The sequence below is a fragment of the Bemisia tabaci genome, chromosome 5 (genome assembly GCF_918797505.1).
Source record: "Bemisia tabaci chromosome 5, PGI_BMITA_v3".
NCBI classification, from domain to species: domain Eukaryota; kingdom Metazoa; phylum Arthropoda; class Insecta; order Hemiptera; family Aleyrodidae; genus Bemisia; species Bemisia tabaci.
The window spans coordinates 40,213,420-40,357,598 of record NC_092797.1 but is presented as its reverse complement, the minus strand read 5'-3'; the positions used below and the strand labels follow the sequence as shown (position 1 = coordinate 40,357,598).

The following is a 144,179-nucleotide window of genomic DNA, read 5'->3' as shown; positions in this document are numbered from 1 at the left end:
TAAATTTTTAGGAATGTAATCAAAATCTCGTTTGGTGCCCGAGTTTATTTTGAGTGTTCTAGTTGCTAGATCTCGTATGCTTTGGTTTAATTTATCCGGTATAAAATTTGTTGGACAACTGGACGTATTTCTGTCAAACAGAACTGTGTGCAGGTGGGAAAGATGGGGTCTGCTCGTTAGTGCCGGGCCGTAAGAATTAATGGGAAATGTAAAGCGCCAGTGACACAGCCGTCGTCGCGGCTCGGCGCTTTGAGCATTATAACCCATGAGCCCTGGCTACAACGCTCTAGACACATCCCATGGCTCATGGATGCCGCAATGCCGCATTTAGTTGGCTCACAATCCCGTATGCTGAATTGGAAAAGCGAGGTTTTACATTCTGTTAAACGGAACTATGTGCAAAGTGTATGAGCTATGGGCATGTGTCTAGAGCGTTATGGACAGAGCTCATGAGTTAATGCTCACCACGCCGAGCCACGACGACGGCTTCGCACTGTTTATGGCCCGAACACTAACGAACACACCCCATCACCAGAATATGCACATACTTGTGTTTGACAGAAATACGTCCAACTGATTTAAAATATTTCTGAATATGTTGCTAGGATAAGACGAAGCATAACCCCCGATCACAACTTAACCCCCCCCCCCCCGACCATGTACAAAACAATTTTCGATGTACTGCCATGCAGACGTGAATTCCAAATATAATCCAGTTGGTTTTACCCAAATTTTGGAGACTATAAAAAATCAGATCTAAATATTTTTGGACGTCATATACTTTCTCGATCTCACTTCAGATGGAATGGAACTATACATATAATGATGGCGTCGTGTTCATTTAATTTTTTCACTAAGCACCTTGGCGAACTTACGAATGAATTCAAATAATAAAAAGGGGGAGGGAATATTACCGACGATTTTCGATTGTATGTTTTTCCTCGTCGGACCATCCAGCATGGAAGAAATTTACGTCCGGAATAATGTAGTCACCCCTCAATAAATCTCCGATTTTCTTCGATAAGAGCTCTTGCTTCTCCTGTTTCACTGTTAACTTGGCCATAGGTAGAAAACCGACAGTCACAGTAACAATCTTCAGGAGAGTACGTTGAAAACTAATCCTCATAAAATAGTGCATATTTCTCTTAATAGATGAACATGTTTCAATTAGTTTTGTTGAAACAAAATTAGTTCTGTCCCGAAACGACAAAACAAAAAACAACCACGCGCACACTCAAAAAAATTTCACACACTATTAATTTGGAGATGTATTAATTCTTTAAAAATTACCATGTTTCAAAAAAGGATACAAATCTACATCGAGATTTTTTTTTATTATTATATTATTTATTTAAATAAAAGTCTACTCTACGTATGTGTTTTTCAAACGGAACAAAGAAACAAAGAAGACAGTAGCGAAGAATAACGCAGATAAAGGCCACACGTATCCCTCCATTGGTAGAGCTGTTCGAATCTAATTTTTAAAATATTTTCATGGCCATAATCGCTGTTGAATCTTCTTTTACTAATCAACAGAGGTACAACTAGGCTTGTCACTTATTCTTTATTCATCACCGCACACAAGTGAAAGAAGCTTTGTACATTTATGAAATTTACTGAAGGTAATTTGATATTGATCTAAAAGTTTTAAAAGTTAATCCCACCACTATTTTTCAATTCTTTTCCAAGAGCGAGTTTCTCAGCAACTTCTAGAATTGCTGAGAGAAAGAAAGAATAGCACAGAAATTGGAATTTCCGCTGACCGATTGAGCGATTTTTACCAGATTTATTGATTTGATGAGATGGGAGGAGCCATAGGATGCTCTACCACGGGAAATGACGCAATAATTCTACCACGATTTCAAATTCTTAGATTTTGTACCTAAACATTCAGTCAAGTTTTTTTGAGGCTGGTGTTTTTAAAAAAATGTCGACGAGACTGTTACATTAGCAGCTAAATTGTAAAGCCGCATTGTACGACGAGATGTGATTAATAATTATTATCTCGGTTGGGCCTCTGAACGCAGTTTTTGTGTTAAAGAGTAGCTAGGCAACAATGACACACATATCGTAACTTAAAAATCATAACATTATGACATTATCAGATATGATCGGGCGCATCAAACTCCTTAACGCGCGCCGGTTGAGATAAAACTCAAAATAATCAGTTCAGTCTCCAGAGATGTGATCAAACGTTATTTTTTTTATTTATCTATTTTTTAATGGTTACAGTAAAGTGATTTTAATGAAAATAAAGTATAGGCAATTGTTTATTACAGATTATACTTTCATTTCCATGCAGAAAATACTAACATCCTTTCAAGCAATCATTATGATTCTTGCCTCTGTTTATAAGTTCCGTAGAAAGTTTGAAATTTTTCGTGAACATTTTATTTTAGAGTAAGTGAAAAAAATTCACTGAAAATACCAAAAAGCAATTTGTTGGTTGGTTTTTTCTACAAAAATAAAACAGTGAGAGCGGAGCAACGTCATAATTTTGTAGGTACGCATTTCCTGACTTAGTCATTGATAAATGATTTGTGGCTAGAAAAGTTATAAAAAGAAACATGCATTGCCACATATCTACATAACTAATGACAATCTCCTTTTATAGCTCATGAAAGTAAGTATACCCTTTTAATTAATTTGATGAAGTCATTACGCACATTCCTTCGTCAGTTTAAGAGGGTTGAGGCGTTCGAGGAATGGTACTTTGGTTCACGAACAATAAGATCTAAACTGTTGAACAATGACAGTCGGTAGTCGATCAGCTAATCAATTTCCGCAATTTAAAGCGCCTTCATTTCGATCTGATACTGTGCAACACTTCAAGCCGGAATAGTTGCTTGAAGCGCCTTTAACAATCTTGTGCTAACCTCTGGCCTGGCGGCAGCAATCGCAAAGCATCGCTGAAATTATAAGAATGTGTATGTTTAAAGACATGTCTCTTTAACGCGGAGGATTAAATTATAAATTCACACAGTTTGATTGAACAGCTTATTCCAAGAAATGTCCGAGTTTGAGGGGGAAAAAACTCTGAGGATAAGAACTTCAAGGACAAAAACTGTGAGGTTTCAGCCGCAAAATTTTTTGATAAATGGAAAACTTTTTTTAATGTAGGTTATTCACATTTTAGAAGATGCCGCGTAGCCAACAATATTACACTCTTCAATCTCTTAAGTGCCGGGTGAACAAGTTTAAACCTTGCAGTCGGGAACTTTTCAAAGCAAAAGATTACATTTTTACATTACAATTTTTTTTTTTTTTTTAATTTTTATGCAGCGTAACCCTCAGATGCTTTTGCGAAGTTTTTGAACGATCTCTCTTTTGTAGTTTGAAAATACTATAAGAAAATTTCATTGAATAAAGTAAAGTCTGGCCCATCTATAGTTTCATCGAGAAAAATTCGCCGTCATTGCATTAAAAATTACGATCTCTCTTGTGCAAAAGCGACGCACAAAAAAAAAAAAAAAAAAAAAAAATCTTTTACCGTTTAAAACATTTAAATGCTCTCTCGAAAATTTTCCCAAAATAAAGTGTTTTGGCTTCCTTGAATTTTCATTCTTCAGTTTTTCAGAGATTTCTTTCAAAATCCTTCATGCGTTTTTTCTGCAAACTACGGTACCTGAATATTACTTTCCCCTCTCGTAAAAAAAGGAGAAAAACAAACATGTTTTTCAACATGCGGAGCAGAGTAATTTTGGAGAGAAAATTAACTGTCGTCAAGTCTTGAGATCGCCCATGTGTCACGTCGCGTCGCGTCACACGGCGCGGCGCAGCACGGCGCTTCGAGCAACTATTTCGCCATGGAGGTGTTGCACAGTATCATACACAATTGAAGGCGCTTCAAAATATCAAGAACGGCAGGCATAATTTAAGAGTACGGAGAGCTTTCTCGCGAAATAAATCGAGATACAACACAAGAAGACAGCGGTTGTCCAAAAACTCAACAGAAACATATTTTTCCCACTTTATGTAGGGGGAAATTTATAATTCGTGCGAATAAAATAAATAAAATCAATTTCCTAATCAGATACCATAGTTTGCGGAAAAAACACATGGAGGATTTCGAAAGAGATCTTTCAAAAAAATGAAGAATGAAAATTCAAGAAGCCATCACTTTATTTTGGGAAATTTTCCGGAGGAGCGTCGAGAAATTTTATACAGAAAAAGGATTAAACTATAACCTATTTGATTTTTTTCCTTTCAATTAAACAATATTTTAGTAAAAAAATTAGTAATCATGACTTACACACTTACAAAAAAGCCTCAGAAGAAGAGGAACGGAGGAATTCTATTTTTCTGTGAGAAAATTATGTAAAGATGCATTTAAGACGGATGAATTTTCATAGTTAATTCGCAGCTTTCCATTACAGGGAAAATTAATTTAATACTCAGGTTAACGGGGTAGAATTTTTGGAAGTGCGTTTGATTTTATGCCCGATAAGAAAGTAAATATCCTCAAAAATTTGTTTGCTGTGTTTGTCCTCACTAAACTTTATTACGAAAGTCGTATGATGTCAGGAGCTGGTAGCAAAAGGGTCGTACCTCAAATTTTAGAAAAAAATAAGGTATTCGCATTTTCAATATTCTTTGAAGATGCTCTAAATATATAGAAGAAAAGAAAAAAAAATTCGTTGGAATATTTAACTGCAATCGCGTATCATGTTAAATTACAAAAATTTCGAAGTAAGTAGTCACAACTTTTCTGCTCTTTACTACTGATCGAATGCAACTAATGCAAGCGTAAGAGTATTAAAGACAGTTTCGAATTCATCACTTATAAAACGCCTACAATATCGGGTACGGCAAATTGTTGTGCATCATTACGTGGCCATTTATTGTAGTAAACAACAACATAACCTCAAAATTCTATTGCTAGCTGTGTCTCGTTCTTGTTTGCCTCTCAATTTGCAGATTTGATTTTCGTTAATTTAAAGATACGGTGATTTTTTTCTCTCTGCTCTAAATCTTTCATATCATAGTCATTGGTTCTCATAACACTGTCAAGTAACGGTTTTTCTTCTCCGTGCTCTAATTTAGAGCCATCCAAACTGATTAGATAGCAAAGTGACATCATCTGACCTTAAGGGGCTGTTATCAATTAATTTAAATAAATTACAAAGCCCAGATAGAAGATTCTTGTGATCAGTGACCGACTGCCAATGATGAGCAGAAATTCTGTCGAACAAGGTCAACCAGTTTGAATTGTTACAATGATAGCATTCTTCCTCAACACTTGGATTCTGATTGCCTCAGTTTGAAAAGTTGCGTTCTACTCAGATCTGTTTGCCTGGTTGGCATAAAAACAAGTCAGTTATACATCTTATGTGTTTATGATCCTACAAACTAGGAAAACAACGTGATCATTCCATTTTAAACGTTTTGGTCATTGTTCGGACTTGTGCACCTAGTGATGTTATCCTTTTCAATGATGGATTTTCGGCCGAGAACTTTGTTTGTCATTGCTTCCTTCATATGCCTTTCTCAACTGGGAGCTTGTGCTACGGTGGCGGATCGGGATATCCAGGATTTTTCAGAAAAGCTGTTGTCAAAAGATGTGAACAATGCAGCCAAGTATGTGACAATTAACTTCCAATCCAAGAAACGTCAGAACGTTGAAGACTCAGCCCCCCGTCCACTTTTATCAGTCAACAAAAAGGCCTATGATTTACCCTCGATATCTAAGCTTGTGAAAATTTATGACAACTATGTGCCAGATGTGGCAATACCAGAGACTGAAACAAAGGAAGAGTTAGATGAAGAGCATGCTTTCATTGATGAGGTCAGCAAAACACCTGTTATGCAAGAAATGAAGGCATGGCTCCAGCAAAACTCATTGTTACCCAAAAATATGGATAATGCTGCATTCAACAAGTGGCTGTTTGACTTTTGGTTTACCATGTACTCTCGAGGCAGGAGAATAGTGGGGTCGTCGGCCTTTGAACATATATTCCTCGGAGAAATAAAGAACAAGGAGGTGTCTGGTTTTCATAGTTGGATTTTCTTTGCTGATCAAGAGAATAAAACAACTGCTGATTATCTGGGGTGGAAAAAATACCAAAATTTGCAAGACAAAGGAACAGTCATGAAATTAAGCTACAAATGGTCAGGTATTCCCAAATTCACAGGATCAATGTTTGTTGGAACCAGCCCAGAGCTTGAGATGGCACTGTATACTACGTGCTTCTTGACCAGACCAAATACTCAATGTAAATTACAGCTGAATGGAACGCCAGTGACGTTGCAGACATATTCTTTCAGTTATAGAGGAAAGAATTATATTGGATCTGCGTATCCAGAAATATAGCAAAATGATGAAGAATCTGATCAATACAAAAATTGTGCGAAGTTGAACTCATCTTTTCATTTGTTTGTCTATTTTTGTATTTTATTTGTTTATTTTTTCTACCATTGATTATTTTTGAAAATTAATGCTCAATTCAATTCAGTGCTCTAACTGAGGAGCACTGAGTATATGTTAAGGTGAAGGCAGGCAAAAGGGCCCTTAAAGTCATACTGGAATGGTTCAATACTGTGAAGAACCAATGTGGGGTCTGAAAACAATTCTCAGTTTTCGAAATAGAACGCTTAGCAGTATGCTCCAGAAAATTCAGAAAAAAAATTTGAAGCCACAACATTCATTATTAATGACGTTATAAGCTTTGAAGTGAATTGTTTCTCAAGCTGCAAACATCACCGGCAAGCTTTTACAGTGTCTTCATCAAATTCTCCGTTTTTCACCTTCAAAATTTTAATTGCTCTCATAAAGTCAATACTCGGAATATTTGAACATTCTTTGCTTCAAATGATGCGGAATTAACCCCTGTAATCTATGATGTGGTCAATTTAGTTTTTCCTCCTCTTTAAGGTCCCTTCTACTCTTGCCTGAATGCTTCGAACAATGAGAGAGAATAAAATATTTTAACCGTTTCTTCTTCATTGTCTTTAACACTCAGTTTCAGTTGGTTTCTGATATTTGTAATCTTGAGTGAATTTGATTCTCTGCTTTTAAAAAGACACTGTACCATATCTAATTGATGTTCGCTCTTATATTTACGGATGTCATTTGAACATATAATTTGTGTGCAAGTTTATTTTCAACGTTCATAAGGAGAAAATACCATTAGTTTCAACTGAAGACTGCATTTTTCAATGTATGAGAGGAAGTAATTTACCATCACTGACAATTTCAAGAAAAATTAAAACTGTAATAATTAGCAATCAGATCATTTTTATTTTTTGAAAAGTTTATCTTCTTTTAGTTGATTCATCCTTTATCTATGAGTCCATTGTTATGTTTGAAGAATATTTTACCATAGTAGGTAAGTAATACCTACGAGCAAAGACATATGTTATTTAAATCTAGTCTTACAAATATGGGACCAACTTTTGCTGTTATCCGTACATTTCTCGAGGCTCAGTAATTTTAGGATTTCGAACCTTCATTCTAAAAACTTGATGAATTTAACTTTTCATTGTTAAAAAGTCCCTGAAATAAGGAGATTTCAATATCTCATTGGACAGTGCTGTACAGCCGTGCTAAGGGAAAATGCCGTATGAACATCTGCAAGTTACCAAATGTCACTCTACATTACATTATTTTTGAGAAAATCTATGTATACTTTTCTCTGAAATTTTCTGATACTGTAGATTGAATTGTGAATTCTCTTAAAAAACGGGGAAAATATGCTTAAGTTTCCCTGAAAATTCGTATTTCATTGTAGAAAATTTAGTAACCCCTGAAGGCTCATACAGCGTTTTTCCGGAGCAATGTAGAGTGAATGCAGCTGCTTTCATGATGTACTCTTCTGTGTATGTTACTTATTCAGAGCAAACCAAGGAAAACTGGCTGTAATTATCTTCATAGTTAAAATTATCATATTGTAAGTGAAATAACCTGGATGACGGCACAAGCACATCCATTTCAGGTATGCTCATCCTAAAAAAAAAACTTTCAGAAACAAAGTTACAGACTCAGTTTTAAAAACGGCAAAAATGAGAGGGGTTAAAATCGTGATTTTCAGTTGTGATGCTGACGAAACTGGAACATGCCAAGAGCCTTCAACCTCATGACTGTTGTTTAATGATAAAAATTCTTCTAAGTCGAGCAAAATTAGTCTTATGTAACATTTTACCAACTATTTGGTTCTGAAATTATTAATTTGTATTTGCTTGACCTCCATTACTCTCTTGGGCTCATGCAAATTTTCGATATTAAGTCAACATAACTACTTGTTACAATCAAAATTTTTCAATACTCAAATCTTCTTTGATTCCTTGATGTTATGTCATAACTCTGCCTCTAATTTTAAGGCTCGTGCATTTTCTACTCTTTACTGCTTGTCTCAACTATTGCAATAAATTGTGGAATTTTTAAAAATTTATTTTGGTGTAATATTATTTTTTGTTATTTTATCAGCTGTCAACTGCAATTTTTCAATTTATGATGGAATAATAGTAATGAGACTGAGGAAGTCCTTGAGATAAATTAATTTTGATTTTTAAGTGGACAGTGTGTGGAATTGTTTGTTAGTTTCATATAAATGCGCCAGGCTTGAATATATTTCTCTGCAAAACTGATTTTAAAATTTTTGCCTGTAGTTCATTTTGTGTATTCCATGGCCGTTCATAAATTACATCACACTGGAGGGAGAGGAAAATTTGCTTAATGTCATCAAAGAATTGAGGCAAAGTGTTAATTTTTGGTAAATTCACTTTTAGTGAATACATGGATAAAAACTGTCGATTTTTTGTGAGGAGGCGTGATAATGGTGGTGGTGGGAGTCTACAATTTCATTTATACTTAAATACATGTGTTCATATTTACTTTTATGAACATTAAAAATACTGAAGAAGGTAATTACACTCTGTTAAAGATTTCAATAAATGCACATTAAGTACAAAATTTTAAATTTATTCATAGCAATAAAAATACTAAAACATTAAAGACTTTTATACAATGAAGGAAATTATTTTTTTCTCCTTCTGCTAAAAATATTTTTTTATGAAGAATAGGAAATGTACATGCAAAGAAAATAGATAAAAGAAAAAGAGAGGAGAAAGTTACTGTTGACAAGCTTTGTAGTTTCAAGTATTAGCATAGTAAAAAGGATTAGAGAATCATTGGTCAATACCACAGACAGAGGACGAAGGATTGACTACAGTAAAACATAACTATAACATGGAAATGGAATTCTAACTTTCATAAAATCTCAACCTTAAAAAGTGAATAATTTGTGTTTTTTCACATCTATTGACTGAATAAAAGTGATACTAACCAGGAAACCTGCCTTAGAAAAAATAATTTGAAAAAAAAAAGAGAAAATGAAAAAACAAAATAGATGTGCTCATGCCGCTTCAGCGACTATGTTCCATTTTCCCAGTGCTTTGGAAACTCGGATAGATCTAATGTGAGAACTTTACTGATGAGACATTGACCCGCCTGGAAAAGAAGAAGGTAATGGAAATTATTAATTGGCACTTAGATGAGGTTTATCTGATTCAAGTGGATGACTTAATTTGTCAGTTCATTCAATTATTGAAACAGTCGAAAAACCTGATCCAAAATCCAATAAAAAAATTGAATTTTGTTACTTCCTTGTTAGGCTTTCTAGATAGCTTAAAGCTCTTGGTAAAAATACTAAAGGAAAAATGCTGCATTCTGTTTACACCTGGAATCTTCCAGTGTTATATGACTTGTCATAAAAACAGATTATTTTAAATCTATACTTCCAGAAGTTACACAGGTACTTGTAGAGGTTAAATTTTTTAAGACTCATTTCTTCTGTAATAGTTCTGTTTAAAGACTAAATACAGAATAAAGACAGGTACTATTCAATTAACTTAAGCACTATTTTTGGAAATTTGGAGAAAGAAAGTATTGGTCAAGCTGCTCTACAGCTGCATCTCAACTTTTTATTGAACTTACTTTCTTTCAGAAGGAATATACACTTTCTCAAGTTTCATAATGTAAAGACTGACCAAGGATTGGATAGTATTGTTTTACTCATTTTGCTTTGATTTGTGAAAAAAGCACTAACTCTGTTCAAAATACGGCCCTTTCCTATTGAGAAAATGAAAAGAAATTAAACTATGGTGAGTGGTAAAAAAAAACGTAATTGAATAATGCTGAAATTGCTTACAGCTATCAATCTTTCATCACCCATAGAGTATATCAAACAGCAAAACCAAAATACTTACGTCAGGACAAATTCCAACTAAGGCATCAGCATGGCTGAAGAATTCCTCTTTCAGAGAGATCACAATTGTTTGCAGTGATGATGTTTTCAGATGAATGTATGAGGCCACCTTACTGATATTGGTATTGTCAAGAGCAGCATCTATCTCATCAAGGACGAAGAATGGTGCTGGCTGGAAACTGTGGACAAAAGATCACAATATCAGAATATAATATTAATGCATGATTTGAAAATGTAAACTCTATCTTAATTGGAAATATTTCCACTTTTTTGCTAGTAGAAAAGAGAGAAAAACGTAAATGAACGAAGAATAAAAAAATAAAAAAAGGATTGAAAAGACAAGTGAAAGAGGTAGGAAAAATAGGTTACTATTCTAAAAAGAGGCGCAATCTGAGGATAATACACAACACAGGCATGTAAAAAAGCATGTGACTGCTTTCTAACTCTGCATTGAAATACTCCCAGAGAGGTGAAAGTTCTCAAGATGCTCTAGAAACAATTGTTACAACTTCATGTTTGGTTTTTCTGTGATCTTCCCATTAAAAATTAGAAAAAGATGGACAAAAAATGGATACCTGTGGATGGCAAAAAGTAACGCGAGAGCAGCAACTGTTTTTTCTCCTCCAGATAAATTAGACATGGGTTGAAATCGTTTACCAGGGGCTACACAATTGTAGTTGATTCCATCCAAGTAAGGCTCTTCTGGGTTTTCTGGACCCAAAAAGGCTTGGGCAGACTGATTCATAGCTAGAGCCTGTAAAATTGAACAGAATTGGTTATAACTTGCTATTGAACAAAGACTGAGAATGCCTGTAGATGCAATGATACTAATGACAATGGATTTCGATCATCTTCATTTGGTTTTAAAGAGCTTCCGAGCCAGCAATATTGGAATTGAATGATATTTTTCTATCATTACGGAAAACTTAATTATCTGTGAATTTGAGAAATTGAATGAAGAGATTCGGTTTTAATTACTGAGATTTCAACCAACATCCGATCTATAAACTCCTATGGATGAAATTTTAACAGTCTGAGAGTACAGGCTTATGATATTCACAATCAAAAAACATTACTGGTGCTTGGTTTGATTAGAGGCTTGTAGTATTTTTTGCTATTATTGCATTAAGCGATTATTTTTTTTTTTTTTTTTTTGAGCAAAGAGGGGATGTTCTATGAAGGGGGTAGAGTGTACATACTCTTTAACGTTTAACCAATTTGTAATTTCTCTCTTCATCAAAATTCTTTTAAAAAGCAAAAATTTGGTCAGACCTCTCACCGGACCTTGAGCAAGTGGAAGTTTTTTTTTCCCATCTCAGCAGGCAAACTTAAGTCATTTTGTATTTATAAAAGGGATAACACAAGGGTAAGTTGAGAGTTATGAACTGGTCCATTATATTGCTTGGTGCTTTTGTTAGGCTTTTTCATGGCCAAATTATCATCAAGCTAATGGCACCCCCTTTGGTGATTGACAACCATTCAATTATCCTACCAAAACGGTGAATTTGGGGTACTCTAAGGATAATCGGGGGAATTATGTGTAGTTTGATGTTGATGTATTAATTATTTGATTTATCAATTAATTTCATTTAATTGCTACATAAATTGTTTAGGATGGTTGGGAGCCAATAACTTACCTTGTAAATGCTGTCAATTTCATTAGAGACATGTTCGAAGCAAGCCATGAATTTATCATGCCTTTCTTTCTTGACACGCTCAAAACTCTGCTTTGCTTTCTTTGCTCGTTTGCGAGCGGTCTCGAATTCTTCATTTGTTTCTACAAGTTTCTCTCTTGCGGCTTCTAATTTTTGCATAGCGCGCAGATTGGGTGCCTGAATCTTTTGCAACATTTGAGCCTGCTCGTTGATGATTTTTGATAATTTATTATCCATTTTCTTCACATCGTCCGCATCATCCAGTTCTTTTAAATCTAGTCGTAAGCCAGAATAATCTATGACGATTCTGTAAGCAAGAAAAATTTTTCAATGAATTTCCCTTCTTGAGTGGGAGGGGCAGAAAAAGAAGTCAAAACTACCAGAACAATTATTTTGACGACAGCATTATCTATTTAAAAATGGTAAAATACTTACAGGAAAAACTCTTTCAATAATAATTATTAAGCTTTATAGATGTAAATTAGTTTTTAACTGATACTTTCCAAGTAAAAGAATAAAAAAAAATTAATTATCATTAAGGATATCATTTTACATTAATGACATCTTTTTCCATTGAAGTGGAACTTAAAAGTCCTGATTTCAAGTGGTTCAATTTTTGACGAGTCATGGGACTAGACACATCTTCTGTTTAAAGTTCAAAAGACCTTTAATAGCTAAAGATAATGAAGCGTTTTGACCTATGACTCCTATGATAGTTCAAGATAGACACGATAAAATTTGCAGGAAAAAAAGAAAGAAGAGAAAAAACGTCAAGTCCCAAAGAAGGAAGATAATAAAAAAAAAGTCACAAAAATACATTGTAATTTGAAAGTAAATTCCTTTTCTCCCATTTCATTCACCTTGATTCTTTGTCGTATTGAAGCTGGCTGAGTCTATCACTCGTCTGAGAACTATCTTGACCTTCGGTGTCCTGAGCAATATCGTCCATGTGACCTCTTTCCATTGGAAGTGTAATATCTTCCATCTTACAGTGCATAAGAATATTGTGCCTCTCATTCTTTTTCACTTCAAGTTTTGACTCGATCTGTGTTACGCCCTTTGTGGCTGCTTGTACATCCTTGGCGATGGCTCCAACTTCTCGACGGGCCTACAAAACAAAATACAGTGATGAATAAAAGAAAAGAAAGAAAGAATTACCAGATCGACAGAGGAAAGAACATTTAAAGAACAGATTGAGTTGAAACGTTGTTCATCCATTCATCATCAGTAAAAAACTTTATATTTGAAGCAGACTACATATTTCAGGATCTGAAGGAACTTACATTAAAAGAGGAAAAAATGAACGACTTCCTTTTGCATTTTTAAATACAGATAAACTTGAAAAATCGATTTAGTTCTTCTGATTAGCAAACTTCCATGATAGAGCACTTGAGTTCGTTAAACTGTACCTCATACTACCATTCAGATTTTTCAAATTTTTTTTTTTTGTTACTCTATCACAATTGAATCAGGACGTGCAAAAACCGCAAATGTCCGTTTTTCCAGTCTTTAGTTTTTTTGAGTTGATAATGCTTTCAAAGAGTTCATACAACCATAAAAGTGATGAAAGGACTCGTTTCGGGATATAGATGACCCAAAGATGAGTATCAACGCCACTTTACTGATTTCATCTAACTCCGAAAAGCACTATGGACTTAAAATAACTGAAGACTGGAAAAATGGACATGAGCAGTTTTCGCACGTCCCAATTCAATTAATATACGTAACGGCACACTGAGATAGGTATAAAAAAAGTACCATCAGCCCATTTTAGCTGCCAATAATAATATAACTATGTCATTCCACGATTTCAGCTTTTGAGTTTTTGTTGAGAAAATATATCATCCAAATTGTGGCCAGAATAGACAGATGCTTCATTCATGCAAAATTGTGATAAAGCATAGTTTGAATTCAGGACATGATAAAAGGAAAAAAATCTGAGGTGTACCTTGCCGATTTCCTCTTCCATTGCATCAACGGTCTGTTTCTTTGTCAGCTTGGTGCTTTCAAGGCTTCGACTTCTTTCATGTCTTTTTCAATATCCGCCATTTGCTTCTGTTCTGCCTGTTTTGCTTTTTCATAATCATTTTCATCATCATGAACAGCTCTTTCCCATCGCAAGACATTTGCTAAAAAGAATAAAGCGGGGAGTAAATTGAAAAGTTCTTACAGGCCTGATGGGAAAGGGGCACTTTTTAGGGAAAGAATAACAAGTGTTATGAGAAACAGTGTCTGCTTATTATATACATGCCAGAATTCTACGTGGAAGAACAGCTAATAATGAAAATTGTTAACCTGTTACAGTTTTATTTTAGAGATGAAGAATTGAAAATTGAAGACTTCATACGGTTGAATTTAACATAGAACCGGTCAAATATTGTCATTTGAAAAAATCAAAACTTTTCAAGCCAATGTGTGAATTGTAAGAGCAATATTGTGATAATCTGTTTTCACCCTGCAAAACCACTGGATCTGCAGTTGCATGGTCCAGGATCAAAACACTGAACTTAAAGATGAAGAGTGGTCATTGTTTTTTGAAGTAGGAAAAAGAATGGCTTATTACTAGGAGGAGTTTCCATAAAAACAATTGGATATGTCAGCAGGCTTAGTGCAAAAATAACAGCGAAGAACTTACTTTTCAAGTCCTTGGTATTTTCAAAGTCAAGTTGATTCTTGATTCTGCTGATATGATTTTCAAATTCAAGACGTTTCTTTGCACGTTCCTGCTGGGATCGTAGCTCCCTCTCTTCGTACTGCCGAATATTCGCGATCCCAACTTGCTGACAGAAATCAGCAAAAATGTCATCTTCAACGCGATTCATTTTTTCCTTCATGTCTTGAATTTTCTGATCCCTCTCACGCATTGAATGCTCTATCTGGGTTATACTTGGTCCAAAACTATCCAGCTTATCTTTAAGATCCGTAAGTTGGTTATCTAAATTCTTAATTTGACTAAGCTGAAAGAGAAGAAAGACAAGACATAATTTTGAGTAAAGATTGATGGCAGATGGAGAAACTATTTAACAAACTTACAACATTCGGTAAACATAATTTTCACCTGAATATGGTAAAAGTGTGAACTTAGAAGACTTTGAAGGGATGGCGCAGAGCAATTCTGGAGGCATAAAAGGTGAAGAGTTGGTGCCGTTAAAATTTAGAAGGTCTTTTGAGACTCAAAATATCAGAGCACAATTGGGAAAATTAGAAAACCCAATGAATTATGATGAATATACTCCTCAACTTTGCTAACTGGAAACACTTTCATATTTGTAAACATTTTATCACACTTATTGACACAGGAACGACTTTTCACATGAACTATTCAGCCGTCAAATCAACAATGATGTTTTATTTAGAAATTTTAGGATTTTCTTGGCTGCCTGGGGAGGAGAAAATCACTAGTATTGTTAAGTAAAATGAACACCAAAAAAAGGTAAGATAACAAATGCATTACCGTTTTTTCTTTGTCAGTTATTGAATACTTCAATCGGACTTCGAGACCTTTAATTTGGGATTCAACCGTGTTCAGTTCAGACTCTTTCCTTGATTTTTTCATTGCTTCACGCAACTCATCGGATATTTTTTCTTTTGACTGCTTTAAATTGGAAAGCTGTTTTTCGTCCCATCTCTTGGCCTTACGGGCAAGATCTAAACTACCTCCAGACATAATACCAGATTTCTGATAAAAAGTACCATCCAGAGCTACACACTGTAAAAATAAAAGGAGAAAAATACACGGCTAAGTAATTAATAATATTAGAGAACTTTTCTTTCTTGGTTGCATGGATTAAAATGAAAAAAAAAAAGGTTTTGAAAAAATTAAGAATTCAAGTGCATGAAGATATCATGATTTTGATACTATTACAGAAATCATACGGAAGCTAAGGGTGATTGCGGTGAATTTTAAAGAAACAGAATTAGAAAAAGAAGTGGAACATTTCATTACTCAATTTTCAAGACTTCTGAAATTCTGATGATTGCAACAATCGAACTTCATATCATTCGCTCTTTGGTTTGCAAAGGCGACACTCAAGGAACTTTTCAATGAATATTTGATGATTAAAGGAGGCAATGGCAGCAAGGGATTAAAATCTGCTGCAATGAAGGGAAAAAAACCAGAAAGTTAAGCAGTTGTTAACAAAAGAAAAGAGGAGCCAATATGCTGTGTTCATGATTATTTTACTTACATAATTTTTTAGCTAGTTGAGCTAAAATAATAATTTAAAATAATGATTTTGCGCTAAAAAATTATGTAAGTAAAATAATCATGAACACAGCATATTGGCTCCTCTTTTCTTTTCTTATCTTTAGTGACGCTGTTCGCCCTAGCATGTTCCAAAAAGCAGTTACTGATCAGAGCTTGGGTCACTCAATTTGCAACAAGAAATTACTGATCAATTATTTTAGTAGCTTACAAATATTTCTGAATTTTTGTAGGTTGACATGTACTCATGGCACTATTTTGTCTTTCAGTCCTTGGAATAGCTTAAATAATGCTAATTTTAATTATATCCTTGTGGGTTGGAAAATTTAAATTAGAATTAATTGAGCTTAAAAGAGAAAGAAAATTTAACTTACGTCATGCCGGTGTGTTTTGTCTAATTCATAAGCGACTCTCATTGCATCTTCAGGGGTTTCACAAACTAGAGCATTATTTGTCGCAAACAAAACAACCCGCTGAATGTCCGGGGGCTCAAAGCTAAGAACATCGAAGAGAAGTCTGACATGTTTAGGATCCTTGATGTTCCTCAGCCTTTCTTTGAGAGGTTTTGTTTGAAGATAATCGATGGGCAGAAATGTTTCTGGCTCCAACATGTGCTCCTTTAGGTATTGAATGCATTTACGAGCAGTAACTTCAGAATCGACAACAATAGCCTCCATGTATTTGCCCAAAACTTTCGTCACAGCAACATTATACCTTTTGTGGATGGGCTGAGTCATATTGATCAATCTATCATACACTCCATCATAGCTTCTTTTCAAATTTTCTACAAGCTCTTGTCGTTTCTTTCGTCGAGAATCCTCCTGTTTGTCCACTCTTGCATCACCTAGTTGCTCTATCACATTTTCTAATTCTTTTTGTAATGTTTGCACTTTGTTTTTGGATGAGCCAACGTCAGATTTTAGATCTTGCTCCAATCTCTTTTGCTCATTTAAAGCCTGTTCACTTGATCTGATGTGTTCTGTAAGTTTGTCAATTCTCTTCTGAGCCTCATCTTTCTCATGACCTTTTTGTTTTATTTTGTTGGCCAAATCTGATTTCGCTCTCAATTCATTGTCCAGTTTGTCTTGTTCTGCTTTTTGCTCCCGATTGATGGAATCTAATTCTTGCAAAATACGAGCAGACTGCTTTTGAGCTTCTACTTTTAAGCGATTGTATTCCGCAACCTGTGAGATAAAGAAATACAACTTTTAAATAAATGCCTTAAAATAGTATCACATAAACCAATAACAGAGTTGGTCATTTGAAAGGGCATGTTTTTGAAAAATAAATATATTTTCGTGATATAGTCTCCATGACAAAAGAATTTCATTGATTCACATATGTTAACATACTACTTTTCAAGACATGGAATGCAAAACAAAGATTCATGAAATTAAATGCCAAAATCAAATTCTTAGATTCTGTCTAAGAGTTACAATTTGGCAATTTGGAAGCATATTGCCAAAATTGCAAAGCTGTTCTTTGAGTCTCTTAAAATGAGGTTTGTCGACAGATATCTTTATGACAGATGAAAAAAATATTACCTGAGCATCTTCCAAGTGGACATCTCTCCCTTGAGACATGGATTCACCCTCTATTTGTCGTTCGTATTCTTGTTTCTGAGCTTCAACTTCATGTAATTCACGCTCCAGTTCAGCAATATCTTTCTCATGAGCTTGATGGGCTAATCTGGACTCTTCTAAGGATTTGTTAGCACTGTTCAGTTTCTTCTGAATATGAGACACACGCTCCTTTGATTTAATGAATGCTGGACGTTTCTTGTTTATTTGCACTTCCTGTAGGATGATAAGTTATTGATGAGAAACGATTTGCATAAATGTAGAGGAGTTAGGTGATTATTAGAACACAATATATTACTGAGAAAAATTAAGAATATGGATCATTACATATAGAGCCTTCTTAAATTGACAATGTCTTGAATGAAATCTGCACGTTCGCCAACTATCCAAATCTGATTGAATATACTGCTACTACTGCAGGTACTCTTTTAAGAACAGTTAATTTTGCATGGTTAGTCGCTAAAAGTGCTGAGAAATTGAAAAAGTTAACTACAAAGAAACTTCTTTCGAAATTTTAAAAAAAGAATACATTTTAAGAGAAAACCTTGACATATTTCAAACATATATTACGAAGATAAATGAATGATCCTTCATTTTCAATGACAGGTTTGAAAGATTTTCTTTGAAAACACGGCTTATTCCAATGTTGATAATAAAAATTTTTTTCATAGTTACATACCATTTCACGAATTTCCTGTTCAGTTTTAGCTAGTTCTCGGTTTGCTTTGCCTTGTTCTTTTTTCTTTTCTTTAAGAATTTCTTCAGCTTTTTCTTTCCGTTTTTCAACTTTTTCCACTTCACGTTTCTTCTTCTCTAATTCAGCCTCATAGTGGCGAATGTCATTCTCATTGTGATACAAACGGAACAGCTGATACTCAATTTCTTTGTCCACCTGAAAATCAATTGAGTAGGTATTAACATAGTGACACGGACAATTTACAGCCCCCCAAAAAGCACTAACTTAGCGTAAAAACAAGATGAAGACAAGTGTGTTTTTTTCATCTCCTGTTCTAAGAGACATGGATTGCTTTGTTGTTAAATAATTATGTTCTTTTAGCGTAAAGTTTCTCTGAAAGGACTGCATCAGCTTCAATAGAGAAAGAAATTAATGAACATTAACAAAAAATATTTAGTTTGTTACGGGCTTGGATGTTTTTCTTTAAAGCTGAGCTCTGAACTAGCCTCTACAAAAAGGAAAAATTGAGGGAATGGCTGTAAGCTCAATTCACCTGTTACTTTCGGATGATGAAATAAAATGAAGTAAATCAACTGGTTTATTATTCCACTGTACAATTGGCCTACATTTAGCGATACGGAACTTTTGTTTCTGGCTCATTTTAAAGACAATGTATGAGCCATAAGTTTCTCCATGCAGACGACGGCATTTGCGGATGTGCCAGATATATGAATGGCATTAAAACCTTTCAGTATTTGAGTGCATTGAAAGAAAACACATTCTACTAAATAATTAGATAGAAATTATTTTTCTCACCAAAGCATCCTTTAACTTCTGGTATTTTTCCGCTTCGTCTTTCTCGAGCTTGGCTTCCTTCCGCTCTGCAGCAACACCTCTCTTCTTCAGATATGATAAATTTGTTTCTTCTTCTGCCTTCATCATTTCTTTCTTCAATTTGTCATAGTCTTCTTTCAGAGCACCAGAACTAGAAAAAGACACAAAAATATTGAGTGAAAAATCATTGCAAAAAATTACAGAGAGGGGATGAAAAGATATTCTGAAATTTGATTGACCGTGACTTTTTTAAGAAAAAGGTATATTAATACAGGAAAAGAAAGGCATTCACAGTTGGTTATAATCTATATAAAAATGACTAAACAAAAATCAACGCAAAGTACATTCTATTCTCAGATACATTTCTTGATTTTAATAACTAAAATAAAAAAATGGAAAAACCAATTTTTTTTCTGCTCCAGTACAAAACATCATTTTGAGAATGGAGACTCAAATAAGAATGGAATATTACATACCCACTGATTTCTTCAAACAGAGCGGTTCTTTCTTTTGGATTTTTCATGGCAATAGATTCAACTGCTCCTTGAAAAACCAAAAAGTTCTTGGCTTTGACATTGATTCCGAGTTTTTCAAGTTCGGCCAAATATTCTTGAGTGGTCACAGGCTGTAAAAATAATAAAAATTAAGGTCAAGATTTTTTAACTTTCTCAGTTAAGGTGGAGAAATGTGCCAGGAATGCTCTGGAATCACCATGAAAAGGAATTCCACACATACATTACTGGAGCCCATTTTAGATAACTTGCTTTTTTTCTCTGCGTATGGGGAGTACAGAATTCGGTACTCTGCACATACAGCAAAAAAGGACAAGCTATCTGAAACAGACTTAATAGTCAATGCGTTTCATCATTAAATAAATCAACTTCTTTTGAAATCAAAGTTTGAGATTGGTTAACATCCTGTCAAACACAACATGCAGTCGTTACTAGGTTGCTCAAGACCCCTGGATAGTGCTTTAAGGTGTATGTAAATAAGAGGAACTTGAGATTAACATGCTTAGTAACAATGTCAGGGGCCATCATATATGAACCTCTTCATCAGAGGGAAGTTCCTATCGATGGAGGATTTCTGCCGGTCTTCGGTCTTGCCTATTATCTGAGGAATTTGAAACAACCTACAGCTATTAGTAGCATCTAGTGGTGAAATTGCATTAAAAAATGCTATCGATGTGGGAGCTGCTAGAGGAATAAAAAGACAAATGCGCACATATTCTCTGATCGCTGTACGAGAGAAAAAAAATAATAAAATAAAGTAAAACGAAAGAAAGTAACAGTAAGCCTGAGGCTTACCTCTCTGTCAATCTTGCAATCTGATGATGACCCTTGAACAGAGCGAGTGAATCTTTTCTCTCTTCCATCGTCTAACTTAAAAACAGCTGTGACACTGGCACTGAAAGCAAAAAATAACAGAAAAAATTAGCAATTAAAATTTGATGAAAACCGAGCAAATTTTCTCTCATCAAGGAAGTCATTACTTAGTGATGAGTACTCGTCTTCCATGCATTATTAACTAAGCACTAAGTAACATAGAAAAGAGACTCGACATCATATTCATTGACACTAGAATCTTTGCACAATGGTTTCTGTAATACGGCAAGAATGATGTTTCTGTACTTTAAGATGCCTCTACCTCAATCTTGAGTTTGCCCGTGCAAGGGTCTCTTTTCGAAAGGATGGTAGTTATATACAACTAAAGGTGCATTCATGATAGACAACGGGCCTCCACAGAAATTACCCGGTGAGGGTGTTGCGAGTTTGACGATCGTTCTTGAACCTCCGTTGTACAACACTTTTTACCCGGTGAAGTGTTGTAGCGGTTAAACGCTCACCGCAACAGCTCAGCATCTTTTGCGGCTGGTGAATGGAGCGTTGAGGAGGTAAACAAAGTCACGTGACATACTTAGACCTCAGTTGGACAATGGGTGACTCTGCAGGTAATTCACCGAAATAATCTCCGATGTCTATCACGAACACATCTTAAATAATAGGACCAGTTAAAATTTCTAACCTTCGTGCGATTGGCTGCTCAACAGAAGCACCATGGATGAGATCACTTAATCGTTTCACACGCAATGCTGAGGTTTTCTCTCCCATAACAAAACTGACGGCATCCATAAAATTTGATTTACCTAAAACAGAACACAAAGCAGAACTTAAAGAAAGCACTTAATGACAGGGATTAATTTTTTTTTAAAAAAATCTGTTCAACAATATTCTCATATTTTTGAGCTTAGAATTGTAAATCATAAAACAATTAAATTGGGCACTTCATTCAAAATAGCAAAATCACAACCATTAAATCAGGGGTTATTAATTGCTCCAATTTCACAATATTTAGGGGCCCAAAAAGCTTGTGAAGATTTGGCAAAATTCATTTATAAAGTTATTAATGTTAAGATCACGCAATATGTTAATGCTGCTGATGAAGTGAATTGCAACTTTTGAAAAGCTAACAAAGCAACCATCCTGACAATAGAAAGTACCCTTACTACAATCCAAGTCAAATTATGGCATTGAATAAAGATGTATCGTACTACTAATCGACGGCGTGTGTCCGCAATCACATAACTCGTTTGCAGTGTCTGAAAATCTCCCCCTCTAGATTATTTATTTAAAGGAGAACAAATTGACATCATTCTTTGAAGTTTCTGAACAATTTTCTTCGCACAGCGTAGAAAAATGACGGCAGTTTCAAAGAATTGCCGTTGAGTAGTTTTCTGTTTAAGAAATAAAGTATGACAGGAAGTCTGCGACATCCTAAACCGAGTTATGTGATTGCTGACTTACACCGTCGTAATGTGTTTACTTAATCAATAGAACACAATTGCTAGACCTACGACCTATCAGAATCTGATCATCAATACTTGGTTAGGCAACTATTCTACCACCCAAGAAATGTTTGACTTAAGAGAACAGCAATCTTGCTTCTGCAAAGAAAGAATGTCTTTTTCTAAGCAATTGGTGTGTCTGCAGTAAAATTTTAAAAATAGTTTGTCAAATGATAGGTTAGTCATGAACACGACTAGGCGTAGATTAGGACTTGGATCGCCTATCGATTAAATGCCCCAATACTATGACAGAACCTTCCGATAAGGGTCTAATATTACTTCTGTTGTGCTCAAAATGGAGAGTGAATAATCATAATGGTTCTGAAGCATACATAGCATGGCTACTCTCTCTCGGAGTGTCAGAAGCCATCGTTGCTTTCTGTTCACCGTTCTATCAAACATGGAGGTAGGAACGTTTTCCTGATGGGATTAAATGAGTGATGGTTCTGATTTAACTTCTGTTGTACTTAAAAAATCGCACTAATACAGTAGCTTCGATACTCTCTTCCAGAGCATCGGACCCTGATGTCGCTTTCCCTTCTACCGAGCCCGGAAGTCGGGACCCCTAACTGGTAAGTAGCAATGAGTAAAGTTAGGCAAACTACTTAGGCAGAAAAGATCTTGAAAAAGGATAAAATAAAATAAAGGGACTCTTACCGGATCCATTGGGACCAATGACGGCGGTAAAATTCTTCAGAGGTCCCACAGTGAGCTTGCCTCTGTAGGACTTGAAGTTGTCCAACTCTATCAAATGGAGAGAAGGAGCCATTGTAGACGTCTAAATCAGGAACTAGCGAAAGTAAATGCACTAACACACTGGGGAAGAACTAAAGAATATAAACTAAAAGCATTTTCAATTTCGGCTCCATAGCAGATTGATAACAGATCACCCTGTTTACAAATAACAGGCGCGCAACGAACGTCTGTCATGGCGGATACACCCCCCTCCTCCCATCGGCCATCAAACGTACGTACCACAGAAAAGTAGTTCTTTGATATTGCATTTTTGCTTGCTAATAATCTAAACGGTAGTGTCATGGCCACAGATCTACGTTTCAGACTGAATTTAAAATTTATTGAAAGAATAGATGAGAATCGATCTGATATAATTTTGATTGTTCCCTTGAAATAAAATCTGAAATTGGCGGGCTCTTTCCGGCGCCAGATGTGGCGGATGACGACTGCTGAGTGAACTATTTTTTGTTTTTGTGCTTACTACTCAGCACTCAGGCATAGTAATTGGTATCCGTACTTTTTGAAGGCGTTTCTTACCGTGTCGACAGGGAAACTGAGTCTTTGGGAGAATTGAGAAAACTTCATAGATACCTCAGCTTGTGAGCGAGAAAATTTTTTGTGCAGGAAAAAAAACCGAAACAAACGCACGTTTTGCATGAATATTTTTTGAGTGCCTACCTACAAATATTAAATATCATCTCTGAGAATTTCATAAGAAATTATTAATTTTCCAAAAAAAAAAAAAAAAAAAAAAAAAAAAAAGGTGCAGTCAGAGCGGGGATTCTGACATACTGCCATTGAAATCTGAATTTTTCTGGTTTCATTCAATCTTGCATGTTGCTTTTACAGCGCCCTTTGACAAGTCTTTTGGTCAAAACTTCTTATTTAATGACACACAGCAAAATTCACGGAAAGATTTAGTTGTAGCAAGATGTAATCAATTTTACATTACTACCTATCTGATTTTGTTTTGACACGTACCATAGATTCAGTTAATTCTAGGAGGAATATTTTATTTCAGCTTTTAACTTATACATTACAGGTAAGAACAAAAAAACCAAAAAAGATGGAAAAGAGGATATGGTGATTACTACTGACAGCGTAAATCACTTCAAAACTAGGTAGGTACTTAAATCATTTGAAGAATAAGGACTGAACTGATACTCTACTGTGACTAATCTTTGATTTAAATTGAGCTGTAGGTGTAAAAACTGTTTATGCTAAGTATTAAAACCAGTAAACATTCGGAATTATATTGCGCGGCAAGAATTATCATCTTACACAAAAAAGTAATTTTTCGGTACCGAAAAAATAATGGTCAATTTGTATTCAAACTGCACTATAGCAAATATACTTCAACACTTAAAAAAGGGCAAAAAAAAAAAATCAATTTTTTCCAAGGCTTTCTAACTCTCTATACCTAATTGAGAGATTTGTCCACGCCCTAATGAAGTTCTCATTGAGAAACTGATTTGAACCTAAAAATCAGTTGCTAAACTAGAAAAAATCTTTTACCTAAATCTTTTACCTATTGCTCACTTTCAAAAACTATTTATGTAATCCAATCAATTATTTAAAAAAAAAAAAAAAAAAATGTACAGAGGTAGAGATCTTAAAACTAACAAAAATAAGAAAAAATTGGATTTAAAGTAGAATATGTAAATTTGGTCCCATAATACATGAAAAACACAATTTGATCAAAAATAAAACTTGAATTGAACAATTTTTATGAGGGATAATGCACGTAAAAAAATGTAAAACAATTTTATTGACACATTCAAGAGAAACAAGAAGGAGGTAATGTTACGTAAGAGTAATTAATAAAAAACGAAGATACACTATATTGGTTAGATGAGTCACGCAGTAAGCTAAAGAACATTTGATTACAATTGAAAAGATGATGATGATGCAGTAAAAGAGAATTTAAAGAGGAATTTTTCCTTTAACAGGGTGCAACATGGCAGGATTTTAAATTGCTTTGTTTTTTGCTGTTTGTTACATAAATTTTGATTCGCAAAATTGTCAGCTAATTGATGAATCTATTGAATATTTGCAATTTTTGAATTTTCATCCATTTTCAGAAAGACTCAGGGATAAAGTTGACTGACAGTAAATGGCATACTTAGTACTGCTTGATCTGTTTTCGACAGTGTTAAAAAAAACTCAAGATATTATTGGTTTTAATTCTACATGCCGACAGAAATGATGGTAATTCAAACAGTCTACAATCAATAATGGAGAAAAGATAGTTTTTTTTAAAGGCAAATAATGAAAAAAGTATAGCTTGAATTAAGTTTAGTAATTGATCCAAGCACTATAATAAAGCAAAAATTATAGGTAAATACTTTACTGTTAATACCTACTCTTTTTGAGCAGAAATACTTTGACAAAAAACAACTGAGATACTTAGAATTTAAAGAAGAGACTCATTTCAGAGGAATGCAAATAATAAACACAGACTTAATATATGAAGGTCCGTAAAATATTGAGAAGACAACACATTTTATTCTTTTTTATTGAAAAGAATAGTAAAATGCTTAAAATACTTCAGTGACCTTTTTTTTTTCTTTAGAAAAAAGCAAACCAAAAATAGAATAAATGAGGCTGTAAATTTTGGTTTTTGAAACTATATTATACTCCTTGCTCGAAAGTCTATGGGAACCCAAAGTACTAGATAAGAAGTTCGAACTACACTATTGCAAATTGAGCCATCCCTACAAATGAGTCTAGTTGTGCACCAAGTATGCATTTAATGTTACCTACATGAAGTAAGTAAAATGACACAGCATATAAAGTAAAACCTAACTACTTTTTGACATGAGGTTGTTTACACCCCTTGGATACATAGGCTCGAGTAGAGTCTTTATTACAAGAATATTAAAAGAATAGGTTCACTTGATTACACCCCTTGGATACATAGGCTCGAGTAGAGTCTTTATTACAAGAATATTAAAAGAATAGGTTCACTTGATAAAACAAGACAAGTGTGCCAGGGTACCTACATGCAATCCAGCAATTTATTCAGCTGCAAGGATTTTTTTCTACCCTCCATGTATCACTCTTCTGAATGCTAATTCAAGAGGGCTGATTTCAGATTGCATGTCTTGATGATTTCTTTTGGGGCAGTGATGATTCTTCTTGAGAAATTTTAGGCACATATAATGATGTTACTTAAATGCTGAAAGTCAAAAAACATTATGCGAATACTTACCTAACTGGAATTTTTACAGAATATTTTGTGTCATGAAATCACACCATAATTGGAGGAAGAAAGGTGTTGACACAAAAAAAACTGATAAAAAAGAACAGTTAAAAAGCTGTGTTCAGAAAATGATTGAGAGTCAATATTAACAGAATAGTTGAAAAAATAGTGATAAAAAGATTGCCTTGTTTGATAATTAAGTAGGTACCTATGTCCAGATAAGATGTCCTTGTTCACTTGATAATAATACCTACATTAATTGTGGAGAGCGGTGCTGTTGTTTTCAAATGAACTACTTTAATGGTAAAGTAAAACTGGAGAGGTAACTCAGGCAAATCTGTAAAAAAAAGCATAAAACTTAGGATAAATATAAAATAAATATATGCACTATGTTCACATCAGTTTTTGAATGCCAAAATAATATGAAAATTACAATTTTAGTTTCCTCACTTCAGTACTTATGTCACTGCACTTGTTTGAACTCTGGGAAGTTAAGCATTGTTGGGTTGCTAAAAAGAACCTGTTGAATAACTTGAAAATTGATAACTCCAAAAGACATTAAATTCTGGTAAACTATCTCTTACATGCTGAAATTGAGTAAAAAATTAAAGGGACATGCTTTGATTATGAACAGTTTGATCAAAGCAAGCAGCAGAAAGTTAAGTTCCTCCATGAAGGAGTTAAAAAGGAGAATAAAATATTTTAATAAAGCCATAAATAAGTCGGGTGTACGGGCTTTTATTACCTCCGGATAGGTAAGTGAAAATAAGACACTGGTGCCTTACGTTTTTGTGTATAAAAAGGAGATGGGAGTTCACATGTGAGCCATTTCAAGCATGATCTAGAAAATTATGAGAGAACATCAAGGAAGCATTTAACTTACAAGCTAATCATAATCATCGTACAGGCTCATTTCTTGTAACTCAGCATCTGCATCCTCCAACATTTCTTGAAAACTTCTACCATTATACATTTCATCATATTCAGCTTCGGCTTCTGCATCTTCCAACATTTCTTGCATACTTTTACCATTATACATTTCATCATATTCAGCTTCGGCTTCTGCATCTTCCAACATTTCTTGCATACTTTTACCATTATACATTTCATCATATTCAGCTTCGGCTTCTGCATCTTCCAACATTTCTTGCATACTTTTACCATTATACATTTCATCATATTCAGCTTCGGCTTCTGCATCTTCCAACATTTCTTGCATACTTTTACCATTATACATTTCATCATATTCAGCTTCGGCTTCTGCATCTTCCAACATTTCTTGCATACTTTTACCATTATACATTTCATCATATTCAGCTTCGGCTTGACCAGAATAAGTTCTATGATGAGTGGTAAAAGTTTGACCGGCAGGACGTGGGTGCTGAGTGGGAAAAGTTTTGGAGCCCGCAGCTTTTCTTTGCTCCTTATTTCCAAAATTTGGAGGAACAGCAGCGGAGGTACGATTCTGAGTGGCAAAAGTTTGATGAGCAGAAGTTGAGCCCTGAGAAGAAAGGGGTTTTGAGCTTGCAGCCCCTTTACCCTTCTTTTTTCCAAAGCTTGGAGAGGCAGATGTTTGGCACTGATCAGCAGAAGTTCGATTTTCAGCAGTTGACGTAGTTTGACTAGCAGAAATCTGGAAACGCTTACCAACTGTAGCTTGGCCCTGACTAGCTGAATTTTGCTTTGAAACAGCAGACACCTTCGGCAGACCAGCTGAGGCTCTGCCCTGATTGGCAAGAGTCCGGAATTGACTTGCAGAGGTTCCAGGTTGAGAAGGCAAAGTTGCAGAGTTCACTGCTGATTCTGGTTTTTTGGTTCTTGGAACAGAGCTTTGGGCCTTTGATGGCTGCAGTAATGTACGAACCCTTGGAGGAATGTATGGGTTTGGTCCAAACTTTCTTTCATGCCACAAATCCATTGCCAGCGTACCTACGTATCTAGGATTGCCCCCGTTCTCTAAATAAGTATGGATTTGTGGACGAATAGCAGCACTATCTTCCATCATTTCTTTGATAAATCTTAGGGTTTCACTATCATTACCTGCCATTCTAAAGGTATCGTACTCAAATGTTGTTGTATGTGAGAAAAACTCCACAGAAGAACTTAATTCAGACACTGTACTTGAACACAAATTGATAATTTGAGGAACAGAAACTAAATGACACAACAGTAACAGCTCCTGTAAATATTTGCTTACACAGCATCGACAAATCGACAGAGTGTGATAAAATTGTTCGAGGCAGACCGCAGACACACTGGACACTCACGTCTCACGTGACACGTGATTTCTAAACAAAAACAAACCACCTTGCCAGATGCCAGGTATCACGGGCATCATACTCACACAAATGTAGCTCTTCTGTGTATGGCATTTTAGCTTACTTAGAACCTTACCACACGTATCATGCCCCAAATTTGCATTTCAATATAAATTTAAAATTAATTGAGAGAACAAAAATGAAAACCGATATCGTCTCCTTTTGATTATTCGCCTGTGATGAAATCATCTGAAATTGGCGGGTGCCGGCGCCAAATGTCGCGGATGACGACAATGCGTGGAACTATTTTTGTTTGTTTTCTTTATCACATCTTTCGAGCATAGTTATTGGTATCCATTTGTTTTGAAGGCATTTCTTACGAGGTGGAATGGCATCGCACATAATGCGCATATACAAGAGAAAGAAAAAAAGAGAGGGTGATGGCAAGTTTAGTATTTGTATCCACTGACGTCACCAGGTGAACACGAAAACTACCCGAGGTGTCGTGCCCTCGCCCAATAGTATATTTGGTTTTCCGGAAAATTATATTTTAAGCAGATAATACCAACGATCGAAAAATTCACTAATTCCGAGATATTTTCGAGCGAAGCTATGAATAGACGAATCGTGTTAAAATGACGCACACGATGACTGAAAACCCCCCAATCACACGCAGGGTCGAACTGACGCACCTTGAGGGCGCACACCCTTAGCGGCGAATGGGGGCGCACTGTGATCTTTTGTCCAGGGGTATGCGGAAAACACCCCCCCCTCCTCCCTTCTCTCGGAACGGCGCACTTTTTAAAAAATCAAACTCTCTAAGGTGAATTTTGACGCTATTGTTCAGGTACAAAAATCGATTAATTTACAAAGGAAAATTCTGAAATGAACGTAATAATAAAAGTATCGGACGAATTGTGAGATGAACAATGTAAAATCGCCAATCAAAGAAAAGCTATTCGAGGCACCCAAGCACCATTATCTCTGGAAGAAACATGCAGAGTCAAGAGATCCAAAAAATCATGCTTTTGAAAACTGTAGTTGGAAAATGAGGGTCACAAGAAACAAGAAATACTTCAGACCCTGGTCATTAAATATAAACCTTCGACGGGATTCAGACTTTCAGCGATTCTACCTTTTTCTATTTCACTCGAGAGGTTGCTAGACTGTGCGATAAATGCGAATATTTTAATGGATTTTGAATTGGGGGAAAAAGTGCTTAAAAATGCAACTTTAGTTGGCAACAATAGAGTCCGGGAGGGAGAGAGGCTGTCTTTCATGGGGCGAAAAACCCATGATTTGCCGGAAATGTCATTTTAACCAATTGATTCCGTTTGAAGATCATATTGTATACTGGGGGAAGCTTTTTAAATACCTAATTGTAAAGGCGACCAAAGATGGACTATACAGAAACTTGGAAAAGGAAAAAGGGAAAGGAAATGAAATGAAATGAGGCTATAATTACTAATATGCAATCAGAGAGAATAAAACAAAACCATCAGAGAAATTTCATGTGCGATGAAAGTATACCTAAGTAAAAAACACGAGTGGGCTCATTGCGATTCGGAACTCGAACTATACTATCGTTGAGCAGTTTTTAGACCCCTACGCCACCGATAATCTTCTTAAGAGGTAAAGATGAACTTTTGTTACTTAAACGAGTCAAATCGCGGAAGGAGATCCATGGATTGTCTTTTTCCGCCACCCGAAGGGATGACGTCCCAGTCAAATGCGTTTTTGAAGAATTGATCGATCCCCATCATCGCTTCATGTCCACACATCTATTCATGTGCAAATGAAGGCACGCTCCGGCAACAAGGTTCTGTGACGAAATCAATTCATGTGCAAATAATGGCACGCTCCGGCAACAATGTTCTGTGACGAAATCATTTTTGCCTTCAGAGTCTCCAAAATGTGTACATCTTAGTGATCAAATGCCGAATCACTGAGAAAAATGGCTCGCGGAGCGAGCCGAATGTCACTCGCGTAGCGAGTGATCGGGGGTCCAGGGGGCGCAGCCCCTTGGCTGGCCGTGACGGACGCGCAAAGCGCGTCCAGAACGGCTAGTATTGTATAAATAACTAATACAATACATTTTAAATTTAATTTTTTAAATATTTAAACAAAGTGGGAACAATGAATATTAGGGCAAGATTAAGGGGGTGGCCACATGGGCCGCGGCCCATGGCGGCAAATTTAGGGGGCGGCAAATTTTGCAATTTTTTTAAATGTAGGTATAAAAATAGTGTATTTACTTCGAGAAAATACACTAAAAATGGGATTCAGGAAAAAAAAAATTATCAATGAGAAGAGGGGCCAAAATCTCCCTTTCCTGAGAGTATAGGAATTTCTAATTTTGTTGACAGCATTAGTCGAATTAAGAGAGGGACTAAACACGCAATTCGGCCTGGTGCTCAGCGCAGAGAGGCATGATGATAAGGACTTGAGATGAAAAGGAGAAGCCCTCGGCGCGGCGGTCGGCATGTAACACATATTAGCGCCTACAAGAATGCATGAATACTTCACGCATTGCGTCAGACACAGTGCGGTCAGCAGCGGTCGGCGTGAAACGCATAGCGCCTACAAGACTGTAGGAATACTTCCCGCATTGCGCCAAATACAGTGCGGTCAGCGCGGAGCGGCGGCGGAAGTTAAAATTATTAAACCACATATGTGTTTGTTCTTTCATAATTTTTTCGTTCATTTCTTATGAATGGAAGGCCTTGTCCACACAGAGATAGTTTTACGAAACTTAACTTTCTCGCAAAGTTCCGTGAACTTTCGCTAGTAGTGTTGACAGGACTTTCACAAAAAATGTGTCTAACACGAGTGAACGCGTTTTATGCACCCCGCTACCTCCGGCACGTTCACTTGACGGTTTTATTGATGTTCAAAACGAATGAGAAGGGGGCGGCAAAATACAGGCGGCCCATGGGCGGCAAGTTGGTAAATCCGGCCCTGATGAATATACAAACTACATAGCTGAAGAAAAGAAAAATGAGACAAGGGGACAATATACAGATTACACTTTCCGCTATAACTCCTATTAAATCTTCTCCCGTTTACTTATAATTTTTAGGCATTTTTTTCTTTACTTATTTTCTTTTCTCCTTGCTTTTTATTTATTATTCTTTTCTTTTTTCTCTTCTTCTTTTTTCCTTTTTCTTCTTTTTTTCTTTTTTTTTCTTTTGTTCTTTTCTTCATTTTCTTCATTACCATTCTAGCAGCCGGAAGAGGGGCGCATCTGCCATTGGCAGATTGGCCTTATGGTCAGTCCGACCCTGATCACACGAACATAATTTCCTCTAGGCTTCTCAGTTAACAGAGAAATACATCACGAACAAAATAAGCGATATTCGATATAAACTGACTTATAGGCTTTTCCAAACGATAGATTTGGCATTCGGATAATGCGTGGAGCATAAAACAATGGAATAATATTCAAATTTGGGTTCGGACCCAACATGCGACTAATTTTATTTCGCAGGGGGCCGCGTAACCGGGTTGCTTGCACTCGATTTTGCGGGTCTTTGCGATCTGCTCACGGTTTCCGCGATAGCGGAAAGATATGCAATGCAAATCGGTCGACAATTTAGACACTCCTGCCGCACAGATTTGTATCGCAGAATCGACTGAAATGCATTCCATTAAACAAAATCAGCTTTTGAATAATGCACTGATGAGCTTAAACCAATGGAAAAATATCCGAAAGTGATCCAGGGTGCAACATGCAACTATTTTTAACTCCGGGTTGCATACGCTCGAGAAAAACACTGGATAGTCGCACCAGTACCCTACCTTGAGAGCCGTACCTATATCGCGAGCGCGCGCAGGTTGTAGGCAGATCTCAGATCTCGCCTGCAAAATCTAGCGTATGCAACCCGGCCTACCGCGGAGTTAAAATAGTTGCATGCTGCGCTCGAACCCAACTTCAAATATTCTCCTGTTGTTTTCGGAAGTGTTTTGAGTTAAAAGAGCGTTCCATCATCTACGACACTACAAAAAAGGCTCAGATGTTTTGGAAATGCTAGCTATAAACACTTTATTAGTTCATTCACCTGAACCGAGAACTAATAGAGGTGAACGTGACATGAAGCAAATCGACGGCGTAGGTCTGCAATCACTCATCTCGTTTGCGGTGTCTGAAAATCTCCGCCTCTATGTTATTTTTTTAAAGGAGAACAAATTGACATCATTCCTTGAAATTTACGCAGAATTTTCTTCGCGAAGAGAAGAAAAATCACGGCAGTTTTAAAGAATTGCCGTTGAGTAGTTTTCCGTTTGAAACAGAAAGTATGACAGGAAGTCTGCGACGTCGCAAACCGAGTTATGTGATTGCCGACTTATACACCGTCGAAATGCAAACTTGCAATTCGAATGTGCGGATTTTAAATAAAATCTATGAGGCAGATGGTGGATTAAGATTTACTGCGGTACTGTAGATGAAGTCCATTCTGCGCAAAGGAAGAGAGTTTTAAATACAGAGGCAGAAAAGGAAAACGTATTTGAAGTAAAATTTAAAAATCTAGGTAATGGTGGTAATTTTAATTTATCACAGTTCCTACTTACGGAGAATGAAATGCCGTGAATATTGACCTGGAAAAGTTTGCTTGCCGTGCAGCTTCTTACAATTTACTTTTCCTTCACTTGAGAGGGTAGGCAATATGCGCTCCCAAGAGTTTGAATAGTGGTATCAGAATCTTCGGTCTTGTTTAAACGTGTTACCAGGGCTTTTACCCTTCTTCCTTCCTCTCCTTTTTAAAAACCTAAAGGGAAAAAAGAAAAACGTTGCAGCCGAAAAAAAAAATTTGAAAAATTTATTTTGAGCTGAAAGTGGGGATAAAATTTGGGCCATGCCTTTATAATAAGTCTGGTCCTGATATCCCTCTAGACAGTTCTCATAATTTATAAGATTAAATAATCCTAATTAAAATTGCACCTTCAGACACTATACATACATAGATTCATTAGAACCTCTTTACTTCTCCCTTTAAACCGAACGTGCCACTCGAATTGTTTTCATCGACTTCAAAAGCTAGGTTCTGGGACAATTCGAAAACAAAAACGTTTCTTTCCGGTTAGCGAGCTGATAAATGGAATAACTCTCAACAGGTACAATTTTATTGGATCTGAAAAAATAACGAAATTGTCAATAAGATTAGATTTGTATTAGCAACATCACGGCTGGAAAGGTGCGCCAATATTGTGGTGCAGGGCGATGTGCAAAACACACAAGGATGACCTTAGTATAAAACGTCTCTGATTGCGACAATGCAAATCTTCGCTCATTTTTTATTTTTATAAAGAAGAAAATTAATACAAATCATTTCGGAATTATTTTCTCCTTCCTCAAATATTCACAAGACATTTTGAGGAGATATTTGACTAGTTTTTTTTTTTTTTTTAAATAAATTAGACAAAGTTATATGATTGCTAACGTTGCGATGACGGTAGTATTTTTCGATTTTAGCCATTGACAATCGGGCACACGTGAAAGTCTTACAAAATGAACTCACGTTCCTACATTTTTGATGCAGAGATCGCTAGTAGCATTTTGAAAATATGTAAAGGATATCACCTACTGGATTAAAGAGTCCATTTCAGGAATATCATGAGTTGTTCCTGAGTTTGGATTTTTTTGCTCATACCATTTTTCCGCGAAACACCTGGGTGTAACGAAAGGGGTACCTATATAATATGTTTGCCTATAGCACAGTACACTTGAATAAAAGTCAACAAAACCTGTTGAATAAACAATATGCCATAGATAACGCGCATAGTGCGGTAAACAGTACTTGCAGTATATTTTTGAAGCGCGCTTTGAGCATCTGAGATAGTCGCTCCATTGTTATTAAGTTGTGGACGAAGCCTGCCTAAAAATGCTTAAATTTGGAGCTCTTATACTTTTACTTGTAAGTAATATTTTTACGAAGTGTCTGTTAAATCCTTACAATTTTTACTATTTTTCTGTGAATTTTTTTAAATCCCTTTTCAGTCGTGCATCATAGTAAAACTTAAATTTACGGGTAGCAGCAGATTTTTAATACTGTTTGTAGGATAAACTAAGAGATCGCAAAAAAAAAAAAAAAAAAAAAAAAAAAAAGGAGGCAAACCAATGGGTCACCATTAATATCACCTGAAATTCGTGCTTCAAGCTGAGTAGGGATCATTGCGTCAAATTTCAATGGAGTAAATCAATATGATCACTGTATAGCTTTCATATAAAAAGCATACAATTATGCAAAAAATTAATCGTATATTTTAAATTAAAAATTTTTTGATCGGAATTAGCACTTTGAGTTGAGGGCTTTTTTCTACTTTGTCGACTGCCATTAAATTGAAATAAGCAGGAATTTGTACTGAGCAGGTAACTGCATAAAGAATGCAACTGCGATCAACTCAATACATACATACACACGTTTTGCCGTAGGAAAAGAGGGATAGAAAATGCTACGCCTATGCTGTGCTGTGATCGAACTCTGGAGTAGGTATGTGATGTGGTATCACGCGAAAATGAAGGAAAATGTTAGCTTTCCACCTGTCTCAAATTATTGACGTTCATGATCATGAGTAAAATCATTCTGCTTGCATCGTGAAATGCGGAATCCGAGACCATTGACGAGTGCAATGGCGAGTGCAATGGCGAGTGCAATGGCGAGTGCAATAGCACGGCAGCTGAATTTCCTGCAGGGGACCCTATGTCATTTTATTTTAGGAAATGTCATTTCCTCCTCTACCCCCTATTTTCTTTCCCCTCACCCCGATGACGGCGTCTACCACCCTGGTGTCGTTCAGATGTTTCTGGCTATTTCGAGCTTATAACGTCTTCGGGAAACTCGTTAATAACATAATCGGCATATCTTCTGACAACGTCATCAGTGCATTTGTCGATGACGTCATTGACACACCTGTTGACGACGTTATCAACACAACCGTTGAAAACTTCATGAGCACTGAAAAAAGATGACTTGAATTTGCTGTCAAGAGGATTTCCTCTTAAACTAAGAATAAAACTGCTTGAATAATGCGCGATTCTGCGTGACACAAGCTCAAGCACCTTTGATTTCGATGTAAGAACATTTTCTCCTTGATTCAAGAGATTGTTTTCTTGGTGGCAAATTCAAGAATCTTTTTGCTCATATTAAGTCACTATTTTACCATAGCAAGACACCCGACGATGACATGCCCAAGGGATCCCATTGATGACGACACCCGTCGATGACGGCATCTGTACACACGCATTGATGACGTCATCGGTGCACCCGTTGGTGACCTCATCGGTGCATTCGTTGATTGCGTTTCGAATTCTTCATTTTCCGGCGCATACACTGAAAAAAAAGAGCACGAGGTTGTTGGATGATATGGACATTTCCAATTAATTGTGGTAGACCATGCATTGATGACGTCACTAGTGCACCCGTTGATAAAGTCACCGTTGCACCCGTTGATGACGTCATCATTGCACCCGTTGATGACGTCGTAGATGCACACGTTGATGACCTAATCGGTACACCCGTTGAATACACCATCATCAAAACAGCATTTGTTTCGGATTCTTCGTTTCCCGGTGCATGCACTGAAAAAAAAGAGCACGAGGTTGTTGGATGATATGGACATTTCCAATTAATTGTGGTAGACCATGCATTGATGACGTCACTAGTGCACCCGTTGATAAAGTCACCGTTGCACCCGTTGATGACGTCATCATTGCACCCGTTGATGACGTCGTAGATGCACACGTTGATGACCTAATCGGTACACCCGTTGATTACACCATCATCAAAACAGCATTTGTTTCGGATTCTTCGTTTCCCGGTGCATGCACTGAAAAAAAAGAGCACGAGGTTGTTGGATGATATGGACATTTCCAATTAATTGTGGTAGACCATGCATTGATGACGTCACTAGTGCACCCGTTGATAAAGTCACCGTTGCACCCGTTGATGACGTCATCATTGCACCCGTTGATGACGTCGTAGATGCACACGTTGATGACCTAATCGGTACACCCGTTGATTACACCATCATCAAAACAGCATTTGTTTCGGATTCTTCGTTTCCCGGTGCATGCACTGAAAAAAAAGAGCACGAGGTTGTTGGATGATATGGACATTTCCAATTAATTGTGGTAGGACCCCAATCAAACATGGTAGCATCCTAATGAGTTAGACTGCCCTAACTTGAGTTGCAGTACTATCACAATTAAATGGAAATGTCCATATCATCCAACAAATATGTCATAGGGGATAACCCCTTACACTTTTTTTCCCGTGCGTAACTTCGCTTTCACAAATGGAGATATTGCATGTGTGAGGAATTTGCAATTTGACTGCTGTTTATCATGTAAAAGTTCGCAAGAAATACGATGGTGCCACTGGTTTTCTCTGAAATCATCTCCCAAGCTTAAAAAAATCTCTCAAAGTGAGGTCAAAATGGAGGGGATATCCCGCCCTACCCTGAGAGTCCACCTCTACATCAAAACAAACTCTCCATGCAAAGATAGGGAGCAAATACATTAGCAGGGTTGCCGTGTTTTCAGTTTTGGAGTCCCCAAATGAAGTGGCAGCCCTGTCAATGTATTTGCTCCCTATCTTTGCATGGAGAGTTTGTTTTGATGTAGAGGTGGACTCTCAGGGTAGGGCGGGACATTCCCTCCATTTTGGCCTCACTTTGAGAGCTTTTTTTGCGCTTGGGAGTTGATTTCAGGGAAAACCAGTGGCACCATCGTGTTTCTCGCGAACTTCTACATGAGAAACAACATTCAAATCGCAAATCCCTCACACATGCAACATCTCCATTCTTTACATGACTTTTCAAGGGGATCGCGGTCTGCGATGGAAACCTGGGCAGCGGTCGATTGATGGCACCACATCCGCCAACAGCAACGGGGCCGACTCCGGAAGTCCCGCCGCCGCCCCCCGCGGGAGGGGCACGGCCGCCCCCGCAGGAACCGCCCCGGGCGACGCCGCAAGTGACCGAGGAGCTGCGTCAGAACCTCATCCTCAAATACGTCGGGTCCCTGTACAACCGGCTGTCCCAGTACCTCCCTCAGATGGCGTTCCAAAAAGACGGAGAGATAATTGATTACATGGTCGTCAGCGTCCTCAGCCTTCGCGAGGAGCTCAGGTCAATGAAACAGAGCATGGAGGCCGTGCGCAGATCCGTCGGCGGACCCCCCGCCTCCGCCTCCTTCTTCAATAATTTCAGATTTTTCAAAAAGTAATCCTCGTCTAGTCATGGATTAACTCCACCTAACATACTGTCCCGTCTTCGTGATGGACACCTTTGGGCTGACTATAAAACCAATAACTGATATCGGTGCTGACGGTGAAACTTACAAGTGGCTCGGCTGCGGAGTCTCAATATTTCATGTATTTATATTTTATTTCTCTCTAATTTAACCTCCAATTTGATGTATTACAATAAAAAGAACCACAAAGCTCCACGCAATGTAGTGTTTTTTTTATTCTGCCTATTTTTTAAAATGGAGAATTTGCAGGTGTCTGAAATTTGATGAATTTTATGTTTAAGTGGAAATTCGTGAGTGAACGGATAGTCTTGGTTCATAAATTGAGCAATATTTGAAGGAGATGAGACAAAATGATCCAACCTGCCAAAATACATGTGTTGGAATGGGAAATGCCGCCAGATGACGTCACTAGGCGGCGCATTTTCTAACTTTTAAATCAATTTTTAAACTATTTCCCATTACGGAAAAAAATTACAAAAAATACTGCGGTATCAGCTCTTTATGCACTCTTAGATGAACCAATAAAAAATTTGCGTGCAAATTCTCCATTACCTCAAAGAGTAATTTACTTTCGGTGTGACTATATTAATTGTGAAATCATGAGAGAGGATAAAAGACGTGTAAAAATGATAATTCACCACTATGATAGCCCTAGCGCTATGATATATTGATGTAATGTAACCACCAAGTTATGTGTCTTAATTTGGGACAATACAATTCTCCTGTGATATTTTACTAGTGCAAAGAGCGAGCCATAACATCGCATTTGCCAAAACATTGATCTGATTTTTCTTTGTTCTCTAAAGAATTTTCCCTGAAAATTTGTGGGAAAAAATGAAGAGACATTTTTGAGCGGATATTTCCATACTGCCGTGCTAGGAAGAATGCCGTATGAGCCTCCGGACGTTGCCAGATTTCCTTGATAAAAAGCGAATTTACTGGGAAAATTATGAATATTTTTGTACCAAATCAGACAATTTTTTACACAATTTCATCTAAACCATCTGAGAGCAAAAAGGGAAAATATGAATAAATTTCGCCAAAAATGCATGTGTTATCAAGGGAAATTTGGCAACTCTCAAACACTCATACGACGTTCTTCCTCAGCACGGCAGCATGTACACCAAAATTTCGATCCATCATCGTTTGGTAGTTTCATCATTGATTTGCCATCGGGTAAAAAGAGAAGTAAGGAATTTTTGCAATATGGAGAAAATTTGTACTTTGACGTCATCCGACCGTGGCAATGCAAATTCAGCGCAAGCCGCGTCTGCTTGAATAAATACGGGTGTTATTTTAGTGACGTCATCCTCATTACTCATTTACGAACATTTCGACGGTGAAACTACCAAACCACGTATCTCGGTTTGCGACGTCGCAGACTTCCTGTCATACTTTATTTTTTAAATGAAAAACTACTTAACATCCAGTCTTGAAAATTTCTGTGATTTTTCCTCTTTGTGCGGAGAAAATTCCGTGAAAATTTCAAGGAATGATATTGATTTGGTCTACTTAAAAAAAATAAAATGTGAGCGTAGATTTTTAAACACCGCAAACGAGATACGTGGTTTGGTAGTTTCACCGTCGATTTGCGCAGTGAGGTCGAAAATCAGGAGCGTGATTTATCGACGAATTTTGATATCCTCCGCCACTGTCTTTTTTTATATTGTATATTGTATGTACAAGTGCGAAGTGCTTAGCGAGTTTAGTGAACTATTAACATACTAGGATTAAAAGATGGGTATTAGTGAATTGGTCGAATGTTTGAAGCCGCGATTTTATGCTTGCAGCCTCTACCGAATGAATGAAAGACCAGCTGAATTTAACGTATTTATATTTTGAGTAAAAGAATTTTAGTTTCGAATGAAGGGATGAGAGGCAGAGGGGCTTGCTTAGTCGTATTGCAACATTGAGCGCATTTTCGTTTGATTTCTCTTGGAAAGTTTTATTAATTCTGTGATTTGACAAAAATGTCAAAAATTTTAAATGTAAATCATATGTACGCTAATTGATAAAGAAGTAAGTTGTGTATTACAAATCTTTGTAGGTAATGTTGCAATGCAGTTAAAAAATTCTATCTCTCACCCCCTCAATTATTAGCTATCGGATTCAAAACTAGGTTTTATTTATGATGAATTTTTTTTTTTTTTTTTTTTTTTTAATACCCCAAATTGCTTTTTTTACACCAGAGTGAAAAATTTGTGGCCACTTTTGCATGACTCCAACACATCATTATTCATGAATGTGCAAAATATGGTTTTTTTTTTTACCCCAAATTGCTTTTTTTACACTAGAGTGAATAATTTGTGGCCTCTTTTGCATGACTCCATCACATACAGTTAGCCAACAGACAGTCTAGTCAACACCACCATCATTTTCCCCATGAAGATCACACGTACTTCCTCAGTTCAACGGCAATGGTGGTGGTTATTTTCGTGTAATCTTTCGAATCCTCCACACATAAGATCAGATAAAGCTGAGGAGGATGCCTCAAAGTGGAGCTAGTGGTGGAGCAGCTGCCCCAACCCACAAGAGCAGAGCTTGCAATTGGTAGTCGAACAAGCTCCTCCTTTGGGCGGTCCCTCTCTCTCGCTTCGTCGCGTCTCGTTTCTCTCCGAACGGACGAGAGGACGGGGGAAAAGTGGATATTCAGGGAGCGGTTCGCTTGCCACATCCCCTTATAAAATACCAAAAAAATGTTGCTTTTAAAACGTTTTACTATAAGCCTCAATGGCATGAATTAATTTTGGATCTCGCATTCTGGGCAATTGGTACTAGTCTACTTTGTATAGCTTGCATGAAAATCACAGGGTATGGCCGAATATTTTTCAAAGTTTTAAATTTTCGGAAATCAGTTATTCAAAAAAAGAAAAAATAAAAATTGCAAAATCATGCCACGGTGGAAAATCCAATTTTTAGAAACCCCAAAAAAAGTTGTTATGGATTCGTAACGCTATGCCATAGACGGTTGAACTTCAAAACATAATTTTTTTTTTCAGAAAAAAAAGTGTTTAACAGATAATAGAAAAAGAAAACAACTAGGGACTCCTTCTAGCTCTGGAAAACCTTTTTAAAATGTAAAATATTTATTTTAATACCGGCTCCCAAAATGAATATCTATTTTAGAACTAATTTTAATCCATACTAAAAAAAATTCAAATGTAAAAAAAAATCCGATGATTATTTTAAAAATGTCTCTTAAAAAAGGTTTTAAATTGTACTCTCTCGTTTCTCGCAAAGAATCGTTTGCAAAACCCTCTAAAAATGACTTTGCCGCATATTTCAAAACTGAAAATATGTTTCTATAAATTATCTCCTCACGCGTTTTAAAGTTGTTTCCAAAATTGATAGTTTTTTTCTCTGTTAAAAAGAAAGAAAAGAAATATCCTAGAAACATTTTCCTTGATTCTCAAAGGTATTTTTAAAACATATTTTAGCGTCAATATGCTATTGGGTCGATACCGTTTGTTCGTATCGTGTATTTTAAAAGAATAATATTGCCTTCCTTTTGTTCCTGTTTCATGAGGTGTCACTATCATCATGTAGACATCTTTGCTTCGTCTTCCTGCGTGCGCACCACGCACCGTGTTATTTTTGACACTCACAGTCTTGCACAGGACATCTCCACCATACGCTGGAGGGAATAGGGGGATACCTATTTCAGGAGCGAATACATTTAGCCAATAACAAGAAGCGAAGACTCACTGAATGAAATCTTTTCGTTTCCTTCAAAGCTCTATTTCCTTGGTTAAAAAACAATTGAAAGATGTTTTAGATATCAACAAAATTCAATGAAATATTTCATACAATGCATGTGACGGACACGAGAAGGCGAAACTGGGGATGGGGGCGGCGGCATCGTATTGAAACTTTTGAAATAGACGTCACAAACAAGTTTTCACTCAACTTCAAGATTAATTTGCCGCATTAATTATATAGTTTGGATCGATGCCGATGAATGTATAGAGGCCGACATTTTAATATGCTCCTTGTAACTTCATTGGCAAGAAAATCCTTAAAATTACCTGGAGTTTAGAGATTTCTCAAAAGGAAGTACACCATAGGAAACATTATTTTCACATAAAAACTCTCAGGGAAGTTTAGTGTCACGGTGGTTTCAAGGTGGGTCATAAATTTCGGCCAAAATAAAATATGGCTAGTTTGCTGTAAATGAGCTATAGTATTTTGGAATTTTATAGCAAAGAGATCTTTCGGTACATTTAAATCTTGATTGGGATGCTGAAATCATCCACAGTATTTTTAAAGAAGTGGAAAACTGAAGAAATTCACCAATGAGGAGGGATAGAAAGCGATATTTAAGGGAAAATTCTGAAGTTTAAAACAGAGATTATAAGCGTTAGGTGAAGAGAAAAATGTGTGGGGGACAGGAGTCTTTTTACCCTTAAGGTCTACTGGTATTGAAATACCATACAGAATTACAGCTCGTCACACGAAATCACAATTCATCAACTTCAGGTTCGCCTTTAATTTCACCGCATATGCAAAAATGATCAAACACGCTGGGGAGCGCAACTAAATATCTGTTCGAGAAAAAAGAACAAAAAAAAAGAAAAGAAAAATAAATACACATACACCTTGGTTCATGAACTTCGATGACGCCAATGAACAATGCATAAACCTAGTGGTAGATATTTCTCCCGAATCTGAGCGACACCTCATTGGTAGCATATAGCAGAGCACGCTTCGCGTCATCGCGCCTTCAATTTTTCAGATGCAGCACGGACGTCCATCAAGTACGAATAGTTGTATCACTGCGCCGTCGTAAACGCGCATCATTTCCCTCGCTTCATTTCCACATTGTGTTCATTTGCGTTTGTCTTATTCGTAATGGTGCAAAATGGGTTGAATGGAACAAAAACTCATTCACTTGAAAGATTCTCTCAAGAATAACATGTCGTGAACTTCAGAAAGAAAAAAAATAATCGAAATCAAAGAGAATTTTTTTTTTTTAATTTAAAAACAAAACATTTTTTAACCAATGTTTTCCAGTAAATTTTGGTAGCATTTTCATCCTTACTTTATGATGGTATCCGTCGCAATGATTTTCTACGACAAATATACAATTTTTCGGCTTCGGGAGATTATTTGGGCACCCCTGCCGGTTGCCCTCACAATGGGAGTCATTCAAAGCCGTACTCACGGCTCACGGCAGGGTGACTAGCCTGTCTTTCAGCTCCCGAACGTTTTCAATTAGACAGGCAATGGATGCCAGTGACTGACTCATCTGTCGCATCGCGTCGCGGGCAATGTCGCGAAGTCGACTTTTCCCATTTTCTCTTTTGTCCGACACTCAATAGCCACCATCTTGCACTTTTGGGACCCGATTTCAATGCGACCAAGTTTTACTTTCCGCTGATGGAACTCGCCACAACAATGATGACTAATTAAAAAGCTCTGAACTTTTCTCGCACGGAGACAGTATTAACAGCTATACTGCCGTGCTAAGGAAAAGCGCCGTGTGAACATTCGATAGTTGCCAAATTTCCTTTGATAAAACATTAATTTTTGAGTATAGTTATGAGTACTTTTCGTGGAAATTTTCAGATATTTAAGATCAAATTGCGAACAAAATTCTCTTGAAAATTCGGAGAAAAACATTGATAAGTGTCATGGAAAATTTCGGTTTTATTAAAGGAAACTTGGCAACGTCTGGAGGCTCATTCGGCGTTTTTCCTTAGCACGGCAGTATATTACCCAGGGAATTGATCTGCATGGGATTCTTATATCGATGGCCATTATGTTGTCACCACTTATTCCTCCTTCTCGCACGATGAATTTGAACTCTTCCTCTTTCTAATTTGAAATGATACAATGCTCTGCGTTCTGACTGGAGCCGAGGATGTCCGAGGGGGAATAGGTGGGGGGGGGGGGTAGTGATTCAGACCCTCTATGAGGTTTAAGATTTATACTTTAAGAACTTATTGAACCTAATGAGGTAGAGGAGCAATGGTTATTGTAAATGAAATTGCACATCATGAAACACAAATAGCGAAATAGTGCAAATCATCGTCTCCGGCGGCTAAATTGCATGATTTCGATGAAGTATGCGAAAAGGCTTAAAACAATGTTTATCGAAAATCTGTTTTTTTTGTGCCTAATTCTCAGTTTCTTAGGATGCCATACGTGCAATAAAATGATGCATAATTTAGAATATGAGAATGCATTCTTATTCTCAGAAAACAAAGTCATACTCCGGAGAGAGCCTTTTTGTTTAGACCTACCAGAAATTGCCCAATATAAGATCAACGCAAAGGTAAGAAAGTTTGCTCATCATGGAGAAAAAAATGAAACAAAAATGCGAGGATCCAAATGGCAGATGCCATCTTGGATCCTCGCAGTAAAGCTAGCTGCTGGTGCCATGGGCCGGGGATGAAGTGATAAGTGCCAGGACGGTCAAAACGCCTTCACTTACGTGCGCATACAACACGGACATCAAAGGAGCTCGAACAGTTGCATCCAGTCGTTACAATAAAATTCATTTGGGATCCGTCGCATGCGAATGTGACACTATAAGCTTTGATTGTTTCTCCTCCACCTTAACTCAATTTCAGTGTTGCCTTTGGTACCGATCATTACTGATTTTTATCGCGACATTGTCAATTTTCCGAGAAATTCATTTTGTAAATGTATTACAACGTTGTCGGCCCTCGATCCCGCAAAATAATTAGGTATCTGATCATGATATGTTGAGTTTCCTTTGACCTACTTCAATAAGTCGCCCTTTATTTGATTTTTTTTTGTTTGTTTTTCCTAGGGAAATGTAATTTTGATGTTAAAAAGCGAAATTTTCAAAGAACAATCCTGATGAATGTCACGGAAATTGGAACAAAAAAATGACCATTCGTCTTTTGACAAAATAAAATACTATATGAAATCTGTAACATCACAGGCCTAAACTACACCGCGTGTATGATTTCCTGGGTGCGCAATGGCGAAACTGTAGCACAATAAAATATGGTAAATATATCAGTGAGAATTAAGTTATGTTATGTTCTTCCCCTCCTGAAATGCGTCTGGTTCTATCATTAAATACAACAAAACAGGCGACTACATTATCGTCTATGGAAGAAGCTCCTTAAAGTCCGTAAAAATGTTACTGTCTCGTCAAGATGCTGGATCAAGGCACTCGGTATCAAATCTTTGATCATCCTCTCATGTTTTGAACACGCAAAGGCCAACCAAAAAGGGCCTTTACTTCATTTTCGAACGTCCAACGCGGTGAGGTACACCCTCACCTCAGGCGGCTATCATAGCATATTTACGCAGTCTGAGAACCTGACATAGAGATTACTGTGTTAAAGAATTACATACAACGTATGCGCCGTCAGACGTTGCCAAATTTCCTTTATAAAGCAAGAACTTTCTGGGATATTTGAGTTTATTCTTCTTCCGATTTTTCAGTGAATTGTTTTAGCAGTTTGATCTAGATTATTCGAAAATGTCAAAGACAAATTGACGTATTTCTGCCAAACTACAGGCTCTGAAGCTATAGACAAGTGAGGAAGATGGGATGTGCTCCATTATTAATGATGACAAAAATTGCGAGTTAGACGGAATAGCTGAGCACGATTCGGCTAATCAACCCTTTAGATTTTTATTCGCATATGGGCCTCTACACTTTGTAATAATTTCATAAATAGACTCAATAAACAAAGTGAAAAAGATAAAAGATGAGTTCGTATAAGATAGAATGTTAAAGTGGGCGTTATTTCCTTTGGAGAAATGGAAAAGCGGGATTTTACATTCTGTAGGACGGAACTATGTGCCAACTGTATGCTATAACTCATAAGCCGTGGGCATGTGACAAGAGTGTCGTGGACAGGGCTCATGAATTAATGATTCTGGGCTTCGTCGCTTTGGTCGTCGCTGCTGACGTCACCGGCGCTTTATAATACCATTTATTCTTAAATGAGAAAAAAACACCGAGAAAAGAACCTCGCGGTTTTATGAACCGAATGTACGGTGTTCAATATCGGCTGTATTGTTCTGTTCGTGTATCCGCGCTCTCGGTTCATGCAACCGTGCATTCACACCAACGAAAAAGCCAGGTTGTATGGACCGAAGAATACGGTTCCCAGAACCGAACAATACGGCCGATATTGAACACCGTACATTCGGTTCATTACATCGAACTTTTTTTCTCCGTGCAGTTCTCGACTAACGAGCACGCCTCTTCTTTTCCACCTGTCTCTGGTTCCGTTTGGCAGAGATACGTCCAAATACTCATAATCTGCCTGAAAATGAATTATTTAACTTTGGCGTGGCGTGCTTTGCAATATATCGATTTCTATGCCATTTAAACCGATGGAAAAGGATCGATAAACAGGGTGTTCGCAGCGAACACCTTAATAATCGATTCTTTACTATAGGTTTAAATGGTGTAACAATCAATAAATCGCAATGGAGATGTTGCATATGTGAGGAATTTGCGATTTGACTGTTGATTCTTGTGTAAAAGTTCGCGAGAAACACGATGGTGCCACTGGTTTTCTCTGAAATCATCTCCCAAGCTCAAAAAAAGCTCTCAAGATGAGGCCAAAATGGAGGGGATATCCCACGCTATCCTGAGAGTCCACCTCTACATCAAAACAAACTCTCCATGCAAAGATAGGGCACAAATACATTAGCAGGGTGGCCGTGTTTTCAGTTTTACAGTCCCCAATAAAGTGGCAGCCCTGTCAATGTATTTGCTCCCTATCTTTGCATGGAGAGTTTGTTTTGATGTAGAGGTGGACTCTCAGGTGGCGAGATATCCCCTCCATTTTGGCCTCTCTTTGAGAGCTTTTTTTGCGCTTGGGAGTTGATTTCAGAGAAAACCAGTGGCACCATCGTATTTCTCGCGAACTTTTACTCAAGAATCAACAGTCAAATCGCAAATTCCTCACACATGCAACATCTCCATTCACGCCACGCCACTGTTATTTAACTTTGGCAACATTCGAATGTCCATACAGTGTTTTTCCTTGACGCGGCAGAACACTTATCCTGACATATTCCTCGCATCATGCAGCACGATGGGCGGGGGAAGGGAAGGGGGGGGGCGTGAAAAATAATGATCGGAAAAACAGTGAATAAATAAGGATGAAAATGAGCCGGTGGATCCTGTCATGAATGAGAGTGAGAGGAGGCCTCGAGGTCCGCGCCGGCGGAGCCATGAGGGCCCCGGGCGGGGGCCGGAGGGGGCCCACGTTTACGTTTGGGGGACAACGGGGGAAAAGGAACACTGCCCGAGAGCAGATAATCCATAACAATGGACACGTTATGAATAGATGCGCTCCGATATATAAAAGCTAGGAAATTATTAAGTATCAAATAGAAAATGAGAGAGAGACGATGGAATGCCACATACAGAGAAACGGTAGACAAAGGCGAGGCAGCGTAAAGTGCTGCAGCGAAATCTGGAGCGGTTCTTCGTCAGCGTGGGAAACTCGGCGCTGGATGCCCTCCTCGATTGTTGTTGCTCTTGTTGATTGGTTGTTGTGTTGGACGCTCCGGCCGGCGGTTGGTCCGAGCGTCGCGACGCCGCCGCGCGTCGCGTCAAGTTGCGTCGTCGTCGTCGCCGCTCGCTCGAGTCCGCTCTTCACGTCACCGCCCGCCGTCGTCGTCGGGAATTACTCAGCACATTCGAGGTTTTTTCCCTCTCGCTTTTCGGTTTTTTTCTCCTCCGTTTCATTCATATCCTGTCGGGTTTACTGGAAACTTTGGAATGAGGTGAGATCGACCGACCAAGTTTTCTCATGATGCTGCATTTTCCAGACGAAGGAATGCACCGTCGTTCCAAGGTTTCAAAGTTCTTCGTTTACCAGACGAAAGAACGGAATGGACCAGTAGACAAGGGACGAATTTCAGCATTCTGATGTACGTTTCAAAACCAAAATTTCACGTAGAACACGATGCACACAGCGAAAATTACCGAAATCAACTCCTTACGAAGATATTTAATGATTCTTGATGCGTGAATTCAAACCACCCGCTCATGAAAACTCAATGCTCTACGTGACTCACATCGCGCGCTAAACGTTATATCATAACAGTCTCTATGATATAAAATTCTGAGAGCCTCAATCTTGATGCTTTAGCTCAGATATAGCAAGTTGTTTATAGTTTGAACAACACAGAGTGGGAAATGAACATTGCTCGATTGAGAAGCTTGCTGAAACTGTTGTAGTGCACGATTTGACTCACGTAGAGCTTTGAGTTTCTTGTGAGCGGGCAGTTCAAACTCCTCGTAACCGATGTGAAATAAAAACGTTGATATCTTTGTTAGGAGTTGATTTCGGTAATTTTCGTTGCGCGAATCGTGTTCTACGTGAAATTCTGGTCAAGAAACATGTATCAGAATGCTTAGGCCCATTACGTTTCAATAAGATGCCAAAGGAAGGGTATCGACAGGAGCCACAACTCTCTCGGAATCCCGAGAGTTTTCGATTCTTTGCAGTTGACGACGTATACGTCACAGAAAAGTTGAGGTTCCAAGGATCCTAACATTTTTGAGGTGCAAAACGGAGTCCCTAATTTCGGTCCGAAGGCCAAAATCCAAAAAATCCGCGTTTTTTAGTGTTCTACTTATATTACTCCTTAAGTGGCCTTAAACAACAAATCCAAAGTTCCTGAACCGTCACCTTTGTGTCCGGCATGAAATGGGATAAGGAACACTGAATAAATGCAAATTTTTGTGGACTTTGGCCTTCAGACCCAAGTTTGGGCCTCCGTTTCGAAGCTAAAAATTGTGAAGATCTTCAGAACCTAAATGTGTCTGCGGACTTATTATTAAAATTGATGGACAAAGCCATAGACAAAGCAGACATAAGGAGTATGGAGCGATCCCATTGGTCGCAACTGTTGGTTCTCCCAAACTAAGGGGAAAATGATGGACCGACTGTCAGGTCTCTTGACGGTTGCCGTTAGTTAGTTTAGTACTTACCTCCTTTGTCCATCAAAACCACCCGCTTCCACCAATAGGATCTCACCATATCCTTTTTCATTCTCTATTGCTTTGTCTATCAATTTCAAAATTAGGTCCGTTTTAATATCCAGTATCACTCATTTTCCCTTCTATCTTCTGGTCTTCAACAGCTCCATGAAAAACCTAAATCTAACAAACCTATAAGGAGGCGGCATCGACATGCTGCCGTGCTAAGGAAGAACGCCGTATGAGCCTCCAGACGTTGTCAAATTTCCTCCGATAAAAACCGAATTCACGGGGAAAATTGTGAACATTATTTTCCGAAATTTTCAGACGATTTTGTAGGCAATTTAATCCAAAGTATCTGAAAATTGCTAGGAAAAATATGCATGAATGTTGTCAATAATACATGTTTTTACAAGGGAAATTTGGCAACTCTCGAATGTTCATACGGCGTTTTTCCTTAGCACGGCAGCATGTTACACAGCATTCACGAATATATAGAACCTCTATTAATCATTCACTCGTAGTGTCCAAAATACAGCCTAGAGCCAGAATTGTAATTTCAGGGGAGGTATAACTACGCCTCCGACCTATTTTTCATCGCTCACCCGAAAAATTCGCACAGAAAACTAATGACCCCTCCTGCGTTACATCACACCACAACCATGACGTCATCCGATTCTCAGCCGTATTTTCCGTAGGAAACGAGCCGCCTCCATGCCGGAGCGACGGCAAAATATGCACGATTTTCTTTCTGTTTAGCACGACTCATTTTCCGTAATTTAAACATTCCTCGGAGCCGCCAGCCGCCGCAGATTATGCGTCACCTGCCACCCGAAGCGTGAGCCCTGATGACAACAAACTGCCGGTTTCTCGCGCCGAAATCATTCTTGCCGATCGCCTCCGCGAACGTTGCGCACTTGATTGACGTCTCGATATACTGCCGTGCTAAGAAAAAACGCCGTATGAACCTTTAGACGTTGCCAAACTTCCTCTGAAAGTACACGAATTTCCTGGTAAACCTATGAATATTTTTTCCCCAATTTTTCGGATAATTTTGTTCGCAATTTCACCTGAAGTCCCTGAAAATTTCAAGGAAAAACATTCATAATTTACCTCAAAAATAAACATTTTATGGGAGGAAATTTGGCAACTCTCGAATGTTCAGGCGGCGTTATTCCTTAGCACGGCAGTATACTCGACGATTCCCCATACCCAAACCTATCACGTCTCGCAAATCGATACGAACCGTAAGAGAAAGGTGAAAATATCGATTCCCTCCGATCGAGCGTTGTGTTGCAACCCGAGGCAATGAAGCCGACAGCCGCCTGCACACTGCACAGCGGCACTTAAAACAATGCCCGGCTCCTGCTGACAGCCGACCGGGCCAGCGGCAGCGCTGATTGGCATGGAAAATTGATTGATGGGCTTATTTCACACTTGCATTGAATCAAAATCATCATTATATCCGTCTTCGCGGCTCAAGTTTTCGTTCGGTTTCGGCCGGTCGTTTGGCGGGCAGCCGAATAGCTACCGAATGTTACGCGAACGTGATACCGCGGCGCTAAGTATGACAGTGGCAGTTGTTGTAGTTATAGCATAGCGCAAGATTACGAATGCAAAAACGAACGGTGAATTTTTCGATGCCGCGTATTTGCTTGAGATTGAAATAGGTCAAAGGAGTGTTCGAATTTCACAACTACGAGTCGAATGTTTTGACTCGAGTTGAACTATAGAAAATAAAAAATGTTGATCAGTTTCACGTCATGAAGACGAGTGACTAAATCTGGAAGATTACTGAGGTACATGAATTGCGTTTGCTCCAGTGGGCAAAAACCGACGCACGGTGGATCGAGTCTATAGGAGAGGTCGGACAGAATTTGGAAACTTTAAACGCTCATAACTCCGTTTATACACATCTTTGAGGTTCTAAAAGTGGTTCCATTGGTTTCCTCTTGAAATTTTCTTCCCGAAACACCCCTGAAAATTTAAAATGTGACGAAATAAACATCAAAATTCGCAGTTTTTGTCAAAAATTTTATGTCCGGCCTCTCTGATTGACTCGATCCACTGTGCGACGCACTGCACGAGAAGTTTTCAAAATAAGCACTGGTAGGAGGGTCCTCAAAGTTTTCATTGAAGTGCATGGATTCACAAAATTTTAACTCAGGATAACACCACTACAAAAATACACCGGGGGAAAGTCTCTTGGATTCAGAGTCTAGACCCTTTGAAAATTCGACGAGAAAAATACTATTGATTCAATCGGATTTTTTCTTAAATCGAGAGCGAAGCCTCTATATTCGAGCGGATTTCCTTTTGATTCAAGCAAAAATCCGATTAAATCAAGAGTATTTTTTCTTGTCGAATTTTTCGAGAGTCTGGACTCAAGATCCAATAGACTTTTTTCCAGTGTAATTGGCATTAATAATAATCTATTCCTAAACCTCCAGAAAATGGTTTTGTTCTCACAACACAAAATTGTTGTGATGCGACAAAAAGAAAAAAATATTTCAAGACAGATTAATGCGTTTACGATTACGAGAGCATTTTGGGTGATATATTCAATTTTGCGAAGAGAGATAGTCAAAATTTCACAAAACATTAATGATAAGTTCTTCTTCCATAAAAATAAAGAATACAGAAAATTTACAACGTCGAAAACTAAAATCAAGCTTTGTCTAGTTTCACCATCGATACAGACTGAAACCTTGCTGGCCAATACTCGTGCAGAGAGTTTGTTGTTTTGTTGTTGTTGTTGTTGTTTTTTTTTTTTTTTTTTTTTTTTGTACGAGCGTTAAAGTCACTGAAAAGGTCGATTTTAATAAGATCGGTATTTGTCCTCTTCGAAAAGATCGATACAAGCTGCGAGGTAGCTGGCCAATGCTCATGTGAAGAGTCGGTTGTTTTTTTTTATACGCGCGTTAAAGTCACTGAAAAGGTCGATTTTGATCAGAGCGCTATTCGCATCTTCGAAAAGAAGAAAATAATTAGAGGATCTGTTAATTTAACAGGATTTCATCGCTATAAAAAAAAAAACTTGCGTCTCGGCCGACACTAACGGTACTTGCCAAAAGTTTCAAAGTAAAAGGATCTCGGAGGTTGGCGCCAGGCTCGGTTTTTTATACAGTGCCTTTCCCAACCCCAACCGCGAATATTCAATGGGTATTTGAATGATATCATTCTTCGTGCGCGTCAAATGGATGTATTCTATCAAACGGAACTATGTGCATTATGACGTGAGCCCTGTTATACACATATTTTTGTGGGTCTTAGGGCTCATGCCGTAACGCGCATGGTTCCGTTTGGCAGAGATACATCCAAATGATCCTCAAGTCGAGTAGCTCAATGGAGCCACCTGTTGCGAGTGTAACTTTGTTTATCCTTTCCCCCGACCGCAGCGCGACCCGGGGTGAAAAGGGCCTATTTGTTGGCCGCTTAGCCTTCCGGGTTTCGGATCGCCGCAAAAGGAGGCGCCTGCGAAATAATTTTGATTAAGCGGGCAAAAGAAGAAGAAAGGAAAAGTGCCGACTTTGATGATGATGTGCCTGAGTGGATAAACATTGGGATCGGGCTTGCCTCCGCTCTGTGCGGTGCGCTGTTGCCATCCCTTACGCAGAATCCGCCGAATCCCTGCTTTTCCGCCGTATGAGCCTTCGGACGTTGCCAAGTTTCCTCCGATAAAAACCGAATTTACCAGGAAAATTGCGAGTATTACTCTCCAAAAATTTCAGACGATTTTGTACGCAATTCAATCTAAAATATCCGAGAATTTCAAAGAAAAATATGCACGAATGATGTCAAAAATACATGTTTTATGAAGGGAAATTTGGCAACTCTCGAATGATCATACGCCGTTCTTCCTCAGAACGGCAGTTTTCCGTTCGATTTTGTGTAGAATCGGCGACCCTGGTGCGGTGCGGCGTGCTATCATTTGTCGTGCAGCGTATCAAATGCACGGGGAGGGAGGCAAAAAACGAGGTGAGCCGAACGACATGACATGGGTGACAAGAGTCGGACTGTTCCGCTTCGCCGGGACGAAACAGCGTATGCTCGGCGCGAGTTTCGCGGGGATATGGGCGTTTTTTGCGCGGTTTCGGGCGGGGTTTCTGCGGTTTCAACATCGGACGTTATTGCCGCGGCGGCGATGGCGTTCGGAACGTGTGTTTCCAGCGATGCCCGGTGCGAGGGTGTGTCTGTGTGCGTGAGGACGTGTCTGTAGCGGGCGGCATGCGGCGCATTATGACAAGAGAGGTCTGAAATATTAATAGCTTTGTTTTTTCTTCCCATACTTATCACCCGAGAGAATGGGCGGCCTCTTTGTGCGAGAACACCCTAAATCGTTGACTTTTTTCCCCTAGCCAAATCCGCTCGGTTGCCGAATCAGAGTTGTCATTCCTTGAATGACTTCATTACGTAATTGCGATGCCCTCACTATCCGATACGTAGCGTCTAATTGTAAGTATTATGTAACGTACTTAACGGAGAGGGTTAGAGCATGAAGTCCGGATGCGTTATATACTTAGCACCATGGTAGGTGTAGTATTAAAGTTCGCCGGTTTCATGAATAACGGCCAAAATAGCATTTTTCAACGGAAAAAATCGCGATATTTTTAAATTAAGTTGCCATTTTTTATGATGTATTATTATATTATATATATTATATATCATTGTTTTTAACAGTTATCATCAAAAAAGATTCATGACTAAATACGCTTATCATTTTCTTTTTTAAAAAGAAAATACAGCTGATTGATTTTTTGGCGATAAAATTGCTAGGATCATCAAAATCTGAGCGATCATTCTCAATCTACATTCGCAATTTTATCTCTAAACGCACTCGCGCTGGATAAAATCGAAATGTTATCTCAATTTATCTTAATTTTTTGTTTAATCATATTTATTGCTATAAAGCGCCGTCTGTAAAATCGCGATTTTATTGCAAATTTACGCGATGAAATTACAATGATTTATCCGACAATATTGCAATGAATCGGCGTCGATAAAATCGGGGTACATTCTCCGATCAAAACGCATTTCGTCACGATCACTGCCACTTGGGATATGATCTGTTACTTCATTAGCCTGTATTCTTGAATCTTTGGTTGTTGAATACCTCCCAAAAATAAATTCTAGATTCATAGGAGACTCTGGAGGCCTCCTTTCAAACTTCAAAAAAATAAACGCTGATCATCTCTATAATGAGGGTGCTAGGTCATTTTTCCTAATTTTTTTTTTCCTACATCAGGTTTTCCTAATACTTTTTTCCTACTCGGTTTTTGTCCCATTACAGTAAGTCCTACGAGTGAGATGTCCCACTGGTTTTTTTCCTAAGGATGTTTGTCCTAATAATCCAATAATAATTGAAACGTAAACATGAGTAGAGTAGAGGGAAATGTTGCAGAAAGAGTAAAGTCTTCTCAGCGAGCCGAATATAAGCGCGTGAACAGGAGACATCACAAGCTGAGCCTTCTATACCCTCAATATAAGGAGGAGGAAGAAGCTCCACCACTTACGGGCATGTGGCCACAACTTTAACTTGTGAGGTACCTATGTTGTTTTTTTACTTTCTCGCTCCCCTAGTTTTAAAATTGAATTTAGGACAAATACCCCTAGGAAAAAAGCCAGTAGGATATCTCACTCGTAGGACTAACTGTGATGGGACAAAAAACGAGTAGGAAAAAAGTATTAGGAGAAATTGCAGTAGGAAAAAATGTTTTAGGAAAAATGACTTGCCACCATAATGAGAGGATATTAATTAACACGTTCAATGCGGAAAATAAAGATCCCAATAAAAAATTGAGACATCAATGAACTCACTGGCTCTTAAAGTGTCAGACCATCATTTGCGAGAGTAAAATTATAAGGGTCCGGTAAAACTCAATAAAATTGTTTGATTCGTAATATGTTAGGACAAACCTGAACAAAATACTTTCACCCGAAAGTGATTATAAAACGAATAATCTATTTTTACATTTAGATGTGAATATTTTGAAGTTAGAGCGATTAAACATGGGTAGGTACTACCTAAGAAAATCGCTTCATTAAACTATCATTAATCCTACTATTTTAACCATACTTATCCCAATTTAATGATCGTCGTCCAGTTATACATAGTTTATCGATACATTTTTCCTTTAAACATTTTACCATTCTTACTCGCCTTAAATTAGATCAGAAGTGATTCGAATGAAAGGTCTGCCCCGAAAAACCGAACAAGATTGCGAAATTACTCTCGTAATTATTTTTAAAAAAGTGGCTCTAGGTAACAATTATCTGGATTGATTTAACACTTGGCAAACCAGCTGGTGTAACACGAGTAAATAAAAACTAGGAGCTGGATTGAGTCTCCTTGACTTTCCTCCCCCATTTGACTGCGTTTTTTGTGCAGGCTCATAATTCATACACATATTCATACGCACGGGCAAAGCCGCGAGCGTTTAAATTGAAGCGTTTAAGCAAATTGTCTAAGAGATTTTGAAGCGCATCATTTAAAAGGGGCCGACCGCACAGATTGCAACGTCGGCCCACCGGGCTCAACCAAGTGGTGCCAATGTTGCAAAAAATGAGGCCAATTCCTCTGTGCAATTGCTCGACTGAAATCCTCAGTTTTGATGTGTGACTGAAAAGTGGGCACGTCGAGTCGCGCCGTTGACAAAGATTAATTATTGTCAATATATTATTATCACCGCCAGTAAAATTATTGTAAAAAATGCTTGTTTTCTCGTATCGAAATCACTAAGTATACATTGAGGCAATAACAGTTCCTAATTTAAATTACTATGGATTCATTTTTTTATCACATGGACTTTCTCTGCGTTGAAATTTCGAGGAAAAGTGTCGGATTCATGATTTATTTTTTATTATTTATATTTTTACTTACTGGTGAAATTTTTGTCTGCTATGGATACCGCATAATCTACAGAATTTGCTCTGAATAATGTAATCTAGTTAAAAAATTTGATGCTTTCAGATTTTAGTTTCAATAATTTTATGATGGCTTTCTGAATTGCACACGTGTATGACTACGAGAAAAGGGCCCTCAATTAACGGAGGTAAAAATTTTCAAACATGGTGATTCCCCGTCGAGTGGCATCTAAACATGGATTTTGAAATTTCGACGAGAAACTGTGTCACCGACGTTCTAAAGAATATATTTTCACGAATTAGTTCATTCAGGTTCGTTTCAACGGAAAATCCAATTTGGGGGTAAAAACATATTTAAATTATGAGTTTTAGATGCCAGACCTTTTCTAAAATTCTTAAAAAAACTTTGTGCCGAAATTTGAAGGAACTATTTGCATATTCAATGATGTTTTATAAGCGCTCATGAGCCATTCTAAGCCTGACAGAATCACCGGCAATCTCTCGCATCATTACCCTCGAATTCTCCACTTTTTGTCCATGAATAATGAATTAATTGTTCTCGAGAGGTCAATAATTGGAATCTTTGAGTGCTCTTTGCGTCCGATAACTAACCCACAAAGTTTACAGTTGCGTTTTTCTTTTTCAACCTTTTTTCTGCCTTACTTATTACAAATGTGAGTATTTCTGCTAAACGGAACCAGAGAGAGGGAAAGAAGGGGTGTGCTCGTTAGTCGAGGGCTGTGGGAATGAATGGGAATTATAAAGCGCCAGTGACGTCAGCGGCGGTGCGACTAGGACGCACACGGTCGGGAATGTTTAACTCATGAGCCCTGTCCACAACGCTCTTTTGCCATACCCACGGCTCATGAGTTAGCATACAGTTGGCACATAGTTCCGTTTGACAGAATGTAAAATCCAGCTTTTCCATTTTCCCAAAGGGAATAACGCCCGTTTTTACATTGGTTTCCATGCAGCTTTTTAGAGCCCACCCAATCTTTCCAACTTTACAGTTCCGTTTAGCAGCAATACGTCCAAATAATTAAGGTTGTTGAAAGTTTTCCATGTACAACCTACGGAGAGCCATTTTTTCAGGATTCTTTCCCTTGGGTGAAAAATCAAAAGTTACCTGCAGTTTTCAGTTCCGCAACAACTCAAGTCAGGCAAGAAAGTCATAAGGTTGTTATAATTCAGTCAGATAACGTTCGAAAGCGTCATGGCCACAACTAGCGACTCCGCTTGTCAAGCCGAAGTCAAGGCCGCCTGAAATTGATCTCCGAGTAGCTTTTAATCTCAAGTACCCCTAAGTGCATCGGAAGGTCTTTCACCGTCATCCAGGGATCAAGCTCAACAAAAGGAGGCCCAATTAACTGCGGAGAGGGTAAACCAAACCGATGCTTATAAGGAGGTATCGCATCGCCAGGGCCGTATTGATACGTGATAAACGAACAGATTAATTAATCAAAGTCATGCCACTGTTCGTGGACTGGCTTTGGCCCCTTCTCCCGCCCCCTACTCCCTCGCCCTGGATCAACCCCCCCCCCCCCCCACGCCATCGCTCCTTCTCCGGGGCTCATTTCCGGCGAAGAATTGATCCAGACACTTCATTTAATTACCTGACGGTAGCTCCTCGCTGTTTCTACACCGGTGAGAAGGAAACAAAACAAAAAAGTAAAGAAGAAAACTATTCGTCGAGGAGGGGGAGGGGGGGTGTGAAAAAGAGAAAAACGACGCGAGCCAGTCCGAGCATCCGTCTCTCTCCTCGTCCGCGGCTCTTGGCAGCTCTATCCTCGTCCGCCGTGCACGGTGGAGGGATGCGTTTGATGTTTTTGTGTTTCTAAACAGTAGTCACTTTGATTCTTCCATGTAATTACCTTGTTGATTACAACAGTGGGGAATTCTATTGTTGTGCGCGCTCTTGCCCGGGACATGAATACCTACGGCCCCGCTTTTTTACTCGGAGGGCCCTCTCGCTGTTCCCACTCGTTTCCTTTGTGCCCCCCCCCCCCCACACCATCGCCCCCCTCCCCCCGAAATATGTGGTTCGATGAAGAGCCAATGAATAGATCGTATTGAAGGGGTGCAAGTCGGGTTTATAAAAAATAACGTTGAAAGGAAATCATCTCTGCCTCAGCTGCGGGGACGGCGCTATGTTTTTGGAGGTATTAAGACAAAGAATGTTACAGTTTGAATGGAGGATGGAAATAAAGGAAAAGCTGTAATACAAGGAGCCGATGAATTATGAGGCTCGAGTGGCGCTCAAAGCAGAAAAAAACTGATCTTTGAAGATGATTTCGTACTCCAGAATCAACGATTTCACTGTGTTACTCAGTTAATTCAGTCGAAGTGCTGGTCATTTATAGCTTTGGGAATATTTGGATTGCATTTTCAAAAGAAACCTAGAGCATTCCAATGTCGCTAAGATTGTGCAACTTTGTTTGGCTTGCGCAAATATACACAGATTTTCTAAACACATTTTATCTTTACTACCAATAAAATATAACTTAAAGACGAAAATTACCTTTGTAAATTTAATGTTTTGCACGATTTCGGTAATTTTATTGAATGAATATAAGATGCACAATCTTAGCGACATTGGAATGCTCTTGATTCCTTTTTGCAAAATGCAATCCATTTGTCGACGATTCAGCACAGTGCACAGCGTGCATTTGGTACTATGGAGAAGTATTGATAAAATCAAAACTCAAAAAATGAGAGAGTAATAGGTCTAAACCGAGAAAACCAAGACATGATTCTTCCTTCAATTTATTTTATCCTAATCTTTTGATGTCGCAAAATAGAAAAAGTTGGGATCAAATGGATCGCATTTAGCAAAAAGGAACCAGCGTGATAACAGTGTTATAAAAATGTTGCTTCTTTATAATTATCTAAAAAATCTCCCAGATTAGCGTACAGTTTTTTTCTTCCCACCAAATAATAGCTAATTTTAAAGAAAAATAATTGTATAAATTTGAATACTGTACATAAATAAAGTATTTTTATAAGAAAAGAAGAAGTTGCACGATTTTGAAAACACAGTATTCGCGCTGGTTCCTTTTTGCGAAATGCGATCCAAATAATCCCTATTGTCGCTCTTTTGTGTTTCCTTAATATAAAATCACTCTTTGAGAGGAAAATAAGTATCGAGAGACTTTCGAAGTCCGTCATTTATAGTGACACTCAATTTCTAGCATGGGGTTTTAAGTCAAACATTGGGATACATTCTTACACCCATTCTTACACATCGTTACACTGAAAAATAAATTGCCGTCCTCCGCTTCGGGTTCAGAGGTCGCGGCAGAGCCGGATTTAGGGGCGGCCACATGGGCGGCCCATGGCGGCAAATTTAGAGAGCGGTAAATTTTGCAATTTTTTTAAATGTAGCTATAAAGAAAAATCGGATTCAGAAAAAAAAATACAAACGAGAAAAGATGACAAAATCTCTCATTTCCCGAGAGTATATCTCTAATTTTGTCGTCTTTCTGTGATATAATAGACAACGCCTTTAATTGGTCAAGTTAAGACTAAGAGAGAAACCGAACACGGAATTTGGCCTGGAACGGCGCGGCGCAGAGAACAATGATGACGAGAACTTGAGATGAAAAGGAGAAACACTCGTCGCGGCGCGGCGGTCGGCATGTAACATATATTAGCGCCTTCAAGACTGCATGAATACTTCACGCATTGCGTCAAAGACGGTGCGGTCGCTGCGGTCAGCAGCGGACGGCGTGAAACGCATAGCGCCTACAAGACTGCATGAATACTTCACGCATTGCGTCAAACACAGTGCGTGCAGCAGCGCAGCGGTCGGCGTGAAACGCATACCGCATACAAGACTGTAGGAATACTTGAATACTTCACGCATTGCGCCAAACGCAGTGCGGTCAGCGCGGCGCGGCGGCGGAAGTTAAACTTATTAAACCACATTTATGTTTGTTCTTTCATAATTTTTTCGTTCATTTCATATACATGGAAGGCCTTGTCCCCACAGAGATAGGTTTACGGAACTTAACTTTCGCGCCAAGTTCCGTGAACTTTTGCTAGTAGTGTTGACAGGGCTTTTCGCAAAAAAATGTGTCCAACACGAGTAAACGCGTCTTATGCAACCCTCCCCCTCCGACACGTTCACTTGATGGTTTTTATTGATGTTTCAAAAGGAATGAGAAGAGGGCGGCAAAATACAGGCGGCCCATGGGCGGCAAGTAAGTAAATCCGGTCCTGGGTCGCGGTCCTGTATTCTGAAGTCAAATCCAGTGGCGTGGCGTGTTTTGCGACATATCGATTGTTCTTTAATTTAAACCTATGGTAAAGAATCGATTATTAAGGTGTTCGCTGTGAACATCCTGATAATCGATCCTTTTCCATAGGTTTAAATGGCATAACAATCGATATATCGCACAGCACGCCACGCCACTGGTCAAATCCTGCAAGTAGGTAAACCGAAAAACCCGAACCCTCCGGCCTGTGATACTGGAGCGGACTGTTAATCAAACTAGGCTAGAATAGCGAAATCCAAACTAGATACCTATTCCCCCTTATTCAGTTCGAAATTTTCCAGTTTTATTTTAATTTCAAAACAATTCACTTTGGTGTGTATACGCACAAGCCGCGCATTAATTATACCACTCAATTTTTCTTTTGTTTCGAAACAATAGCCAAAATGGTGTACCCTGTAAAATGACCCTCAATTTCCTACAGCAGACAAGATTCTTAAAGCTCTGCGTTTGGAATCTTTGATTGAAGGTGGGAGGAACTCCTCCTTTTCTATGACTGGTGTGGAGAAATGTATCTGTTGGTCTCTTTTGTATGTTGATCAATCAAAGACAATTATAATTACAGCGGTCACGGTAAATTTATACACAGTAGCACATCTCGGATCGGTTGGTACCTATTCTTTTGATAAAAATAATGAACACTTTTGTCTCAGTTTATCAGTTTAAACAATCGGCGGTGGATTAAATTAGTTAAATGATTGACCACTGGCGCCTGAGTTATTGGAATTTTATCGATGGTGTACTCTATCAAAAGACCTCGTCATTCAATAATTTAAATTAAGTTTGGATGGACATAATTGCGCGCGCATGAGGCGCTGTAGATCCCACGGTTTTTGGTTAAGTGCTTATCATTTCATAGATTCAGTGTCTGTAGATCTAGGTGAGAACTCAATGGTTTTTTTTTCTTCTTCTTCTTCTTAAAAAAAAGTGAAGATTTGTAACGATACATGCGCTCAGGAATTTTTAAGTATATTTTTCAAGGCGAAAGATTTTCCCCCTCTTCCTTGAAAAGACTTCTTACATTGCATAAAATTACCATCCTACACATATCTACATATAATGTCTAGCTATTAGTTTTATTTTTATTGTTTAATACATATCGTCGTTTCTTAGTCCAAGAAAAGCCCATTCCAATAACACAAAATATAATTAAACAAATCATTTTTTTTTAAATAACTATATGATGGTACAATTTCTGTCCAAACTTTTGCTGATTTTTTGCGCATGATCAGAAGCAAAGTCACTGATATTATCAGTCGCTGAGATCCGACGGTTTCCAGGTATATGATGTATGTATTGGTCGCTTTTACAGCGCACTAGAGCGCTTTGCGACACCTAACCGCCACTAGACAAAAGGTAAAAAGTAATTTGCAATAGGAAATTCCTCAAGGCGTTATTACTTTCTTTCAAGTGGACTGCATTTTGCAATAAGGAACTACAATCTCAGATTCATCCATTAAAGCGCCTACATGCGTTGGGAAACTAGTGATACATACATCCACTGAAAAAAAAAAAAAAAATTACGGGCTATATAGACATACCGTCCGTTCCGGGCTCAGAGGCCGAAAGTTCCGAGCGTTGGAGTCATAGCTTCGACTGCTTCGGGTGTTACGCCCGGAACTTTTGGCCTTTGAGCCCGGAACGCGGACGGTATGTCGGTATAGCCCGAGCGTTCAGCTTCCACGGCCGATGTTTTTTTTTTTTCAGTGTCGTTTTTAAAATGAGCCAGAAATCGTAGTTCCTAACTGCAAAATGCAGTTCAACTGGAAAACGACAATGTGCTCGGAAAAAAACCACGTTTTCCATGGAACACATCTTCAAACATAATGAAAACCCTGGTAGCGGAACCGCCACTTTCTAGTTGTGTCCCGTTCCCTTTTCCACCACTCGAGCAACGGAGCAGCCCTTAACGCCGCACAATTTGTATCTATTAATATAATTTGACTTTCATATTAGCGGACGACTCATCCATAAAAGCACCTGCTCGCGTAGAGAAACTAGTGGTACATGGGTAATTTTGAAAATGAGCTGGAAATCGTAGTTCCCAACTGCAAAATTCAGTCCAACTGGAAAACGACGCTAAGCTAAAAAAATAACCACGTTTTTCGTAGAACAAATCTTCAAACATAATGAAAACCCTGGTAGCGGAACCACCACTTTCTAGTTGTGTCCCGTCCCCTTTTCCACTACTCGAGCAACGGAGCAGCCCTTAACGCCGCACAATTTGTATCTATTAATCTGACTGTCATATTAGCCGACGACTCATGCGGCGCGGCTTTTGATGAGCCTTCATCATGGGTCTGCGCCGCGGTTTCCGCTCCGAAAATATTTCGTCGGAAAATTAATAGATATGGGTCAATGAGGGCTCCGATGAAGGAGACACTCGCCAGAGGTGAATCCGCCTGCACGCAGCGCGCAGCCGAGCTTCTCAGTTGCCTCGTTTGAGGCCAATTTACCCCAAGGCTCATTAATTAGACGGCTAAGTCGCAAGTGAATCATATGCGCTACAGTTGCCACCACTTACCCATGTTGCCGCCTTGGACATTAGCCCCCTCCTGCCCCCGTAATTTTTAAGGTGATTCGACGGACGCCATTTTTTGTGTCAGAGCGACGTGCGATATATCGCATCGATTCGTTCCATAAATTAATAAATTAGTAGCAAAAATTTGCAACGTTGCGGTGTAATTAAGTCTCTTTGGCCTCGGCCTCCGGCGAAATGAAAACTTCAACGTGGCTCCACCATTAAAGTGATTCGATGGACGTCATTTTTTGTGTCGGAGCGACGTGCGATATATCGCATCGATTCGTTCCATACTTTCAGCTACTTGTCATTTTTTTCTGATTTTGAGATAGCACTTCTGTTGTCTTGAGACTAAACACCTTTGCCAAAAAAATTCAAGGTAATAAAGGCAGGGGTTTTTTACAGGAAAAATATCGCATTCGAGTGCAGTTTCAATAACAGTAGCGACTGCGATATTTTTTCTCTGATAAAACCCTGCCTTTATTACCTTGAATTTCATTTGGTACATGAATTTGGTTTCATTTGGTTCATGGAATTTTTCGTACATGAATGCTTTAGTCTCAAGACAACAGAAGTGTGATCTTAAAATTCGAAAAAAAATGACAAATAGCTGAAATTATGGAACGAATCGATGCGATATATCGCACGTCGCTCTGACACAAAAAATGACGTCCGTCGAATCACCTTATAGGTGGAGCCACGTTGAGGTTTGCATTTCGCCGGAGAGACTTAATTACACCGCAACGTTGCAAATTTTTGCATACTAGTTTATTAATTTACTCGAGAACAGAGACATTCGGAAAATTTCTCATCCAGGAAAATGTTGAAAAATAATTGCTAGAAAAACAACTAAGCGCGGAGCCCTAACACTTTGAGTAAAAAAGCGCCGACTAGGCGCTAGTTTTTTCAAACTTTTATTGATAACAAGACTACAGGGTATTAATTGTTTTTACGGTATCGCTGTGCAGGCAGTAGTTCTGAGCCTCACAGCCTTAGGGTCCAGCCTTACAACAGGCCATAGGGCTTAACCCTACCCGTAGTTGGCACTATTTTACTTAAAGTGTTGGGGCTCAGCGTCAGTATTCGAAACTCATCTTTGAGTTTTAAGAGCCATGTGGCGCAACAAGCCCGATTTTTAGGCGCCATTGAAGATAATTTAGGGGCCGTATTGACTTTTTGCCCATATATTACGGCGCATTTAGTGAAAAGTTAGACGCAAGATGGTTTCGTAACAGAACTAGGAAGTAGCTGTAACTTGGGAAAGACAAAAGTACTAAGAATGAAATCGTGAAGAACAGAAAAAGCTTTCACTTGTAATGCTGAAAATTTCGAATAATCACCTAATTATGAAAATTAAGATTTTTAGGGGGAAATTTTTAGGGGCTACGTTTGAGCAGAGCCTTCATTTTTTAGGCGCCATGGCCAATTTTTTGGGCGCATTTCGCGCGTTGGCGCCTGAAAGTTTCGAACACTGCTCAGCGTTAAGTTGGGCTGAAGGTAGCTCGGATCCCTGGCAACACGGTGGCGCGGTTGGCACTACGAAGCGAATCGCCCGCGCGGCTGCGGCGACCCATGTTCCCGTGTTCGGCATCGACTCGGCGAGACGGCCCGGCCGGCGACAACGAGAGGTGCACCAATAAAGCGGCGAGGTCGGGAACTGCGGGAAAACGAGGGAGGCCTAAGTATCATACGGGGGCGCATCATTAATAACATTATTCGAGTGGAGTATGGATTCGTGCACGGGGCCGACGACGCGACGCGACGCTGCGCCCCGTAATTGTCGGCCAAAACATGTGAGGACCACCCGGCGTCTGACATTATACTAATTTTCCACCGCCTCAACCAGAACGTCAACGCGCCCATAAATAACGAGCCCTCTTCCGTGCAACATTGCACCGTCCCGAGTCCCCAGTTAAGTTTCGCCCGGGAGGGGTAGGCCACTTCGCGACACGTCTCCTCGTCGAGTCCTCGCCAAATAAGTTTACGCACGCCTAGAGTCCCTTTATACTGAGAGTTAAGACAATCTGAATCCATCCCTGATTGGTTCCCGTATTTTAAGCCTCCACAGTGTCACAAACGGGAATAAAGCTTACATTTTCAAATGAGAAAAATTTCGGACAGGAATCGTCGTGATATATTCTTATGAAAAATTGAATTATTTGAGTAAATTTTACAGCCTTTAAATGAAGTTTTGTCCCCTCCTCCTTTGGCCACTTTTAGGTTCGATACCCCCCTAACCCTCCCCTCCCCCCCTCAGACGCAGTGTCCCATTTATAGAGGTCATAAATGAAAAAAACGCTGAAAATTGCCCCCATTTACCAATTTTTATTAATATTGCCCGATAAGCATTGTCAAAGTGTTAGAAAGAAGATTTTTTTCTCTCCAATTTTGGTGGGCCGTGGCCCCGAGGGAATGCGTTTTTGGAAAAAAAAAAGTCGTACTACAAAAACGTCTTTTTTTGACCCAAAGAATCGACTCCTTCAATACCCGCACATAATCCCGGGACACCCTGTATAAAGTACTCTATGAGGAAAAAATGACAAGTGTCAATTCGACAACATTGTCAGATTAATCTCTGAATGATAAGCTTGGTCTTGTCCTACTTCCGCCTCCTGGGAGCGCCCTGAGACCCTGAGCACATTGTCGGCCGGAGCCTGAGTCTGGATGGGGCCGGACGATGGACACTGGACGTCCTTAGCGAATTCAATGTTATCGACGGATGGCGATGGTGATGGTGCAATTGTTAGTTGTCAGGTCTCGGCGAAACAAACCACCTCTATCGTAATTGGGCTCCGTAATAACGGACGACCGTTCTGCGCATGCAGATCAATGTGAGGACGAGAACGAAGCGACCAGAAGCTGAGAGGTGACGTCTTTCGATCTGAATCTTGGAACGTCTCCTTGAGACCCAGAGCAACAGATCAGTGGTACTGTTTTTTTTTTTGTTTTTTTTTTCATTCATCAAATTATGTTACAACCACCTGTTTACAAGTGTAAATTAACTTTGTTTTACAAATATAATAACAACCAAATTAACTATTTTTAATTTTCATTTCTAACTTTTGCATGTATAAACTATTCTCGCAAAGCACCCAGACTACATTCATACATAGTGGTACTGTAAAACATGCATTTCGTCGTTTCCTGCACGAAGACACGTAACTCCATTCCAAAGTTGCAAAATTGACTTGAACAATTCAATGTTTTACGGGAGTAAACCTGCATGATTTTTGTTGAAAATGCGTCTGATTTTCGCTTGGGATCAGTGGAAAAATCAGTGAAATTTTCGGTTCGAAATCCCCAAACTTATCCCGGTAAAAATGTACTTTGCGCGGGAAAATTTGGCAACATTGAAATGCAGTTACATTCTTTCGTCCGGGAAAGGACGATTTGCACCACCGTAAGGAAAATACTAATTTGGTAGCTGAGAGAAATTTGAACACAAAAGTTTGGTTAATACGGGAAGGAAAACACAAAATAACCCATAGCCTTCGGCTGACAATTTCAAGAGAAAATACCAGCTATTTTTCTTGGGGATATGTGATAAAAATCTAGTGATGAAATACCAATGTCGCAATCGGAGGAATGCATTTTCCCGGTCTCTCCATTATTTCCTGCGCTAAATTCACCGCAAACTGTACCAAAATCAACACAAAACTTGTGTTGGTTTGTGTTTCACTTCCTATATTAACCAAAAGTAACATAAGCACACAAATGTTTTTATCACGATAGTTTCAATGTAAACAGATGCATGACCTCATTATATTTGAACTATACCTGCCTCACCAATAAAAACATTATTTACCTACACAGGGAAACTAATAACTTGTGTTGTTTCTAAAATGAGCCAGAAATAGAGCAAACATTTTTGTAGTCTTGCACTGGTGCTTATCAAAGTTCAATTTTCTTTTTTAATGGAAATTTTTGGAATTAATGGCTTAGATTTCCCTGCAGAATATCGCGGACCAAGTACTATTCTACCACTCTGTTAATATACAGTTCGAACCACGTGTTTAGTGTATTTCTCTTGTTATTGCAAAATGCAACTGCATCGAAAAGTTCTTCATACAATCAAAACCTCGTGTTTGAGGGGTTACACGTGATCGTTATTTATGATGCTTTTGTGATGAATTCGTATTGAGTCAACGCAAGCCAGTCGGAGTTTTAATTCCTTTATTGCGAGGCAAGCAATTCAGACGATGAATCCTTGAACATACAGCTACTGCAGCGTGGTGGATGTTGGTCTACCTCAAAAATTGAAGGCGAAGGAGCAACATATTTTGCGAAATCATCATCTCCCGCACGAAAGACCCGAAGTTCAAAGCGTAGCCAAAATTAATGCGGTTTATTTACCTTTCAAAAAAACGTAGTTTTTAGGTGACCCTGGTAAAAATTGGCAGTAGAATCTGTGTTCAAAAATACCACAGACCTACAGCCGGCTGTAAGATTTCCAATAGCTTCTATAGCCGGCTACACAATTTCTTATAGGCTTTTATAGCCGATGGCGATTAAGCAACAGCCAGGCGATAAAGTGTATGCTGAACGTTACTAATTACGGATGCTAGGACTTAGTGAGTTTTTGGACTACTGCTCTCTTTTTGGGCCGTAGTATCTTGATTTATTTTGCGAGGAAAGCTCCGTACTTTTGATGGATGCCTGCCATTCCTAATATATCAGAGCGCCTTCAGTTTCGTATGATACTGTGCAATACCTCTGGTGTGAAATAGTTGCTTCAAGCGCCGTGGCACGCTGCGGCGCGGCAGGCGGGCAGCCAGCGCAAAACGCGCATTGGCGCCTACAAACCTAACAGGGATACTTCACGCGTTGCGCAATGCGTGAAGTATCCCTGTTAGGTTTGTAGGCGCTAGTGCGTCGCCGCTCCGCTTTGTGTTAGGCTCTAATATTTAATCTGGCGGAGTCAGCGTTATTCAACTCATGATTTTGAAATGTTCGCACATCCTGTATGGATTACTCTCATTTTAATTGATGAAAAAAAATATGTATTAAAGGAAAATATAATGTGTGTTTTGTAAATATTAAGGTGGTCCCGTATCAAACTTAATGATTTCCAAAGCACACGAATTTCTACACAATTTCTTATAGCCTTTTATAATCGATGGGAAAAAAGCAACAGCCAGGCGATAAAGTGTAAAGCCCGGCGATAGGAACTATAGCCCGGCTGCATAATTTTTTATCGCTTCGTATAGCCCGGCCGTATGATTTTCTCCGCATTCTGCAGCCAGCTATATGGTTTTCTGTAGCCTTCTATAGCCGGCTATAAGGATTCTTATGGTATTTTGAAACGCAGCTCTAATCGCCATTTTTACCAGGGGAAACATTAAATTATAAGATGGACAGATTGAAAAACATCTGTCATCTATTTATCGCCACAGAAATAAATTGACTTGAATAGATCCAAGCGGGTATTTTGTAATACTAGGAAGCGGCTCCTTTTCTGATGGATTATACTCTAATGTGGTTCTTTAAGCACATGATGTTGGATGTTCTTTTAAAAAAAAATCAAGTAGCGACTTAAAGTTTAAACAAATGTATAAAAAAATCAACAAAACTAACTGTTCAAGCCTAGTTTACCTATCGGTACAGGGAAGAATGCGTGTCTGTTACATTGAATAACAGTTTCGATAAACTAACGTCGATTTGTGTCCCTTGTTATCCACCGAAAGTGTGAAAAAATTATCATCTGGGCAGGATTTATTTTCCTGCCTCCAATTTTCCTTTATTCTGCGCCTCGAGCGATACCACGGTCACTTAATATTTCGGATGATACGGTTAAGTCCATTTTCCTGATTATTAAATCGAGACCACGGCAGTCCACGCTTCAATGGACGCACGATATTTTGACAAATATCCACAGTACCATCTTTGGATGATACTCTATTAAAGCGCAGATAGCGGGGCCCTTGCGTTTACCAGGCACCCCGCGTTATAGACGTTCCTTGAGTGGTCTCATATTTTCTTCTCTTTTTTTTAGGATAATGACTGCTCGTTTCTTCCAGCGAAAACGCGACACCTCCCGATCCATGGAGGAAAAAATATTGAAACATCGGAAAAGCTCGAGTTAAAGAACAGTGAACTAGCTGACTCCGGATAAATTGTGCATAACGGATTAGCTGGTTGACTAATGCGATGAAAGGAGGGAGGGCGATGATACGACGTAGATAATATGAAAATATTCCCTGCTCGTTTTTGTTATAGCCTGCCTTTTCTTACAGTCTGGTGGAGAGCTTCTAGTCTCCATGTCGTAGTGATTATCTATGTCCCATGTCTCTACCGACCTAGCTAGTATATTTTAAACATTTTAAGCGTTGTACTTAAAAATAGTTCAGATTTTAATGCATCATGCACTATTTGTAGGAAACGGAAAAATCATGCACATGAAAAATCTTCGTGTCGATTTTTAACGTTACCTTCGACGGAGCATACGTGTTCGTTGGTTACTTGGAAGAGCCACAATTAAGGGGCATTGAGGACAAGGCGCATAGGTGCAGTTTTTGCTATTTCGAGAAATACGTGCGAAGTTTCGAAATTACATGGGTCTTTATGGCGGTGTGAAGATTCAAACTGAGTTTTTGATGCTTAAAAATTAGAATTTGGGAACGAATTTTTCAAAGAATATACATGAAGACTAGTTTTACTTTATCTCAAGCGTTTAAAAACTGCACTTATGCGCCATGTCCTCCAAGCTTCTCATTTTTAAGCGTCACTACGCAGTCTGTTGATTTCTTTTTCGCACTTGATTTCGTCCACGAGGAATCTGCAAAATGGACCCAATTGTGAACTTGGTTCCAATTTCTGAATTGATTTGGCTTTTTTTGCATTCAGGAGAACCAAATTACTAAAAATTAAAAATAAAACATAATGATTTTCGCAGTCAATGTGACTTTCTTGCTGCGGTTAGAAATAAAGAAAAAAACAAAGCTCCTGCAGTCCATCAAAATTACAAGTTTAAAACAAAAATCTGCTTTATAAGAGATGAGGAAAAATGTTATAACAGGTAAGCACTTGGTAAAAAAAAAAAAAAAAAAAAAAAAAAAAAAAAAAAAAAAATTGGTCCCTCTCTGCTAAACTCGATCCACGTGAGCAAGATTTTGCTTCCATCCGACACCGAGTAAGCCTGAGGTCTCTTTCTGTGCGCGAGTAATTGAAAACTATTCGTGAAAATAACCTAATTACATTTTCCCACTGAATGAAAAGAGAGCCAGGGCCTCAGGGAGTTGACCATTCACTCTAATTCGGTAGATAATGCTCCCTTTTCCTTTTGTCTTTCGAACAAAACCAAGAATGTTTCTCCTTAGCTCCTGCGTGAGTTTATCCCCGGCCCGACGTTCAAGTTCGTCGGGCGTCATCATCGATGTAGCTACCAGTTTACATTTTAATCCGTCATAAGGGACGAGTTAATAATTTGTGTGCAGTCCGTTGTTCTTCATTAGCGAAGGAATTTCTTTTCAAGCCGACGTACTTGATTCATCGATTCATTAATGCAGCAGTCGTCTCGCGCTATGATGAGACGATCTCAAGTTAAACTATTCATCACGTCAAAATACACACTCAACTTTCGGAGGGAATTGATGCGGGGGAGAGAATAAAAGGCGCATTCAATTGGCGTGTGACGTAAAAAATTCATCATCGCGATATTTTGCCGTTTGAAGATGGGTTAGATTCTTGGCACCCTTGTTACTTTCGCAGTTAAAATTGATTTAACAATAACGACAGGGTCATAGGTATTTTCAATTTTTACGTATTCTCCAAACACCCATGCCAGAATTTATCATGATTTTACTATGTTGAGACAACGTCAAAGCTGGATTCGGTCCTTTTAATAATACCAATATGGATAGCCAGCATCATAGTGCAATGGTATACAATGGTACAACATGGTACGATGCTTAGAGTGAGTGGATTATGATACCACGTTCACGCCAACATGGTATCAACATGGTACCAACTTGGTCTGAACTTGTTCCATGTAGGTAACATGTTCGTCAATATTCGTAAATTCGACCATTTTTTGGTACTATGTTGGTACCATATTTCACTCACCAACATGGTCATTTTTAGCAGGAATCACTTTTTACAGAAAAGCACTGTGCAGCAATCACCTGGGCGCCACACCGGTCACCGTATTCCCCAAGATTATATAGAAAGCCAGAGAATCCACAACCATTATTTTTCCCGCGCTATCTTTCTCTTAGGTTCGTTTTCTTCTTTGCCCATCCATCGGTTTTTTAAAACATCAGAGGCAATTTTCGGCCAATCTCTACACTGCAACGTCCCTAAGACGAACTCATTACTGATAGGATGACCTGTGCTTAATTGGATGCCTGAAATCACGGGCTTCGATCTCGGAAGTCTGAAACTCAGCATTCAGAATTCGGTGGGGCGCGTTTAAATCAAAAGGCACCATATCCATTTTGACATGAGCCCGATCACACATGTACTCAAATGGATCTCAGAGCTCATATCAGAATGCTGCCGTGCTAAGGAAAAACGCCGTATGAGCCTTTAGACGTTGCCAGATTTACTTCAATAAAACCAGAATTTTCTTGGAAATTATGAATATTTTTCTTCAAATTTTCAGACAATTTTGTTCGCATTTTCATCTAAGATGTCTGAAAATTTCAAGTAGAAATATGAATAATTTTTCTCAAAAATACTCGTTTTATCCGGGGAAATTTGGCAACTCTCGAATGTTCATACGACGTTTTTCCTCAGCACGGCAGAATGGATATAGTTCCTTTTGATTTAACGCGTTGGTTGTGAGTCCTCGCTCCTCGGCACTCGGTGGTGGCGGCGTGTGAAAAGCTGCCGGGAAAAACGAACCGGATCGGTATCCACGGGGAAACCGGTGCGCTGCGCAGCCGTTCCCGGTAAAAACCGCATATCCTACTCGAGGTTTCCGATGGAGATACGTCGTTCTTCCCCGACGGGGCAGTGTACGCGGCGAGGCGGCAGTACATGAGCCCGGCACATGGACAGTGGAGATGCCATAAAGGACAGAAAAATAGCTGAAGCGCGACGAATCGCAGACGAAGGACTTTCACGGGAAACTGTGTTTGACAAAAGAGAGTCGCTGGTGCGTAGCAGAGTTCGTGGCTGCCTGTTGCTCGGGAAGGTTGTTGTTGTTTTCCATTATAAAATGGTTGCCCACTGATATCCATCGTCGCTAAACCGCTCCAACTCTGCCTTGGTACCCTGTAGTAACATCCTTTTTTGTCGGTGATATGGCAACGATGGTGATATTATGTGGGAGTGGACTGATGCAGGCTGCAGGCCGCCGCGTCCATCCATTCGTCCGTCCGCCGTTCGACGTCAACAGCCATCGCGCCGCGCGGCGCGGCCGTCAAATCGCAGCGGATCCCAACAGCCACGTAGCGGTATCCACGCACGGATTGGCAACTATGCGCTGGCGGTGATGACAAATTGCTTGGTGTATAGATAGGTTTCATTTTGATTCGGAAGGGGTTTCCCGGATATGTGGCAACAATGCCAGGACGTTTCCAGCTTCGGCTCCATGGGCGAGTCCCCTTCACTCCCTCCAGTGCCTCCAGTTCCATCGTCATCATCATCATCGGCGGTGTTGGATTCAACCTCGCCAGATCCGGCTGGGGGCTAGGCTTGGGGCTTCCTGCCGTCCGTTGACACCTTCTGGACACTCTCTGACGAGCGAGTTACGTCGGAGTCGAAAATGGCGTTGGGCCGATCGGAAAACGCTTCCCGGCATAGGTGGATCGAGACACCTCGAGCAAGGGGCCGGGGGGGGGGGGGGTTTCTTCCAGATAATTTTCGAAATTTCAAAGCATGTAACATGCAGTTCGAGTCAATTTCGTCATGAATAATTACTAAATATAAGCGCCCTGCTAAAAATTGTCCATGGTATTCCATGCTGTTTCTCATGGAATTCCATGCTGAAGACACGGAATTACATTAAGACCCCATGGAGAAGGCACGGAACTCCATGGAGACTCTTTGGGTTTCCGTGGTGACTACATGGGATTCCATGATGGCAGCAGGAGATTCCGTGGTGGCTACATGGAATTCCAAGGGAGTGTCACGGAATAGCAAAGGACATGTATTGGAACGCTGTGAAACATTGGAGACCACCACAAGAATAAACATGGTAATCTGTAAGCCTTTGATCATTGACAATCAGCAACTATTTGCTGTTTCGTCATGCATTATAGAATTAAGTTGAATTACAATTACTCATCGAAGTTCACAAATGAGGGCCACTAAAATTTTTCATGTCATCGCGTCTTTCCTTCCTTCCTTTCTTCCTTCCTTCTTTCTTTCCTCTATTTATCCTCTTCCTTTTTTTCGAGTCCTCTTTGCCCTCCCTTGGATCCGCCTATGTTCACCAATAAAATAAAATTCTATGATAGAATTTTGGATGTTAAAAATGTGTTTGATGTTCCTGATTTCTACGCTAGCTCGTGCATCCCGAGGGAGCAAATTTGTGGGAGCAATCCTGCGAGGGTAGTCAAACCATTATTTAGGGATCTTTATCGGCGCTTGCTCCTGAATCAGTCAAAGTAAATCGGTTTTGACTGCGCAGTATTTGAAAATACTTCCAAAATCAAATACGACTGTTGTGAAGAAGATATGATCTTATATGCTCCAGGCAAATTTTTCAAAAATGTTTTTGCCAGGTTGAGTCTGAAAATGTGAAGGAAGAAAGTTCAATGCAAGGGCGAGGTTTGAAAACTGAAGGATTTGTTTGAGGATGACTCAACCGATTGAAACGAACCTCTGGCGAAGATCTGCGAGGATTTTGAAAAGAGCCCGTTCTCAACAAACGAGAACGTGTGAATACTCCATAAAAATATTTTGACTCTAGTGATCATAACGAGAAGCGCATGTCAATCCAAAGTTATCTTTACAGAGGATACTCGGCGGTTTATAATATCCAATCAATAATAATCAAGTTAGGATAGGTTGATGTATTCCGAAAATCGTTGAAATACTTCTGCATTTTCACTGCCAGCCGTTCAAATATTACGTAACGTAGTTTTTCCGATTTTTTGTCCCCCCCCCCCTTAAAACGCACGCACGTAACGCAACCCTACAATCCCCCTTTTTGGATTACGTAACGCTGGCCTGACAACCCCTCCCCTTTTTCAAATAAAGGGACGAGATTTTCACTTTATTCCCCCTTTTTTCAAAAGTTTTTCCCCCGGTTTGGATTTGTTACGTAACGCTGGGCTTGCCCTCCCTCCCACTTGTAACGTACCGTAACGCTGGCTCAAGCCCCCCCTCCCCTCTAAGTGCGTCACGTAATACCTGAACGGCCCTTTATTGCTCATTACAAGATAATTTTTTTCAATTCTTCCTTTTTAAAATATGCATATGATAAGTTTGGACGTAACTTAAAATCTTGATCCAAGTATTCAAAGTTTTAACATAATCTCTCAGCAAACCGAGGAGGAGAGCCCAAAGCATTAACATTCAGCCGCGAAAATTTCAGCGTGAAGCATAGCCGATGTTCACCATTATGCATGAAATTTCAACTTATTTGCATTCTCAGCGAGGCATCACCGAAAACATCACGTTCGCTATTTAAATATTTCCCAGCTGGCATAACAGTCGACGAAAATAATTTACGAGTGATTTTGAAAAGTAAGAGCTCTGTCAAAGATGAGCCGTCACTACTAGTGATGAACGTTCGTTATGATGTGAAGTCCGCCATGCTAAGAAAGAACGCCGTATCGACTTTCAAGTGTTGCCAAATTTTTCTCGATAAAACATTCATTTTTAAGAGAAATTATGATAATTTCTCCTTAATATTTTCATGTACGCTGCAATGAATTGCGAATGAAATTCTGGACAAAATTTAATGAGGAGTAGTTGACAAATTTTGTAGAAAATTCGTTTTTTAAAGGCAAAGTTTGGCAACATCCGCAGGCTTATAAGACGTTCTTCCTCAGCGCGACAGAATTAGAGGGGCAAGAAAATGGAGAAAAACAGAATAAACGAAACTAGGTTAGGGGGTGGGGTGGGACGTGAGAGGAGAGAGTAGTGCTGGGAAACTGCTTGGCGTGGGTGTAAGAAGGTGGGAGAGAGTGGGGAAAGGGTAGGGATGGGAAATGTTACATAAAAGAGGAAATACCGGAGACAATGGAGACCGATCGGAGAGGAAAATTGATTGTAAAACTCCCGAGTCAAACTCTTGCCAGATTGATACCAGGACGGATTACTGATGGTGCATTTAGAAAAACAATTTCGATTTGCAACGTTGATAATGGAGAATTTGCACGACACATTTTTATTGCATCAACCGATTGTGCGTGATGAGCTAGTACACAGTGCTTTTCATAATTTTTGCTCGCATGGGAAATTGTAGAAAAATACATTTAAAAATCAGAAAAAGTACCATCTTGGGACGTCATCTGGTGGCATTGCCTATTTTTAAACAGATATATTTTGGCAAATTTGATTATTTTGTCGTATCTTCTACAATACTTGTTCAATTTAGAAACGAAGGATATTGTGCTCAGTTCTCCTGGTAGTTTCACCTTAAACATTAAATTCACCAAATTTTAGACACTTGCAAATTCTCCATTCCCTAATACAACATTTAAGTCTTAAGAAAGGAAACCTGTCACTATTTTCCAAAATTAAGTCCGATATTTATTTTCGCCCTGCCAAAATACTCGGCTTCACTCTCGAGTACAAAAAAGCAAACATAGGATTTCTTCTCCTGACAATTGCCGAGGAGTACAAATATAGCTATCGCTCACCCCTTTCTTCAACTTGCTAGAGGAGACGTCAAGAGAACAGGAAATAGTAAGAAAAAGCCATTTTTTAGTCCAAACTAGGATCCACCCCTCTGTTCGCGGTGTTTAAATATAACTCTGATTCTGAAACTTCGTGCTGAAAAATTGTCTGAAATTTGATGCATTTCATTTATGGATGGAAACTACAGAGTCAACCAAGCATGAGGATGACAAGCACCCATGACATAAGCACTTTAATTGTATTACCTACATTTTGCAATAAGGAGCCCCTATCTCTGGCTCCTCTGTAAAAGCACCTTTCTGCACAGGGGAACAAATGACATATATCGACGGTGCAGGTTGGCAATCACATGACACGGTTTGCGACGTCGCAGACTTCCTATCATACTTTATTTTTTAAAGGGAAAACTACTCAACGGCAATTCTTTAAAATTGCCGTGATTTTTCTTCTCTGTGCGAAGAAAATGCTGCAAAAACTTCAAGGAATGATGTCAAATTGTTCTCCTTTAAAAAATAACATAGAGGCGGAGATTTTTAGACACCGCAAACGAGTTATGTGATTGTCGACTTACCTCCACCGTCGATATGCTGTTTCTAAAATGAGCCAGAAATAGTGGTTCCTAATTGCAAAATGTGGTCTAACTGATGTGCGAAGGATACAAAGCGGAGTGAACGTTCTGAACGCGGCAAAACTACAGCGAGCAACTATTACAGCTCTCAAGCCGCTCAAATTGCCTGCTCAAGTTTTGAAGGCGAACTGGTTGGAGAGCGGGCAACTGATATTAGCACTCGAATGGACCACGGAACAAGACATTTCTTAGTCTCCTGAATGCATCCCCAAAAGTTGTAAGAAATTTCGTGAGATTTCACGCGAATAAACTTCATGAAATTTTCCATCTATGCCCTTGCCCGAAATTTAGAAAAACGACGATTTTTCCAAAAATTTGAGGACTGCTGTAGTTCCGACAGGGGCAACTTATGGATAAAAGCTTTATTGAGAAAAAAATCTTATTTTCACCTATACATCACGCTTTTACAGTCCAGCGGTTTAATACTGAGACACCCTGTAGAGCGTACGATCTGTCAACATGATACAACAACAAAAAGACTGTCGGTCGCTTTGACTTATACATCGTTTGTGTCGTTCAGCGTACGAATTTCTGCTGTTACGGCCGGTCATTGTTTTACGAAGCGGCGCTGGGCTGGGTCCGACATCACGGACAAAGCACGAGAAAAATGGTCACTTGACTGCATTATTCAGGTCGGATTCGGGACCGGGCAGGACTGCTGTTGCGAAATGCTTGCTCTGACTTGTGCCACTGCTCCAGCTAACCAGCAGATTGATTCTTTTCATGCAGGATTGTACTCGTAATCATGGCAGTTGCAACCGAATTCGAAAAGGGGGTTCGCCGAAAGTAACTCGAATGAGACTGTGATTGAGATCATTAAGTGAAATTGGGGTCAAAGCAATGATTTTTGTCATAGCAGTTAAGATACCTGATTTTCTTTTCTTTTTTCCCTTTTCAAATTTTTACTGAGATCTCTGTGGTATACTGATTAAAGCAGGGATGGCTGCAAATTTTCCGGAGGAATGTCATCTAAAAGTGAATTTGGGGGCCTTTCCTAGAAGTGGGTGGTAGGGGCCTACTCCAGAAAATTTTGAAAATTACGACCCTCTTAATTCACATTTTTCCCTGGAAAAGTACTAGAAAGAAAGCAAACTAGTTGTAATATTTGTAGCAAAAATGTTCGTAGCAAAAATGAGCATCTTGGAGCTAACCTTTTTGCTTTTTCAATCGCTCATCGAACATTCATGAAGTGTCGTCTCGCATTCATTTGCAAAAACCTTGATGGATACTGTTTTTTATAATTTGCAGGTGTTTCTAATCTTGGAGGGAGTTACGGGTTTATCTGATCTGTTTACGTAGTGTGCATTGCCGTGAGCCACGACAATCTGTTGTCACCGGTCAAAAACGCCTTCAGTTTCGTGTGATACTTCACCGCCCACATAGGAGTTAAAATATTTGTATCAAAAACATTGCGCATCTTGCCATGATACTAACTCGTAGGATCTTTCAATCGCTTATCGAACATTCATTAAGTGTCGTCTCTTTCTCAGTCGGAAAACACCTTGATGGAAACTGTTAACTGGTAACTTGCAAAAGTTTCGTATCTTGAGAGATCGCTTTGTTGGTGCAATTTATTCTTGCGTGTCATTCAAAATTCGAGGCCTCAGTTCTTAATATTGAATTTTGTGACGTGGTATTACTAACGTTTTTGTACATGCTGAAGTGCTGGATTCCATCGAAATGTGAAGAAGGGTACCAGAGCACCACATTGCCTCTCTAATCAGCGCAGGATGATTGCCTTCCTGATTACGAGCTTGTTTCGAAGGATGTCGACACTTGAAGGCGCGCATGCGCAATCATAGCCGCCTCTGGCGCGCATAAAGCACTTCTTTTCGAGTCATTTTGCTGTTCACAAAGCGCACCAGAGAGCACGAGGTGGTATCGTTTGCGTGGCATAATACTAATTCTGTCGTAGGAAGTTTCTCTGCTCTTTCTGCGGTCGATGGAGTCAAACTCGAATCTGAGCTCCAACTCTTGGAGTTGTTATTCGGTTGGCTGAGTCGCGGGAATGATGTCGTCATTGTGAGCCGTAGCACAACTTCTCATGAACAACGTTGTCAACCAGTGCTGCTGTATTAGCGAAGAGAACAGTAACGACCATATTTGAATCAGTGAGAACGAAAACACACCGACTCGACAAAACTGCACAGTAGGTGAAGAAGTTGGTCTGAGAAAAATATTTTTAGTGCAGAAAGACAAGTACTTAAAGACACTTTAAAAGTCCAAGTTATGACAGATGCGCTAACTTCAATGATCTGTATACAAATTGACTGTCTTCAATGAGAATCGGGCATTTTCAAGTTACCGAGTTGGTGTGTTTTCGTTCTCACTGATTCATTTTAGAATTCGAGCTCCCATTAAAACTCGACTACTCTTTGGAGCGCGTTAAGCAGAAAAGGAACCAAGCCACATCAGCTATTGCTTAATTTAATCGACCCATCTAATTTTTTACATGAAATCGGCTGTGCAGATTTTTATGCCAATTTCAAGGAATTATCTGCATTAAACGAAGCAAATACCTTAAAATTCTCAAAGGAATCCGCACAAACGTTCTCTTGTAAAAAATTGAATGGATCACTAGACAAGGTACGAATTTAAGCATTCCGGTACATGTTTCTTAACCAAAATTTCACGTAGAACACGATTCGCGCAATGGAAATTACTGATACCAACTCCTAACGAAGATATTAACCTTTTCATTTCACATTGGTTACGAGGAATTTGAACTGCCCGCTCACAAGAAACTCAAAGCTCTACGTGAGTCAAATCGCGCACGACAACGGTCTCAGCAAGTTTCTTAATCGAGCAATATTCATTTCCCACCATGTGTTGTTCGAACCATAGACAATTTGCTATAGCTGGGCCAAAGCGTCAAGATTGAGGTTGCCAGATTTTTACATCGCGCAGAGACTGTCATGATAACGTTTAGCGCGCGATGTGAATCACGTAGAGCATTGAGTTTTCATGAGCGGGTGGTTTGAATTCACGCATCAAGAATCATTAAATATCGTTGTGAGGAGTTGATTTCGATAATTGTCATTGTGCACATCGTGCTCTACGTGAAATTTTGGTTACGGAACATATATCAGAGTGCTGAAATTCGTACCTTGTCTAGTGGTCCATTGCTAATTAGATTTGTCCATGGCTGTTGTGACTTTGTTCCTTTTTGCTGAAAGCGGTCCATTTATATGGATGTATTTCTATCAAACGGAACTATGTGCATTAAGACATGAGCCCTGAGACCCATAAGAATATGTGCATAACAGGGCTCACGTCATAATGCACATAGCTCCGTTTGATAGAAATACGTCCATATGATCTGCCTGAATTAGCTAAAATGGCAAAATTAGTCCCTTTTTTTTTCAAGAAAAAAAAATGTGAAAAACTGCACAGTAAGATGAGTTTATTCATCGAGAGGGCAGAATATCTCCTGCTGTCTAGTGCAAGTAATTATCATCTTCTTCTATCAATTTTAATGTTAAAATGTGTATGTTATTCGTCCAAAACATAATCACACATTACAGCTGAGCAAAAAACATCACATACCTACAGCTATATTGCCTATTCTGTACTGAATACGGCCCTTTTTCAAACATAGAAAATGAAATTCGTCAATTTTCAATCAAACGAGAGATTTCTAATTCTAGGCTCAGATGTCGCTGCAGCAACTTTCTGTGAGAGGCAACTGGCCAAGCTCTCACACTTTCAGAGGAGGCCTGGCCAGTACGTAGAGAGGTTTCGGGTGGACGCCCCTGGGAAATTTTGGAAATTGGACCGTCAAAATTTAGCTCAACTTTAGATTCAATCATTCCAATGGAGGGTGACGGGAAGAAGTGCACTAAAATTTTGGAGGGTTTGGAATCCAAGCCCTGGACCTCAAACTCAAACTTTGGGTGTAACTAGAATACCTGTATAGCGAGAGTATGGACATATCGCTTCATGGAGGTCTTAGGGCCCAAAAGTGCAGCCATCCTTCTAACCAACTTCTAACACACAAAATTTCACTGCCAGTCTGCAGAGCCTGCAGATTCCAATTCTAACCAAGATGGCCAAGAATGTTCAGAAATGAGCGTTCTTCCGCAAAAATGAGTAAATTTGTGCAAAACTAAGTCAAATGCGTGCTTTATAAACGACGGTTCGTAACAATAGTATTAGTAAATCGTTCTGGATAGAGTACCTATATAGGGAGAGTATGGACAACTCGAAATATGTAACTCTTAGGCCCGAAAGGGTAGGTAATCTTTGAAAATGGAAAATGTCACTGTCAATCTTTAGACTCCATTAAACGAAAATGGATAAGAAAATTCATAAGTAAGCATTCTTCCGCAAAAATGAGTAAGTTTATGCAAAAACCAAGTCAAATGCGTGCTTTACCAACGAAAGTTCCCAACAATTGTGATCATAAATCACTCTGGATAATTTGAATTCATAGATTGCTTACCCTTTGGGGTCTAAGAGCTCCATCATTAAACCTCAAAATTTTCGACATGTCCATACTCTCCTTAAATAGGTACTCTAGTTCTGGATAATTGAAATTCATAGGCTTTCTGCATTTCTGGGCCCTAACTTTATTCGCAGAAGCACCGGTGAAGGCCTGATGAATTTTCGGAGTTTCACATCTGTCCATACTCTAGCTACAGGTACTCTAGGTGAAACCCTTGGATTTCTGGAGTTACTGCTGCCTGCAGTAAAAGGAGGCAGCGCGGCAACTCTGACGCGAACCCATGCGTCGTCGCAGCGTAGAACGTTGACGTTGCTGTTGCGTTATGGTATCGTCAGCCTGAGCGCCCAGTCATTCCATGCCGTAGACGTCGCCTTCTTGCGGTTGTAGTTATTCTGATTATTCGATCCGACATTTTGTTGGGGCTCGGAATCCGGCTGCCCCCTCCCCCCCTTTCCTCTCATCCGGCCACAGCCGCGGCTCCGCGACCCGCGCCACCGCCCGCGGGCTCCACCTCTTTTCCTCCCCCTCCCTCTGTCCCCCTCCCCGCTCTTCGCGACCGCTTCGCTTTTCTCCATTTTTATCGTGCGGCTCGTACATACTAGTAAGCTTATCATTTGAATTATTTTTTAACCCTGAATCAGAAACCTCGATTTGTATCCCTACCCTGACCGGCCGATTATTGAAATTGATAGACAAAGCTATAGACAAAGAAGACAGAGGGGATTTGGAGGGATCCTATTGGTGGAAGCAGGTGGTTGGAATGGACAAAGGGGGTGGGTAATAGACTAACTAACAGCAATGGACAAAAGACCCCTCAGTTAGTCCATCATTTTCACCCTTAGTCTGTAAGAACCACCAGTTTCAACCATACTGGCTCCATACTCCCTATGTCCTCTTTGTCTATCGCTTTGTCTGCCGATTTCAATAATCAGCTGGCTCGACTCTTTCAGAATTGGATGGGATTTGGGTTCAGGGTGAAACCTAAATTAAAGACTCCAACTCAAGTCGCACGAATAGTTTTGGTAATTTTGGTCTCAGGAAAAGACCAATACTGCACCCTTGAACATTGCCGCGATACTGTATTTTATAGTCCATTAGTTTTAAGCATCACCAACACGGAGACTTTAACGCATGAGTAGAAAAAACGCTGATACCCCGAGCCCAGAAATAGTCTTAGCCCATCTCAATATTTGAATTTTGCTAACATCTCTGCCTAAAGTGACCATATTGCCAATATGATATTGTGAGTGAAACAAGGTACCGACTTGACACTAACATGGAGACTTTAACGCATGAGTAGAAAAAACGCCGAGACCCCAATCTCAGGAAGCAGTCGTAATCTGTCTCAAAATATGAGTTTTGCTGGCATCCCTGCTAAAAACGACCATGTGGATGAGTGAAACATGGTACCAACTTGACGCTTATATGGAGACTTCGACGCATGAGTAGAAAAACCGCCGAGATTTTGAGCCGAGGAAAGATCACAAGTAAAGAAAAAGAGGTGAAGAGGGAGATGAAGCTATGATCTATCATAGTAATATTTGGAAATTGACGGGGCCGATTTCGACAATTTTTCGACAGTTTCGACACAGGGTGTTCGCAATGACCATCAGAATAATCGATTCTTTATTATGGTCTCAAATGGGGGAATATCGATAATCGATCATTCACGCCTCCGGTGCGGTCTCAACCCAGTTCATCTATCATTTGGACTGCATTTTGCAATTTGGAACTATAAATTCTGGCTCACCTGAAAAAACACTAAAGTGCATAGGGAAACTAATGTCACATACGTTGTTTTTAAACCGGGCTAGAATTTATAGTTCCATATTGCAAGATGTAGTCCATTTAAACCTCTGGAAAAGGATCGATGAACAGGGTGTTCGCAACGAGCATCGTAATGATCGATTCTTTACCATAGCTTTAAATGGGGAAATGTCGATAATCGATGATTCACGGCTTCGGCGCGGTCTCAACCCGTCGCGTCGCTCCTCTAAACTCGTGACCGTTATCCGGGCTCGAAGGAGGCGGGCCTGCGTGATATGGTGTGTAAATACGGACGCGTGAACGATGATTCGGTGAGCTACCACCGTTTCCCGACCGTGAGCCGTGAGGACATGGCCGGAGACGTAGGCGGACAGCGTAGGCGGGAGGCGGACGCGCAAAGTGCCCGTCTCACTCTCGGCTAATGTGTTAATTACGCTGCAGACTCGCGAGTCGAAATCCGACGCAACAGGTCAACATTCAATTATTCAAGGGTTGCTCTGTGATTAATTCGTCGGGCCGCTACCGGCTGCCGATGCCGCCCCCGCTCTTCAGGACTGATGCGTCTTCGCTGTCGGAGTTGCCAATTCTCTGCTAAGTTTAATAATTTTATTATGTATTTAATAAAATTTAATAGGCTGTTGTATGATCCTGAAATTGCGTGATAAAATGGAGTTGCCTATCTGTAAAGTTTGGCGAGGAACATGTGAACATGTGTCCGAGCTTACAAAAGCTCGAAACAGCTTTTGTGACTGACGAAAAGGAGCTGAAAGTTGCGATGATAAGAAGAACGTTTCTCATTGGCGGGATATTTTCCCGTTTGAAATGGAGTTGAACTTTCGGAAACTTTGAAAGTCGTTTTCCCGCCTAACATTTGATTACATGAAAAAAGGTAAAATACAGGTTTCCTTATTCTTTATGTATTCTAGAAAAATACATTTTAAAAAAAATGTGCAGCAGCCCCATCACACGACTCTTAATTTTTTGTAATCTTCTTCGGGAAACAACGCACAAAGCGCCCTTAAGATACCTCGTAGATACTCGACGACACTATGATTCCTGTTTGCTTTGGACCACATTTTGCAATAAGGAACCACTATTTCAGGCCCATTTGACTGGGTTGCCTCATAATTTAGAAGATGATGTTTCCTGACAGTTAATGGTGAAAAAGACACGATTTGAAATAGTTTTCAGGCAAAGTTGTTCCAAATGTCAAGCCTTTTCTAGATAGCGAATAAAGGTGACTGAAGGATTTTTCCCAGATATTTTTGTCATTTTCCCTGACATTTCCAGGTTTCCCTCGACATTTCCCAGTTTTCCCGGTATTCCCTGACTACGGCAACTCTGATTTTAGAAACAACATCTATGCGATAGGTTTCCCTGTGCAGAAATGTGCTTTCATTGAAGAGCCAAAAACAGTTGTTTATATTGTATACTGTATTCCTTTTCATCCCCCGATCAGTGCTACCATTCCATGTCCGACAAAAGTTCCGGGATTCGGAGCTATTTTGTTCCAATTCCTCCCATTCCATGATCGTCAAAAGTTCCCGGATTCTTTTTAGAGTTTTTCAAAATTTCCGAGGAAGTTCCGGAGAATCCAAAAGATCCGTAACATTTCGGGAATTTCAAAAGTTCCGGGCCCGATATAGGAAGTCGCCTAGAAGGGTCCTTAGACGTGAAAATGGTGACGGCTTGAACAAACAAATTACCCTATCTATTAAACATTTCCTTATCCCTACATTTCTTATAATATCAAGTATGAAATTTTGTCTATAGACGGCTGTAGGTTCCACATAAGGAATATAAGCCAATAAATTAACAGAAGAAGAAGAAGAGGAAGAAGAAGAAGAAGAAGAAGAAGAAGAATAAGAAAAGTTCCGGGGAAAATTCAGGAAAGTCTCAAAAGTTCCGGGAAAATTTCAGGAAATTCTCAAAAGTTCCGGGAAAATTTCAGGAAATTCTCAGAAGTTCCAAAATTTGGAACTAGTTCCGGGAAATGGGAACACTAACGAATCCTACTCTCTTTTTGCATAACGCCGCCGTTTTGCTGAGTAACCAGAGTTAAGTTCTACTTGGCGACGTGGTGGCCGGCGTGCGAAGACGCGGCGGCGCGGTGGCCAAGCCAAGGGACGGCGGAGTCCGAGCCGGGGGCTGGGGCCGGGGCGGTCGCGCACGCAATTTCTAATTGCGGGCGAGCGTGGCGTTAGGCGTTACGGACGGGGGGCGGGGCGTCGCCGACGGACGGGACTAATGCGCATCACTAATATCATGAAATCGTCGATTAGACTCGATCGAACCGATGCGACGCGGTTACACCGTCCGTCAATTTATCTTGCTCCAATTTGCCCAATTTTTCAACGAGCCGCTGAGCATCCACCGCGCTCGCCCGCGTCACACGCACCGCCGGCCCGCTCGCTGTTGGTTTTTCCAAGACGCGCCACGCTGCGCCGCCGACTCCTGATTAGTTCGCCTCATTAGGAGAAATTAGCGTTACCGGCTTCTGCATTCCGTGCCCGCCGCCGCCGCTAACGCACGCGAATCCATGCCCGGGCCCGCCGCTGCGTCGTCTTTGCGGAGGAGGATCGGTCTCTTGCCATGAGAACAGACCAGCGGACTGATTATCGAAATTGATGGACAAAGCTGTAGACAAAGAAGGCATCGGGTGTAATGGAGCGATCCTATTGTTGATATGGGTGGTTCCCATTGACAAAGGAAGAAAATGATAGACTATCTGTCGGGTCTCTCGTGGATTGCCATTAGTTAGTCTATTTCCTACCTCTTTTGTCCATTGCAACCACCCGCTTCCACCAATAGGCTCTCTCCATATCTCTTTTGTCTCCTTTGTCTATAGCTTTGTCTATCAATTTCAATAATCGGCCCGCCGGTTTGAAGGGAAGGAGGGCAGAGACAGTGCGTGGCGTGCTTTGCGATATATCGATCGATCCGCCATTTAAACCTATGGAAAAGGATCGATAAAGAGGGTGTTCGCAACGAACACCTTTAATAATCGATTCTTCACAACAGCTTCAAATGGGGATAGATCGATAATCGATCATTCATCCTTCGTCACTGGCAGAGGAGGCAGAGCATGGTCTCACAGGTCGGGGATACTGAACCCCTCATGCAATGAGATAGACCCCTTTTATCGTTATGTTAAGTAAAGCGGAAGATGGGCTGCCAGAAAGGATGCCTGATTGGGTTCTTTCTGGGAGGAGACCAGGCACCGAGACCCTCCACTGGCCTCTTGGCGACAGGTGGAAGCTTTTACTTTCGGGATTTAACAATGGAGATTTTGCATGTGTGAGGAATTGCGATTTGACTATTGATTCTTATGTAAAAGTTCGCGAGAAACACGGCGGTGTCACTGGTTTTCTCTGAAATCAACTCCCAAGCTCAAAAAAAGCTCTCAAGTCGAGGCCAAAATGGAGGGGATATCCCACGCTATCCTGAGAGTCCACCACTACATCAAGACAACACTCCATGCAAAAATAGGGAGCAAATACATTAGCAGGGTTGCCGTGTTTTCAGTTTTAGAGTCCCCAAATAAAGTTCCCCAACTTCAATTTCACCATACGTAAGCAACAAAACTACACGGGAAGACAACTTTCTGCAAGAAGATCAAGTAAGCAATATGTTGAACTATTGTACACTGAGTTGCCTTCAATTCCGTCGAATAGGCAACAAACCAACAGAAGAGCACGAATAGTCGTCTGTTCACAAAACATACAACCAGATCCAGTAAACAATGCGTAAGTAGTTAGTACATTGGTAGGTATCGTCTACATGAGGTCCGCCTTCAATTTTGATGAATAGGCAACAAACGTACACAAGAGCACGAATAGTTATCTCATAGCGAAACACACAATTACCTCTCAGGACCATATCTTTTGACCAGTATCGTATCAGTTAAACAGGGCCGTAAGTTATTTTTTAGAGAATATTTCTATCTAATTAACTGTTTCTAGATAGAAATTTTTTGACTGCGTTAAAGTGTTTTCCCATGATAGAACAGAACAGCTCATGTAATTTCCTGTCGGGGAGTTTTGATGCCTAGTACAATACTCGTTATACGAACCATCAAATGTTATGACAACTTGAATCAAAGTTTTAATTCTATACTTGGACCCAGGATGCCGGCGATACCATTTTTTTTTTTTTTTTTTTTTTAGTCCATATTCTCTAAAAAGGATTTTTATTGTTCCGAGCGCAAAAACTTTGTAATGAGTGAATTCGTCGATTCTCTCACGAAAGAACGTAACGTCATTTCAATGTTGCCAAATCTCCCTCTCTAAATTTTTATTTTAATCAGGAGAATCATGGGCATCTCTAACTAAAAATTTCACTAATTTTTTCTCTGATTCCATGCAAAAATCAGAAAAAATTTGGACAAAAATTGCAGTTACATTATTTTAAAAACTTAAATTCTTGAGTCAATTTTGAAACCTTAAAATGCGTTACGCTTCTTCGTCCGGAGAAAGACAAAGTGAGAGCAAACAGAGGACACCAAATCAACAAACCCATCTCAAAATTCCTTAAGGCTAGCGCACAGACGCAGTCTTGAATGTGAATAAATATTTTCGGTGCATTGATAGGAGTTGTCCGCAGTGCTCCCATTCCATGTCCGTCAAAAGTTCTGGGATTCCGAACTTTTATGTTCCAATTTCTTCCACTCCATGACCGTCAAAAGTTCCGGGATTCTTTTTAGATTTTTCAAAAATTCCGGGATTCTTTTAGATTTTCAAAATTCGGATCTTTTAGATTTTTCCAAAATTCCGGGATTCTTTAGATTTTCAAAATTCCGGATCTTTTAGATGTTTCAAAAGTTCCGGGATTCTTTTTAGATTTTCAAAAGTTCCGGAATAAGTGCCGGAATATGCAAAGGATCCGGAGCATTTCGGGAATTTCAAAAGTTCCGGGAAAAATTCAGGAAAATCTCAAAAGTTCCGAAATTCGGCACTAGTTCCGGGATATGGGAGCGCCGGTTGTCCGTTCAACTGTTGGTTGCAGCGAGGCAACGTCGTAGTCGAGGAGGAAGAAGAAGGAAAAGCATCGGAGGAAATTTCAACAGATAGATTGGCCACTCTCAAGGTTTCAGACGTCTCTGAGTCGGAACTAATGCGGCAAACAAGGTTAAACTGAGCGCTGGAATATAATATGGAGCAGGGGCCGGGCTCGCACGGAAAACCAACACCGCTTTACCAGACGAGAAAAAGGTTATTCGGAAAAGCGATGGAAATCCCAGATCCAGATCTTCCCTGGCCCCAGCGTCACGTCACGTAGATGAATTACTAAAAACAGAACGAACGTTCGAGGCTCATGAGCACATTTCAAGGTTAGCTTACACGCATGTGGGTCAGCTCCCTCTTCTCATTCGGACCAGTGGCGTGGCGTACTTTGCGATACATCGATTTAAACCTATGGAAAACGATTGATAGACAGGGTGTTTGCAACGAAAACCTTAATAATCGATTCTTTACCACAGCTTCAAATGGATAAATATCGATAATCGATCATTCACGCCTCGCCATTGGTTAGCAGCTCTTCTCTTAGTTCAGGGATATTGATGAACATATTTGAACGTTTTTATGTTAAAAGGAACTATGTCGTACGCAAACCCTCGAGCAAATGTATCCATTTTTTTAAAACACTCAGGCACTCATTAAAGTGAAAACGGAGGCGTTTATACGATGAGGACGTAGACCAGGGCCTCGCGACACGCGTCCGTTTTTGCAAATTTGAATGTACCTATGAGTTTCCAAAATTTACAAAAAATTTAAAAATCATCAACAAATTTTACAGTGTCTCAACCTCCAAATCCTGCCTTGTTCAGGAATATTAACTTAAATTTTCTAAACGGAGCGAAAACTTTGATTTTTACCAAATTGAAGCATACTATTTTAAGCATATATGAAACCCAAGGAAAAAATTTCCCGCGATGTCAGATTCTTACCCACAATTGAATATTTTTACGGAGTTTAAAGGCTCAATAATACATATTTTTTTTTTCACTTAATTTCCTTTTTCAAAAGTGTATAGTTTTCTCGCGTGAAATTTGCAGGCAAACTTCAGAGAAAGTAAAAAATGAGGGGCCTGGAGGACAAGCCATATGAGTGCGGTTTTTGCTATTTCAAGAAATGCGTATTTAAAGTTTCAAAAATGCATGGAGCCTCATGACGGAAAGGAGGTTGAAACTCACTTTTTGATGCTTCAAATTTAGCTGTGAATTTTTCACTGAATATACTTTCAAACTAGTTTCAGTTGAGTTCATGAATATCTCAATTTTTCAAAAACTGGTTTTATACACCTTGTCCTCCGAGCCCCTCAAATAAAAAAGAAGGGGAAAAGGAAGAATTAGACTAGTTTTCACAACTTTGGCCTTCTTGAGTATGCTAAACTCTATATTTGTCAGTGTCTTTGGCGGGTGTCAGGCAGATGAGTTCTCCCGGTACTTCACGCTGGTCAAGCACCGTTTAACCTGTGGTCAAAGCAAAACCATAATCCTAAGCCTTACGGATTAGCTGAGTCCTCTAAATATTCACATGAACAGCAAAGTCAAAAACACCGACCGTCATAATAGTCCCAGCATTCCAGGCACACATAATTCATGTTCCGGTGGATACTTCCAGAAAGATTCCACCAGGCTCAAAATACAGATGTTTTCGAAAAACAAAATACTTTCACACTCGAATTGCCTGCTCGAACGGGACAAAAGCACCGCACCACTCTCTCCGATCGGAACCGTTTTCTCTTCAGGTTCTGTTGCGAGAGTATTAGGTCAGCGAGCGTCAATCAACCAACAGTTTACCCCTAAAGGAGTCAGAGTCACCCTGACTGACGTCTTCATCAATGTAGCGGCATGAAAAGCTACCTACTCCTTCCCTTTTTCCTCCACGCCCTATTATTCGTTCGCACTACGGAGAAACGACGTATGGTCATTTAGACGTTGCCAAATTATCTCTCGATAAAATGCAAAATGTTGGGGGGAAATTCCGATTATTTTCCTCTTTAAACTTCTCAAGTATATTCTATGCAGTTGACTCTGACATACTTCAATATTTAGAGGGAAAATATATCATAACTTTCCGTGGGAATAAATATTTAATCAGAGGAAATTTGGCAGCGTCTGAAGGGTGATACGGCGTTCTTCCCTCGCTCAGGACGGCAGTATTATTACGGTCGCTCTTTTCTTCCGTTCCGGGGCCTGCTGTAAATAACGTCGGCGAACTGTCGACAAGTACTGGGAATCTGGGTTGATACCCGAGGAAAAGGGTCCATTCTCGTGAAATTTACAACGGACACGCCAATAAATCACCGCATTGTCACAACTAACGATTTGAAAGCAGTTAGGTCCTCCGTGCACGCGCTGTCTCCCGCTTACCTGCTCCGCTGGCCGCAGGGACTTGGTCAGTCGGAGTTTTCCACCCTCACGGGCGGAGGGGGCGGGGGGGGGGGGCGATCCTGTCGAAGACGAGTTTTGCGTGCGTAACTTGAAAAGGCCACCTCTCACAACAATAAATATTTACTTTTTCCCTCCTTTATTCGACAGCGTTTTGAGTGCATTATGGTGCTGGCCTTTGCGTTCCAGTTACTTTGTTTCGAGGAGACTTCTTCATCAACGGTGTTTGTCTTTATTTCCGAACTCCCGCGGCCATCACGTCTTCAGCTCCAGTTCTAATTCGAGTTAACTTCTCAGTAGCTGTCCCCTTTGTTTGCTCCTTAATTTCGACACGGGGGCATTGTCTTCCCCGTTGGTGCGCGCGATTGTTCCGTCGACTGAAAACAATTAGTTCCAAATATGACGCTTTTGCCTCCGTTTACAGCCCGCATTCAGTGTGGAGCACCTTCGCTCCCTCAAAGGTTACCGACTTGTTTGAAGTGAAAAATGAGCTGGAGAACAGTGGCTGAGCGATTGATCATGCCTTTTCTCTCGGCGAGATGATAATGGGAGTCCAACTGGACGCCTGAGATCAGATCGCAAATCTCTCGTTTGATAGCGGCTGTTGAACGGTGAAACAATGGGTCCCTTAGGTCAGTGTCGTTTCAGCGGTGGGTGCGGCAATTTTCCGAAAGGAAAGCCTTAGACACATTTGCCAGTAAGACTCTCTGGGCAACTCGATGGCTGATGTCAAAAAATGTGCATTTCAGTTGCAGTAATTCAAAATATTCGATCATGTTTTATTTTTTCAAAGGAAACGAACTACATTTCAGTGTATTATCAACGGAAAAGTAATTTAAAGGAGGGATATCGTTAAGGGCTGTTTTTAGGCCACCCTGAATTTCCTCAACTCTACCATTTTTTGGCCATTTTTCGGAATGCATCGGGATCTGGTCATCTCCGGTCTCTTTATGAGTCTAGTACTGCATTGTTTGCTAACATCGACCATTAGGCCATGTTTGTTAGCCCATGTTTAGGCCCATGGACCTAAAAAGAGTCTAAAAATGACCAAAGAACGATGCATTCCAAAAGATATAGACCTTTAATACGCAAGAACCTGTAGGAGTTAAGAAAATTCAGCCAGCGGCGTGGCGTGCTTTGCGATGTAGCGTTGGTTATGCCATTTAAACCTATGGAAAAGGATCGATAAACAGGGTGTTCGCAGCGAACATCGTAATAATTGATTCTTTACCATAGGTTTAAATGGCACAACAATCGATATATCGCAAAGCACGCCACGCCACTGAATTCAGCTGCACGATGGGCCCAAAAAAGGCCCTTATACACCGATACCTCCCTTTTCTGTAGATGAGGTTAGAAGTTTAATGACATTTTCTAACGAGAGCAAAAAGAGTATCAGGATAATTTTTAAGTCGATTGGCCCTCTCTTAGGCCTTGTCTCCACGAAGCGTTTTCATGGGATTTGCGGCAATCCGCAACCCGGAAGACTATATAAGCTGCTAACAAACAGGCTTTTTCACCCCGGGTCGGGGAAAAGGATAAACAAAGTTACAGTCACAACAGGTGGCAGGTAGCTCCATTGAGCCACTCAACTCGAGGATCATTTGCCACGGTGGAAGAATGATATCATTCAAATACCCATTGAATTTTCGCGGTTGGGGTTCGGGAAGGTGCTGCTTAAAAAACTGAGCCTGGCGCCGACTTCTGATAACCTATTACCTTGAAACTTTTGCCAAGTACCGTTAGTGTTAGCCAAAGACGCAAGTTTTTTTAAAAGCTATTTTTAAATTAACAGATCCTCTAATTAGTTTCTTCTTTTCGAAGGGACGAACAGCGTCCTAATCAAAATCGGCCTTTTCAGTGACTTTAACGCCTGTATAGAAAAACCACTAACTCTTCATTTGAGTATTGGCCTGCAATCCCGCAGCCTGCATCAATCTATTCGAGGAGACAATTAGCGTTTTGATCAAAATCGACCTTTTCAGTGACTTTAACGCTCGTATAGAAAAACAGCCAACTCTCAATTGGAGCATTGACCAACACTGCTATCTTTCAATCTGTATTGCTAGTGAAACTAGAAAACGCATGATTTAAGTTTGTGACGTTGCAAATTTTCCAAAAAATTCTTATTTTCGTAGAAGAGGATCTAACAATCATTTATTTGTGAAACTTTGACTATGTCCCCTCCCTTAATTGAAAATTTCACCCCAAAAATCCTCGTGAACACATCAAATTTGCTTCAAATCTTTTCCTTTGGCCTTATAAAAAATGTTTCTGTTGTGAGAACATGTTCTTGTTGTCCTGAAGTCTTGTAGAAATAAATAGACTAGGTATTCACAATAACGTTAGTATTCGTAGTGGTGCTAATCCTGATTAAGTTAAAAAGTTTGATGTTTGGCGGTGATAACCCGAATTTGAAACAATCGACTCTCCGGACGTAGGCACGCGGTGGTGGGAGGTTGTCTCGGTAAAATTGAGGTTTCTTGCAAACCACGTCACCGATTTTCAAAAACTTGGGTTAGTGTTAAAGCTTAGAGTATACAAAACATGGATTTTTACTGATTTGAGTTGTCTCTTTTTGTTCGGAACATACAAAGTAGGGAACCTTCCTTATCGGATGACCCTCGTAAAAATAAAATAAAAAATTAAAAGGAAAAATTCACAGGCTCTCTTCTTTTCTTCAGTTTGCAGTGAGTCTTTCTACATTCTAACATTTTTATGGCCACAATTGATCAACCTTGAACCAATTACCACTATGCAATCAGTGATGCTTGTTGAACCTTCCAATGACGACTGGATCCAATCAACATCAGGATAAGTTTATCCAAGACAACAAATAAAAATAGTAAAAACTATACGAACTGAAACTTGAAAATTAGAATTTACGCAAGCAGATATGTTTCAAACTGTGATTTTTTTAGTTTGAAGGATAAAATTAACCTATAATCTAAAACGGAACCTCAAGAAATATCAATATGTTTAGAACGTCGTTTATCGGTAAAATCAAATATCATGGAGCTTAAGCAAATGTTTATTTTTTTTATCAGATAACCTCGCTCGCGTTCTCTGAAGAAAAAAAAAGGCGTACTCCAGACAAATTACACACTCCAATTGATTAACAACACCGTTTATCGGTTTAATTGAATGATCATGAGGGGATACAAATGTGTATTTTCCTAATAGATAACTATTCGCGCTTCTAGGTATGTTTGTTGCCTATAGAGCAAAATTGAAGGCGGGCCTCGAGTGGACGATATTTAAGCATTGTGTATTGGTTCCAGCATTTATAGAGAGCTCCTCTTCGTTGTTCTTCATTTTTTGAACAGTTTAAAAGAACCTAAATGAGGCACAGAAAGGGTATTTCTTAGTTGCGGTGTCCAAGAATCTCATCAGCGAATTGATATTTTAGTGATGAAACGATTAAATTATCAGAGATTTTTCGTTTTCAGAGTACAATTTTCAACGAATTCCATATTTTTGCTTTAACTATGACGTATGGAACGTTAGTGGGTATTTTAAGACATCGCAACGAAGAAATGCTATTTCTGCACCAGCAGCTCTTCCAATACTCTCGCTGTATGGACTTTTTAACTGATTTTCCCTAAAATTTATTCTTGATTACAACAAAGAAAATCGTTACATCTCATACCAGGTCTCGAAATTCTCGTTAAATCCGAAAACAGTTGAACAATCTTAGCAACACCTGATTGTTATCAGCAAATCTTAAGTTTTTCAAACGCTCAGACGGTTTTTATGTACCGTCTATTTTACAAAATAAAATACAAAATTATGTGAAAAAATAACGCATCATAAAAAAGTCGAGGCAAGTCTGAACTTCCAATTCGTCACGGCCGCGCATCGGGCCGCGGCGGGGGCAAGGGGGGGCGCTCCATTCATCCGGCTGCCCAGGTACACGCCAGCGGCCCCTGGCATGTGCGCCGGCCGCCTGAGTGGCTGCTCTCCGTTTCCGCGCCCCCTGATTGGCCGAGCGCGGCCACGGGGGCGGAGTCCCGCGCCGCTCGTGGAGAGGAAAGATCCGTCCTAACTGGTCCTCGCCGTGTTTCCACACATATCGCTCCAAACCGCCGCGTGTTGTTACTGCCGTGAGTGCGTGTGTCGTGTCCCTCGCTTAAAGCACCGTAACGCAGCGCAAATTCCTTCCGCAAGCTCTCCGTGGAGTTTCAACGGAATTCGAAAGTTGTGAGTGCGGGTCCTCTTAAGTTGTTCTTCCGGTGTCCTCAAGTGGAAATCCCGTCTTGGATCCGTTCGACGGTTGAAGTTTAACTGTGATAAACAATTGTTTTTGTTGGTTGATTTGTGTGTATTAGTTTTCGTTATACCGTACTCGATCCGATTGTTTTCCTGGCAACGCTTGTGTGGATTACGACTTGTGCATGATGTGTTGGGATCTCTAGAACCGGTTTCTCTGATGACTGTTGTTGTTGAACGATTTTCCGGACTTGACTTGAAATCCGATCTCAGAAGATGACAGTGACCAATTTCGGAATGATGCGCCCCGTCTTCAATGGATATCCTTTCCAAGGTGAGGATACGTTTCTTTAGATAATCATTTTCTGTGCATAATGGGTTGTAATGGCATTTTACGAGTTTTCTACGATATGCTGCCGGGATTACTAAAAGCCTGCACTGAAACCTTTAGAAAAACATTAAACGGACGCTGGAAGTTGAACGGGATGCAACTTTGTTGAGTTCCAGAAATATGTGAGAACATTCACACCATAAAGAGGTACACGCTGTTTGCATTTTTCTAACCTCCCCTGTTATATTGTTGGGGGGAGGGGAGTTGGGTTCACTGGTTCAGGGGTTCCAGAAGTTTTGAGAAGGCAAATATCTAGTCGAGGCTATCAGCTCAATAATATCGGTAGAGTTGTGATGCGTATTTTAATCCTAACTTATAAAATTTACTGACAATCGACTTCCAATTGTGATTTCTTGATTCTAGTCCGTCATTTATTCCAAACTTGCATTATTCTTGCATAAACTTCCACATTTTTGCGCTATCCAAAAATCTGTTGATCTAAAGGTTAGAAAAAACCTGGTGAGCGCAATCAGGTGCTGTTAATATAGTGCAACAGACTCTCTTGTCTGAGGGGCGTCTGGTGACCCTAGAATGACAATGACTTTCATGAAAATAAGACCAACATTTTAAGAAACTTTATAATATGAAAAGCTCACGAAGCGAAGAAATTTATGTTCTCTCCCAGTGAGGAACATCTTGCACAATTTTAGCAACCCCTGAAGACGTTTACTGAATATCCATACTATATCTGGTTTTCTTGCTTGCAAAATAGTTTTCAGTGCTTCAATTTGTGTTGTTTTCTCAAAAACTCTCCTAATCAGGGCCAATTGGGAGCTTAAGGGGAGATGTATGGCATCGATGACTAGAGCCTGCACCACTTAGCAAGGGGAAGACTGGAAAAAAACACCGATGAGACCTTTATTTTGATCTTAGACAAGGAGCTTTTCAATAAAAACTGCCTAAAATAAAACGCTGATAATAATACCAAAGCAACTGATAAGTGTAATGAAGCGTATATTGCAAATCGATGGTAAAACTACCGAACCACGTATCTCGGTTTGCGATGTTGCAGACTTCCTGTCATACTCCATTTTTGTAGTAGAGAACTACTGAACCTCCATTCTTAAAAATGTCCGTAATTTCTCTTCTCCTGTCCAGGTACATTCTTTAAAAACTTCAAAAAATGATGTTGGTTTTTTCTCCTTTAAAAAATAAATTTGGGAGCGGAGATTTAAACACGGCAAACGAGATACGTGGTTTGATAGTTTCACCGTCAAAATTTGCAAACAACGGGAAATTTTGTCCTCGCATGCGTTCAAAACAGACAGGCGCATCTTTCGGAATCGATTTTTCCACTCTGAGAAGTAGTATAAGAAATGACAGAGGTATAAATTCTGCAATAAAAGTAATACACGTATCTAAAATTTCACGAATTTTTTCGAAAGCACGGAGATATTGAGCGATCTTAGTGCTGCATTAAATTACTTTTGGATACGAGCCCGCATTTTACTTTTTCGACCTTTTCCGTGTGTTTTAAAACAAGGGGCAATGAGGAACGCGCATGAAACAAACTTGCCAGTGTCATTATCCTACAATGTATAATAATGACATGGTTATAGATTAAAAAATCGAGTTACAAGTCAAAATAAACTAGTAACATTTCAAACTACATATACATGTAGAATGTTCTACATGTATTTGTAGTTTGAAATATTACTTGTTTATTTTGGCTTGTGGCTCGATTTTTTAATCTATATGTATAACCATGTTCTTTACAGCTCAGTCAGCTAAATTTGGCAAAAAAATGTATAATAATGACTGCTCTTTATTCACGCATACCCTGTCAACATTTCAAAATCATTAGCCATCTTCCGGATTCAGGAATCACAACTAAAGGACCTGAAACATTTTCTAATTTTTTTGCACTATGTGAACATTTCTCTTTGAAACTTCAAGGCTGCTGGGGCGCAAACTTGATAAATTCCAAAAATTATAAAAGTCGTATACCTAATTGGTTCGTATTTTTCGGCATACAATCCGTTTTCATCCTGACGGATCGCGGGAGAAAATTTAGAGAAGGATTAATTAGACGAAACATTGAAAATTTTGTAGGTATTCACATAATATGACGCGACACTTGGACACTTTCTTCTGCGCGCTTTACCAGTTTATTTTTGGAAAATTTTAAAATGAAGCATGTTTCTAATGCATTTAAAAAACTGTTGCGATCCTAGTTAACAGTGCATCATCTTCATTTTCCTTCGATATGCGCACATGCGCGATTCGATTCACCTTTCAAGAGGTGATTTTGACCCAGAAATACGTCGTAACAACCTCGAAAGTACTTACTGGCTCGATAAATATTGTAACAATAATATTGTCTGCCGGGAAGTACTTTCGCGCTTATTTAGACGTATTTATGGTCAATAGAACTATACGTTTTACGGTTGAATGCAATTAAAATGGAGCACGGAAAGTTTACGTTCATAGTTCCTTCTATTATTCTACTACCCTTAAAATGCCGTATGCACATTCGAATGTTGTCATGTTTCCCCCAAATTAAATATGACTGTTTGATGCAAGTATGAGTAATCCTTGAAATTTTAGGATATTAAAGTTGCGAATTAATTGCTCTTAAAAATTGGAGAAAGAATATCCTCAAATTTTTTTGAAAATGTATTCATCCAAGGAATGTTCATACGACGTTCTTTCTTGGCAAGGCAGTATACATACTCCATCCCATGGTATCTCTCGAGCAAATTTTGTGCTTTACGGTAGAGGGTGTGCATAAATCGTCGTTTCTCTGACGAGTGGCGAGGCGTGAATGATCGATTATCGATATTTCCCCATTTGAAACTGCGGTAAAGAATCGAGTATTACGGTGTTCGTTGCGAACACCCTGTCTTTTGATCCTTTTCCATGGGTTTAGATGACAGAACAATCGATATATCCCAAAGTTCGTCGCGCCACTGCCTCTGACGTAATATGGGCGTACCTTGATTTCCGCACCTACTATGCTTTCCTGGGCTCATGTGGAAATACAGATATGCCCTCACGTCGCACACTGGACCGAATCGATAGGAGGAGTCGGACAACATCTGGAGACTTTGAAAGCTTATATTTGCGGAACTATGAGACAAAAAGTTCAAAAGTGGTTTCATTGGGTTTTCCGTGAAATTTCCTTTCAGAAACACCCATTGAAATTAAATTTGAGACGAAATAAACATCAAAATTTGAAATTTTAGCCAACAATTTCATGTCCGACTTCTTCTATTGGCTCGTTCCATTGTGCGTCAGAGGACAGACGACATATGTACCTGACAATACTGCCGTGCTAAGGAGGAACGTTGTATGAACATCCGGGAGTTGCCAAATTTCCCTCGATAAAACATGTATTTTTGACGAAATTAAGCATATTTTTCCTCTAAATTTTCAGATGTCTCAGATTAAATTGCCTACGAAAATGTCTGAAAATTTTTGAGAATAATATTCAGAATTTTCCCGGTAAATTCGATTTTTATCGGAGGAAACTTGGCAACGTCGGAAGGTACCTACGGCGTTCTTTCCTAGCACGGCAGAATAGTATGACATGGTTTTCGGGGATTTTCAAAAAAAAAAAAAAAAACCCCGAGAAATAGCATCGATAAACCATTGAATCCTCCCCAAAAGTATTGTGGAATCCGCTCAGTCTTCACCACCAAAATATAATTTTGACAAATTTCGTCAGATATTTGGCGAGTTCGCACTGTCAGGCTGAATAGAAAAAGGCAGAAATCTAACAGTTGCTGACTGTTATTTTTCATAGCAACCAGGAGGAGAGGAGGATGAGGAAGGCGCGACGGGGGTCGGACGTGTCGGCGCGTTTGACGCATTGTTCCTCACACAGTCACAACACTCACCCAGACACTTCCGCGTTAAGGCATAATTAATTTCGTGTCAGTCTTCACTGATGTGAGGTTAATAAGGATAATGATTTATTTGGAGCCTTTGCGTGAAGTCCATTGGTCTCGCGGGGAAGGATGTCTGTCGGAATATTCCGATACGGTACCTCTGGAAGTCTCCCAAAAATGAACTGAATTTAACAAGATGCATCGAGTCGTATTTTGAAAAAAAATGAGCTGGGAGTAGTTTTGTATTCAACTAATAGTGAATTTTGCCCTGTCAAAAATTCAAGGTAGAGGAAAAAAAATATTTTGAAAGTTATTTAGTCATTGAATTTAGTCCTCCACATTAGCTACCGGAAGTTGGCTGACCATGAAGCGCAAATTCCAAAAATAGGTCCAGTAACTCATTTCTCTCGGTTCAAACTTGATTTTCCAAACTCATTTTTCTTGGTTAAACTTGATACCTCAAACTCATTTTTCTCGGTTCAAACTGGATACTTCAAACTCATTTTTCTCGGTTCAAACTGGATACTTCAAACTTATTATCTCGGGTCAAACTTATTGATACATAAAACCGATTTTTCTCGGTTCAAACTTGATACATAAAACCTCACTTTTCTTGGTTAAAACTTGATGCAACTTGGTGCGTGTCTGTTAAAAACTTTGTCCAAATCGTCAACGTAAGGGCGCATCTCAACTTTCTTTTGAGCCCTGTTTTACATATGAACCCATGCTCTCTGGGGCTCTTGCGGAGTTCGAGATATACGCCCTTACGGCAAAAAGGCGACAAAATATGCACTTTTTTTAGGATTCCGGAGAATTTATTATAGATATACGGTTTAAATATTACCGCGTAATGAGAGGAGCTTCTATTATAGTTTTTAGCTTAAGCTCCAAGCTGGTTTCGGCGATTCAGTAATAAATGAAAAGCTTACATTTTAGCACACTTCCAGGCATATTTTACGTGTGGAAAATTTAAAATTTTCAAAGCTGTATCACTGAAACCATCTCGGAACTCGATAAAAATCTTTTGCATGTTGCGTGTACTGTACCTTCAAAAGATTTCATTTCAGTCACGTGCCTATAAAATCCCTGATTCCCTAAAAAGGGGTGAAAACCCCTCCTTCTTTGCGTTGAGTTCTGGCAAATCAGATCAGGGTTGATAAACCAATTGTTCAGTCATCGTCAGGCGAATAAGAACATCGACTTCCAAAAGTATCTTGTACACTCTAAGAAAGGCAGCAGTAGTGAAGGGTCTACAGAATACACTGTCTCCAGATCGGTATTACTGTAACCATCTCGAAACTCAAGCAAAAACTTTTGCATGATGCGTGTACCCATCTTCAAAAGATTTCATTTCAGTCACGTGCCTATAAATCCCCAGATTCCCTATAAAGGGGCGAGAAACCCCTTCTTCTTTGCGTTGAGTTTTTGCAAATAAGATTAGGGTTGATAAACCAATTGTTCCGTCATCAGTAATCGTCAGGCGAATATGAGCATATACTCCCGAAAGTATCTTGTACACTGTGAAGCCTGTGTCACACTATCAAAACTAGCCATCAAAATATCAAGGTCAGGTGTTGTGATTGGCTTATTCGATGACTTGGACCAATCACAGCACTTGACCTTGACATTTTGATGGAGTATTTTGATAGTGTGACACAGGCTTACGGAAGGTAGCAAGAGCAGGGTCTCTAGAATACACTGTCTCCGGATCGATCGCAGCGATTTTGTCGGTGCATATTTTCCTTCCCACGGTTTTTGAGGAGGAAAATTCAAGGAAAAGCCAACGACCGCGCCAGCTGCAGTTGACTTCGTGTCCCTTCAATAGATCCAAAGATCCATCTCCTTCCGCGTCGACGATTTTCTTCCCCGCGACAATCCAGGCCCCGGGGAAAACCGTCTCGAGCAGTCCCTCTCATGTCTCATCATACCCGTCTCGCCAATCAACCCTTCCCGCATGGAAATCGGCTTTGCCTTTGCAGACGAGTTTCCAAAACACAATCCAGTTACGACTGGATGCACTTTTGTTGGCTGCACGGCCTGGCACAGCCTCCAAAATATTTTCCTTTTCTCGAGCAGGCTCGAGGCGCCGACAAAAGCACTCGGGCAGTTTTCCGAACGCTCGACGCGACATTTTGGCGGATGAAAAATACCCGTCCACTCCTTCTGACCGAACGGCTCTCCGGAGCGCATTGTTCTCGTGCCCTTGGCCTGGTGCGTTTTCAAAGGCAGACGTGTTATTGTTGAAAGCAGGCCGGTTTTTGAATAATAATTTCTAGCCTGGACTGATGCCTAACTGGACCAAAGATTGACCTGTGTCTCAAAACGAAATTTTACCATCGAGGAACGGAATCTTTTCTCCAGTCAGCCTGTTATTCTTTGCCCAAGAGTTTTTCCGCTGTGTTTGCTTACGACACTCAAAGTCGTTTTCAAGAAAACTCTTTAGCCCGGATTCATAGAAATAAAACGTTTGTGATGCCGCTACCTAAGAGCATAAAGTCAACCGGGCTGCCAGATCTCTGTAAAAATTGCACTGGGATCATATTCTGCCGTGCGAAGGAAAAACGCCGTATGAACCTTCAGGCGTTGCCAAATTACCTTTGATAAAACACGAATTTCCTGGTAAAATTTTGAATATTTTCCGCTTAATTTTTCAGCTAATTTTGTTCGCAATTTCACCTGAAGTTCCCAAAATTTCAATGGAAAACATTAATATCTTTCCTCAAAAATAAACGTTTTATCGAAGGAAATTTGGCAACGCTCGAATGTTCATACAGCGTTTTTCCTTAGCACGGCAGTGCCGTGCTGAGAGAAACACCGTATGAGCCATCAAGCATTGACAAATCACAAATTTCCAGGAAGATTTGTGAATATTTCTCTTCCGATTTTTCAGCGGATTTCGTTCGTAATATGATCTAAAAAGTGTGAAAATGTCAATAAAAATATCGTTTTAAAGAACTTTCTTAAATAATTAATATATTCTGAGAGAAAAATTGGCAAAATTCGAATGCTCATAGGGCGTTTCCACTTAGCACGGCAGTATAGTCGTGTAGATCTAGAGTAGAGATAATACCTTCATTTCCAAACTGTTTGACTTTATTATTGTTCAACCGAACCTACAGGTTTTTGTTTTGCTGTCCTGTGGTTTCCACAAATTCGACGTCTTACAATTTTGATGAAGTATTCAACCATAACAGTAAAACATTGTTTTGGATTAATGTGTCCTAAACAAGGATAAATCATTAGCCAAACCAAAAAAACTATATGTATAGGTAGCTCAAAACTATTTTTATAACGCTGTATGTACTTGAGTTGGTTCCCATCTGCTAAATGCGATGCGCTGATCCGATACCTTCCGGGTTCGCAATTCACTCTTCTTAAATCGGACGCATTCATGCAAAGTAAAAGAAGTTTATCTACGTAGGTCATCAATAGCAGATAGCTTCTTTTGCGTGAACACGTCCAATTAATCTCTTAAGCAAGAGTAAAACACGGATCCTTGTTCCATTCTGCCGTGCTAAGTAAAAACGCCGTAGGAACATCCGAGAGTTGCCAAATTTCTTTCGATAAAATGTTTATTTTTAAGGAAAGTTATTAATATTTTTCCTTGAAATTTGCAGGAAATTTAGGTGAAATTGTGAACAAAATTTCCTATAAAACTGGAAGAAAAATATTTATCCGCGTGCCAGGGAATTCGTATTTTATCGAGGGAAATCTGGCAACGTCTGAAGTATCATAAGGCGTTTTTCCTTAGCACGGTAGCATTGATCTGCCTCTTTGCGCGGACTGCGAGCAGAAATCCAACGCTATCAACATCAATCTTGACTTGATTTGCCAATAATGCCCAATTTCCAGCACTGTCGAGCGCGGACGAAAAACGTGCCGCGAGATTCCTACCGGCTCATGAAAGGGAAAAGTATTGAATCATTAGCGCGCCTGGCTGGGAAAACTGCTGTCGGTTTCCATTTTCATTGAATTAGATTTTCTTCTTTTCTTTTTCTTTTTTTCCATTTTTTCTTCTTTTTTATTCAGAGTGAATTGAATGTTGTCACCGCCCTCTTGTACCCGCCTCTCGTTACTCCTATCGGCTTTTCTCTCTTTTTTTGAGCGCGGTTCCATCAACTCATCTTACGCAGCGCGCGATGAGGCACAATATATCTCAATATTACGAATAGACAAATAAATATGAAACTAGTCAGCTGCGAATTCGTTTCGTGATGTTTAGACAATTCCACCGTCCTTCAGATTTTGGGCTCTATGGTGTTTGATTAGATTTGGGTTCAGATGGTGGTAACAACAGGTCTGAACAATTCTCAAAATTCCGGATTATATTTTATTTATTTGAATGAAAACTAATCAACGTATATCCTCGAAATTTTCTGTTGATACTTCTGAGCGAGGGGAAAAATCTCTCCGAAAATTCCAAGAAAAATTGGTTGGTTTTTTTTTTCAAACATTAAGACATGGGCGGTGATTACGAACATCGTAATCAAAAATAAGAATTTTTCGACTTGTGTTGCTGTATTTTTTTATACCTACATTTTTTCTAGGTTGGGTAAAATATAAAAAATAAAAAATAATAAAATTGAGAGAGGCTTATTGAACAATGATACCCTAAATTAGTAACAGTGGTAATCAATATTTCTTAACTAAACTTTGCAGTTTGAAACTACTATTTTTGGCTCATTTACAAAAACACCTATCTGCATGAGGAAGCTGATGGAACATAACATGGTTTTTAAAATGAGTCATAGATAGTAGTTCCTCATTAAAAAATGCAACCCATTCGTTCCTTCATTCGCGAACGTGGTACTCTTTGACAGATGGCGAGAGCGTGCTGACGAATGTATCCGATTGTTAAGCCAAATTTAATACCAAATGAGAAAAGAATCGAATTATTAAGTGATTGATGAGAAACTTAATAAAACGCGTTTATGAAATAAGCATAAATAAGCACTGGTAATCAGATAAAGTATCGCACAGCCATCATCTACATCAAATTTGAGGAGAAATTGAAGAACCAGCATCAAATCGAAAAGAAATCCTGAATTCGCATTCTATTCCTAGTCGCTCCCAGCATAATCAGAGCGTAAACCCCTGCAAGAAGTAGAAAAATAATAATCAAAATTTTGAGGTAGTTTTCACGTATCGAAAGCGCAAGTGACGCGGCACAACCAATAGCCCGGCCGCAGTGCCAGAGAGGATATCATTTACCTACATAAAAAGTATCAAAATGTCGATTCATGCTCAGAGTGTGATGAAAGACGCCGCCGCCAGGCTCTGGAGCTACAGGTGCCTCGCCACCCCCCCCCCCCCCCACCCCTGGCGCATTCTCTTTATTACCTGCGTCAGTGTTTCAACTTATTTCACTTTCATTGTTTCCAAACTAAACATCTGGGAAACTCAGCGTCATCTTTTTCCCGCTCCCCCTCATTCAGTGGCGAAGCGTGAATGATCGATCTATCGATATTTTCCCATTTGAAGCTTTGGTAAAGAATCGATTATTAAGGTATACCCTGACAATCGATCCTTTTCCGTAGGTTTAAATGGCAGATCAATCGATATATCGCAAAGCAAGCCACGCCGCACTGTTTCTCATTACCTCCCCGGTCCCATTCAGTTTCTCTCCGCGCCGCGCTGTGACCTCCACGTTTTCTGCATTTTTTTTTTTTTTTTTTTTTTTTTTTTTTTTTTTTTTTTTTTTATTTTTATATCCCTGGCCTCCTCGTCGACGGTTCTTGATTGAATTGGCTCTTGATTCATAAAAACTATGCGAGAAAAAAACCCAGCTCACCCGAAAGATCGAATAATTAGAAATTTCTGAAGCTGGTTCGGCAGGAAAACCGGGAGTCCGGAGCCATTTTTCATCGGTGGTAATTGCTCCTTCGCACCTTTTTCTCGCTCGCACCCTCTGCGGCAGTTCGTTTCACTCGGCTTTCGATAACTTTCTTGCAATTTCTCCCCTCCGATACTTCGCATTTCATGCGGTGATCGATTATTAACGCAGGCTCTTTAGTTGCACTTCCGCATGTTTTGCACATGACTAAAGCGGAAACTAATTTCCGTTCACAATTAATTAGAATCACTAAAAAATGCATAGTTAGTATTGACAGGCCTCTAAGTGAGAAAAGTTAGGAATATGTTCGTTTTAATCTTTTAATGCATGCTTTTTGAGAAAAATTAGGGTTACAAGAGGGTGAATTTGTTTGATTTAGTGTGCATCGAACATTAATCCATTTGAAAGTCTTCTAAAGTATCGTAATAACTATTTATTAATGATGCGTTACGTGTGGATTTTCTTTTGTAACAATGCGTTAAAGTTACTCGGTTCTTCTAAGCCTTGATATTGTCAAAAGTATGCGTAAAATGTGAGTAAAAGTTATGAGTCCTGGTTGTCTTCTGAAGTATCATAATCAATTATTTATTACGAATACATTACGTGTATGTTTGCTTTTCTAACCAGGCGTTAAAGTCTCTCGGTTATTTTGAGCCTTAACAGCATCTAACTTATGATTAATATTTTGAGTAAAGTAATATAGTCTTTTAAAATATCATAATAATTCAAATAATTATTCATAATGCGTTACGTGTAGGTTTGCTTTTCTACCCGGGCGTTCAAGTCTTTCGGTTGCTATGAGCGCTGGTACGTGATAGTATCAACAGAATGAGTGGAAGTGTGAGTTATTGAGTTATATGAGTATTATTAAATATCGAGTACCGATTATGCTTGCTTTTTTAACCGAGCGTTCAAGTCTCTCGGGTGCGTTGAGTCAGTCAAATGATTGAGAGGTTTAATAACCAAAATGTCTAGTTTTTTAAATGTACAGCTACTCGCTTACTTGCTCAGACGGAGAAATAAGTAATTTGTTTCAAAACTGCACTTTTCCTTTCCATTCTTCTCCGTTTTTGCAAATAGCCTTCTCTCTAGCTGTAATCGTAAACCTACACCTTCGGTATAACGACAAAGAGAATGTATACTTTTACGGAGTGCTATAAGGCTATAGTCCATTCATTTATGTATTATTAATAGATCATTTTTTGACAGACGAATTTGGGGTGGGTATTGATTAGGGATCAAAGCTTCTCGGAAAAATCGAAAGCCGGGAACGGAAAGAGAAAAAGTTCCCTATGGCTCTCCAACGTGGGATTAATTACAGTGTAAATGTGAGTGTTTGGGCATATTTTTGTGTCCAAGTTTCCCTGCTTGGATTTCAACCAAGAATACCCCTTCTTGGTTGAAATCCAAGCAGGGAAACTTGTCCCATATTACGTATATTTTTCCCGGTCTTGGGACCGGGATATGGGACAATTCCGTTCACCAAGTTATAATTGAATTACATTTTGCAAGTAGGAACTATAAATTCCGGACCGGTTTAAAAACAACGTATGTGCCATTAGTTTCCCAATGCGCATAAATGTTTTTTCAGAAGAGCCAGAATTTATAGGTGCGAATTGCAAAATGCAGTCAAATTCGCAGTGTGTAACCACTGACTTTCAGAATTGCAAAATCAATGTATCAGAGGTAGGCCTCGGTTACAAGAGTACCTACATGAGGGGAGGATGGACATGTCGATAATTCTGGAGGCTAAGTCAGGGAGCTCTTAGGGCCCAAAGGGTCACCCAACCTATGAACTCAAATTATCCAGAACACGGCCCGTCGTTTGTAAACCACGTGTGCAACTTAGTTTTTGCATACATTCGCTCAATTTTGCAGAGACTCTTATTTATGAACACTCTTGGTCATCTTGGTTTGATATCGGAATCTGAAGATTGAAAGAGGCATTTTCTAGTGTTTTTTGTGTTGGAGGGTTGGCTGCCCTTTTGGGTTCCAAAGAGCTCCCATATTTCGCCACTTCCATACTCTCCCCATTTAGATTACCTACATTTTGCAATAAAGAACTACTGTCTTTGGATCTTCCATAAAAGCACCATCTGCATACGGGAACCAATGGCATATCGACGGTGAAACTACCAAACCACGTATCTCGGTTTGCGACGTCGCAGACTTCCTGTCATACTTTATTTTTTAAATGAAAAACTACTTAACATCCAGTCTTGAAAATTTCTGTGATTTTTCCTCTTTGTGCGGAGAAAATTCCGTGAAAATTTCAAGGAATGATAGTGATTTGGTCTACTTCAAAAAAATAAAATGTGAGCGTAGATTTTTAAACACCGCAAACGAGATACGTGGTTTGGTAGTTTCACCGTCGATATGTGTTGTTTTTAAAATGAGCCAGACGTAGCGGGTATTATTGCAGAATGTAGTCCACATTATAGGTACCCTTTCGGTAACTAGTGGTGTTGTTTATAGTCCCTTTATACCCAGAGTTAAGACAACTCGATTATCAGCTGACTGGCAGCCGGCCTTGGCTGGCCATGGAGGCCGAAACGAGTGCACCCAAACGAACGATATTGAGGGATAAGGATCAGGAATCCTGCGATGTCTGTCACACAAAAACAACATCAACAAATTGATCGATTAAAAAGAAAATGAGATTGGTTTGTGAATAATTTCTTAATCTATTTTCATTTTGGACCGATGGAAATAACAATTTACTCTTGATAAACCACAATTAGGTAATATTTTCATTATTCTTGTTCACATTCGAGGTACCGCCATCTTGGTGCACTCGTTTCGGCCTCCATGAGCGAGAACCAATCAGAATTGGGTTTTTTTAAGGCCAATTTCAGCCCAACCAAAAGGTAGCCAAAAGTGAGTTGTCTTGACTTTGGGTATAAAGGGACTCTAGTGTTGTTTACCCGTCGCTGGTTTTTTGAATAGATGGGCTGTTTCTAATACCTATTTGAATTGGAAGGATGTTTGATGGATGATGTGATTGGATTTCTGTTCGCAGGTCAGGGCCGTGTCAACCAACTGGGCGGGGTGTTCATAAACGGACGCCCGCTGCCGAACCACATCCGGCTCAAGATCGTGGAGATGGCGGCGGCCGGCGTTCGCCCGTGCGTCATCTCGCGGCAACTGCGCGTCTCCCACGGCTGCGTCTCCAAGATCCTCAACCGCTACCAGGAGACCGGGAGCATCCGCCCCGGCGTCATCGGCGGCTCCAAGCCCCGCGTCGCCACCCCCGACGTCGAGCGCAAAATCGAGCAGTACAAGGCCGAGAACCCCAGCATTTTCAGCTGGGAGATCCGCGATAGGTCAGTCTCAAACCCCTCATTACCTCCACCCACCCCCACCCACAGCCACCCGCCTCCGCCGTAGAGTACATAGAGTCGTAATGTAAGGCCTTGTCTCCACGGGACCTTTTCATGGGATTTGTCCCAAGTTCGAATCGCAGGAATGAAACTTCTGGGATTTCTCCCAGTTACCGTCTCCACGGGACGGGGCTCATACAGTCCTGCGACTAGTTTGCGCGGGAAGATAAATTAGTTAAATTCGAGCATTTAACCGCGACTAAAATAATAATTGCACTCAATTGACAATTAGATACATTTTTTAACTAAACAAGCATTAACAATGTAGTAATGAATAAAATATCGCACAATTCGTTTTCACTTCTTCTTCTTCTCTCAGTGGATCCTAGGGGTACAAGTACCATACTTGGTACTGGGAAAAATATTGATTAACTCAATATTTTTCCCAACTTCGTAAGTGGGATTTTTCCCTGGGATAAATCTCGTGAAACGACTCGTGGAGACAAGGCCTAAGTGGGAGAGCTGGCGCCACTTTTAAGCATTTTCCATGTCCCGAATTCCGAGACTCCTGTGTGACGCCGGGTCACTTTTTCGATACATAATCGATTGTTCGCGATACACGAGTACCCGGCCATCCGATGACAACAACAACAACAACAACAACAACAAAGGAGATAGGAATTACCACGTATTTCACACCGCCATTTTGGATCGAAAATGTATCGAAAAAGCGACCCGAACTCGGCGCACACCGGGCTCGGAATTCGTCGGGCAGAACATGGCGCCAGCTCTCCCATTTACATTACGACTCTATGTACTCTATGACCCACCCCCAACCACAGCCACTCGCCTCCGTCATAGAGCACATAGAGTCGTAACGTAAATGGGAGAGCTGGCGCCATGTTCTGCTCGACGAATTCCGAGCCCGGTGTGCGCCGAGTTCGGGTCACTTTTTCGATACAAGTTCGATCCAAAACGGCGGTGCGGAATACGTGGTGATCCCTATCTTCTTTGTTTACATCGGATGGCCGGGTACCCGTGTATCGCAAACAATCGATTATGTATCGAAAAAGTGACCCGGCGTCACACAGGAGTCTCGAAATTCGGGACCTGGAAAATGCTTAAAAGTGGCGCCAGCTCACCCACTTACATTACGACTCTATGTACTCTATGGCCTCCGCCGCCATGTTTGAGATCCGTGTTCGTCGGTGGAATTTCGGGGGCCCGCGATGCCGTCTTCAGATGCTCAAAGTGGATAACCGATGACTGTTGGTGGCTGAAAATAATACTTGAGTCCTGAGTCGTTTGCCCGATACCATCGGTTACCCACTTTGAAGCGCTCGATTTGATCGTGTGAGGACGGCTTTGACATAATCGAGGATAAGATCCTTGACCTCCGAATTCCACCGACAGACATTGATCTGGAACTTGCGATTATCTCCCTTGAAGTAAATCAATGGCCGTTTAGTGAGCAAATGATTATCTGCGTTGCAACGTTTCAAGATCTTCGATTATGTTTATTCTTCAAAAAAAATTAACATAAATTTCTCTTTGAAATTTTTCAGGAATGTTTTACATGACAGAAAATTCGTGGAAAATTTCGAGGAAAATTCTTCGGTACTTTTTTTTAAAAAAAAAAAAATGAAACATGAGTGGAGATTTGCAACCTTGCAATTAGAGACACGCATTTCACTTTTCGACCTTGGCTATTGAAATGTTAGATGACTGCATCTTCGAGCATCCGCACAAATAAGACATGCGAAGCCAAATCCTTGGATGAAATGATCATTCCTGATTAATTGTATGCAATTGGCTTCAGCCGTTTAATTCTAGTTAGAGTCTATAGCCGCAATAAATTAGAAATGGACATTTCATCATATATATTTTGGTTAGACCCCAAAAATTAAGGTCCAGCCAAGACTGTAGCCAAGATTTATGTATTTCCCTGTCGTCAAAAAGTGTGCTATTTGGTTCTATTTACAACTCAAGCACGCTAAGTGCAGCAGTATGAAAGGAAGTTACGAGTGGTTCCGGACATTTTATACATCACTGCTTGCCGACTATTCATGTTGCCTTGAAATATTTGTCTATGTCTTTTCAGAAAGTACAAAACACATCTCTAATCGATGAAAATTTTCTATAAATCAATCGCTTTAAAGTTCCCGTAACAATATTTTTGCTGGAGTAACCTATCATAAACGTTAACATGCAGTGACACAAATATAGGGCACCGAACAGATTATCTGGCCGATCTTTTTTCCTGCTTTGCATGAAAATTAAAACTGTTCAGAGGTTCCCGTTTTCTGGAAATTCTAAAGGGACGTAAATCACTGCCGAGTCAAAACAGGGAGAGAAAGTAGTTTTGGTTTCTTTCCCGTTTTGTAAGGATCTTTTGTCTCCTAAGTTGCCTCTTTTCCGAATGTCAGAAAGAGAACTGCAATGTTGCCAAGACGTCTAATGAATTAGGATAAAAGAAAATAATAATCAGAGAGGTTCTTCCCCATACTGTCCTATTGATCTGTGGTGTGTTAGGTATCTGACTTTTTGAGGTATAGTCTAAAAATCATGGAAGCGAAGGGTAAATTTAGGGATTGACTGTAAGGGCAGGCAAAAATTACACGTGATTTAACCCAGTTTGATTGATCTTACGTTAAATGGGTTCATCTGCACTGAAAATTCGCCTATAAACTTGTCTTGTTCCACACATCTGTGCGATAGTGTCCACTTTCATGCGTTAGGTATTTTGTGAAAATTATATGTCATTTTTAATCTGAAATATTTTTAAGCATATTATGCTCTCAAGACGCATACCAAGAATGTTTTGAATGCAGTTTTTGAAATGTTACCTGAAATGAAAATGAATTTTTTGATATCACCGCATTCCATCAAATTCATAATAAAGTACCATTTAAATTTGATTCATAGTAATTTTGCGAAAATATGATTAAAAACTCACTTTAAAATAAAGTAATTTCTAATTAGAACAAAAGCTGATTGAAAATTGAATGTTGCAGTGACGAAGCTGTTGCAGATGCGAGGAATAAGTGAGTTGAAATTTTAACATCTTTACAATAATTTTGAAATAGTACACATTTTTATGCAAATTTACAAAACTGGAAGTGGCGTAGACTTTGATTCAAAGACCTAAAAAATCGGCAAAAACGATTATAGCTGAGAGTACCTATCTTTGAAAATCAGGTCCGGCTAAGCCATATGAGGAGCTTGGGTATATTAATTTCCTTTACTTTTAGATTTGGCGCATGAATTTCAAAAAGCTTTACGATCTGATTACAGATTGAGTTACTCAAAATTATGTAAAGTCTACCTCTACCCTTTAATTTGTGCATGACAAAGTATCGTAGGGTTGTTTTTAAGATTAACATCTTAAAAAATAAGAGAGACACGAAGATGCTTATAATTTATAGTTAAAGTTAGAAATCAAACACCATTTTATTCAAGTAAAGCATGAAAGTTTGGATGTTTTCGCTCGTAATGTAGTAGGTAGTTTTTATGCATGAGGAAAGATGATTACGTGAAAATTACGAGAGAAGTGCCGTGTGATAATACACTCTCACTACTTTCTCTTTTGAGCGAATTTTGGCCTTTTAAAGAAATAGCAGATTCGTTTTAAATAAAGAAGAAAATGTTCTTCGAGATGTAATTATTTAAATCTACTTTATTTTTATTTTCTTCTTTTTATAATTTGACGACGCAAATGTCAAGTCCTTAGTTAAACGTGCGCAAAACTCTGTACTGAAAAATAATTCCATTTTGATTTACGTAGAGGAGAAGAGATTCTCAAATATAATGTTAACTGATTCAATTATAATTTCATTTAATTCTTATGATTATTGTAAATGTACACTAGAGAAAAAACACATTGGATCTAGAGTCCAGACTCTTAAAAACATCGACAAGAAAAGTACTCTGATTCAATCAGAATCTAGCTTAAATCAAGAACCAAGCCTCTTAATTTAAGCGGATTTCGTTTTGATTCAGGCAAAAATCCGATTAAATCAAGAGTATTTATTCTTGTCAATTTTTCAAGAGTCTGGACTCTAGGTCCAAAGTGGTTTTTTTTTCAGTGTATCTCGCGCGAGTAGATCCAATCATTCAGGGAAAAGAAAGCGTGTGTACACACGTTTTTCAAAAACTCAGCAAACTATCCATTAACTACATCATTATAGGTTCTTTTACAATAATATCTTAAAGTTCCTACCATAGCACATTTATTTATCGACTGAATCTGACAACGGTGCAGTCTAATTAACTCGCGGAAAAACGGTGGATCGAACAAGGGCAACCTGCCTGACGGGACAGGACAACAACGCAGAAACTATCCCTTTCTTTTGTATGAATTATCGCGGCCCTTTCCCTGAAAAATAAAAGCGGTCGTTCGAGCCCCGTTGTACGAGACCCTTGCTCGGGATGACCATCCGGACTCCGAACCGCTCCCGTCTATCGTTTTCACGGTCCGTCCTAATTAGTCCCTCCCTGCGCAGCTTCGAGGGGATTCCCGGAACTTATACAAGCAGATTCCGATCCCAGTTTTTCGGGATTTCCCAATATTTTCACATTCCCTGAAAATTGAATAGTGCTGTGCTCTTTTCGTGTACCACGTTATGTCGCGACTTACAGGAAGAATAAGAAGAAGTTATTCTACGGGTACACGCGATCTCGATGTCACAAGATAATTTGACTACAGTTTGCGATTGGGAACTACAGTCTTTGGCTCAATTTAGAGACAACATATGTGCCATTAGTCTCCGTGTGCAGGTATGTGCTTTTATGAATTAGCCTGAGATTGTAGTTCCTTGTTGCAAAGTTTAGCCCAATTACCGGTAGTATTGCCTCCCTTATAATAGGAAGAATGCAATATGAGCCTTCAGACGTTGCCGAGTTCAACCCGAATTTTCAGGGACTTTTGGGAGTATTTTTCTTCGGGTTTTTCAGAAAATTTTACTCTCGTAATTCAACCTACATTATGAACATTTCAATGGGAGAGAAATTACTTGAAGGAGAGGAAGAGGAAACTTCCTCCTAAGGTGTATATAACCCTCGCTTCTCTGACGTACGGGCGTATCTCGATTTCCGCAAGAGACCCAGAGAGGATGGAGTTTAATGTGAAACAGGGCTCACGAGGAACACGAGACACTCTCTTACATCAGAAGAGACGATATTTCCGAGCAATATGGGAAAGCCCCAGTTTTCCTTTGCGTGGTAGATTAAAATCGCGAATTTAGATAAGTTTATCGAGTCTAGATATTTTGCTATCCTACTCGCAGTGACATCACATTAGGCGTGACAATATCAATTTTTCCACCGTTGCAATCACCAAAATTCACAGTTCTAGTACTGTGGATTCCCGTGTGACAAAACCCGCGTGCCTCTAGGATAACCGTGCTTTTTTTTCGCTGTTTATACTTCCGTTATTTTTCTCCAGAACACCTTATAGGTAATATAGAAATAAATTTCATTCAATTGTGGTGGCAGGGGTCTTCGTAGAAGTAGTAGTAATGCATGCTATTAATTCAGCGCATCAGCACCAGGTCAGTTTCATAACTTGTGGGAGGCACAACTGATGTGCCAACCATTGCCACGTTTTAGAAATTCTTTGGTATCATTTTTCAGTAGTGTCTCTACCCAAATTTCGAGAAATGAAATAGATTTTAATTTTTGTGGAATTCTCGGAGACTTTCACGTCCCTCTCTACAAATAAAAAAATTGCAGAAACACTTGAACTCGAAGATGGAAAATTATAAGAACATTTATGATAAATGCGCATAAATTTTAAATTCGCAGACTACGGCGAAGAAAATAGTTCAAGTTTTTTTATTTTTTTTCTGAAAGTATGGCGGCATGATCAGGGGGTCCCGGGGTCGATTCCCGGCTAGGCGACCCGAGTTTGATGGTCACAAACCACGGTTGCCTGGGGCTGGTTGTACAGTGGGGGACTGAGAGGGATAGAGGACCCCAACTGCAACAGAAAATCGCAAGATTGCCACTTGTGTGGTACTTGAAGTAGGAAATAGAGTGTAACACCGTGTCACAAATCAAAGAGAGACAGAACTCCGTCTTCGTTTTTTTCGTATGCTCTTTTTCAAGGGCTGGGAGTCTAGGATCTTCGGTGGTGCTTTGAGCTGTGCGGATTGCAGTGCTCGGCCTCCAGCACATGCAGGGACTGCGAGCCGAAGAGCGTGCGAAACCGAGTCAGAAACCTGCGGTACTTCAGAAAACAGCAGTAAGTACCCTCGGGTGTGACCCTCGGAGTGCATAAGATTCGTGCTAACCCGGGCTCTCCGCTGAAATGCACTTACTGTTGTCTCCCGTCGCACGGCGGACTTGTCGTCGGATCCTGAATCAGTGCGGTGGCAATCAGTGGCGTGGCGTGCTTTGCGATGTATCGATTGTTATGCCATTTAAACCTATTGAAAAGGATCGATAAACAGGGTGTTCGCAGCGAACACCTTAATAATCGATTCTTTGCCATAGGTTTAAATGGCATAACAATCGATACATCGCAATTCACGCCACGCCACTGGTGGCAATGCCGCCGGCATAGATGAAAGAGACCCCGAGCCCATAATCGTCGGTCAAACCATTTTTGATGACGTCATTTCGAGAGGGATCCATGACCGCAGAACCGCACACACTTCGGAGCGACTCTGAAACCGCTCTTTTAATGCACGGCGCGCTCATAGCGTCACACAGATTAAGCGCTCCATATTATGTACCTCCGTTAGAGCTGGGGTTCCTCCGTGCGGTTTTCCTCTCCTGTTCTTGCGCTTTTATGCCTCTCCTAATTTTCTATTAGGACCGTGTTTTTAATTACGAATTCTTTTCCAGACGAGGAGTAAGGATGCCGAATACTCCCGAGTGCTAATAGTAAACGCATCTTACTTTCCACTGTGGCGTCTGCCTATATCGTCTGAAAGTTTAGTGCCGACGCGTAATGGCTTCGCACGAACTTAGTTGCGCTAATGGTTTTAAATTAAAAAGGAGTCGTCGAACAGTCGAAGTGCAACATTATAATTGCACTACCCTCAATAGCCCATGTTTTGGCAGGTGCGCACTCGCGTGGTTTGGTTTCACTCAGTCCAGACGGGGGAGACATGGGACGATGGGAGATCATTTTTCTGGGGGGGGGGGGAGGGCGAGGGCTGGGTCTCCTCCCCAAAATGATCCCTAGCTCTAACCTCACTCAGGGGGAGGTCTAAGGGATGTGGAATGATACCCCCCTCCCTCGCACAAAAAAAAAGCGGGAATCTACCCCGAAAATGTTGAAAAATTGACTGTATTTAAGAATAATTTAGAGGCTACCCTGATGCAAATTTTCATATGATTTAAATGATTGTTCTCTTCTTTTCTTCTAATTTTACATTGTGTCGCTGGAAAATTGAAGGTTTTATTTTAAATTCAAATTTTCTAGGGGGCCAGGCCCCCTGGGTCCTTAACAGCTACGCCCATAGAAGATCTTTTCGACTTTGAAGTGCGACAGAATTCTCCTTCATTTTTCCCAAAATTTTCATCGGAATAAATAGCGTGCAAAACACCACAGCGATGTTTTCTGCATGTACACGTCGCTGGATTGTCTCTGTGCTCTCCAAGAAAATTGGAGTTACAGGGTTATTCAAAAGTCACGCACCACTGGCCATAACTTCAGTTCTAATCATGATATCGATTTGCGGTTTAGACGTTTTTCCTCATATCGAAGGGGAAAATTTTTTAGGCACTTTCCAGTTTTTGGTCCCCTCGGGGGAGGGGGGCGCGGCGGAGGGCAACTCAAAAATTTCAAATGGCCACCCCCCTCATGGCCAGTGGTGCGTGACTTTTGAATAACCCTGTACATCATCTTCAGTCCGATGTTCGCAGACCGCTAGACTAGCATCATAATAATAGCAGACGGTCTCGGCTTCTAAGTTACGAAAAAGTCCAACAAAATCAGGCATAATCCTATAAATTCTCTAAAGGATTTTTCGCGCTCTTATCGATGGGTTATCCTTTCATACCATCATAAAGAAACTCGGAATGTCTCACTATGCTTTGTGCTTTTCTTCGTAAAACTATCTAAATGAAGCGATGAGAAGTATGTTGTTAAAAATGTTGCGTCAATTTCTTTTGTTGCAGATTAATCAAAGATGGTCTCTGTGACAGAAGCACAGCTCCTTCAGTCAGCGCTATTTCCAGATCTCTCAGGGGGCACGATATGGATGATTCATCATCAGAACAGAAATTGAAAGACGGTAAGTTTTCGTTCCTCCTTTCTTTGTAACTATACATTTTAACCAACGTAACTTTTTCAAAATAATTACGTAACATTTCTGGTGTTCCAAGACTGTACAAAAAACAATGGTAACCCTCAAGTATCAACCCTATAAGGCTGTTCGAACTTTTCAGCAAGTTGGGTTTAACAAAAGAAAAGTGAAGTACTAGTCCTAGAATCGGAAAAAAGATCTTTGTTTTTGGGATCAATCATTGTATTTGGAGGCTACAACATAATTTTCATGGAATTGTGTCGGTTTTTCACCCAGAAGCTGGTGTTTTAAAAGAAAGTGCGAATACTCAAAATTTAACTCTCTTGAACTGGTGGTCGGAAAACGTTCGAGAAAGAGGGTGGACATCATTCGAAAGATGTTCATCGTGAAAATTAAAAAAAACTCGAACCTCAAATTTTTAAATTATGAAATTGCGAGGACAAAATTTAGAAAACCGTTTTCTCATTCGGGCATCATCAGCAATAAGGCGGTTAAACGACCTTCATTGAAATTGCTCTCTTCAGGTCACGGAATTTAAAAGTGCGTGCGTCCTTGACACGCGTATTTCTACATCATAACCCCAAATCCAATGAAAAAATCCACCGACTCTCGTCTCTGATTGGTCAACAGTGCTCTTAATCGTCCAATATGACGCGCGAAACTTATTTACGTCCATCGCAAGTGGGCGGGCCCAGAACTTCAAACGCATAGCTGACCGCAGAGCATTCTCAAAAATTCCGAAGTTCGGTTCAATCGAATTATTTCTTAATGGCCGAATTGGGGCCGTACGCAACTGCAGCTCCCCTTCTACCTACGAGCGGGGGGGGGGGGGGTGCAGGGACACGGGAACGCGTCAGTGTGTGCGAGCGTGCACGTGTGTAGGCGTGTGGGAGCATAATTGCACGTACGAACAATCAAAGAGCAAAAAATGAGGCTTCAAACAGCGTAACGAAAACACACAAGTGTTAAGATGGTCGGCCTTTTTGAGTGGCAGTAATTATGCCCATCGACTCTTTGATCTGTGATCATAAAACTTGATCAATAAATCTGCGCTTTAACCTTCCCGACTCCCCCCCCCCCCCCGCCCACCCTCTCCGGCCTCGCGGCCTCCTCTTTTGACCCTTTCCACACGGTTAGGTGGCGCGCTCTTTAAGTATTTGCAAGCTCTTGGAATTTAGCGAGCAGTGCCGATACTGCGTCCGCATAGAAAAAAAAGGAGGTGTTTGCATTTTGAGGTTTGTTTACCCTGTGACGTAGGTCGGTACAACCTGGCCAGCGAAATCCGGAATTTGAAATATGAAAAACGGACCATGATGTCCGATTTTTTCTCTTAAATCAACTCATGATACGATTTCAAGCACTTTTTATAGAATGACTTTTTTCCATAAATTACACCATTTCCGAGAAAATCGATGATAAACGTCGTTGTACCGACCTACGTCATCAAAAAAATTCCAAGATGCCCGAAATGCAAACACCTCCTTTTTTTTTCTCTATGCTGCGTCCGAACCAATTTCATATGAATAAAATGTGCGGAAAAGAACCAGGTTTGCTGGGAAACAAGGGGTCTGCCTTTTGGAAAATGTCTCAAATATCTCATACAAAAGTTTTCGTTCCAATATTTTAATTTTTATACATTGCTGCGGGCTGATTGTTGAAATTGATAGATAAAGCGATAGACAAAGATGACACAAGGAGTATGGAACCTATTGGTTGAGATGGGTGGTTCTTATGGACTTAAAGGGTAAATGATGGACGAACAATCGGACCTGTCGTGGATTGCCATTAGTTAGTCTATTACCTACGTCTTTTGTCCATTGCAACCACCCGCTCCCACCAATAGATTCCCTCCATATCCTTTTTGTCTTCATGGTCTATCACATTGTCTATCAATTACAATAATCAGCCCGTAGGATCTTTGTCGAAATAATACAGAGTAAGCAAGTCAAATGGACTGCCAGAATCAGCATTTTTTTCTCCTAATTTAATAACTTGCCAATACTGAAGTTTTTAGGAACGATAATGAATAGTTTTCCACTAAAAGAATGTATTATGAAAATAGGTCTGCATTGCCGCAAACTTAGGTACGTAGTTTGATAATATTAACATCGATACATGAATTGTATCGTGACACCGCTGGGTGAAATCTTGGTTCGTGTAATTCTTGCATATTCACCTCATTTTTTAAACCCTAAACAATGTAACATCCTCGTTTTCTCAACGCATCAAATCAAATAATTTGTGAATAAGTGTCGAAACTACACGGTAGTCGGTTTCAACCTGAGCTCCATCTATTATTTCAGAAATAGCATAATGCGTAATAAATATAATCATTCCAACAAAACGCCGCTTGTTTGTTTGTTCCTGCCGGGCTCGTTTCTTTTTCTTTCCTCTCAATGAAGTCCCGAAGTTACGCTCACAATTAAAAATAAAACAAAAAGGGAAGCTCCGCGCGGCCGTAATCCGAAATAACGAGTCCTCTCCGCGAGACGTTGAAGTTGTCAAAGCCGCCGGGAAAACGGGAGTAAACCAGTAAAAATCCACATCAATCCCGACGTTTGGTCCCCGGGTTTAATTTTTCAAAAATAAAGCGACATAAATAAAGGCTACGACAAGTCGAATAAAACTGTACATATTTTAGCGCGGCGGAATTGGAGAGAGCGATTAGTCTCGGATCTTTTGTCTTTGCCCCGCGGCAGATGTGGATTAGCCACGCTAACAACCACTCGGTAACAACCACTTAACTCCAACGAAAAATCCCCGAATATCTGCTGTTTCTGACTCGTGTTGCTCCCCGCACGACTGTGTCGCACGCTCGGATGGGGGTGGGGAGGGGGAGGGGGCGTGCCACCCACCCCGTACCCCGCACCTGGCTCCGCCGTGCCCGTGAATCGTTTGGCGCACTCTCCCCCCCCCTCCCCCTCTCCCCCCCGAAAAAAGAGAAGTGAAAAAAAATTGGTCGTAAAATTTCAGTTAAGCGCGATAATTGATATTTTATTAACAGAGTTTTTTGTTGTTGTTCCTGATTTTTCGGAGGAGACTTCTCGGTTATCACTCACGGCGCGGCGTCACGCGTATGCATTCGGGTGCGTGCTAGCGGTCCTTATTGGGGGGATGCTCGGAGTGTTTATTCATGCCACGTACTTTCATCAGAATAAATGAAAAATCTGAACTAGCGCGCATTCCGGCGAACAAGAGGAAGAGGGCACAGTGTGGTTTGCTTCAGAGAGTTACCACAAAACCCTAATTGAATAAAAAATTTACGAAGTTTGCAGAAACTGCAGTGCGCTGATTGACACTATAGATTGACGGTATCATTAGCCGATCGAATTAAATTTGACGTGATAAAACGTCTCTATTTTTAATTTTTTGTACAAGAATAAGGACAATAAATATGAATTTAAAAGTGTTGGGATGAAAGTGTAAGGGTAGAACAAAATCTGAAGTTTCTATGGATTTTTTTCTTTTTTTCTTCCTTTGAAAAATACCTACATCCCTACGTTACAACTTTCATCTCATAAAATATCAAAAAGTTGTACAATTGATAAATCAGAAAGCAATTCTCAGCGAAAAATTAACAGCAGCTCATACAATAAGTAATAACGTACTAGAGCTTCCATTCTTGGCAGTGAATTTATCTGGACGTTGCTTATAACATGCTTTCGTGTGGAGCAAAGTAAAGTGCATTCGAAATAAAGCATAACTGATTCGGTCAAAATACGGTGGCGTTTATTGAGATTGCAAGTAATGCTCGTACTTAGCTTGAGCACGACTAACTGCAATCAGTCAGTCATTGCTATTAAGGAAATCGAAGCGCCTGCAATTTGTGTACATGCAACACAGACATCCCCTGAACACGAATAGTTGCGTCCTAAAGTCGCTCCTGACAAAATCATAGCACATGGAGTTTTTCCTATTGGGATGACAGTTTATGCTATGACATTGCACTGTCTGCGAGTCTGTGATGACATGACCCTCCTTACAAATGGAAAGTGAGGAAAGTGTTCATTTAGAGGCATTAGACATCAATTAAAATGTGATACAATAGCGGCTTGTTTTTACGGCTTTCTCTCGTCTGAATCTAATAGTATTTTCCATTTAACATCCGTTTAAATTTTTCGTTAAAATCTGGAAAGGTATGCATGTATGTATTAAACTCTTACCTACTAATCATATCTTCGCATGCGACGGTGTTTACCAAGCACTTCTATTATTTTTGGACGCGTTATCGGCAAAAATGTGTAGCATTTATATTCGCGGAAACTTTGTGAAGATATATGCAAGGCGAAATCGTGGCAAGAATGTTATGCTTGGTAAACGCAATTTTGTTTGTTAAACGCTTAAAGTTGCTAAAATCCTATCTTATTCATAAAATAATTCACCAGAAGCCTTGCTGACCTTCCACTCCTCGAGTTATTGGCGTGATCGAACATTGATGGATATTTTTGCAGAAAATTAATATTTGAGTGTGAATTTCATTCATTTCTCAGCCGATAATGAGCGTTCCTCTGGGTCGGGTTTGTTTACATCGGGCCAACTTTGGAGCTCCACAAGGAGAAAAAAACTTCGTGCGTGGGACCCGAAGTTTAGGTCATATGGATCTCTGAAGTTTTCAGATTGAACACTAAAGGTCCAGCTGCTGAGGTTTGGATCACACATCTGAAACTTCAGTTCTTACATCTGAAGTACTTCGGTTTTCACATCCGAAAAACTTAGGTTCTTGCATCTGAAGTACTTCAGATGTAAGAACTGAAGTTTCAGATGTAAGAACTGAAGTTTCAGATGTGTGATCCGAACCTCGACAGCTAGACCTTAAGTGTTCAGATGCTCAATCTGAAAACTTCAGAGATCCATATGACCTTAACTTCGGGTCCAACGCACGAGGTTTTTTTCTCCTTGCATGATAACCTAAAACTGATGAACCAATCAGAGGGCGGCACAGATATGGCAATACTCTCCCGTAAACAGGTACTCTCGTTCAAGTTTCGCGGACCGGGTTTCGCAGGTCATCGTGCGGGAAGAGTCGACGGGCGACCTTCGCCCCGACTCCGGTCGTAAAAAGAGAGGAAAAGAGGCTCTTTGAGCTGATGCAGGTCTCCGCCGACGGCCAACGTCGACGTGGCAGACCTGGAGTGTCTCTCGCTCACGTCGTTCGCAAATCCACTCGATTCGCTGCCCGTAATGCTTCATTTATTTCGCTTGCACTCTCACTTCTCCAACCCTCTCTCCCTCCTTCGTGCCCCGGCTCGAACCTCTGGAGCGTTGCACGCAGCGTAGAACAGAAAAATACGCCGCCGTCTTGAGCAAGAGCGTCCTAAGAGCCTTCAGACGTTGCCAAATTTCCTTCAATAAAACACACATTTTGCGGAGAAATTGTGAATATTTTATCGCCAACTTTGCACAAAATTTAATGCGTAATATAAACTAAATAACCTGAAAATTTTAAGGACAAATATTCATAACTTTTCTCAAAAATAAATATTTTATCGGGGGGAAGTTGGCAACGTTGGAGTGCTCATACGGCGTTCTTCCTCAGCGCGGCAGCAAGCTCGAGCCGCCCGGAAACGCGAGGTAGATGAATCGGTCGATGTTGAAACCTATCGAGTCTATTTTCTGCTGAGCCCCGAGTCCCGTAAGACTGCGTGCCTTACAGGGCTCACCGAACAACGAACATACGCGGTTTTAACACCTATTGATTCAGATACCACCATCGACGAAGAACGTAATGTTTCCGACGTTGGGAACACGTCGGAGGCCGCCATGAGGATTGGACCGAGTTCTCGAGTTCCCACGATGCGGTGCGCACTCCCTCGGAGGGACGTGTAAGATGTGGTTCTACAGTTTTCCTCAATCATCTGCGTTGAGGGTGGCACTACGCACACTGAGAAAAAAAGTTCGGTAAATCCGAACTAGTTTGGATCATATGGAACCACGATTTTGTTCGGTACACACAACCGAATTATTCGGTCTGCAACGAATTGTTCGTTTGTGCAACCGAACCATAATAAATTCTTACAGTTCGGTTCTGCGGCTCGATTGTTGAATCGATATCGAACGACCTTATCGATAAAAAGCATTGCTAAGATAGGGATTTATCGATCGGATCATTCGATAACGATTCAATAATCGACCCGCAGTGGACCGAAAAGTTCGGCTGAGCAGACCAAATAATTCGGTCGTGTGTACCGAACAAAATCTTGGTTCCATATGAACCAAACTAGTTCGGATTTACCGAACTTTTTTTCTCAGTGCACTACTCTAGATTGTCATTACGCATGAAATAACTAAGTTTTTTTTTGCACTTCAGTACAGAACAGCATACCGTCGCTCCTTTGACGTTCGGGCGTATCTCTATGTTCACGTGAGCCGCGGAAAGCTTGCAGTGGCGAGGCGTGAACGTTCGATTACCGATATTTCCTCATTTGAACCTATGGTAAAGAATCGATTATTAAGGTGTTCGTTGCGAACACCCTGTTTATCGATCTTTTTTCATAGGTTTAAATGGCAAATCAATCGATATATTGCAAAACACGCCACGCCACTGGAAGCTTTCCGGGGCTCACGTGAACATAGAGATACTCCCGAACGTCAAAGAGACGACGATGTTATGTTATTTCATCATTATGTTATGACATCGATTTGTCCATGCTGATAGGTGCTTTAATCAACGGGTCGGGAAATGTGGTTCTTTTTCCGAGATGCAGTCTTGATAGCTTAAAATTGTTGCATAGAAATTAAACCGATGTCAATTGTTAAGACTGAGAGCAGTGTAAATGTTGCTAACGTCGGTTTGATCGGTTTCATCACACTGATCAAACAAACATTAGCGTTATTTGTACTGATCTCAGTCTCTATTGACAATGCCTTCATTATCATTTGGCGCTGATCGTAGTGTCCAAAGGCAAACACCAATACCCATATGCACGGGCGTGGGTTTCACCCTTTTTTTCAAGTGAAAGCTCTCCAACCCCCAAATTGTTCGTTTTAATCATAGAGTAATACAGCGGTACCTACACCACGTGATTTTTCGACTACTGGCACGTGATAATCTCCGAATGTCTCTCCAATCTACAAATCAAAGCGTGACCTAATATAAGTATCTTAATTTCCTTGAGGTGGTCTCACAGAATTTGTCCAGGGTTGGGCAGCGTCAGCGTGGCAGCCATGAGGGGGCTCTTAAATGTTGATGAATGATTTTTATTAAAACAAGTGGTAGAATTTTGCAGAACTATAGATATGCTTTCTGGCCAATTTTCAATGTCTTTGGTTGTTTCTGATTGCAGACAAGGTGAGCGATGGTTCGGACATTGAATCCGAGCCTGGGATCCCGTTGAAGAGGAAGCAAAGGCGGAGTCGAACTACGTTCACAGCTCAACAGCTGGACGAACTGGAGAGGGCCTTTGAAAGAACCCAATATCCAGATATTTACACTAGAGAAGAACTAGCGCAACGCACCAAACTCACGGAAGCCAGGATACAAGTAAGTCATTGATGATATAAAAAAAAAATTCATTGCGTGAATAAAATGAAGATCACTTATATTTTGTTAAGAGACTCTGATTATTGTACCAATGAGGCTCCCCTACAAAGGGTAGATTTTGAGAGAACACGGGGCTTTTAATTATATTCTTATGATGAAGAAATTGAGATCTTGCAATCAGTAAAATTCCCGTTGAAATTCATCGATGGTGGAACTACTAAACCACGTGGTTTGACGTTACAGTCGCCTGTCACATTTTATTTTCTTTGAAGACCCAGTTTTTGTTCTCACGCAAAATTACGTTTGATTTTTCCTCATTCTCCCGAGGAAATTCTCTGAAAATTTTCCCCCAAAAAATGGCGCAGCATCCTTTTAAAAAATACAATAAGAGCGGAAATTTTTAAACGCCACAATTGAGATCTGTGGTATGATTGTTTTACCATCGCTGTGCTTTGAAATCAGGGCTATTTCCAGTTTCAAAGCTTCGCAAAGTTTAAATTTTTAGGATACACAAAGACAAAATGATAAGAAATGTAAACTCTGCCAGATTGCGGCGCCAAAACTATAACTCTAAATTCAAACGATAATTTTTACTGCGGGACTGTCTAACGTTTAGGGTTAATTTCAGTCACAGCATCGTCTCTGTGAAATTCTCAGACCCTCAGGAAATTGGCCTGTAAAGGCCCTTTTTTGAGAGGGCTCACCCCATTGAAAATTAATGCTGAAAAATGTTTATTCATTTGTGCCTATTGCTATACCGAGAAGTGAAAAGTTTAGTCAGAAACAAAAACCGAAATGGGAAGTGATATCATCGATTATTCAAATACTTCTCCCTCACTTTTTGACCTCACGCACCGCCGGACACATTTACTACTGAGGGCATTATTTTGACATTTCTGTATATTTTAAAGAGTGACAGTGACTTGGATCTAGGTTGAGAATTGCGGTCAAAGGGGCTGGAACCAAAGGTTTCGCACGCTGTTTAAGGGCGGAACGTAGGCTCGTTTTTTACCGCAATTTACACGATTAGAAACGTGTTTCACGGCATATTTCCGATTTGCAACACCCGCCCCTTTGACAGATTTACACTGCCCTTGACGAATGGACTCCCTCCCACAATAAAGGCTTCCGAATCTGTCCGATACTCTGGGTCGAGGACCCAGTTTCAGTCCCAAAATTATGATATGCTGTTTTCACATTAAAAATATTAATTGGTTCTCGACTTACATTTTTTGAAGAAAAATACTCGGCTAGTTAAGTTCATGTCTGCCTCTTCCTCATTATTTTTCAAAGAGCGACTTGGTTCCTTTTTGGTTTAATTCAACACGGTTCAGAGCCACGAAAACGGCGGATTCAAACCGTTTAATAGCTTCTTCTTCGAATCATGTACTCCGGACACCCTATTTCAAACTGTCATAACTCCGGGTTGGTTTAAACATTTTGGAAATTTTTGGAAACGAGAATATTTGCCAAACCTTTCTTGGTGCATGTTACCAATATTTAGATCTCTTGCTTTTTTAGCACTATGTCCCCGTTTGCCGTGGACTGTAATTGTTCAGGATTCACGCCGCAGTAACCGTAGTAAATATGCGTTGCACTGAAAATCGAAATAAACAACTGAATGTATGCTTTTATATTTATAAATGTAATGACACATTCTTAATATTTTTGTTTTTAGGTTTGGTTTAGCAATCGTCGAGCCCGTTTACGCAAGCAAATATCAAGTAGCTCTACCAATAGTTATAACTCTGTGGGATTGTCAATGAGCTATCCAACCAACAGCGGGTCCACCCCAACTTATATGATGTCCCAACAAATGCCTGAACCAACTTACACACCAACTCCGCAAGGTAAGAAAGAGTGACCTTCACTTAGGAGACTTTAACGCAGGGTAAGAAAAAACAACGAAAATTGAAAATCGAGTCGTTATGATTTGAAACACAATATCGCCCGGTTCTGTAAATTATTGTTGAAAAGACGGATTCTCCACCTCGTAATTTTTTCCCATTTTTAGTTTCACTATGGGGTCTGCCCCAGGGTTGCTGCGCGGCCCAATTCCCGGAAGCGCTTCGCGCTTGCGATAGACCTCCTCTTGCCTTATAAATTTAAAAAAAAAAAAAAAAATAGATTTAGAAATTGCATCCTAATACCCTTAAATCGAATTTTCGCCATTGGTTATTAAGGTCGAAAAACGCGCATCTTCGGTGCGATGCGATGCGATGTTCAAAAGCTGCATTTGGTTGGACCAAAATAATAAGAATATTTACTAAACATTTCTGTGAATATGCCCAGAAAATTAGAGATGAGAAGAAATACTTTTAAATGAGGGAAGAAATTTCACTGAAAATTTTAGGAAATCCGTCGGGCTATTTTCTTTTAAAGAAATGAAAAATAGACTGAAATTTGCGGAGACGTGATTAAGGGTGCACTTTTTCGACTTAACCCTCTTTAATCCCCTTCCGGATCCCTTGTTGGTATACTGGCAAAAAATATTGCATTGACGTGTTCTCATTAAAAGTAATATTTAGGAGCCTCGTGAAAACACGGTACATCAAGTCAATGTCAAAAAATGCGACCATTTCGATACGTAGGATCGATTTTGCCTACCCCATAAAATGAAGGAGAATCACGCTCCGACGACAACTTCTGACCGCAGTATTTGTCACTGGATGTTTCTTGTCTGAGTTTTTTCGGAATGAGCGAGAAAATTCAGACAAGTCACACCTCATAGATTGTGGATTGAAATAGTAGAAGCTTTAGAGCATACTTAAATGACTCTCGTGAAAAGATTGGCGTTCGTAAATTTTGCATAAAATTACTCTGATATCGGACCCATAATGTCAGATTTTTTAATGGATTTTTCCTTTTCATATGCCACTGAATTATATGTCCTGGTATACTTGTGCTAATTCAATTTTTTATTAATTTTCCATTTAGTATCCGAACACGGTGGTTTATATGCGCACCATGTCATGAGCTCAGAACCACATCTGGACCAAAGGCCTCCGAGCAGCCCTAGCCCTTACATTGGACTCTCGGCCGCAGCTTATCCCAACAGTGCTTCTACCACCTTACTTTCTTCATCGGTGAGTTTTCCTTCTAATTTCTATTATTGAGGCATCCTGTGTCACAAAAACAGCGCCATCAGAGAATTAAAAAGGCAAATCAATTCGCACCACTATACTTACATTAAGTCGGTTAAGAAACAATGTTTTTGAAAATTAGTTTTTAAACAGACAGCTTCCATCTTAAGATCAGCCTTTCTTATAATAATGAGTACAAGTTCCAATTTTACCGTCACGGATATTGTTGTAGATCTTCTCGTTAAGCCGTCTGAGAGATTTCGTCACAGTGATATACTTGAGGTGGGACATTGTCCTGAGAGATGATAATAGACGAAAGTTCTGAAAAAAGTTTTTAAAAAAACGAGAAAATGACCGATTCGAACTTATTTTCGAGGTCGAGGAGGGGTTAACCCTGCCTTTGACTACGCACTGATGAGATTCTCGCTTTTTTTGACGAAATATTTATGATGTTATTCAGATGAGCTCTGCGACGGCCGGTAGTCATATAGGAAACGTTTCGCCAGGACTTCTCACTACTGCCAGCCATGCGTATCCTCTAAGCCCGGGAGGCATGATCACCACACATCACCTTCCTCCCGTTTCGAGTAGCCTTGCTCTGGTCGCACAGCATCCAGGTATGTTATCGCGGATGTGGAAAAGGCATTCCAACTTCTGAAAGTCTTGCTAAGATCGCTCTTCGTTAAATGAAACTTTTGACACAAGGCACCAAAGTGCACCGATAGCGTGTGAAGTACATAGGTGCAGCCAGAAAAAGTTTCCAATACTGGTCTGGCTTTCTATTTTTTCGGAGAGAGTCTGAGTATTCCTAGTAAAATGGGGGTATAAAGAACTCTCCAAGGAAAGTTTTGGAAAATTGACCTCTCGTAGATGTATTTAATGGTTACGTTCACGAAAAATTGAAAAACGAAGCGAGGGAATTTGCCGGTGCGGAGGCCGCTCTGAATTAAACATTTTTCCTATAATATGCATGTTACATACATATTATAGCCGTAGTTGCAATGTTACTTCTTACACAATTTTTTTATGACAACGTTTCATTACAATGCGGTATTTTTACCGGGACTGAAAACATTTTACTGTGAAAATAACATTGTAACGCACTACAATTGAAGAAGCAGGTGGGACATGGGTGTAGAGGAGTCGACTATGATAATGAATTGTAGGAGCAACAATAATTTTTCCCACGTGAAGGCTGATGGATTTTCGATCGCTTACGCATGCATGTACTTACTTTCTCAATAATAAGGTCCTTTAAACTTTACTCCCCTCTTACCCTTACCCGATTCCTCGTGACAGTGGATGAACCGTGACGAGATTGAAAACCTTTGCCCATCCCAAGATTATTACGTATTTTTGGGAAGCCCTTGTACGCATACAGAAAAAAAAAAAAAAAAAAAAAACTTTTTATGAGGGATTCAAAGTTTAGGTCTTATGGATCTCTGAAGTTTTTGGATCGTGCAGCTAAAAACTCAATGTGCAACTGCCTAAATGCGATCACACATCTGATATGAGGTACTTTGGTTGACTTCATGGAAGTTTCAACCGAGGTACCACTGCCATGCTAAGGAAGAACGCCGTATGAACATTCGAGAGTTGCCAAAGTCTCCCGGATAAAACATGTATTTTTGACCAAATTTATGTATATTTTTCCTTAAAATTTTCAGACTTTTTAGATTAGATTGCGAACAAAATAGTCTGAAAAATTGGAAGAAAAATTGTACAATTTCCCCAATAAATTCGTATTTTATCAGAGGAAAGTACAGATGTGTCACCCGATTTTCGGCAGGTGGATAGGATGACAAGTTTTCGAATGCGCGGTCCGAAAACTTCAGAGATGACGACCCGAACTTCGTGTCCGACGCATGAAATTCTTTCATCCGTGCATTATGCATCAAACACGCGTATGACTCAATTGTTTTTATCTGATTTCAGGAAATGGAGGCTCAGGGCCAGAACCACTGGTGGCCTCGTCAACAGACATGGTACCACTCACCAGCGCCAACCCCGGATGGGCTACAATACCATTGAACACGGTGCAAGGCCCCCCGAGGAGCAACAGTCCCCCATCGCTGAGCAATCTGAACCCGATCAGCCCCGCTCCTTCGGGGTACCACCACAACGCCACCATCGCTCAACCCAGAGCACACCCTCAATCTTTCTACTCATGGTCTTGGCCATAACCTTAAGTAAATACCTTGTCCAGGCCGCACATCAATTTCAAATGTTAAACACGATATTGAAACAGTGGACTTTATTGCGAGTTGGCAACGCTGTTTTTCATCCATTTAAATGTGTTGGCAACGCTGTTTCTCATCCAATTAAATGTATAAGCAACAATCGATTCTTATAGTATCGATATCAATATGGATTTAAGTGGGGGAAAAACACTGTTACTTGCCAACTATAATGACAACCACCGCAGGATTGAAATTAGGTTAGAATGACTCATGTCCGATGACAGTAAGTGCAGTGAGATAACGGATGACTCAAGTCAAAAAATGTGTATCCACGTGACATTCCAAGGCTCCTTTCAAGTTTTATTTTTTTAACGAGAAACCTACCAATGGTTTCTTTTGAGACCTCCTGTGACTTTCTTTCACTTATCTGACAATATTTGTAGACACTTTAAAAAAGAATATTTTGTCATATTTTTGTGAAAAATAAAACGTGCTTGGTAATTTTGAGATGTTGCTAACAATGGAGATGCACATTTCCCGACTTCAGCCATTGTAATGTACTCTATAAAAGTACGTACATTTTTACTGTTTTTAACTCTGTCGAAAGTTGTAATTCTTTTATGCTCATGCGAGATCTCAGTTGCTTAATTGGTTTTCTGTCTACCAATTATTTCATACTGAACTTTTCTTTCAATTTTCCCTTCTCGTTCACAACCAAACTAAATGCGATGTTTCAAGTATTAGGACATGAGTTACAACTACAGACTACTTTTACAGTAGGTTTCAGTAGATGAACAAAGATGTGTGATTCCCTCTAGCTTAAATTGCTACTTTTTTGTGTAAAAATATCCAATGAGATGTTTGTGCACGAAGCGCAAGTTTGAAAAGCAATTGAGAGCATCATCGGAAAAATTTTCTGAATTACAGCTCGATAACTTTATATGTTGAAGGTGCCTGAACGCCAAATAAATTTCAGAAAATGTAATGATTGTAAACCCAACATATTCTTACGTGAGGCGCCATCGTTAATACTCGTAATATCTTTATAGCTTTCGGCCTTTATTTGACTGAGAGTAGAGAAATCCCACCGCGTCATTTCAAGTTCCTTTAGTTTTCTTCGGCAAAATTGTATTTTTTAGGGACGAAAATCAAATGTAAGTATACGGTGTCTAATAGTTCACGATTATTATTTTCGATTAAGTTGTTAGGATAAGTCTTCCCTGAATCAAAGTGTACTTACAATTAACTTAATCTGAATTCCACATCCTAAACGAGAGAGTTTGAAAATTTGAGGCTGAAATGTAAACTTGAGACAAACTCTCCAACTGACAGGAATTCTCATTTTCAGTGCTATTGTTGTTACTTTCAACCATGATTGATTGTGTTTGTAAGAAGTGTAAGTGTATAAAATTCACCGTAGTTTTAAGTGTACAGTAAGTTTGTAAAACTCTTCAGATGTGTATCTAGGTAAAATGTATTTCGACAAAATTGCAATTATGTAAATATTACTCATAATAAATTTGAAATTCATTCTTTACATAGATCTTTGGTTTTTCAAAATCCACGCAGGATGACCCAGACGTTCTATTACCTCAAATTTTTTTCAAAATTCTGTCGTTTGCTGAGAATGCTGCACTGAAACTGCTTGAGGCGGAAACGCAAAACATTTTTATTGAACTGATTTGAAAGTATTTTAAAAAACCATAAACGGTGATCCAGACCACCTGATGCAGACTCGATTGCTACAGGTCGGAAAAAGCGATAACGAATAGGAAATCAACCCCACAGGGAATCCGAATCCCATCTCAAAGCCCCCTCCCCCCCCCGAAAATTGGGAGGTGCTAGTCTTAATAGTTGAAGTTCCCGACAAAATACTGAAATAGTTCTATCGAAATTAGAAAGTTCGGGAACTTTGAATTGCATGAATGAGCCTAACTCGACACCAAAAAGCCCAAAATCGGTCCGACGACCAGGTTGTCTAAAAGGGTCAAATCACCAAAATTCTTGTATCCTAAATCATTATGGAACTCGAAATTTTATGGGATGACTTTGAGAAATTAGGTACCTAATAAAAATTTGAAATCTTGACTAGAGTTTTCACGGGATGGAGTTTTCGGTTGAAGAAAAAGAGCGCTGCGATGTAATAATCAAAAATAGCTCTCTTTATTTACAAACAGATTAGTCACATTGACAAAACATTCCAAAAATAAACAACTTTTACACAGTATGGAATTCAGTGAGTAGGTACGAGTAGTATAAGTTAAGCGTATGAAAACATACTGGAAAGAACATTGACACCCGAACGACAAAAAGAACATGTTCGATCGTCAAACATCAAATACGAATTGGTCCATCATCTGATGAGTCATTCATAAAGTAGGGGTATTTCTACGGTGATCAACGGGTTGATTGCGCTGACTTTTTATCGGATAGTTTTCATCAATAAACATCATTGCTACGATAAGGAAATATCGGTTAAAGTAATTCGACTCAACAATCCAGGCTCAGGCTCATCCGAAAATGGACTTGCAAGGTTTTAACAGCTATACTCATTCATGAATATTATGAAAAAGTGAAAGAATTTCCTCGATCCATCAAATTTCGGACAGCTGCATACTGCCCATTTTTTACACACAAATTAACACGAACAGACGGCCTACCAAAGTATTTGTTCCCATGTAGCTATAAAAAAAGAAATCATTCCATAGAAAACACACAAAAAAATAAATAAGCAAATTAGTTGTTAAAAACTGAGCAAATTAAACACATTTTATCATAAATGACTGCAAAATAAACCCATTAGTTGCATTAATTCTGTGAATTTAGAAGCAAAACCCAAGTGCCTAATTAAAAGCCCTAATTTCTACACGACAGTAAAGTTAGCTGCCACTCGATGAACTATGGGAGAAGGGGAGCAGGGAGGACAATGCAGAAGCGATTTCAGAAATTTTTGACATTCTATGACCGTGAGAAGTACATATAGGTCAATTTTGAATGTTCCATCCCTCGCTATATTACGTCAGCTAATTACACGCGGATGAAAACGTTTATTAAGATAATTTAGATTTTCCTACCAATTTGTCGGGGAAATCTTTGAATGAGATGACCTCAACAAAAATCTCAAGTAACGCCCATTCTCATGACACAGAAAAAACTGTCATTGATACTAAGAAAATACAAACAGTATTTAGTGAGTAGGCAAATTGTTGAAGCAGCCAAAGAAAAAAAAAGAAAGAGAAAAAAACCCCATAAATATCAGTTAACTTTAGGGCGACGTTTTTCATTAGCTTATCACAAAAACAGAGTACAACCTTTCAGGGGTCTTATCCTTAGGCCGAGATTTCAAAACGGATCTTGAAACAATCTTGAGAGTTTGAGTTCCTTCTTGAGGGTGCAGTCCACTTTAATAGGGTGCACAAATTATAGAGGAATTACTCAACTTTAAAAAAGAAAAAAGAAAAGGACTTTCAATAGATTAAAGTTGGTTGTGAGGCATTAACGACTCACAATGGTTCGATTTCCGATAATTACAAGGACGACACTACTATCGTTACCACCGACAATTTAAAGGAAACGAAAAGTCAAAGAAGTTTCAAAGATCGTCTTAAAATTTCACCAATGGTCGTTCCTTAAACCCTTTTAACTTGAAAACGTATTCAAAAACTTCAGAATTGACGTAAAAAAAACGCGTAAGGTCATTCACTGCCTTTCGGAGATTCTCAAAAGAGATCAGAATTAAGTATCTGGAGTAGGTATACTAATTACTTTTTTCAGAGCGGAAAAGCATCTGATTTTCTAAACTCATACTATCGGAGCTCACATGTTTTTTGGACCAGTTTTTCTTTGCTTTTCTCGGCAAGTGCGACTAAAACATTGTGTTTGTTCCGACCTCTTTTCATTCTCCGCTATTTTTTAGAAATCTAAATTCGACGTCGCCGAAGTTCATCCGATATTTTTTGTGTGGAATTTCAGAGAATTTTACTCGCAATTTTTTCCTGCACTGTTGATAAAATTATATTCTCTCTTCTCAGATTCAAAAAATAAATCGAGTCAACCTTAACCTCTCATTTTCGAGTAAAATTTGACTATATTGGAATTCGCTTAGACTCTAATTGACTATAAATTGCTTTAGTTGCCAGGAAAATGGACAGTCATAAGACTCGACTTATCTTCGATTTGAGAACATTATTTTCCTATTATTAACAGTGGAACTGGAAATTTCGAAGGAAAATATGTATTTCTTTCCTCTAAATTACGTACTTTATCAGTGGAACTTTGGTGACGTTCAAATGGATCGCATTAAGCAAAAAGGAATCAGCGTTATAACAGTGTTGTAAAAATGTTGATTATTCGTAATTATCTAAAAAAATCACCCAAAATAGTGGATAATTTTTGCTTTCCACCAAAATGTTTTTTTTAATTTTATAGGAAAATAATTTTGTAAATTTTAATACCGTACATGTATTCTGTATTTAAAAGAAAAGAAGAAGTCGCACGATTTTGTAAACACTGAATTGCGCTGGTTCCTTTTTGCTGAATGCAATCCAAATATCTGTTGGGTTTGTTTTCGTTGGCTCGGTAGCATTGACCATCGACATGTTCGGTGACGATTTTTTTATCGACCCTCGAAAAAGTGTTTAAGAAACGACCCGGAACAAGACCCACAGGAACAAGTTTCACGTGGTTTCCGAGGGCGTGAGAACTTTCTTCATGAACGTCTTATCGGCCCCCCTGTTACCGAAGTTGCGCGAGGGCGGCGGCGGGGGCGGAACGGGCGGTTTTTTGAACTGGACGGTGATGACCGGCGCGGCCTCGACGCCGGAGGTAGGGCTGGTGCATCTGCTTTGCTCGTCGTCCGAGGACCTTTGGAAAGTGCCGTAGATGGTGACCGGCTCGCATACGGCGTATCCTAGCTTCGTGTAAAAGATCTCCTGCCCTTTCGTCGAGAGGTAGATCGTTGATTTCCCGCACCTGAAAAAGATTCCGTCCGGTCAGTCGCGACTGAAAAAAAATTCTCGGCGTTTTTATACCAAGGTCCGTTGGTACCTTTACCATTTCACTTTTTTTACCAATTATTGGTAATTTTACCAAGACAGACTGGTAAGCTTACCTGAAAACCGGTATTTTTACTGTTTTTCTCAGGTAAGAATACCACTTTTATTGGTAATCAATTCCCGGTAACTTTGCCATTTTATCTCGGTAATTCTACCACAGTCGATGAAAAATATTGGCGTTTTTACCGGGGTCCAGTAAAATTACCGAGAAAGTCGATAATTTTACCAAGATTTCTCGGTAAAATTACCAATTCCATAAATGGTAATTTTCTAAGAAAAAACTGGGATCAAATAGAACCCTGAATTCTTGGTAATTTTACCCTTTTCTAAGTAAATACATCGAGATTTTTTTTTTTCAGTGCGGGGTTGAAATTGATAGACAAAGCTACAGACGAAGAGGACAGAGGGGATATTGAGAGATCCTATTGGTGGAAGCGTCAAACGGGAGGTTTTAGTGGACAAAGAAGGTAGATAATAGACGAACTATCGGCAACCCATGAGAGATCCTATACGATAGGACCTATGGTTAGTCCATCATTTTCTCCCTTAGTCTGTAAGAACCAACCATTTCAACCAATAGGATCGCTCCATACTCCCTATTTCTTCTTCCTCTATTGCTTTGTCTATCAGTTCCAACAATAATTGAGAACACCGCACCAAGAACAGTCTATAACTGGAAACCGCGTTTTGAGAAAAACGTATTTAAAGTTTTGTTTTCGATGTATTGCGCAGACTTTTCTGTGCAGGTGCCCTGTTTTGGTGTTTTTGGGTGACCTAGCCCTTCTTTTGAAGGATGCCGGGTGGATTTTGCGATACATTTTGGGTTTACACTCTAATATATTTAATTTAAAAAAACGGTTTATCGGCCATTATTACGCCCAACAGTCATTTTGCTGGCAAAATGAAGTATAAATCATTTTAATCACGCATGATTAACGCAAAATGAAAGAATATATCGATAGTGAGTAAAGAAAGGGGTAACTAGCACCTTAGGCCCTTAAGTTTATAGGCCCGTTTATAGGTCGTTCTTGCACCCATCGATCCAGAGGCCAGACTTAACTCGGAAAAAAAAAGGTTTTTCGACCATGAGCCGTTACCTAACTATATTCTATCGCTACTACAACATAGTCCAGGGTAAGTAGAATCCGAAAAGCAGATGGGCGAAATAACGACCTATACGCCTATAGGCTGTTCTTGGTGCGGTGTCCTTAATTGTAATCTTCCGTCGCATTTCTAAGGCGCAATGATACAACTATTTGAACTCTCCGGAATGCGTGAGGTATCACTCCGCGTTTGAAGGCGTTTTGAAAACAGCCAAGTTCCAATACTCGGATTACAGTTTTACATACTTCATATCGTTTTGTTATATTCCGTACCACTTGCTTATTTTTAATCCTCGTATAAAAACCACCCATTTGATAAGTACAATTCTAGCTGGAGCGCACTTCAGCTATGCATTCACGACTGCAAAAATGTCAAAGGAAATCGACAAGCCCAGCGTGCATGGAGGCTATTTCAATCGTAATCTTCCGTCACATTCTTACGGCGCAATGATACAACTATTTGAACTCTCCGGTGTGCGTGAGGTATCACGCCGCATTTAAAGGCGTTTTCAAAACAGCCAAGTTCCGATACTCGGATTATAGTCTTGCATACTTCATATTCTTTTGTTATATTCCGTACCACTTGTTTATTTTTAATCCTCGTATAAAAACTACCAATTTGCTAAATACAATTCTAGCTGGTGCGCACTTCAGCTATGCATTCACGACTGCAAAAATGTCAAAGGAAATCGACAAGCCCAGCGTGCATGGAGGCTATTTCAATTGTAATCTTCCGTTACATTCTTACGGCGAAATGATACAACTATTTGAACTCTCCGGAATGCGTGAGGTATAACGCCGCATTTGAAGGCGTTTTCAAAACAGCCAAGTTCCGATACCCGGATTATCGTTTTGCAAAGGTCCTATTTATGTTTTATTTCCTACCATTTGTTTGTTGTCAATCCTCCTATAAAAACTACTCATTTGCTAAAGACACTTCTTGCTGGAGCGCATTTTAGCTATGCATTCACGACTGCAAAAATGTTAATGGAAATCGACAAACCCAGCGTGCATGGAGGCTATTTCAATTGTAATCTTCCGTCGCATTTCGAAGGCGCAATGATAGAACTATTTGAACTCTCCGGAATGCGTGAGGTATCGCGCCGCATTTGAAGACGTTTTCAACACAGCCAACTTCCGATACTCGGGTTATCGTTTTGCATACTTCATATTCTTTTGTTATGTTTCGTACCACTTGTTTATTTTTAATCCTCGTATAAAAACCACCCATTTGCTAAATACACTTCTTGCTGGAGCGCACTTCAGCTATGCATTCACGACTGCAAAATTGTCAAAGGAAATCGACAAGGCCAGCGTGTATGAAGGCTATTTCAATAATTGGTCTGCTGTGCTGTTAAAAATCGAGGAGTGAAATTCGGTGCTGGAGTCTATACAGTGCCCAAAATCTCCGAGTGATATGAAAGCGAGGTGAAATTAGCGCCATAAAAGCGTATCAGATTCCGCAAAAAGAGTAGGCTCCGCTCCGTAATGGTGTAAGGCCACCCCGTAAAGAGCATATAGATTCCACTCCGCATTCATATTACTCGGGGTTTTGGGCGCTATACATATTATAATCCGGCACAGAGTTTCACTCCAAAATGTTTAACAGTGTGTACATAGTCTGATGGAGTCGGGTCTCATGAATTCTAACGTGAGTCCGAAGAGGACGCCTTAAACATCGGAGGATAGAGAAGCAGAGGCAGACAGAGAAAAAGAGGGGGGAAAAAGAAAGGAGGAGGAAAAATAGGAAAATAAGAGGAGAAAGTGAAAGAAGGAGAATGTGAGGAGGAAGAAGAAAAAGGGATGAATAAAAAGGACAAGACTGGGAGAGCTGATGATGAGACAAAAAAGACAAGAAAAAGAAACAGAGCAAGAAGAAGAGAAATATTAATTAGAAGCAGACAAATGATGGGAATGGAGAAGAGGAGACAAAATCAAACTAGAAATACGAATTCATATTTCTTCATCTCTTTCCTCTTTTTTCTTCTTCTTCTAAAGTACATTTCTTATTCATCTTCTACTTTTCCTTCCGATTAAAATATAAATCTATAACTAAAGTCGAAATGTGAGAACCTATGCTGCCGACTGCGCAGTTGCAAACCTCGGATTATTTTTTAAATCTTCTCAATAGAAGAGCAAACCATCGAATTTTCCTGACATTTAACGAGAATTTTGCCGCTCATTTTGAGATGTTCGCAAAAGAAAAACAAAAAAAAAACAAAAACAAAAACAACAAAAAAACCAGTATTTTTGAGGGTATATTTTGTCCATTCTTTTTCAAAAAATAAAAATAAAACGGATCCGAAGATTGAAACACATTGTATTATCAATGTATGCATTTAAATATAAATTTTAATTGTAAATAAATTAAAATTATAACTTGTATGCATTTTTTAATCATTAAATGCATTTATCGACTTTAGCCATTTAAATTTATTTAAAAATGTAACTGACCAGAAAAAAAAAAAATAAAAAAAAAAATTGGCACACTTTTCCGGGAAAAAGTTAAACAATCGGAAAGATTGGAAAGCACATTAAAGCCGCGCAGATGAGATGGTCCGGGGATGAGAAGAGTGAAACAAGCTCCAAGTGTAAGAACAAGGCCCAAAAACAATTTGTCAAGCGGGGATAGCAGAGTATGAGAGGTGTGAAGTGATTGAAATGTTGAAAGCCCCCGCGATCAAGGGATCATCCGCGGAATTCGGATCCGCGCGCACGGGCGGGATGCCGCGCGCCGCGCGTCCAGATGCGCTTTCATCTCGCGGAGCGCGAGTCAAGAGTGCAACTGTCACAACCGCGAAATATCCCGGGTCGGATCGCCCGCGGTTCTTGGCTACGCGTCCACCGACTCAACCCGAGCCACGGAATTAAAAGATCGTGGGCCCCGGATTCCAGCTTCGCACTGAAAAAAAATTCTCGGCGTTATTACTAAGGTCCGTTGGTACCTTTACCATCTCACTTTTTTTTACCAATTATTGGTTATTTTACCAAGACAGACTAGTAAGCTTACCTAAAAACCGGTATTTTTACTGTTTTTTCAGGCAAGAATACCACTTTTTTTGGTAATCAATTCCTGGTAACTTTGCCATTTTATCTCAGTAATTCTACCACCGTCGATAAAAAATAATGGCGTTTTTACCAAGGTCTGGTAAAATTACCGAGAAAGTTCAATAATTTTACTGAGATTTCTCGGTAAAATTACTAATTCCATAAATGGTAATTTTACCAAGAAAAAACTGGGATCAAATAGAACCCTGAATTCTTGGTAATTTTATCTTTTTCTTAGTAAATACACCGAGATTTTTTGGCGCGTATACGTAGTATACCGCCTTTGCGATCGTTTCGAACCCTGCTCGATACAATAACCGAGTCCCTTAGTTCCTTACCGAAAAGTGACTACCGCGAACTTTTGAGATTTTCCAAAGCGTGTAAAAAGTTTATTTATCCATCAATAATTATGATTTAAAGTTGTTTCTCATTCTGGGGGTCGCTAGTTTATGTGCAGTGAATACCAAGAGTCTACGTTACTTGGTTTTTTTAAAAAAAGCCTAAGAATGCGACGCGCTGATTTAAAATATGCATATATAAGCAGAATCAAGCGAATTGATTCGAGGATGGCTGAGCAGGTCGGCACTCTCGGAATGAGAATCTAACTCCTCCGTTTTGTTCAAAACGTTGCTTTGACAGATCTGTAACCTCGGTTATACTGTTCAAAAGTTGGTACCCGTGCTCTGAAAAACCCAAATAAGCCAAGTTCGTGTAACTATGGTGTCATTGCCTCGACCGGGCTGTGCTGTGTTGCCAATTGTTGGAGGATAGGTTACTTGCCCGGTGGTGGCTACCGCCACTCATGATAGTGCAATCTGTGTACACTGAAAAAAATGAGTTAGCGTCAGATGACTAAAAATGGTTTCTATACACTAACTCATATTGTGTGATTTGGACACACATGATTTTTGGTTTCTGTACACTAACCACTATTAGTGCTGGGAACTAATTCCGCTACTCTAATTCGCATTCGGTAGGGTTGGGTCAACCTAACCTCAAAACTGAGAGAGGAGAAAACGGCTTAGCGAATGATAACTGGACAATACTTTCAGGAAAAGAAGATTTCTTAAAAGATGAGAGGTAAAAATCAACTGACCGGTTCCAAATGAACGACAGAGGAAAGGAATATCCCATAGGTATGTGCAAGTAGACAGAATTATCCTTTAGAGAGACACACACTCACACATGAAACGGTAGCGAATGTTCACACTGAATAAACATATCTCGTCCGAACACTTGAGATATTCTTTTGAAATTACGGGAGAACACGAACTATAGAAGTAAGCAGTAAGTTCACAGATTTTCGTAAAATATAAACTGAACGCGGAACGCTTTAATCGCAATTTAATACAGAAGATTGACGACTCCAACGAATATCATGCTTGTTTACGTTTTGAATCGAACAGACGATTTCTAACCTTAACAGGTTTATTTATGTTGCTTTCGAACGTTTTCAAGAAAGAGAGGACACTATAAATCATACCGGGAGTATTTACATTGTCAAACGAGCCCGAAATTTCACATTTTAATTGATTTTCACGAGCTGACGCGATTGAGGCTGTTGTACCGACGCCACTTTTTCGAAACTAAATAAATGTAACGGACAATGTGGCAGTTAGTGTTGAGGGCGAATTAGTTTGACCCGAAGGTGAATTTGTCTTACCACAGCGCTAATTTTACAGCTAGTGCTGTTTTCCAATTCTGGTTCGCGCTCTAGTAAAGTCAAGTCAGCGTATGAAGCGAATTGATTGGTGCTTCAGTACAATAAATTAGTTCTGAAGCCTAATTTTGATTCTACTTGGCGAGAACTTACCAAATTAGTTCTCAACGCTAACTACTTTTTTTTCAGTGTAAGTGCAATCTGTGATGAGCCTCGAGACTCATTAGACCATTAGCTAAACGTGGCTCATACAGGAATCCACTTACCCCTCTCTTCCCCACGCTCCTGATCACTGCGTCGGCGTCTCGACGAACAATACGAAAAACAACAGAAAAAGCAACTGAATTTGAGCTCAACTTAAGTAAGCTAAAATTCAATGGTATTTAAATAATATGGGATAACTCTAACATAAAATTTGTTAAACTCAATTTATGTTTTAATTTTTGCATCTATATAGAATACTCATCTTACACATAAATATCAAAGATTAAAATGCAAAAATGATAATAGACAACCATTTTTTCCATTTAGTAAAATATAGTCCATGACCTCTTTTAATCGCATTAAACTTACAAAGACTTGGCTAATGACGGTCGCCAAGCGAGGCCGGGATCCTCAGCCCCTCGCCCAATTACTTACGCTTCATTAACCATTTCACCGTCACGCTAGGATTCGTCCAATTTAAAAAAAAAAATTGTTTCGCGAGTTTTTAGCAATTTTTTCCTTACTTTCCGTTAAAACACGAATTAAAAGAGGTCTCATTCATAAAAATCGGCCAATTAGAAGAGAAGTTACAGTATTCGAAATCCGAAGAAATCAACAAAACTTCTCCAAACAAAAAATAAAATGAAGGGGGAAAAAAGAAATGTATAAATTACAATTTAATATGATTGACCTCAGAATTTGACAAGCAATTCAATTATAAAAAGGAGAAAAAATTGAGTGAAATTACAAAAAATTAGCCTCTTGCAAGGGGCTTTCTTGTATGAGTTTTGACCTGAAGACAAGTAAATCCCGTTATATTATTAAAACGAAATTGACTCCATAGTTTAATGCCTTAGTTTCTTGAATACGATTATTTTAAGCACTCGAAAATTTATACCAGCAATTTTACCCATGGAGTGATTTCCTGAGAGCTGATAATATCACGAATTTCTCATAGAGCCCTTCAAAAATGGCTTGCTTTTTGGGCAGCCGATTCGGCCATCAAACCGGGGTTTAAATGGAAGCTGATAATAACACAAAGCTCTGAGAAAAATTTTGAGATGAGTATAGGAACGGTTTGTAAATTACGAGGAGAGGCGGGCATTCTGTTCAGCATATCGATACATAAGTATTTTCACACGTAGAATTTAATTTTCACGTCAGGGAGTCGACATATTTTGATTTTTTTTATTTTATACGGAAAATTTATGGTTTTTCGGGATTGAAATTACTTACAATTGTTTCATGAAAAATGAATGCACCCAAAATGACTATAGCATTTTGACTTTCACATACGTGCACTCACTAAATTGATTGGTAAATTCAAAGAGTGGGTACATCGACCTGGTATATCAAGTTTCTGCGATTTTTTACGGCAAATCGGTAGATTTTCGGGATGTGGATTGCTTACTTTCAATTCATGAATGAATAAAGCATGGGCATGGTTGAGCTTCTTTGCATGAAAAGACGTTTAAAATAACAAAATCAAGACATATTTAAGACAATGGACCACTAGACAAGGTACGATTTTAGGCATTCTGATACATGTTTCTTGACCAGAATTTCACGTAAAACACGATTCGCGCAACGAAAATTACCGAAATCAACTCCCAAAATAAGCCCCAAAATACCTTTAAATCGACTTTATCTTCTAGGAGTTCGACAGAATTTTTCCTTTCTTCGCTTAAATTTTTCCGTAGCACTTTTCTTCAAGAATCTGAAAAGATTTTGCTTGAGGCAGATCAAAAAACTTAAATTTGTTCGAATAGCTTTCTAGATTCACAATACACGGTCTCGTGAAGGTGCGTCGTTGACCTTGCAGTGTTGGATCGTGAATTCTCTTGTTGTGCTGCTTGCCTTTTTTGAAATCTCTGTAAATGAAAACTAAAGGGGTTGATATGTGCGAGTTAATGACGCGCCTTATCAACACATTGTGTTGGAGTTCACTGCTTGTTTTTCAGTGCGGGGCTTTCCAAACAAAGCTGTCGACGCCAAGATTGGGTGAAACTTACGAATTTACGGCAGAAAAATTGGGCGAACTTGAGCAAAAAGAACCGTGTGACATGGACTTACAACGGAGAAAATGGGTGTATGGTTTTATTATTTTACATTCCAAGGAGCAGTGATCGCGACAAGTTGCGATTTGATCGGAAAATGTCTCGCAATTTTATAGACGTCGATTAGTTGCAATATTTTCGGATAAGAATCGCGATAAATTGCGATTTTATTGTGTACATTTGCACTAAAATCGCGATTTTACGCAATATTATCGAACAAAAAATCGTGATAAATTGAGATAAAATTCGGATTTTATCGAAAAAAAAAAAAAAAATAGTGATAAATTGAGATAAAACTCCGATTTTATCGAACAGAAATCGAGATAAATTGGGATAAAATTCCGATTTTATCGAACGCAATTTTATAGAGGAAAAATGCGACAAAATCGAGGATAGTCGCTCAGATGTTGACGATCCTAGCGATTTTACCGCCAACAAATGGTAAAAAAATGGCAACCAAGTTTCAAAATATCGCGATTTTTCCATTGAAAAATGCTACTTGGGATGAGGATTAGCTAAAAAGTAGAATACCAGTCAACTATTTGCATGAGACCCCAAGTGGCAATTAATTGCTTTCTCAGTGAAATTATTGCTTCTGTACCGAAGTGGTGTATACTGACTGTGAAACTACCAGGCTACGTATTTCATTTGCGGTGTTTAGAAGTCTCGTCTCTTATTTACTTAATTGTTTTGAAGAAGAACAAATCGATATTATTTTTTGAAGTTTTCACAGAATTTACTTTGAACAGAGAGAAAAAAATATAAAAGTTTTCAAGAATTGTTGTTGAGTATTTTTCTAGTTAGAAAATAAAGTAGGACAGGAAGTCTGCAACTCCTCGCGATATCCAGCGGAGTCACTACGTGTGTGACAGTGAGTGCGATGAAAACTACTGCGCCTTCAATCTATCGAATATGCAACACGGCCATTCATCGAGTGCGAATAGTTGTATCCAAGCGCCGTGTAAGAGTCGCGTCGAGGCTCGAGGGCCGAGGCGTTAAACTCGTTAAAGCAATTCTTCGGGTCAATTCTGGAACTTAGGAATTAGGTTTACGTTCCTTCGTCATAGAAACGACACGTCGCCAGACAGTTTTGTCTGGTCTCTATCCGACTTTTCCTCCGTGCATCTCCTAAAAACCTGTGTTTCCTTGGGAAGTGTTTCACGCCGTAACTTGTTCGACCTTTCTTCTCGATCGAAAATTTTGCAGATATCTCAAGCCGGAAACATGACATTACTCAATGAGAATTTTTTCCCCCATTTGTTTTTAATTAAACCAATTTTTTTTATAATTAAAAAAAATTGAGGTAGCGGAATACTTTTTATTTGCTTTTGTTTTTTGAGTGAAAATTATATATGTTTTCACATTCTTTCTCTTGTATATTCGCCAATCTCTTTTTAAAGTATCGTCAAAGAATTTTCAGACTATATTTTCTATACAATCTGGTCAATACTTTAAAAAAAAACCCTCATACTGAATTTTAAGCTACTTGTATGTAGTTTTTACATACTTTTTAAGAGCCCATTAGTGGTGGATTTTCCGACGAGTGTGTAGCAAAATAATGATTTATTGAGTGGAAAAATCTGAAACATTAAACTTACGTCATTACGTAGCTTTCAGTTTTCATCATTAGTAATTTCCCCAGTCCTTTGCCGCGGCATCTTTTATCTATCACAACTGAAACACACGGGCAAAGAGTTTAAAAAAAGAGAAGGAATTCCTTTTTGGTTTTAATTTTTCAAACTATGATTTTTAGTATAATTTGAAATCTGCACCTCTCGTCTTCACCTCGATCTACTACTTTGAAAGGCTCTAAAACATAAGGTGCAGAAAGTGTCATTTTCATAGTTTACACGTTAAATGGAGGTGACCGCTGATTTATCACTAGAGTGCTGTTATCAATTATACCTAAATAGTACCTGCCTGTAAAACGATCACGGATAAGTTCCAAGAAAAATACGTTTCCAATGCTTGTCAAATATACTCTATGACTCTGCCTATAGTGAGAAAGTCGGCTAGAAAGATTACTTTTTGAACAGAGGTGACGGACCTTAACCACAGCCCGTAGTGAATATGAACATTTTTCGACAACAATTATTAGACGTCAGATCCAAAAGGGAAAGATGCGAGGCAACATTCATAATTTTCATGACTGACGATTGAATGGGAAAATTACGTTTTGAAAGCTTAAGATGAGCAAACTTACACTTACAGCTTACACTTATACTTATGGTAATTATTTTACTTGCTTGCGAGCTGATAGACAAAGGAACAATAAAGAAAATAAAGGGATTCTATTTGTGAAGCTAGTGTTCGCAACGGCCAAAGGCGGTACGTGACAGACTAACTAGGGGCAACCCACGATAGATTCTTCAATTACTCTTATCATTTTCTCCTTAAGTCTATAACAAACACACCTTTGAACCATTGGGATTGCTCCCTCTTCCCGTCGTCTTCTTTGTCTATCGCTGTGTCTATCAATTTCAACGATCAGTCTACTGGGATAGAAATAGCACTCGAGTGATCGTTGGAAAAGAATTACAGACAAAGTGAGCAAACTGGTAGGATGTAATATAATTTGATAGTTTAAATTACCTGATTCTACGAAACAAGAGTCGGAAACATTTGGTACGGGAGAAATTTTACAATGGCCAATGAGTTTATTATCTGAGTTAACCATTACTAGAGATGTTGGGAAGTCTTCCCGAGACATTTCTAGACTTCGTAACCTGAAACATAAATCATGGAAGATTTGCTCTACAAATCATACTCGCACATCACGATATCAAAACCGAGGCACAGAAGGAACTTACAACCTACACTGCCGTGCTAAGGAAAAACTCCGTATGAGCCTTCAGGCGTCGCCAAATTTCCTTCAGTAAAATATGAAATTCCTGGAAATCTTGGGGGTATTTTTCTACAATTTTTTTTACAGGATTTCAATCACAATTTAATTTGTAGTATCTGAAAATTTCGAGGGAAAACATTCAAAATTCTCCTGAAAAATTAACATTTTACTGGAAGAAATTTGGCAACTCTCGAATGCTCATACGGCGTTCTTCCTTAGTGCGGCAGTACACGTGTTTACAACTATTCGTACCTAGGAGATATCTTTCGTAGTATAAATGAAGAATTGAAAGCGCTCTGCCATCCTAGATCCTCGCAACAAAGCTCGCCGTTGACGCCGCGCCGCGGTGAAGTGGTGAGTGCCTAGACAGTCAAAACGCCTTCAGGCCCCTACGTATGCAACACGGACATCCGTAGGGCCCGAATAGTTGCGTCCGCCAGGAGTTAAAATGAAATTTGTATAATGTTCGTCGCATTCGACAAAAACGAAGGGCGCTTTGCTTGTTTCTTTTACAACCTAACTTAACTCCAGCGTTGTGTGCTGTCCCTACAGCTACGGCGTGAACTGTAGCTGATATTCATCGCGACATTGTCAATTTTCCGAATAATGATT

At 39.6% G+C, this 144,179-nt stretch overlaps 7 protein-coding genes across 10 annotated transcripts in view; 3 read left to right on the top strand and 4 right to left on the bottom strand.

Annotated features, from left to right (window-relative positions):
- The window catches only part of LOC109040811 (protein D1), a 12,948-nt gene extending 11,021 nt beyond the window's left edge, over nt 1-1,927 (bottom strand). The window contains exon 1 of one of the 2 annotated variants that reach the window (XM_072300716.1): nt 919-1,927. In XM_072300716.1, the coding sequence (XP_072156817.1) occupies nt 919-953 (35 nt within the window). In that variant the 5' untranslated portion in view covers nt 954-1,927. Of the gene's footprint in view, nt 1-914 lie in introns of both variants that reach the window. The other variant, XM_072300715.1, reaches the window with a different exon arrangement.
- Nucleotides 1,928-4,827: 2,900 nt separating this feature from the next.
- Nucleotides 4,828-8,387, top strand: LOC109040778 (endoribonuclease Arlr). Its single transcript, XM_019056833.2, has one exon. The coding sequence runs from the start codon at nt 5,417-5,419 to the stop codon at nt 6,308-6,310; it is 894 nt and encodes a 297-aa protein (XP_018912378.2). The 5' UTR covers nt 4,828-5,416; the 3' UTR covers nt 6,311-8,387.
- Nucleotides 8,388-8,901: 514 nt separating this feature from the next.
- On the bottom strand, nt 8,902-22,916 carry SMC1 (structural maintenance of chromosomes 1). The gene is given in 17 exon segments (XM_019056831.2): nt 8,902-9,445; nt 10,204-10,381; nt 10,778-10,956; nt 11,840-12,164; nt 12,718-12,965; nt 13,806-13,861; nt 13,864-13,986; nt 14,493-14,814; nt 15,312-15,566; nt 16,436-17,245; nt 17,606-17,857; nt 18,321-18,533; nt 19,134-19,302; nt 19,628-19,776; nt 20,459-20,558; nt 21,177-21,297; nt 22,654-22,916. Coding segments are annotated over 17 exon segments (3,690 nt in total). The 5' UTR covers nt 22,766-22,916; the 3' UTR covers nt 8,902-9,367.
- A 1,560-nt stretch (nt 22,917-24,476) lies between these two features.
- On the bottom strand, nt 24,477-28,227 carry LOC109040845 (uncharacterized). The gene is made up of 2 exons (XM_019056928.2): nt 26,817-28,227; nt 24,477-26,270 (listed from the first exon to the last, which is right to left on the bottom strand). The coding sequence occupies exon 1, from the start codon at nt 27,978-27,980 to the stop codon at nt 26,820-26,822; it is 1,161 nt and encodes a 386-aa protein (XP_018912473.2). The 5' UTR covers nt 27,981-28,227; the 3' UTR covers nt 24,477-26,270; nt 26,817-26,819.
- Nucleotides 28,228-33,943: 5,716 nt separating this feature from the next.
- On the top strand, nt 33,944-37,641 carry LOC109040877 (uncharacterized). Its single transcript, XM_019056977.2, has 2 exons — nt 33,944-34,103; nt 37,010-37,641. The coding sequence occupies exons 1-2, from the start codon at nt 34,071-34,073 to the stop codon at nt 37,412-37,414; spliced, it is 438 nt and encodes a 145-aa protein (XP_018912522.2). The 5' UTR covers nt 33,944-34,070; the 3' UTR covers nt 37,415-37,641.
- A 55,414-nt stretch (nt 37,642-93,055) lies between these two features.
- Nucleotides 93,056-129,133, top strand: LOC109040873 (paired box protein Pax-7). 3 transcript variants are annotated; one of them, XM_019056970.2, is made up of 9 exons: nt 93,059-93,558; nt 106,298-106,601; nt 109,613-109,642; nt 114,726-114,841; nt 122,137-122,333; nt 124,012-124,183; nt 125,271-125,419; nt 125,877-126,033; nt 127,352-129,133. In XM_019056970.2, exons 1-9 carry the CDS (start codon nt 93,501-93,503, stop codon nt 127,597-127,599), a joined length of 1,431 nt encoding a protein of 476 aa, XP_018912515.1. In that variant the 5' UTR covers nt 93,059-93,500; the 3' UTR covers nt 127,600-129,133. The 3 variants fall into 3 exon arrangements, with proteins under 3 accessions (XP_018912517.1, XP_018912515.1, XP_018912516.1); XM_019056972.2 differs by lacking the exon at nt 125,877-126,033 and having other exon boundaries at nt 93,056-93,558; XM_019056971.2 differs by lacking the exon at nt 109,613-109,642 and having other exon boundaries at nt 93,060-93,558.
- A 604-nt stretch (nt 129,134-129,737) lies between these two features.
- Naa80 (N-alpha-acetyltransferase 80) lies at nt 129,738-143,470 on the bottom strand. The gene is made up of 3 exons (XM_072300712.1): nt 143,315-143,470; nt 142,321-142,396; nt 129,738-132,567 (listed from the first exon to the last, which is right to left on the bottom strand). The coding sequence occupies exons 1-3, from the start codon at nt 143,430-143,432 to the stop codon at nt 132,273-132,275; spliced, it is 489 nt and encodes a 162-aa protein (XP_072156813.1). The 5' UTR covers nt 143,433-143,470; the 3' UTR covers nt 129,738-132,272.
- Between the last annotated feature and the right edge of the window lie 709 nt (nt 143,471-144,179).

Bases quoted from the DNA above. Each gene is read 5' to 3' on its own strand.
- LOC109040778 (XM_019056833.2), top strand. From the start codon at position 5,417: ATGTTATCCTTTTCAATGATGGATTTTCGGCCGAGAACTTTGTTTGTC.
- LOC109040845 (XM_019056928.2), bottom strand. From the start codon at position 27,980: ATGGCAGGTAATGATAGTGAAACCCTAAGATTTATCAAAGAAATGATG.
- LOC109040877 (XM_019056977.2), top strand. From the start codon at position 34,071: ATGCTTAAATTTGGAGCTCTTATACTTTTACTT. The intron at 34,104-37,009 runs GTAAGTAATATT...TGACTTTTCAAG, and splicing joins GAGCTCTTATACTTTTACTT to GGGATCGCGGTCTGCGATGG.
- LOC109040873 (XM_019056970.2), top strand. From the start codon at position 93,501: ATGACAGTGACCAATTTCGGAATGATGCGCCCCGTCTTCAATGGATAT. The intron at 93,559-106,297 runs GTGAGGATACGT...TTCTGTTCGCAG, and splicing joins CAATGGATATCCTTTCCAAG to GTCAGGGCCGTGTCAACCAA. The intron at 122,334-124,011 runs GTAAGTCATTGA...TTTTGTTTTTAG, and splicing joins TCACGGAAGCCAGGATACAA to GTTTGGTTTAGCAATCGTCG.
- Naa80 (XM_072300712.1), bottom strand. From the start codon at position 143,432: ATGTCTCGGGAAGACTTCCCAACATCTCTAGTAATGGTTAACTCAGAT. The intron at 142,397-143,314 runs GTAATTTAAACT...CGTGTGTTTCAG, and splicing joins CTCTTGTTTCGTAGAATCAG to TTGTGATAGATAAAAGATGC. The intron at 132,568-142,320 runs GTAAGTTTAATG...AATCTTTTTCAG, and splicing joins ACTGAAAGCTACGTAATGAC to GTGCGGGAAATCAACGATCT.